The 132,885-nt window shown below is 39.0% G+C and overlaps 2 protein-coding genes across 3 annotated transcripts; both read left to right on the plus strand.

Moving 5' to 3' along the window:
- The first annotated feature begins 22,696 nt into the window (after positions 1–22,696).
- YAF2 (YY1 associated factor 2) lies at positions 22,697–55,641 on the plus strand. The gene is made up of 4 exons (XM_017838139.1): positions 22,697–22,927; positions 23,067–23,192; positions 44,729–44,878; positions 46,435–55,641. Exons 1-4 carry the CDS (start codon positions 22,902–22,904, stop codon positions 46,670–46,672), a joined length of 540 nt encoding a protein of 179 aa, XP_017693628.1. The 5' UTR covers positions 22,697–22,901; the 3' UTR covers positions 46,673–55,641.
- Positions 55,642–55,776: 135 nt separating this feature from the next.
- GXYLT1 (glucoside xylosyltransferase 1) lies at positions 55,777–92,196 on the plus strand. 2 transcript variants are annotated; one of them, XM_017838138.1, is made up of 8 exons: positions 55,777–56,584; positions 56,728–56,811; positions 81,765–81,939; positions 82,918–83,043; positions 83,900–84,151; positions 87,116–87,239; positions 87,571–87,743; positions 89,627–92,196. In XM_017838138.1, the coding sequence occupies exons 2-8, from the start codon at positions 56,729–56,731 to the stop codon at positions 89,786–89,788; spliced, it is 1,095 nt and encodes a 364-aa protein (XP_017693627.1). In that variant the 5' UTR covers positions 55,777–56,584; position 56,728; the 3' UTR covers positions 89,789–92,196. The 2 variants fall into 2 exon arrangements, with proteins under 2 accessions (XP_017693627.1, XP_017693626.1); XM_017838137.1 differs by lacking the exons at positions 55,777–56,584; positions 56,728–56,811 and adding exons at positions 61,923–62,122; positions 71,658–71,750.
- The last annotated feature ends 40,689 nt before the right edge of the window (positions 92,197–132,885 follow it).

Here is a 132,885-nt window from a genome sequence, read left to right on the forward strand (position 1 = left end):
AGAGAAAGAGACAGACAAGATCAAAGCCTCCCTGTCATTTTTTTTCTCTCTCCGAGTGTGCCAGCTTGTGCCTATTTTATAAATTTTGATGGGAATGTTTCCATACTTTTTCTCATTTCCTCATTTTTATAGCTTTGAAAGTTTCAGTGGTTCTGCTTTGTTTCAGTTGTAATAAATTCTTCTTTTGCTTGTCCTTTATTTATTCCACCATGTTTATTTTACTGTACTATATTCCTTTTCTCCCTTTGCCTCAATCTGAGCTCTCCACCCCACTCAATGCTGTCTCCAGCTCCCTCCCTGGAGGCAGGCCCTGTCATTACCACCTCTCCTTCATCCCTCTCTTCCCTGACACAAACAAGAAGCTCAATGACACACAGTTTCCTGCTTAAAAGCAGGCTGTTCATCACTGGCTTTTATTTATTTAATAGTCCCCTTTCACCACAGTGCTTTACAACTTATTGTAGGAGATACAGGAAAGAAAATCAAACAGTGGGTTATGGAGCAGTGGGGCAAAGATGTGGGTCTGTCTGCCATCCCTGGCTCCTGCACTGCACTGGTAGATGTGATGGTGCTGGGAGCTGAAGGGCTGTGGGTCATGGCCTGGCAAAGCACTGGGCCTGGCTTTTGAATGCCTTGCACCCCACCAAAATATTGCAGCTACATACTACATAATACTGATAGGCTATAAAGCTACTTCAAAAGGTGAAGTGTTCCGAAAAGGGGTTAAGTGCTTGTTGGTTGGTCTCATGACATATCAAATATTTTCTCTCCAGGATTTTACTGAACCTGCCATATCTCTTCTCACCTTTTCTTGGTCAGTTCTTTGCCCACTTATAACCATTCTGGCCAAGAGCAAAGCTGATTTCTCAAAGCACCCATTCTCAACCCTGCTCTTCCTTTTCCTGCAGGTACTGCACGTGGATCTCTACAGCCTTTACCTTGCACCATGAGTTTCTGTTGCCATAGTAGCTGGCAATGACACTATCACCTGTGTGCCCCCAGGTGACTTATGGTGTCACCACACCGAAGTGGGTGGCACAGAAGTGCCATTTGTTTTCAGTCTTCACAACTGTCATTTGAACTGGATCTGGGAAGAGACCTGCTGAGGCTCTGGAGAGGAGAAGCTGTGCAGCAGTCCTTCACTGCCAAATGGCCAGGGATAAGAAGTATCATGCCAGTGCCTTGTGCATGGTTTACGGAGAGGCATCAAAAGGACTTGGAGTAGTGGAGCACCCTAATCAAGGCTTTGAAGAGGGCCTATAAAGAGTCTAAGAATACTAATGTATAGTCCAGTGCCAGAGGATGTCTTGTTTGTACCAGAATGAATTTGGCTGTGGTTAGTTTGGGAGTAGGGATATAGTTCCCAGGTACAGCAGGGATCTGGTAGCTCAGCTCCAAGCCTCCCTTCTGTAGGAGGCACTTCCCCTCCTTTGGAGGTTGGCATCCAGCTACACTGATCAGAGTATTGTGAGTGCAGTTTTGGGGGGGGATAGTAAATAGGTAGGTACTCTTGAGAAGGCTCCATGCTAACAGGCACAAAATGAGAGGGACAATCCCCTTTGCAGGTGTGTTGTCTCTTTTTCATGGTAACTCTTCTTTTCTGGGCACACTGCCAAGCAGCAAGGTTTTCCAGCAAGGTTGTCAAGTCTTCTCAGTTATCCCTCACACTGACCTTTCTACACTAGAGGTACTCCCTTCTCTGACACATCCCACCTCAGAAGTTTTTATCAAGACCATGTCCCATCCCACGTAGTTTTTGCTTGCTCCCTCTCTCAAGACCTTTCCCACTGAACAGGCATAGATACAATTTTTAAAGTAATGGCAGACATATTCACACATTGCACACAAACCCAGAGCTCGTTTTTATGGTCAGAAAGTGTTTTCACAATGGATAGACACAGAACCAGCCTAGCTGCCTGTTCTTTTCCAGTTTTCAATGGTCATTTATATTTGACTTAAGTGATACCAGAAATTTGGTGACTTCTTTAGTTATGTGTTTAATTCCACTGAGAACACAGTTTATTTATTTAGGTCTAGACCTTATTATTAACTTAAAAGTAAGAACTGCACAGTTTATTTCTTACAGAGTAATAGTTCCTTTTAATTTCACAGTAGAATACATTCTCTTTTCCAAATGTTGAACTCAGTTTTAAATCCATCAGGCCTTTTCCAAATGCTAAGCAAATGCACCTAACAATGCAGATACAATAATTGCCCCCCAAAAGATCCACTGAAATGCTGCCTCCCAAGTAATGTTGCTTTTATCCCTAACCCCCTAGGAAACAGTGAGAGAGATTAAAAGATACTGCAGTTTCATCCATGTGTTCTACTCCATATTTGATATTACCCATGACAACAACAAATACGGAGGGGGGGTGGAAATACTAAGTATGCACTTCTGAGAGATGAATCCCCTGGAACAATAGAAACACAAGACAGCTCCCTCAGGAGAAGAGTAGGATTAATAATCTTGATTGTTTTATAATGATCTCTGGTATGTTTTTCCTGTTAAGAGGGGGGAAAAAGGCTATTTGCTACACGAAAAATATATTGCAGAGCCTACCTAGTGCTAAAAGGCAAGGGTGTGAAGTATAAATAACTTACTGAGAGAATGAGTGCAGAAAGAGTCCTCCATGGTTACATCAAAAATGTGTTTGTAATAGTTTAAGAAAAAAAAAAAAACAGAAAACAAACAATTTAATTTGAAGGAGTTTTCACATGTATCTCATTTCTGAACTGCATAAACTGTGTCTCCAACTGAGTGATTAAAGGAAAACCAAAGAACTCAAAAAGAGTGGGAAGCAGTTTATGTTACTTTATAATATTATATTTTCCCTCAGTAGAGAAATTGTGGTCAACACATTCCTCTCCAAGAGTGGTTCACACTACACTTAATCTGGTATAACTGTGGGCTACCACCAAAGATGGCAGCCTTTCTGTCTTCAGGTCCCCACACCCACGTGTGTCCCTGTTCTCTTATTTGCATCACGTCAAAGAATTTTGCGACTTCAGGACGAATGAGATCCCCTGATCCAACAGAAAATAGACAGGGGTTTTTTGTGCGGTAGTTTGCTTTGGGGTGACCCAAGAAAACTGAGCTCTAGGTAGATGGGGAGGATGGGGAAGGAACTGGAGAGTGTATGGGGCAGCGATCTTATTACTTACATCAGTTTTAGCCAGAGCAGCGTTTCTGACTGCAGTCTTAGGCAGCTTCAAAACTGGAAAAGCACACTGTTCTCTATCAATATGCTGCTGGACCACCAGCAAAGATGTGGGGGAGAAGGAGGTGACAATAAATGTGATGGAAGAGGCAGAATTCTGAGAGGTTTGAATGCTAAAGCATATGGGATATTTGGAAAATGGGAAACTACCATCTCAGCTCTTTTCAAAGAACAGAAGGAACTAGACTCATGTGTCTTCCATTACCTGGTGACTGAGGAGAGTTTTTACTGAGGAAATTAAAATCTCACTTAGCTTCAACCAAGAAATATTAATTGTTTTCTCATTTGCTCCTGTTCAGATATTTGCCACTGATCACAATCCAGTGGATGATGTGCTATGAAAGGTGGAGGCAGCATAAAATGTCTTATTGAATAATTGATCACCACCCCTGCAGGCTATGTCCATGGATGAATGCATATGCCAGTTAGGATGAGTGTGTCCCCAGTTAATGCCCTTAATTGACAAACACTTGATCTGAATTAAAATAGTGTCTTTAAAGACAGAAGGTTTCTCATATTTTACAGTTTCTTTTTTTGTGTGTGTTTTTCTGATTAAATGCAGACGCCTTTTGGCCCTTTAATTGTATAGACATTTAGAAATGAATTACTTATTTTTAAAAACAGTAGTGTTATCTTGATCACACCAAATCAATGGGAAACCTCCTGTTTACCTTCCTGCTGTACTTCATCCAATATCTGTTGCTACCAAGTAAGTATAATTTCTGTTGCTACCAAGTATAATTTCCTCATCTCTTTAGCAGGAATTAGGGGACCAAATAAAAGCCAACATATCATGTCCCTGTATCTCATTCACAAAGGCAACACAAAGCAGTAAAGGGACAGAAGGCTAGACAACAGGGTTGCTGAACTCAGTATGTGGCAGAGATTTCCCACCTTTAAGTCCATTCTACATATTTATTGTCTTTTCACAAGAATCACAGAAGGATAAGAAATTTTACCTAAAAATAGCTCTGATTCCTACAAGCTAAAATTTTTAATGCAGCTGATATTATGCATATGTTGCCTTCTGGAATTTACTTCAGACTCAGGAAGAAGGAAAAATATACACACTAAAATTAAAAAAAAAAAAAAAAAAGCTGAAGGAATGAAAAGAGTTGGAAAAAAGGCAGGATTAGTACCAAAAGGTACCCCTGTATGTGAGCTCTACTCTCAGCTTTCTGCCTCATCTCAGCTTTCTCAGTGTTGCATCTTCTGAAATGCAGAGAGTCTGGCTCTTAGTGGCCTTAGGCCATTCTCGTCTGTTTGCCTTTGAGACAAATAATGGTTATTTTGAGGCAGCTACCAAGATTTTCTCCTCATGTGACGGTTCATGCAGTCACATCCAAGCTTGATCATGTTCGTTTTATGTCTGCTATGATAAATTGATTTGCTATTTCCTATATAAATTGTTTAACGTGACCTTGTAAATCCAAAGTTAACATGAATTATAGAGGGAGATAAAATCAAATCTCATCATTAATAATTTTTTCTATCTTTTGCAAGACATTTTTACTTTTCTTTCAGGTAAGAACTTTCTCCAAAGCATATACAGGTGTGTCCACACATCATGCATATTGCATGTAACCCTCTGCATTACAGGAATATTAATTAGAATATAGGTGAAGCTTTTGAATGTTAGAAAGTAGCAAGTTTAAAATCTCCTTATTAGTCCTTCATATGTATTCTGCAGTGAACCAGATAGAGATCCCATGGAGGAACAATACGTGCTGATACTGCATAATACACTTTGCGCAAGGCACTGCATCAAGGTTGTGCAGTCACCTGGCATCTTATAACTTTTGGGTAGCTGACTTTGTTACCCAAATAACTTTCTTTGCAAGTAGCTTCCTTGGCTCTTTTTACAGAAAAAATCATTTTAAAGAAGAAGATACAATCGTGTATGTGCATCCCAGGTTATGGACAGATGCCCTTTTCCAGATCCAGCTGTGCTGGGATGAAGAGATGTTCTCCCTGCAGTTCATAGTTACCTATCCCTTCCCCTGTTCCCAGGTACACCAGGTACACCAGAGCCCGTCCACCTCCAAGGTCAGAATGAAACTACTCCAGGTTAGACAGGGTGAGTAGGACACTTCACTCACCTGCCTCATTTGGACTGATTAGGGGAAAGTAAATGTTCCCAGGATGAGAGTTCATAAGTCTCTCAGCAGACTCTAAGAAATGATACCCAAGAATTGATGCCTCCTGACAGGGAAGGGTACAAGTGTGCTAGTGCGCTGTTTGCACAAAGACATTTGCAGAGTGCTTCTCTGCCTACACCTGAGCAGCTCTAAGAGAAGGACAGTGGTCATTTTGTTCTCTGCTACAGTTATGTTAGATGTTCTTGTGACAGAGGAAAGGCATTTAGCTGGATAATATAACAAACTTTATATAAATTGTGCAACTTCTCAAATAAAGAGAATGATTTTTGAAGGCAAGAATGAACAAAAACCTGAGCAAACCAGTCTGACTTCAAAGGTAACCTTGCTTTGAGCAGGGGACTGGACCAGAGTCCTCCTGAGATCCTTCCAACCTGTGATTTTTTTTTTTTTTTTTAAATAAAAAATAACCAGCTGTAGCTGATTATAGCTGTCACTGGTGCTATAAACGGAATGCAAATCATTAGCACTTTAGAGAGCTTTTGGGAGGATTCCCGTTACAGCTGAGACAATTGGATGCTTGGCTGCCCACAGAAGGATAATTTCCACTCTGCCAGACTTTTTGGTTTCTTCAAACTGTTCATATGGTCCCACAGTTTTTGGGATCCGCTGGCTGAGCTAGCAGAAAACTACTTAGTGAGCTGACCTGGCTCACCCATCTACAGTAGTAAATGCAAAAAAATTGGAAAAAGTGGGGGCACATGGCCAGGATAAACTGTGGGAAAGTAGGGCCTTAGCTTCTAGCATCAGCAGACTGTGAGATAGTACAGTTTTATTCTTGTAAGTTAATGTAGATATGTCTAGTCAGCGTTTGGGTCAGTTCTCCCACTATCATGTTTAATTATTTAATATAGTATCTGATCCCTCAGGTCTGCAACCCCACAATGTAGGCTGGTCTCTGTGCCTCTGTCTTGCAATGTACAGAGCGAGGGCTTACACTGTGAGTGCCAAGAATCAAGTCCCATCTCTGTGAAGTGCCACTGCTATTAAATAAGTGATAAACTACAAAGAGCTTTTTGCTTCCCAGTAAGTCGCCTGTATGGAGGCTTTTCTGTCTTTTGATCATAGGTCAGATTCATATCCTTTTTGATGTTAGAACAATTTGGGATTTTTGATAGATTTTTCAGTGCAATCTCCAATGCTGTCCTATTGCTGAGGTTACCTATTTTTGTTGCCGACTTGTGATGTGTGCAATGAAGCCTGATTCTCTGCAACCTAAAAAGAACGGTCCAGCTCTCTCCTCCTTGACTCTCCTTGCAAGCTCCCACTGCTTCCAATCAAACAGCTGTGGGCTGAGCCGGACTAGCTCACAGATTAGAGCAGAGAAAATGAACTCTGGAAAACACAGCAGAGTGGTTACAGTTAGCCTGGCAAGCTGATCCCACTCACACGCCCTGCCCTTTCCCTAAGGCAGCCAATGCAGGGGGGAGACAGGAACACACCAATAGTCAGGGAAGAGGAAAGCGTCCTTGGGGGACAGCCTGCAATTAGCTTGTATAAAGTGATTGTGAAGCTGCAAGATCAGTCACCTTTTGCTCTTCAGAAGTAGTTGCATTAAAATTTTTTTCCAGGTTATTTTACACGTAAAAAAGATTCCGTGGGAAATACCCCATAAAGCTGCAGAGCCAGTAAAAGACACCCTACCATAACTTCTTCCTCAAACAAATGTAACAGGACAGAATGATTATTTAAAAGATATTATTTTATCTGACATGGAACAAGCCCAAAGACAGAGAATATTTTGTACTTCGCTTCACTAAATAATTACAATAGTAAAGTGAAGTGCTGGGGTTTTTTTAGCTTTCAGAAACAAATGCAAAACCGTGCATGATTAGCTATACATGAGGTCAGTGTAAATCAATAACAGTATTTTTAAGAAGTTGTTAGGGCCTTATCTCACAGCTGGCACTAGTAACACAGTAAGTAATTTCTGCAAACCTAGATAGACTCCAAAATTAACACAATCCATTAAGAAAGACCACGGAGTGTTATAATTATGTCAGAATACTTTGACTGTCAATAAACAAATCATTCTTAATACATGTTTTTATATCCATTAACACAGGTTTCTAAACAGAAAAGCTATAAATTTATTTATTTTTTATACAACTTTATCCATATTTAGTTTAACATAATCCAGAAAAATAACAATTTTTCTAAAATTTCCACATCAGCAATTTTTGTGGGAACTGACCAGTTTGACATTGCCCTGTTTTCCAGTAACATTTCCATGTTAACGTGTGCTTTCCCTCAGCCTCCTCAGGCTGCTCAGAAGTCACACAATTACTTCACACTCAGCAGTACACCAATAAATTACAGACTGTCCTCCAGCTTGGATTTGCGCACCACTGGAAAACTTCTTTCCCGTGCTTATTCTCAAAAGACTTGAGATTCCATCTGCTTACTTTATTTCAGGTGGAAAAGAAAGGGGAAAACAAAAACAAATAAACCCCAAGATAAAACTGACAAGTCTACATCCATTTAAACTTCAAAATCTAGAGGGAATGCTTGGATTTAAGCAGAGTCACAGAAGATTTACAGAGGCAGGCAGACAAGAACTCAAAATCTTAGTCCAGGGAACACATGTAAACTACCTCTAAATGAGTTTAAACAAGAGTGAACTTGTGTCCACTGTTTATTTCAGTGTAAACACATAAATGCTATCTTGAAATAAAGTCTGTCAATCAATTCAGGCAGTAAATTTGTCAACTACCAAAAGAAGAGTTCTCATCTATCTCACTGAAGGAGTATAGCAGACTAAGCTCCAGTGATCAGCTCTTAGTTGAGCTGCAAGCCTGACTCGAGTAAAGGAGAATATTGCCATGATTCTGGAAATTTATGTATCGTGAGAACAGCCTACAAAAAACCCCAAACAATCTAGTGTATTACTAATTTTTACAGGTGCTCTGACTCTTTCCACCTCTATTGGATTTCAAATACAAAGAATGACTGTGAAGTCACATTTGCCTGTACAAAATATTTCATATGCAACAGGAAAAAAGATACAGTTGTTACCTTTCGAATAACATTCTTTTGTTTGTTTGTTTGTTTGTTTGTTTTAAATGTATCTACTAAAGGAATTTAGAAGCTCATAGTTTTTCCAAGCAAATAAAAAACTAAACTGATGTCCTTTGTACCTAAAATACCTTGAATTAGGGGAGATTCATGTAATCCATAATTGGCATAGGAAGTCTGAAACTGAGGTCTCCAGCACTACAAGTGGCCAAGATTACAAAGATGTGAAATAAGCAATGTTGGTGCAGTCCTGTGCTCTCTTTGGCATGCCTTTCCCATTCCCACTGTCCCTGGAGGTTTGTGGTTCTCTGAACCATAACCATAACCCTAAACCTAATGGAGACTTGGGGCTGAGACTGAGGTCCCCAGCACCATATGTGGCCCAGATAAGAAAGTTGTGGAGAGACAGTGTTGGTGCACTGCTGTGCTCCCCTTGCCATGCCTTTTCCAATCCCAATGTCCATAGAGCTGTATACATTGTGGTTGCCTGAACTCAAACCCTACCCCTTGACCCTAGTGACAGCCTGGGGTTGAGGCTGATGTACCAGGTACTATGAATGCCCAGATTGAAAAAATGTGGAAGGAGCAGCATAGGTGCAGTTTTGAACCCACTGTGGTATCCCTTTTCAAGTCCCAGTGTCTGTCGAGATGTATGCTTGGTGGTTCTCTGAACCCCAACCCTAAACCTAATTGTCACCTTAGAGCTTTGGCTCAAGGTTCCAAGTTCCATGGCACCCCAGATAAGAGTGATGTGGAGGAAGGAATATTGGTGTAAGGTTGTGCTGTCCTTAGCACATCTTTTCCAGGCCCAATGTCCCTGGAGCTGTAGGCTTTATGGTTCTCTGAAACCTCTTCCTTGACAATTAAAAATGAAACATAACAGCACACAGTAAAGGAAAAGTTTCACCTAGACCACCTTCTGGAACTTACTGTCTCTTGCTTTTAGTTCCCTGACTTTCCCACTGTCCAGGTACAGCTGTGACATGCTCATATGATCACTGATGTTCCTGCTGTTATCTTTCTGTGGGTAACATTAGTTTTACAATACTTCCTATCTTTGTTAGCACTGGAAACAGACATTTTAAGGTTGCTTCTGAACTCAGAGTTTTTGTGTAGCAACACCATTGATCAGCACATCTAAGACACTATGATTCAACTGGCCAGAAATAATTCTTCCAAGCACTTTATTGAGGACCTCACACTGAAGTGGCAGCATGCTGCTAGAGATCATCCTGACTATGCCTACTTTGACAACCTTTTTTACACCTTCTGAACATAAGAGAAAGCTTATATAATCTCTAAAATCATCACCACAGGTGAATTTTTTTTTCTCCCAGTTCCAGACCTTCAATGTACTGTAAGGAACATAGAGAACTGGTGTGTTTCTGGTGTCTTCATATAGAGATCTAAGAGAACGATTCAATACTCAGCTTCTTTGCTTTGTACACATCAAAGTTGAAGATCCTTTCATATGGATTGTAGGATGCATCACCTGTGCTTTAGATACAGCAGCTTTTGTGACAATTTACAGATAAAATGTTTTAAATAATTTTTAACTTAAAACATAAAAACCTAAGCCAGTCACTTTAGAAATTTGCCATTTGACAGTCTTTATCTGACATCTCTGAATCATAGAATCAGAGAATCATTAAGGTTGGGAAAGACCACTAAGATCATCAAGTCCAACTGTCACCCAAGCACCACAACAAGTTCACCACTAAACCATGTCCTCAAGAGCCGCATCCACATGTGTTTTTTGAACTCTTCCAGGGACGATGATTCTACCACTTCCCTGGGCAACCTCTTCCAATGCTTGGCAACCACCTCCATGAAGAAATTTTTCCTAATATGTAATCTAGACCTTCCCTGCTGCAACTTGAGGTAATTTCCTCTTGTCCTATTGCCTCTTATCTGGAAGAAGAGACTGACCTCCACCTCCTATAACCTCCTTTCAAGTAGTCATAGAGAGTGATAAGGTCTCCCCTGAGCCTCCTTTTCTTCAGGCTAAATAACCATAGCCCTCTCAGCTGTTCCTCAGAAGACTTGAGATCCAGACCCTTCACCAACTTTGCTGCCCTTCTTTGGACACACTCCAATGTCCTTCTTGTAGTGAGGGGCCCAAAACTGAACACAGGATTGGAGGTGTGGCCTCAGCAGGGCCGAGTACAGGGGAACAGTCACTGCCCTAGTCCTGCTGGCCACACTATATGGGATACAAGCCAAGATGCCATTGGCCTTCTTGGCCACCTGAGCATACTGCTGGCTTGTGTTCAGCTGGCTGTTGACCAGCACCCTCAGGTCCTTTTCCACTGAGAAGCTTTCCAACCACTCTTTCCCCAGCCTGTAGCACTGGCTGGGGTTGGTGCGACCCAAGTGCAGGACCCAGCACTTTCCCTTGTTGAACCTCATACAGTTGTCCTCAGCCCATCAATGCAGGTCCCCCTGCAGAGCCTTCCTACCCTCCAGCAGATCAACACTCCCACCCAGCTTGGTGTCGCCCGCAAACTGAGAGTGCACTTGATGCCCTCATACAGATCATCAATGAAGATATTAAACAGGACAGGCCCTAATACTAAGCCTTGGGAACACCACTAGTGACTGGATCCAGCTGCCAAGTGGATGTAACTCCATTTACCACCACTGCCTAGATGTGGCCATCCAGCTGTTTTTTTATTTATCACCTGTCCACACCATGGGAAGCCAATTTCTCCAAGAGAATGCTGTGGGAAACAGTGTCAAAGGCTTTACTACAAGTTTAGGTAGAAGACATCTGCAGCCTGAGACCTGCATGGCTGCATATTTTTGTGGGAGCTCTGTCTGGGTTGCCACATCCTTTCTGGTGCGCACAGAGGATGCAACTTTTGGACGTTGTTTTGCTCAATAATGTGAGAACACAGGAGCATTCAAACTTTCCTTAGTGCTAAATCTCCTAAAGCTTCACATGAAGACGTAAATTGATAGTATGTTTTTAACAACTGCTATAGAAACTGCTGTAGGTGATAAGCAGGGGGAGATCTTTATCTTGATGTATAGATACATGTCTAGAGAGATGTATCTATATGTATCTGTATCTATAACAAAGCCAAGCGTCATCCTTCCTCACTCACTGATTTGCATGATTCAGCTCAGTTGGGCAAAAGCAGTCGGGGATGGCCTCATTTGTTAATAGCTCTCCCTGACAGTGCACAGAATTATCCCCTGGTCCTCAATACCACTCTTGTAAAGTATGTCGGTGCCTGACTGCTAGTCAATTAATGATCAGTCTCTTTGGCTGATGTTCACCCAGCAATGCAAAGTGGTTAATCAGTAGATCTGGCCTAACTTATGGCTGTATTTCACTTGCTTTGCATTGACGTGTAGCAACACAAAGCAACCAGTGCCTACTAATGAATCTGGCTCAAAATTTCAGATGGTTTTCAGCTGAGCCAAGATTCCTCATATATATATCTTTATGTTTTGGGGAGCTTTACGCTACCTTTCTTATGTCTTCTCATTGGGTTTCTTCACAGGCTTTCTGGTTAAATATGCACATGTAAAAACTTTTTGAAGAAATTCTCACACAAAAATCAGTGTTGAATTGGAGTCAATATTAAGAATGTTTCTCACTAATTTAACTGAAAATAATCCCAGAAAAGATGTCAGCTGCATCTAGTGATGGCTAGTCTCATCAAAATCAGGCTTCCCTTTTTCACAGATTTGGTCATATCTGCAACTGATGAACTGAATGTCAGGTCCTTAATGGGCACTACCAAAGAGACTAAAAGTAAATATGTATTCTTGCACTGAAGTCTGTTAGATGTTTTATTTTTCTGAGTTGATATTTCAAATGCAAGAATGTTTTGAATTATAAACTGAGGTCTGTTTTGTTTCTATACTATCCCTTGATCTGTGGATTACAAAACTCATTAAGAAATACGAATCTAGGTACAGAGACAAAAAACTCTTGGATTGCATTAGTCTTTTTTACTAGTCTTAATAAAGCAGGCAATTTGTTGGCAATTACGAAGTGTTTAGTTTAGTTAAACCTATATTCAGTCATGCATATCAAGACAATCTGATTATTGAAGATTTCTGTATGTCCATTCCTCAACCCAGTCAGGCCAACTGAAAAATCCCAGTGCTTGGCCCGTTACAAGCATGTTAAATTGAACTTTAAACTATGTCATATTACTCCTTGAAGCTATATTACCCTTTGATTGCTACAGTGTCTAAAATGAAAATTGTAAGGATGATATCTACTGTGGTGCTCAACCAATTCTATAGCTTCAAAGATTATATCTTAAGTCGATTTCTTTTAGAAGATTAACCCATCAATAATGCTAGCATTAATGAAAACAATATCCTTCTGCCCTATAAAGGGCTTTCTTCCATGTCTAGTCTGCCTGCCTCCTTCCTCATATCCAAGAAATGCTTCCAAACATCAAGAATTCCATATTCCAAACTCCATTTAAATAATTTATTATCAATGCAATTTTGAACACTTGCTTTTGAAACATTCCACATTTTCTCTGCCTTGAGTGTTACAGTGCCCTTTATTCTTTTAGACTAATACAAAGAGCTCGCTCAATATGATTGAGTGTTCTGGTCTATCAGAATGATATCTTATCCTGGCAAATGTCCAGCTGGTACTTCATTTAAATTTACACAAGCCATTAGGATTTTGAACTCCATTCAATTTTCATCACACAAAACCATGTTTGTACCCCAGTGCCAATACACAACCTGCCTACAACACTTTGAAATTAAGGATAGTTAGCTTCAGAACATGCCATCAAATTATAAATTGTAATTTATCTTAAAGGTGCAACTTGAATAAAGCTCAGTTTGGCAGACCAGAGACATTATGACTCATGCTTTGATTTTACCTGTCAGGTGCTGTTGCAATGTTGTTCTGGCTAGTGTCCCAGGCAGACTCCTAAGAAGACAGAACACAGCTCTTAGATTGTGTGCACTTTTTAGACTTTGAAGCTCCACGACTTTCTCTTGTATTTGATGTCCTGAGGTTACCAAACGGAGACAAAGTCAATCCATCTTTTCCTGACACTTTCTTGTTGAGCTGCTTCTTTCCTATGTCTGCAGTACAGTTTGTTATCTTCTAGTTACACAGGGACAGAGTCTTATCTAGAGTTAAGTGTACAGTTCAGACAACTTGCATAAAGCTATAATAACCCAAGCAGAGTATCTAGTATGTTTTACTGCACATTAATGAGAGACATGACTAAAGAGTTTCAGATATCTCTCTCTTCTTAACTGTGAAATAGCTTTTCTCCAACAAATAAATCCAATCATTTTTTTTTCTTTCAAAGAATTGAACTACAGCTAGAACTACCGAATTTGTTTAAGTTTTCTTACATGTGCAGCTAACAAATATTCTGTTGTTAACATATAAGCTAGCAACTCACATTATTATTTTCTTTATCTACTTAAGTACTTCCTCAAGGATAAGGGAAATGCCTTTATTGTATATTCTACTGATATAATAAAAAATACATTCAGCACTTCATTCTTAGCAATATTTATGAATATTTATATGAAAATGGTAGTAGTTAAATGGACTTAGCGAGAAAAAATTTGGACATTAAAATTCTCTGGAATGCTACATAATTTTCAATTAATTAAATATAGAAACTTCTAAATAGTCTTTTCATAACCCCAGTCTTCAGGAAAGTGCAATTCTTTTCTGAACTATCTAATTTAATAGAATATGTATAAAGACTTTATTCTGGGAGAGGTTCATTAAGGCACTGCATGTCCTTATGTGTTTTGCAAGTGGTAACGAACAAACTGAGCCAGAGATCTGGTTGGTATGTTTGAAAGCATAAATCAGAAGCTGTCACGCAAAGCTGACTTAAAGCTTGTGCTTAAACTACCTTCATCCTGGGGTTTCTTTGAAGATTTCTTTACAGAGCTGTAAAAGAGCATTCTGAGGGTTAGTCAAATGTATCTAACAGCTACAGATGATATCTCCAATGCAGAATTAGTCATAGAATCACAGAATCATAGAATATGTTGAGTTGGAATGGACCCATCAGGATCATTGAGTCCAACTCCTGGCCCTGCACAGGACACTGCAAGAATCACACCCTGTGCCTGAGACTGTTGTCCAAATACTTCTTGAATTCAGAGAGGTTTGGTGCTGTGACCACTTCTCTGGGGAGCTTGTTCCAGTGCTCAACCACCCATTGGGTTAAAAACCTTTTCTTGATATCTAACCTAAACCTCCTGTGACTCAGCTTCATGCCATTTACTCAAGTCCTGTCACTGGTCACAAGAGGGAAGAGATTGGAACTTGCCCCTCCACTTCCCCCCACAAGGAAGACTGCAATGAGGTCTCCCCTCAGTTTCCTCTTCTCCAGGCTGAACACACTGAGTGACCTCAGCCGCTCCTCGTATGGCTTCCCCTCAAGGCCCTTCACTATCTTTGTTGCCCTCCTTTGGATGCTCTCTAAGAGCTTAATATCTTTCTTATATTGCAGTGCCCAAAATTGCACACAATATTCAAAGTGAGGCTGCACCAGTGCAGAGCAGAGCGAGACAATCCCCTCCCTCAACTGGCTGGTGATGCTTTGCCTGATGCACTCCAGGACATGGTTGGTTCTCCTGGCTGTGAAAAATTTGAGATTTTTCAAATTCTGTTTTGTATAACTACATTGCCTTTTTGTTTTGGTTTGGTTTTTTGGGGGTTTTTTTTGTTTGTTTTTTGTTTTGTTTTCAGCAGCCAGAAAGCAGCAGTTTAGCTTGGGAGTGGAGCTTTTGCATTACTGGTGTGATGAAAAAGCCTTTGCACCATTAGCCCTGCAGCCTTATGGTCATTTGCAGGCTAGACAGTCCCAGACAAGCTCTGAGAAGCTGCTTTGTAGAGATGTCATCTGACCACAGAGTTCAGCTTCCAGTGATGGTGATCTGGGATGATCATTGCAGTGTTTTTTTTCCACAGCACTGTTTTTTGCATTTAAATCATCTTAAAAATAGCAGCACTGTAAGGTTCAATAGTCTTTTATTTGAACAGTTTTTCTTGAATCCTGTCTTCTACTTCAGCAATTACCTAACAGGAGGAATCAATAACAATCCATGTTGACTGACAGGTTCCTCTGGGAGATTTCTACTTCTCCCAGACCTAGACCACCTGTCAGTGCATGGGCTCGCTACAGACAGTGCTCTGAACCTACAGGCAAAGCCTGAGGGTACACTCCACGTTAATTAAAGAACTTCATTATTCTTTCTCTCTCTCATTTATGTATTAATTTTGAAATTAATATTTAAAATTTATTTTGAAAAAGAAGCTCAGTAAAACACATTTACCCAATATTGAGTCTACACAGAGCAGCCCTGTACTTGGCAGCAATATAAAACCAAGCAGAAGGGTGGGAAAAGAGACAAATGGATGGTAAGGTGCAGTGCATGGTTATTTAGGGTGCTGGCATTGCAATAACCTTAACACGGTGGCAAGGAAATTATCTTCTCCTCAAGGAAAAAGCTTCCTCAGCTGGCCTTGATTCTGAGCCCACACAGAAATGTGTTCTAGTAGCTGAATCTGATCCCTGTGCTTTATTTTTTCCTTTTTGTTGTTTGGATTTTATATTTTGTATTCAATTTAATGAAAATGAGCAGGGAAAAAAAAAACAAAGGAAAAATGGAAAATGTAACACTGGAGCTGGAGGCAGAGGATACTGACATGGCTTATGTCATGAAGGGTATAATCTTTTGCCAAACTGAAACAACGCCAATAATTCTAAGCCAAAGAAAAGGTGAGATCTCTTACCAGCACTCCTGCATGCTGCACCTTCATTAAATTTATCATTCTCTTCCTTACCTAGAATAATGTGGAAACTGGGAAAAAAAGGGACTCCTGAGGTTTCTCATAGAGGTCTCTTATCTCAGAATATTTCATAATGAAAATATAGTGGGCTGATATGGAATGCCTTTTAAGAAAAATTTGAAATTGTTTTGAATATTTAAGTACCCATGTCTTTCCATGTATAACTATAAGCAGTGAAATATGTTTTTTACTACAGACAAAAAAGGCATTCTTCTCATGGACTTATCATCTCTTTGTGTTCTTTTCTGATAGAAGGTTGGTTTTCTCCTTCACTACTTCTATTACATCTGAAAAAATCAGTACGTCTTCAATATCATTTTTTCCTACTGATCCCAGAATGAAGACACATTCACCCTTTGCCCATCGTTAGTCAAAGATAATGCCTGTAAGTCAAATTCTGATCTCAGAGTAAATCTGAAGGAATTCATAAAAGAGATTTACAGTGAGAAAAATTGAACAGCACTTTTGATCCGAAGGCAGCTTATGGAATCCAGCCATTGCAGTAGGTGTGCTGACTTGACATGATGTTGGAGCACTGAACTAAGCATGGAACTTGCTTAGGGGCTTTAATTCCAGTATTTCATTTTTCACTCTGACAGACTTAAAAAAATGCTATGCAGGAGAGGAAGCTATGTGACTTTCAGCCATATTCCCTAATCAGATTCCAAATGCTTTAAATATTGCTGTAAAGTGTGAAATCTCTGCTGTTCTTCCTTTGGCACTAATTCCACTGGAAGCCTGCCACGTGCATGACACAAAAACAGGAAACTCAACCTCTTGTCAGATTTTAACACTTGAAAACAACTACAAGAGAGAGCATCAGTGAAAGTGAAAATCAAGCAAGAAAAGAGTGAGGCATGACAGAAAAGGAAGTTGGGGGATGGAGCAGGCAGAATTAGCAGTATGGAAGACCAGGTAGAAAGACAAATCTCAGACATAAAGACAAGGAGGAAAAGAAAACAGGAGGGAGAAAGAAGGAACACATAGAGAGGTGAAGGAAAAGAAACAACCAGGAAGATGACAAAGAGCAGAGAAGGAATGAGGGAGTAAATTAGGCGGGATAAAGGCACAAAATGAAATCAGGGAGCAGACATGAACAAATAGCATTGAAAGTGAGATACTTGTTTTCTCTCCTCTAGCCCCAAGGGAGCTTGGCTTGCTAAATGAGGTATGTATGTGTTCAACCCTGTAACCAGCCAGATCTTATGCTGATGTCAGCAAGAACTGGCAGTTGAAGACAGAGATTGTTTCTGTTTAAAGGAGCCTCAGCAATACATACCTTTTCCCCCTCAGGGGGCTCTGGCTTTGCCCAGACAAGTCCCTCCTTGGCAGAGGATGTGCTGGACATCTACCTCAATTCACCTTGATGGGAGCAGACAGGGAAAGATTTAGCCTCAGATTTATGTAGTTGACAAGGGCAGCTTCTCTCCAGTTCCTTTGACCCTAGAGATCCAAATTCACAGATGCTAGTGAACCTTGTCTTCCTCTGCTTCCTTTATAGATGGTTCAAAGAAAAACTCTGGCTTTACCATTTTGAACCATTTGGCCTGTAGGAGACAATCTTTCACCATTTGTTAGGCTGGAAACTTCCACAGGTTCCTCAAGTCCAGATGCAGGGTGTGAACACCTTTCCAGTGTCTGAAGCAATCACCTGGCATACCCTCAATTTAGCATTCAAAAGCAGTTTTAAGCACACCACTCCTGTGAGATGTATAATAGAATTAAGTATTGGTATTGTTTACTAACAATCTGATCTATCTGAAATTAATTATTCTCTTCAGTCTTAAAGAAGAGAATAATTGCCACCATGTGCCACCACGCCTGGAAATCTCAGTAAAAGGAACAGAAATATTTAATGAGTGTTGAGAATGTTCTTTTAGTCCTACCAATGATCCTTCACACCTCGGATCACCTCAGAGAGAGTCTGAATAGAAAAAGAAGGGAAACTTATACTTTAAGAGTTTTCTTTGATAAAGCAGAGGACTTAAAGAAACTATAGAACAACTTTTAAATTTACTACAAAATCAGAAAGGATAAAGGCTGTGCCCAAACCATGAGAGTGAATGATAAGTAGGAAGTTACTGAAATAATTATTTGATAATTGCCAAGCATCTGAAAGTAAGTGGTTTGATAATTTCATTTCAGTTCATAGGGGACAAATATAAAAAATAACCCACTATGGTCAAATTTTTCTTGATCTTACACACACAGCTACTGCTGCTGTGCTATAACCTGCAAGAGTTCTGTGCACAATCCCCTGTCTTATGTTTTTGGAGCCAAATTTGCACAAATCGGCAAATTATGGCCCCAGAAAGACTCCTGGACTTAGTCACCACCATGTTACTCGAGATTCATGACAGTATATCCCTGCTGATGTCAGGGCCATTCTAGTTGTGTGAAACCTGAAGGATATGGTGAGAAACCAACTCTCATAAGTGCCATAGTTTCCTAAAAGGTACACAATATGTTTAGGTCAGGCTTGTACATGCAAGGAAATGCAAACTCTTTAAAATGGTTTTAGGCTGTCTGATATTAGAAAATAATACAAATCTCTAGATGTAGTCTCTCTCTGTCCCAGCCCTTTCTAAATCAGAATTTCACTCTCCTACCTCCACACACTAGGAAGAGAAGCATGGATTGTCAGGAGCTACTGATAGTTTTTTGATAGCTTGGGCTGCCCCTGAGACTGAGCAAACACCGGCTGGAGAGGTAGTTCTCACTATCACCAATCTTACTGCCTTTATTATAGGGTCTGAAAGCAGCTTTCACTTTTCACTAACTTAGGGGGGCTTTTTTTGTTTGTTTTTTTTTGTTTGTTTGTTTTGTTTTGTTTTGGTTTGGTTTTTTTTGTTGTTGTTTGTTGTTTTGTTTTTTTTGTTTTGGGGTTTTTTTTGCTTGAGGTTTTTTTTTTTAATGTGTGTGTTTTGGTTTGGTTTGGTTTGGTTGGTTGGTTTTGGTTTGGGGTTTTTTTGTTTGTTTTTTTTTTTGCAGTGCAGCATCACATAGAAACCCAGGCAGGATTTGGGCCTCGTTATACCATGTCAAAAAACCCCACAAGTCAAATTCCCATGAATTGATTTAATTGTGTTAATTTTGTTATATCGGTGCAACCCAAAGAGATGCACCATGCTGGAATAACATGTGCTTGTTCTAGTGCAATTTTATACCTATGTAGTTTTCCTTTTCATGAATAAGAATTAAAAGGTGGCTTATCTACAATATAATGACAATCATTTTTATGGAGAATTTTTTGAGCTCAAGCAGTAGCAAAGTGATTACTTAATTGCTCAAGATGCTGATAATGCAGCAACTGGCTTAGGTTTGATGTGCACAACAATGGTTCAAGTATTGACTAAATGGCAAGTCTTCATAGGGATTTACACAGCAGCAGCCTATTCTTAAATAACCTTGTATGCGAATACCTTTTTTCAGGAACAACTGTGATTTTTCCCTGCAGCAAGAATTTTCACATAAAAAGATACTTAAAAAATGCTACCATCCCTTTTCACATCCTCTTTATTATGAATAAACTTTTAACTGAGAAGTCATGAATGCTGGAACATTTATACCATATATTGAAATATATTACTTCCACAAAGCTATCAGCATAATATCATCTTCAATATCATAATCATATTGTGAGCACTTCTCTTGTACAATGCTACAAAAAAAGTCAATTTTAAGATAATAAGAGACCAAACACTAGCTAGAGAGTGAATACCTGATGTACAAAGATACAATTATATTGCCCATCTCTTCTGTCTCAAAAATGTGTTTACATTAGCTCCACTGAACTAAAACAGGGTTCAAATAACTATTCTGGAACAACTGTACTTCTAGATGAAATTAAACCTAGAACTAGGGGAATTTAAAATGATGGTTCATTCATTCTTACTCTTTCTTTCCCTTAAACACTTTTTAAAAGACTGCTAATACTGATGCCATTAAAATGTTGTCATTCAAAGTTTCTAGGTCATGTGCCATACAGTGAGAGTCTAAGTCATGTGCCATAGCAAAGAGAGATGAGTTTTCTGAGTTCACATGGGTACCACTGGATGACAAAATATCTGGCTATGGAATACTCAACTTTGTCAGTTTGTATCAAAGTCTTCCCAAATCTCTTCAGCATCTGACTAATGCACACACCTCTTCCATGTGCTTTCCTGCATTGCCATTAAATAATGCCTTCTATCACATTTCATTTGCAAAGATGACATGGGATGGCTTGATGGTTTCAGTGGTGTTCTCTTGTGCTCCTATTTGAGTACAGAATAAGGTGCGAAGAAAATATCCTTTCTTTCCTCTTTGGTGTTATTCAAGAATGAGACCCACCCTTGCACAAACCTGTGGGCCCTGGGAGTAACACCATGACCCATCCACCTGAACTTTTGAATGCACCCTCTGAATCACATTTCAGCTCCCAAAATAAGGATGTGTTGGGAGCTTGGTGGGAAACAGGTCCAATGCTGCTGGGAAAACATGTTGATTTTTGAGCACTGTGGTTTGGTGACAGCCTTGAAGCAGGAGATCTGGAACACAACAACCAGAAAGATTACTTGTCTGCTAGGGATAACATTTGTGGCGGGCAGTTGCGATTCCTCTGACTGATTAGAAATGGTTCTCTCCAAGAATGGTTCCTGAGGGATTACAACATATCCCAGCCTTTGAAATCATTACTGGAAGTTCTGTTTCTCACAATTCGTATGGAAAAAGTAGGCTGCGACAGAGGAAAGGTTAAGAGAAAACAGTTGTTTCAAAATAATTGCTTTCCAAAAGTGAGGAAATAATATGTTTATTTATACATTAGAAAGAGTGCAATGTGGAAAAGGGCACAAGGAGACAGGTTTCTCCACTGTTTCCTGTTAAGAGATTTCTATGTAGTGTGAGGTTCAAGCCCAGGTGAGACACCTCATATAGTACTGTAATTTTAAAGGGTAGATGTCCAGTTCTGGACTACTTGTGCAAAGTGCTCTTTATAGTCAAAGGAAATAAATGATCCCCGTAAAATTATGGAGAAAATTGTAGGTGCCTGTCTTAGCATCAGATCAATCACTTTCAGCATGAGCTTATTTCTCCCCGCTGGGGGCTGGTCTGGGCACCTAGTTCACATAGATGTCTAACTAAATGCAAACAAACCCAGGCCAGCTATCTGTGTGTGGCATGGTCCACCCTTAGATGTGTGATGCATACATTTTATTCATAATTTACAGAAGACTCTATGAGAAGCATAAAGAGAGAAGAAAGAAGGAAATCGCAATAGAGGAAGAAAGGAAAAGCTAAGGCAAATACAGAAAAAAACCCATAAGGTGAGGAAGATTACAATGCTGGAAGCTGGATGCGAATGCAGAAGGAAATTAGGATGACTTTCCAACCACAAGTAGGAAATCCTACACAGTTTTCCACTTGCTGATGCACAGAGTTGCTAGAGAGACACAGAAACTATGAATCTTGTAGAAGTGTTAGTGCTTATACATAAATGTAATGTCCCAATGAATGGGTGTTTAATTGCTTTCCTGAGATGTCAAGCACTTTATCTATGTTTTTCCTCTCTCCATCATATCTCAGTATTTCTAGCTGAAACTTGTTTTGACAACTTTGCCTTCAGAATCAGTTTCTCCATTTTCCACTTGCTTAATTTACAAAAACATCTGTCTTCACACACTTGGGTAAAGCTATCCTTGGGCATATTTTGTTCTTGAAATCCTATCATTTCCTGACAAAGACAATGCAGCAACAATAGCTTTGGCCACTGACATGCTGACCAGTATCATCTCGTTGTCTGCTTGCACTCTGCTGTCTACCTGTGTCTAATGCTGTCTTTGTTACGTACTTAGGACATATGCTCTTTGTTCAGTTTGCACAGCATCCTGCAAAATGGCATCCTAGTCTGCGACTGGGCTCCGGTGCTCTAAGATAACAGAGGTGATAAACCCCCGTATCCTGCCTGATGTTGCTATGATGCCTGTGAACCACGTTGTACTTGCAAGTTTTCAAGTGCAAAAGCACCGCGCTGCACACGGGTGCCAGGTAACATCGCTGTCTCCTGGTCCTGTATTGGTACCCACGGTGTTCTCCACTGGCCTCAGGCCAACGGGATGCTTCAAGACCAAGACTGCTAAGCAGAACTTCGTGTTCAGTTTATTCCCGTTTCTTTCTTACTGTAAAGCACGGCCTGGAGCAATTTCTGTGGGAAGGAGCACAAGGTACTAGTGCGATCAACCTTGCGCATCAACACACCAGCGGCTTCCAGGGCAGAGCCGCGCAGGCCGGCTGCAGTCCCTCACACTCCCGCTCTGCCCGTTCAGCCCAGCACCGCCTCCCGTACCCCGTCGGGGCCGCCCCCCGGCGCCGGCACCGCCCCCGCTCCGCCCGTCGCCCCCAGCAGCCCCCGCGTTGCCCGGGCCCCGCCGCCGCCGCTCGCAGCGCCCGAGCCGCCGGCGGAGCGAAGCTGCCGCCGAGCGCGGCCCGCGGGGCGCCGCGGCCTGCGGGCGCCGCTGGTTGGCGGCGGGCGGACACGTGAGCGGGGAGGCGGCGGCGGCAGCGGGAGTTTCCCCGACAGCTGGAGGTTGCGGCGGCGGCTCCTCCTCCCCGGGTCCCCGCTAGAGCCCGGAGACCCCCCGCGCTCCTTCTTATTGACAAGCGCACAAAGGGCCGCGCCGGGGCCGGGTCGGGAACGCGTCTGGAGCCGGCATGGGAGACAAGAAGAGCCCGACCAGGTAGGGGCAGCGGCGGCGCCTTCTGGTTCCCCCGGGCCCTCCGGGAGCGCGGGGCCGGCGGCGATGGCGGCGGGGTTGCCCCGGGGGCGGCGGGGGCGGCGCGGCCGGCGTTGCCCCTGGCGCGCGTGTGTCTCCGCAGGCCGAAGCGGCAGCCGAAACCCTCCTCGGACGAGGGGTATTGGGACTGCAGCGTCTGCACCTTCCGCAACAGCGCCGAGGCCTTCAAGTGCTTGATGTGCGACGTGAGGAAAGGCACCTCCACACGGTGGGTCGCCGGCGGAGGGGGGAGCGAGGGCGGCGGGGGAGCGGCTGTGCGGCCGTGACAGGAATGGGGGCCGGGGAAGCCGCGGAACATCCCCGGGGTGCGAGGGAGGGCGGCCGTAATAGGAATCAGGTCACGTTTACCGGGGGGTGTGCGGGGGGGCGGAGGGGGAGCACCCAGCCCCCCGGGGCTCCTCGGTAAACCTGACCCAGCGGTGTGCCGGCGTGTGTGGAAACAGAAATTATAAATACCAGGAAGGGCATAACTGCCTGCGTACCCTAACCCTGGAGAGGCTGTGCCCCTTGCATGAAGAAGAACCATCACCTGGGGTGTGCCTGCTAAGACACCCTTTAATATTTTTTTTCTTTTAAATTCATATTTTCTGTGAGTTTAACTTTGCCACATACATAACCCCTTTGTATAATTATTATTATTAGTAGTAGTATTAATTTTAATTCACTTTTCATCACAGAGTATCACCGTCCAGGTTTCCGGGGGCTATAGGGGGTGGATTATAACCCTTCAGTGTTTAGAAAGGAATTGTTAGTTGAATTGTGCCATATGGAATTGCATCCTCATGAAACCGTGACTTCCCAGGAGGACCTTTTCTCTGTACACCAGTCGGAAAGCTTGCAGTGGATTACCTTGCAGTGGTTCCTGTGCCTGCCGGTGTTTTTCAGTATTGTGGCTAAGCGTGTGTGTTTGGGGAATGGAGGCTTTTTATAAATGAACAGGAGTGCACTTGTAGCCATGCAGGCTAACAGAAGAGAGTGTTGCTCAAGAATCCTTTCTTACAGTTATCATACCTAGAGGTTAATCCTGTCGGCAGGAGAAGTTTAAATGGCAATCAAAGTTGCAATTCTATCAAAAGCCACAATTACATTGTAGATATTGGTTAAAGCAGTGATGAATATGACTTGCAACAAATGTTACATTTGAAATTGTGGCTGCAAGGTTGGATCCAATTACATGAGAAAAAAATTACTCCTTTTCTGGAGTTGGTTTCTTAGACTTTTGAAAACCAGAATGAGTGTTGAAAGGACTTCTTATAACTTGAGATTTCAATACTGGTTGATTTTTTTTTTTTTTTAAACAAAGGAAATCAGTGAGGTAAATGCACTGAGGGGGAATTGCATCTGTCACAAATAGTGTAGTTTGCAGTTATAACAATGGCATTGTGTTTATATCACAGAGAAATGTGTACAGATTGTAATTTTCAGCAAAATAAGACTACTGAATTAATGCAAAGCCTTTAAAAAAGCTCTTTAACATCCAGTCAATTTGATAGGCAAAGTCAGTGTAAAATTATGTTTTGTTGCATTGGAAACTCAACTGGATAAAAGCAGTGAAACTTAAAAACCAACAAAACAAAAAAACCCCATGCCAAATCAAAGAGTGTGGAGCTCCCGAGAAACAAATATTTTCATTGCATTCTTGTTTCCACCTTTGAATATTTCATGTTTTATATAATTTAACAAGAAAACATTTGTTTTGTTTTGTTTTGTTTTTTTTTTAAATTTCCAATTTCTCCTTGACAGTGACCTGCTACGGAAGAACTGTAGTTGATAGGTAGATTTTTGTTTCTCTACTTAAACAGTGTAACAAAGTGTACCTGAGTAGGTTTATGGATTTCTTTTTCCCATAAGGTTTAAATGAATTGCATTTTCATGTGTTTTCAAAGTCCAGGTTTTACACATGGCATGAGATAAATACAGGTTGAGGTTTTAGGCCAAGCAGTTTTTGTCTCCAATTCTGATATTTGATTTGAGCTAGTAACTAGACCCTTGTGTCCATGGAGAGGATCATTAGGGTGCCAAAGAGACACAAAAGGCCATTTGGGTGGTTTTATTATTTGGTTTTTTTTAAGCATCTCTAATCCAAGTGACAAAATTAGTGCCTTGTTAAAGTATTTGTTGGTATTGCCTGTAGGACAAAATGGTTTTCATCAGCATTGGACAGAATGACAATACTACCATGTTTTGATGACAGTGAGAATGCATTATTTATTTATTTCAGTCTTCCATTTTGAAGCTTGATGTTAGATTAAATTGATGCCTCAGCATGGTTCTTTGTGTGCAGTGTTCTTACTTAAAATTTTTGACTTTTTTTTTAGTGAGGAGAGCTTTGTCTAGAAAGCAATGTAAAACACTGCTTTTTTTTTTTTAATTCAGAGAAATGTCTTCTTTGTGGTGGAATGTTTTAATATCTGCTTCTGCATGTTAAAATTCACTAAAGATGACCAGATTTTCAGGTGGAAAAACAGGCAATTATATTCAAGTTTAGTGGGTTTGAAGGCCACTGGAAATCAGGTGCAAAGTTCATTAAAACTTTTTTTTTTAATACTGATTATGTACATTTAACTTTACAGAAATATTCTCAGGTGGGGGTAGGGTTTATGGATGTTTTCATTGTTGAATAATTTCTTCTTTCCAAAAGAGTTATCTTTTGTGCCAGGGGCTAGACATGGATTATGTTCTTTAACAACTGGTGGAATTGTTAAGATTAGTGCAAATAATTCTTATGACTTCTTGATTATATCTTATTTCTAGACTGAATTTGGAAAGCAGATTAGATCATGGAGTTCAATTAACTTTGTGTATGGCAGTATTACTTTGACTGATTAAGCTGGGCTGTGCTTGGAGGGGGGGTGTCCAAGAGAAATCCTGGATGCTGCAGAAAGTGGTGTAACTGATTCCCAAGGTGGCACTCTTTTCCTTGGGTTAGTACTAAAGGAGTGCCCCAACATGGTGCCAGTTAGATATGTCATGAGTCAGATATAGAACTAAGCTCCATCTGCCAGATGAAAACCCCTGTACCTTTTACTCTAGAACCACTGCCAGATGTTAATTTGGTAATGTCACTGAGGATCTAAACTCCCCCTGTAGGCATGGCTTTCGTATTTACTTTCTAACCTAAATTGTTCTGTTTTGTTGCTTGGGTACTGAAATTGCTATGTTCCTCTTGATAGGAGGCTGCACTGAATATAGTAATTTTCTACGTGTGACCTTTAAAACATTTTGAAATCATCTGGATGAAAGACATTATATAAACATAAGGAACATAGGACTGTAATAATCATTTCTTACTTGGATAAATCTCCTGCTGAAGTTCAATAGAACTTCCACTATGTTATAGAGGGAACTGGTAGCAAACTCTATATTTAGGTTGCCTAATAGTTTCCATAACAAAGAAATTGTATGACCTCTTTGAGAAGTTTTATTGTTTGCAGAAACCATCGAAGTTTGGCAAGAGGCAAAGTCCTTAGGCTAAATAAGTGGTTTGATTTCCTTGCCCCATGAAATTGTTTGAGTTTTACTGAGACTAAATCACTTGAAAAATCATCATTCCCCATCTGTCACCCATGTTGTACAGAGAACTCATTGGTAGAACACTGAAAAAGCCCAGACTGGAATCATGTACAAGCAACAGTGGCAATGATGCTGTGCTGAAAACACATAAGGGAGTTATTTTGTTCCTGGGGAGGTTGTAATGGGGTTGCTGAATTTGGTCTGACTCTCACAATTACCGCTTTGTCAAAAGAAAGTTGCCTCTATTAGCAAGCTACCATTTCTTTTCTTTCTTTCCTTCTGCTCTTCATGGCACTGTCTGAATCAGGAGTATATTAATACTGATTGACCTTCAAGAATTGGGCTGGATCCTTGGACAGACCTTATTGCAGCAACTATTTGCCCCTGGTTTGTCTGTCCTTCAATAGATGTTTGGATTTTGCTATTCTTGCCAGCTAACACCATTAGTCACTGTAATTTAGATGTGTTGTAAAGCTGAAGATTAAGAGTTTCAGTGTTGCTGGGAAGAAGTACACAAGAGGACTGGCATTCCCTCTACAGGAATGTTCGCTTCCTAGTCTCCTCTGCCTTCTGAGAGACTGCATTACTGCCCCGTTGTCACCTCTCTGCTCAAACTTCCTTAGAAGCATTATTAACACTCTTGTTATTCAGTCAGCTATAGCACTGAGATTTAAAATTACCTGTCACTTTGTTTTCCTTCATGTGGTTTTTATGTATGTGGTCTGATCTCTAGTTGCAGGACCCTCTTCTTTTTTCAGTGCTATGATAAACCACTTCTCCTTTCAAAGTGAATGATGAGCATCCAGGGAAGTGTAGTGAGAACTGCAGGAGGAACTGCAAACACTGGCTTTTTAAAATTTGAAATGCTTGGAATGATACTCTGCTATGTAAATAAAGGAAAAAAGAGGGGTAGGGACACATGATCAATTTCCCTTTTTCAGAGTTGATATCATTCTGTGATTTTTAAATTAGCTAAAAAGGATATTTTCACTAAAAGTATTGTCTTAGCTGGTTAACAGGGGAAGATTTGTTGTACAAAGTGTATTTTATGCTTGTTATGGTTTTATTTTTTAGAGCCTCTTTCATTACTTTCTCTGAATTCAGTAAAAACTTAATCTTGCCTATAAATTTGGGTCTTAGTGCACACTATTCAAATCCATAATAATTTTCTTTTGGTGGGGGAAAGGAGGCAGAATAAAGAAATGAGACGGGTACAAGTGACTTCTGTGAAATTTTGTGGGGTTTTTTTGGTTTGGTTGCATGTAGTGTGGTTTTGGTTTTTTTTTAGGGATTCCTATTTGATACACATGTTGAGTGAGCTGCTATATGCAATATCATTTATAAAATAGCCCCTGAAATTTGTAACCAGAATGAGAAAGTTATCTTAAGTCAGGATGAGTTTTTGTGGATTTGGGATCTGTGCCTCTTAACATCCTGTACTGCCAAAGTAGAGACATGTATAACTAGCTGAATGGGGGCATGGCTTCCTTGTCCTGTGATCTATTGATCTTCATTACTGAATTGCTCCTTTTCTCCCAGCTGAAGAAAGCCAAATTTAAATCATACCAGTCTGAGGTATAAGGAACTGGGATGCAGTCTTTGTATGTTTCCTTGGTATTTGGTCTGTGCTCCTTGATTGTGCCTGAGAGGCTGGCGAGCTAATATGTCCATAATTTTATAAGCATGTCTGATAATCTCCTAAATATGAGATATAGGTCTCTATTTGGAACTGTCACAAGTTTGTTTTATGCTTCGAGAAGCATAAATGAAGTGCTTAATTTTTTAACTTGGATATCAAGGTCATTTTTCTTCAGAAAACATGTGCAATTTGTTTAGTCATGTACCATCTGGATGTTTATAAGCACAAATCAGTTACATTTAATCAAATCTGGTATTTGTATTTCTGTTGAAATCCAGTACTGCTGAGGACAGAGTTGGTACTTCTCCTGTATATCTGGTTTAATGCGTCTGTTTCACAACAGCTTGTTAAGGACTCACTCTTCTGCCTTCCACTATGCAGCCTCTGTGTGTGCACATGTGTGTATGTGTCGGGGGGAAGGTTGTAAAGGAGAAAAAGAGGAAGAATTGCTTGTCGTGTTGATTTTACAAATACATGACTGAATCAAGCTTAACAGACTGAAGAGCTGTTCGTTACTTGTGGTAGTTCGGAGAAGGAAATATTTGCAGGAATTAAATGAATGGAAAAGTCATATATAATCCGTATTTTACCAAGCTCTATATTAGAAGTTTTATGTTTTAGTGTCAGTATTAAATTATAAAAAAAAGTAAGAATAAATAGTTCTCTTTTGCTCTGTAGATAGCCATGGGGTAATCCAGGCATTCTGGACTTCCAGTCCGATTTTTAAGAAGAGTTTTTAGAATTGTTAGGAAACTTATTTAGGAATTATTTTCCCTGAAAAAATATAGTGAAACTTAAGAATTCTGCACACATCAACTAGAATGAGTTTTTGTTTTCTTTATTAAACAGTGAATGAATTTTTATTGAGTGGCCTGGCTCTGTTAGATGCTTCTGATGGGTGTAGCTTATATGGGCAATAGAGAATGCAATTCACAGCCACTCGAAAGAAGATCAATTCTAGAAAAGAAAGAAGTTTTTCAGTTTTCCAAAGAAGTGTGGAGGGGGGTGTTGATTTTTTTTTTTTTTTTAAGATGAACTTGACAGATACTTTAATCTGTTACTCTAAACAGCTCATAAAAAATGTGTTAGGTTGTTTTTTTTCTCTCCAGCATGAAATTGATATTTTTGGTTTGATGCTTTCTTGTTTTCTTTTTTTCTATACCTCCATCCTGATGTCTGATATACCTCAGTAATTTTTTTTTCCTTCACTTTATTAATGCAATCTTCCCAGAACAAAACAAAGAGTATTTGATACTGGGCTAAAACCCCATAGGATCTGTTTGATCCAACTTTGATAGTTGATTTAAACCTAGTTTAGTTGTTCCTTTTTGCATCATGTTGAAAATAGAACCATAAAATTGTAGAATCGTTAAAGTTGGAAAAGACCTCTAAGATCATCGAGTCTGACCATTAACACAGCACTGCTGTGTTTACCACCAGACCATGTCACCAGGTGCCACATCCATACATCTTTTGAAAACTTCCAGGGATCCTGACTCCCAGCACTTCCTCGGGCAGCCTGTTCCAATACCTGACTACCCTTTCAGTGAAAAAAATTTTCCTAATATCCAAACTAAACCTCCCCTGGTACAACTTGAGGCCATTTCCTCTTGTCCTGTCACTTGTTACCTGGGAGAAGAGACCGACACCAACCTCCTACAACTTCCTTTCAGGTAGTTGTAGAGAGTGATAAAGTCTCCCCTGAGCCTTCTTTTCTTCAGACTATAATAACCCCTGCTGCCTCAGTTGCTCCTCATAAGACTTTTGCTCCAGTCCCTTCACCAGCCTTGTTGCCCTTCTTTGGACACGCTCCAGCACCTCAATATCCTTCTTGTTGTGGAGGGCTCAAAACTGAACACAGGATTGGAGGTGTGGCCTCAGCAGGACCGAGTACAGGGGAACACTCACTGCCCTGGGCCTGCTGGCCACACTATATGGGATACAAGCCAAGATGCCATTGGCCTTCTTGGCCACCTGAGCACACTGCTGGCTTGTGTTCAACTGGCTGTTGACCAGCACCCTCCGGTCCTTTTCCACTGAGAAGCTTTCCAGCTACTCTTTCCCCAACCTGTAGCACTGGCTGGGGTTGGTGTGACCCAAGTGCAGGACCCAGCACTTTCCCTTGTTGAACCTCATACAGTTGTCCTCAGCCCATCAATGCTGCCTGTCCAGATCCCCCTGCAGAGCCTTCCTACCCTCCAGCAGATCAACACTCCCACCCAGGTTGGTGTCACCTGCAAACTGACTGAGGATGCACTTGATCCTCTGGTCCGTGTAATCAATGAAGATATTAAACAGGACAGGCTCCAGTACTGAGTCCTTGGAAACACCCCTAGTGTCCACCCCCCATCTGGGTATAACTGTTCACCACCACTCTCAGGGCCCAGCCATCCAGCCAGTTTTTTTTACTTATTACCTGTCCATACCATGGGAAGCCAGTTTCTCCAGGAGAATGCTGTGAGAGACAGTGTCAAAAGCTTTACTAAAGTCCAGGCAGACAACATCCACAACCTTTCCCTCTTCCACTAAGCATGTCACTTTGTCGTAGAATGAAATCAGTTGGTCAGGGAGGACCAGCCTTTCCTAAAGCCTTGCTGACTGGGCCTGATCCCCTGGTTTTCCTGTAACCTGGTGTGTGATGGTCCTCGCATGATCTGCTCCATGGCCTTCCCTGGCAATGAAGTCAGACTGACAGGCCTGTAGTTCCCTAGTGTTATATCGGCCAGAAATTTAGTTACTTGGCCTTCTCTGTGTATATACACCTTATGTAATTAAAAGAAACAAACGTGGAGCAGAAAGAAATCTATTGCTTTCTATAAACATTCTTTTTTTCCCTCCTATGATAACTAATGATATCAGAGCTGCTGAACAGGAAGAACTACTTAGCCCTCTGATTCCAAGATCTCAGATCTGATCATGGATTTAGGGGATACTCTCTCTAGAAGGCCAACTTTATTAATAGTACTGCAGGATCACAGAAAGGTTCTGTCAGCAAAATAGATTAGCATTTGTTTTCCACAGTTAGAAAGCAGTGAAAGCTCTGAATTCTTTTGTGTTCATTATAGGTTTGGGTGTAAAGGCTGATATGTCTCATTTGTCTTATTGTCCTAGGAGCTCAGGATGGAAAAGGTCTTCCAGTGATTTAGACCCTCTTCTACTTTGAAAGAGGATCAGTAAACCTGGGCAACTTCTAGCATTATCTTTATGCTAACAAGTCTCCAGTGAAGGGGACTATAACCTCTTTAGGCAGGTTATTTATACTGCCTTTTACCCTTGCTGTTTTTCCAGATCTCTAACCTTTGTGTTCGGTGAGATAGGTTGATTTATACTCCCCCTTCCCCCTTTAGTGCATTACACACTACATTTGTAGTTCTTTGGTTATTGGCTTTTGGTTTTCATATTCACCCATTTTCCCCCTGTAAGTCTTCATATAAAGAAGAAAATTTCAGCAGTCTTTTCTTAAAGGTAATGGTTTTCTTAAATCATAATTCTTTATATCATGATTCTTTATTCCTGAGTGTTCAGCTGACACATTTGTTCCTTACAGTAGTAGCCCAGAATGAGGACATACCTTCAGCTGAGTAATTCCTAGTGTATGGTTTAGAAGGACTGTGGCTTTCTAGAATTCTGCTAAATTACGATGTCTGATGTTCACACTTCCCTGAATGAGAATTTTCCTTTGTGCAGTAGTACCATGATGTTGACTTGTCCATGCCTTGTAATCTGCTTGATCCAGTACAGTCTAGTGTCCTTTTGTATCCCATTGTTACTTAAGTAGGGCTTTTTTTTCATGCTGTCATAAGGCCTGCAGTGCTTTGTGCTGTCTTTGTTGGAATTCATAATTTTGATTTTTGAGTCATCTTCACTTGGGATGGTCTTATCAAATAGCTGTCACTACCTTTCAGCTTCATGCTTGTTCTATTCCTTATTCCTTTGTCCAAAGCATGATTAAGAATATTAAATAGTATACCCTTAGAACCTCACTATAAAAATTATGCTGTACATGCTGCTGTCTCTGCAGCTGGTTGCTGAGAACTATTAAACAAGCAAACCCAAATTTTGAACTTCATTCTGAAACTTTGTCCTCATCATAGTTTAGCTTGAGTGGGAGGATGTATTTTTGACTGTGCTGCAAGTAAGACTTGGAACATGTATTCCTTTTCTCCTAGTCAGTAGGACTATCAGTCTATAAAAGAGAGGAACTAGCTGTGACAAGCCAATTGGCTTTATCCTTTAATGCTCCCAATTCTTAAATAATTTCATTCTGGTATCTTTCTGAAATTTGAGTTAGGCTGAGTTATCTACTCCTACCTGCATTTTTATTTCCCTATCTTGGGAGTTCTCTTTTTTTTTTTTTTTTTTTTTTTCCCTTCTGCAGTACTTGATGACTTTTTCCATCTTCATGTAGTTCTCTAAACACTTGATTCTGAGGGTGAATTTCATTAGAGGCTGTAGACTGCCATCATTAACATTCAGTAGCCCAGTCTGTTTCTTATTCTCACTTGTACTCATACTGCCTTGTTTAATTTGGTTACATGGAATTAAACTTTTGTGTGGGTACTGAAGCATGGAAGCCTTTATGCCATCTGGTACTTGCTTCCTTTCCATATTTGATAGTGGATATACTTCTCTCTATTTTCGTGGTTAAGTACTTTCCTTTGGGGCATAAGTAGTTTGTGTTTTGATGTGTTTAGTTTTGGGGGTTTCTTGGAGGGCTTTTGTGTTTGTTTGTTTGGTTAGATTTGGTTTGAGATTTTTTAATGTTTTTTTGGTTGTTGTTTTTGTTTGAGTGTTTTTGTTTTTAGTGTCACCAATGGTATTCTTGTTCCATGTATCTTTTCTAGGGAAAATTATCTGTCCTAGACTAAAAGCTACTGGGATTTGAATAAACACCTCCAATAAGATGGACGATATTAAAAGAGAAGTCTAGCTGGTGGGAAGAAAGCTCCTGTATCACCTGTAGAGTGATGAGAAGTTGCATTTTCTGCCCCATGACTTTTTATAGCAATTTTTCCTTGATAGTTGTGACAGCCCACTATGCCTGTTCCTATTTAAAACTTGATAAAGTGTCTGTACTTTTCATCTTGAAAGTCGGGTTAGGACAGTATGCTTTGCAGAAAATTTTCTTAAAGTATCAAGTCGAGTCTTGGCTTATACAGTGAGCTACAAAATACTTTTAAAGTAGGTTAGAACAAAATATTATGTGTTCAATTTTTACACTTTCATACAGTAACTTATCCTGGTTTAAGTAGGACAGAGAGATCTTGAGAATTGTCTGTACCCTCTGAAGTGCATTCCACTGCTGTGTGGTACACTGATGTGGAGCAGGCTTGAACTTGGAGAGTTCAGCTGCAGAATGTTGTTGGTAGGCTTTTGGCTGGCAAATTTTTCATCAGAAGTCTGGGAGAAGACTACAAGACCCTGATGTCTGCTACAAGTTTTTTCTTGTTTTCTTAGAAGTTGAGGGGTGGGGAGGAAATGAGCAATTGAAAGTTTTCCCATTCTAATTTACTGGAGATTTGGTACTTAGCTTTAAACTTTTCCATAATGCTTGAATATACTTTCTCTGAACTGTACAGTTCAAATGACAGTGCCTAGCAGAAAAAAAAATGTATGAATGAGTGGGGGCTTGAAAATTCACAATGAAAATAAAGTTCCTAACTCTAAAAGCTGAGAAAAGTTGGTTGGCACATGGAGTGAAAGGAAAGTTGTTTCTTACAGATATCACTGAACTGTGTGATTACGATCATGCACTAGAAGTTCTATAATTGAATAAGAAGGGTGAAAGAGAAGGTCAGGACTGATTCTGTGGCATCTCTTTAGATTAATATGCATTTTACTGAAGAATGTTATGGAGGCTTGACTTTTTAGTCGAAAGTCTTTTCCCCTACTTAAGGTGGACATCTTTGTGGGGCTGGCTCTGAATGCAAGAAGTTTGTAGATTGCTGCAGCCTTCTGGGAAGATGATGCCTGCAGTGCAGAACAAATAAGATAGGTGAGAAGCAAGTTCTTTCCTATTTGGTTGCAAAACCAACTGTGCCAAGTATTGACCCTGTTCAGTGCAACAATGACTGCGCTGCTGCATCAGTGTGAACCTCGTGTTCTGCGTGTGTTTTTTTCATAGGTGCAAGAGGCATCACAGTTTCTGCGGGAAGGGGACAGAGGAGCAGCCTGAAGGATCCAATCCTTTGTGGGATTGGCAGTCAGAAGAGGTCACTTCCCCATAAATCCTAAGCATCTAGGGGTCTAAAACAATGTAACCACTGCTTTCTCTGTAGAGTCCCAAATACTGCCTCCTCAGGGGAAGTTGTTAAGGAAACTGAGCTTTGGAACCGCTGCTCATATGGAGCACATTGTCTTCTAGGAAACATAAATTGGTTTTATGTTTCTCTAACAGAGTACTTTCAATATATCTGCCATGCTGAGCATTGATGAGCCATAGTCTGTGGCACATGGGAAAGAATTCTAACAACGTTCAGAGGGTTGGAGACTTAACTGGTTGTTGGAGAAGTAACATTTCATCGCCGCTTTGAAAAGTATCCATGAAGATGAACTTTGCCTTTCTAAAGGTCTTGGTACATGTATTTTTTCTTAGAGCAGGCTGTTGTGCATTGTACCAGTTGTCTTCAGGAGACTTGCTGGCCTCATCTGTTAAATGTCATCTGGAAAATAGGGCATTCCCTTTAAGGGAATGATTAAATAGGAGCACTGCCTCAAGGGGTAGTTTTCTGCACATTTTTACTGTGACTGATAAAACCATATGGATCTTGTGAGTCTATTCTAATTGAATCAGCTTTTATTGAAAGACAGAATTGCTAGAAATTCACTGAATGGATGAATTCCAAGTAAATGATTCACACTGTAAAACAGTTAGGAATATGAAAGCACAAATCAGAGCTGACTGAAAGTTAGAATTCAAATATGCATAGGATGTTTAGAAATTGCATTGTTACTCTGCAATATGCAGATGGAACTATATTATGTTTTCCCATACAGACTACTAGCTCCATTGTTTGCAGTGTCATAATTACATAGTTGTATAATTTGTGGAGGCACTTTAATGTACTGTTAACACTCTAGGATATGACAGAAGTAATGGTAATGAGAAAAAATAATTTTGGATAGCAGTGTAAATTGTTGAAGATGCATTTAATCATGAACTGCTTCAATGTAGAAATAAAGACTAGTTTCTCACAAGATGGCTTTGTGTGGTGATTAGTGTGAGCATATTCATGTGACATGGCAAGCTAAATGTAGTTTAATCTGATAGTTTTTATTCTATGAATAGCTTAATACAGTAGTGATGACTGGGGGAGGGTGAGCTGATCTGTGTCAGAACCCAAAGACTGCTTCTCCTGGTAGTGATTTAATTTAATTGCTAGCAACTTGTATTACAAGAAGTGCTAATAGGAAATATCTTTTACTTCTCATAATGGGACTTCAACTGCTGAAAATCAGGAGTGGCATCGTTACATGAGCTGCTCGCTTCTGTGCAGAACACAGTTTGGAAGATCTAACTGGCCACAGCATTTGCAATACTACTTAGTATACACTGTGTTCCTGATGGTTTCCAGTTTGCTTTAAATAATATTGATGTGCTTTTGCAGAAAGGAATCTTTTTTTTCTTACTAGGAGGTAAATTGTGGCCTACTTGCACTTGATCACAAAACCCAGCAATAGTAATGGAACAAATGTTTGTGTTGGGTTTATAGCAAAGTTAAAAAAAGCACCTTCTTTGTTCTGCAATATTGTTTGGCAGAACCTAGAAGCTCTTGTTGCACAAGATGCTGCAGAAAGACATTGTGGAGTAGGTATGATAGTCAGTAAAAAGATAAATGTAATTTTAGAAAGCAAATTTTGCTTATGTATCAAATCTAGAAAAATATGTTGTTAATTGAAAAATTACCTGATAGAAGAAAATAAAGTCTGAAAACATTGTAGCTATTACTCTGCAAATATGTGGAAGGATATATTAAAAACTGCATTTTGTGTGTAGAAATGCTCAATAATTCTGTCAAATTATTTGGGAATGAGTGTTTTACATTTGACAAAAATAGTCCTCTGCTATTGAAGTTTGAAAAATATTTCATGCTTTTAAATTTTTACTGTCAAACTAGCATTGAAAACTTCATTGTCTTGAAGCACAAAGATCAGTAAAAAAGATATTGATGGGGTAGAGATAGGGAAATTTTTTCTTGGTTTCTGTGCAGCCAGATTGCACATACACCTTAAGAGTACAGATTTGTGCATAAACTGGAATGAATGGCCTAAAATGTAACACTTAAAATTTTGCCTTCTCACTTGAAGTCTCGTAAGACTCTGTCACTCCTTATGTGTCATTTGACTGTCAGCATTATTACATGAGGATAGTCACTGCAATGACATAATGCATGTATGTGTGTCTTGATTCTAGTAATTTCATTCTGTATTATGAGGAATTCAAGTATCAATTTCTTGACTCTTAGGAAATTCTTTTGCATTTGTAAGCCGTGATAATAAGGTTATGATGTGAAATTAAATTTGGTTCCATTTCTTTTATTTAAAGCTGTGAATACCATTGCAATATCTATATAAATATAGGTCTCAGCTTTCCAACATTTTTCATGAATTCCTAGTCTTGAAGAAAAGAGCAGTCTCTTTGAAGTTAAGCTCTTTGGAAGCAGAAGTTAGCTCAAAGCAAGGAAGACTCTGGTAGCTGTGTCTGTTTAATAGGTGAATGTTTAGGTGAAGTTGCTTATGTTTGTTATCATTAAAACCAATTATAGTGAGAGGGGAAAGATACTCTGGAGGGGCATAGATCCAAAAATTATTAGGGTCATTGTTACCTTTTCTGCAGAAAGACCTCTGAAAAAGAGAGGAAACATGCCTGAGGAAGAGGGAAAGTTAATTACTTGATATTTATATAGTAACTCTTTATCAGTTTATGAGGGTGGGACAAGGGAGATAACTATATAAAAAAGACCTGGCTAGTGAGTGGGAGGAAAGTTTATTTACTTCTTACTAACTTTTACTTCAAGGTACTTGTTACTTGTTACAGAAAATGAATTTGAAGTATCTTGGTTTTTTTCCTGGAGCCATTTAGATCTTCTGGTGTCTAAATCTACGTCATCAATCCGTCATGGAAAAGTCACATTCCAAAGCTGCTGGTTATAACCTGTCCTGGGATCTGCTGAGTGAAAAGCTATCTAAGCTCTATTACAAAGTTACAGTTAGAATTTTGCATAATTGATGTCTTTTTACAAATGCACAGGAAGCGTATCACTATAATATTGCTATAATACTTAACTATAGCTGTGCCCTGTAAAAGTTACTGAAATAGATGCCATAAAAATTGCTGAAAACATTCATACCTAGATGATGGTGTTCTCTGATGTGTTACAGGAGTAGTCATTTCTTAGAAAATCTTCTACCTAAAACCACTTTTTCACATCCTTCACTTTGTTTAAAAAGCTGTTTACTATAATATCACACATCTTTGTATTTGACTCCCTGTAAATATCTGTTTGCTTTGGAGATTAGGAACTACCTTTTATTTTTAAATTAATTGCTCTAGTTACTCTGTTAAGATATATTTGAGAATGTGGACTGTAGTAGTTGGAGGAATGAGGACATGGTGAAGGAGATTTGAGTAGAGACTAGCTAGAATATGATAATAAAGTAAAAGGTATGCAAAGATAAGCTTTTCTTGAGATTTCACTAATGACTGTGAACTAGAAAAGTGAAGATTAGAGTATTGCTGTGGATATCAGATTTCTATTAGCTTCTTGAGACATTAATATTTAGGATAGATATGAGTAGAAAATGATCTTCAAATAAATTATAAGATATTTAAAGCCTGTACATTTGTGCTGCAAAATGATCCAGTCTAGTAATGAGAGAACAGAGTAGGATTTGAACGATTCAGCTTTGTTCTCAACAAGATTTTAATGCACTTAACTGTATTCTGTTTAGACTTTTAAAAGACACGTATGAAACAAGTATCAGCAAGACAGGATTTTTATTAGGATTTGGAATGTTAACAAGGCATTTCTGAAATCATCACTAGATGAGGGAATAACAAAGGAGGTGGAGGCTGGTGGAGGAGGAATACCAGTATATGATTGAAATTAGAATTCCATTTAAAAAAAAATATTGAGTACCTTAACTGAGTCATCTCAGTCAGAAACACACAGAAGCCACACAGTAGCAGATGGAAAGGAGATAGGCAAGTCTGCAGGGCATGAGAGAGAGAGGGATTCTCTCTCTTCTATTTACAGAATAGAAGATATTACAGGGATCTCTTCTATTTACAGAGGGTTGCTTTTTAAGCAGTTGTCCCTCATAAGTAGTAAATGAAGAGAGATGTGGGATTCAGGAAAACTTGAGTGGTTATTTAAAGGAGCTGACTGACTTTATCTGAAGCCTAGTGAATAGTTGTAGGTATTTTTTCCTACAGGCTGACTGACCTTGTTATGCTTTGCACAAAGATACTTATTTGGGAATGCTTGAATTTGATTTTAGAGTTTCTACTATGTTATTCAGAACTGTGACAAGTGTTCTGGGTTTAATCCATAATGTATCAGCATACCCTGTGTTTATAATTCAGCTTTTGGAATAAACTGCAAGACTTTCCCAAGGAGATACTGTAAAAAAACCTCTATGTGGAATCTGTAAAGGCAATCACATTTCTTTTTTGTACTGATTCTATTCTTTAGCAGTAAGCTTCACAAGTTTGACCAAACATCACATACATAAATAGATTATTTACTGCTTAAAGACCTTTTGGCGATAGCAATTTTGGTAATTCTTGTAAAACCCTGGACAGTAAAATCCAGGGGGCTAATTGACTAAACTACTGTTTCCAAACAATAAGTTCTGCCATGCAATGCTGGTAGGATAGAACATACTGCAGAAGTGTGAAAGAAGTTGATGTTCAAACACATGATGAACTCGTTACCTAAGTCCTGTGCAGTGAGGGCCTTAAAGCAACAAGAAGTAGAGTAGAAGATTTGGAACTTGAATTAACTTGGAAGCTTTTATTCTGTTCACCTGAATTGCCTGGAAGGAAATTCTTTGTATTTAAAGAATATTGTGGATTTTTCAGTTTTGAGGAGCTGGTGGAAGAGCTCGCCAAGCCACTCTCCATCATCTACCAACAGTCCTGGCTCACTGGGGAAGTCTCAGATGATTGGAAGTTGGCGAATGTCACACCAATCCACAAAAAGGGCCGGAAGGAGGACCTGGGAAACTACAGGCCCATCAACCTGACCTCAGTGCCTGGCAAAGTTACAGAGCAGATCATCCTGAGTGCAATCATACAGCACCTACAGGATGGACAAGGGATCAGACCCAGCCAGCACAGGTTTAGGAGAGGCAGGTTCTGTCTGACCAACCTGATCTCCTTTTATGATCAGGTGACCTGCCTGGTGGATGAGGGGAAGGCCGTGGATGTGGTCTGTCTGGACTTCAGCAAAGCCTTTGACACCATCTCCCACAGCATACTCCTGGAAAAGCTGGCAGCCCACGGCTTGGACAGGGGCACTCTGTGCTGGGTTAGGAACTGGCTGGAGGGCCGAGCTCAGAGAGTGGTGGTGAACGGTGCTGCATCCAGTTGGCAACCGGTCACTGGTGGTGTCCCCCAGGGATCAGTGTTGGGCACAGTTCTGTTTAATATCTTTATTGATGATTTGGATGAGGGGATTGAGTCAATCATCAGCAAATTTGCAGATGACACTAAGTTGGGGAGGAGTGTCGATCAGCTGGAAGACAGGAGGGCTCTGCAGAGGGACCTGGATAGGTTGGAGAGTTGGGCTGATTCCAACAGAGTGAGGTTCAACAAGGCCAAGTGCCAGGTCCTGCACTTTGGCCACAACAACCCCCTGTAGTGCTACAGGCTGGGGACAGAGTGGCTGGAGAGCAGCCAGACAGAAAGGGACCTGGGAGTGTGGATTGACAGGAAGGTGAACATGAGCCAGCAGTGTGCCCAGGTGGCCAAGAAGGCCAATGGCATCCTGGCCTGGATCAGGAACAGTGTGGCCAACAGGACTAGGAAGTGATTCTTCCCCTGTACTCAGTGCTGGTGAGGCCACACCTGGAGTACTGTGTCCAGTTCTGGGCCCTTCAGTTTAGGAAGGATATTGAGGTGCTGGAGCAGGTCCAGAGAAGAGCAACAAGGCTGGTGAAGGGACTCGATCACAAGTCCTCTGAGGAGAGGCTGAGGGAGCTGGGGCTGTTCAGCCTGGAGAAGAGGAGGCTCAGGGGAGACCTCATCACTCTCTACAACTCCCTGAAAGGAGGTTGTAGCCAGGTGGGGGTTGGTCTCTTCTCCCAGGCAGCTATCAGCAAGACAAGAGGGCATGGTCTCAAGTTGTGCCAGGGGAGGTTTAGGTTAGATATTAGGAAGAAATTCTTTACAGAGAGGGTAATGAGGCATTGGAATGGGCTGCCCAGGGAAGTGGTGGATTCACCGTCCCTGGAGGTTTTTAAGCTGAGACTGAATGTGGCACTTAGTGCCATGGTCTAGTAACCATGGTGGTAGTGGATCAAGGGTTGGGCTTGATGATCTCGAAGGTCCCGTCCAACCCAGCTGATTCTATGATTCTGTTGTACATAGGTATTTTTTTAGTTCCATTCTCAAAATGGACCTGCATTCTTGTAATGAAACCAGGTATTCACTTTATCAAATTAGTCAAAGTTCTATTAACATAGATCGTTGGTGAGTACCAAATGAGGGAAATTAAGGAGGCGTGTACTTCTGTGAGATGTTCAAAATGACTTATGAGAAGGTATTGTGTTGAGCTGTGCAACATGGAATGACTCAGGGCAAAAATTCCAGGTATCATTTGTTCTAGTGCATGAGTATTTTTCATCTTTAGGCATGTAAGTTGTTGTATTACAAAGCTTTTTTTTTAAGAATGCCAGCAATGAAAAGTAGTCCATGCTTTGCAGTATTAAATATTTGTTTCATTTGAGAGCATCAGCACTGAATGATTTTCTGCACGCAAAACCTAAAGTAAAGACAGGTTGCCGCAATCTCTGTAAGTGTACCTTGTAAACCATCAGCTAGATCAAATCCTGCAACAAGACTTGAGCTAAAATGGTGACATCCTTATCATTTGGCATTTATGGGAATTGTAGAGAAGATAAAAAACTTTATCCTTGTATGTTTGTGTTAATGTCTGTTGGCTTTTTAAAAAACAAAAGTGTTAGTTTTCCTAATTTTTTTAAGGAGACTATGAAGTATGTGCATATTTGTGTGCAGCACCTTGAAAACAACATTGGAATTAGAGAATTAATAAAACTGGATGAGGTTGGAATAGAAGTGTAGGTAGAAGTATGGCTGATGTTAACTTAGAAGAAAGATAACACTGTCTGAAAAGGAAAACTAGGTGGTAGAGGAGAGGTGTAATATTTTGAGCTGGAATGTTCTACAATGCTTAAACCATAAAGTTCACCTCTGTTGGAAAGAACTGATAGCTCTTATCTTCTGTAATAGTGTATGCCTTTCTTTATTAGGGTTCTCCTTCAAATTAGTGAAGTGGCATTACTAGGTAAGAATACAGAGCTTTTAGGGGCTGGCTAAATTATATGTATTGTTTTTATGAACATTTCTGCTTGTAGTTCTGAACTGTTCAGTTGAGGTGGTCCAATAGTGGCCCAGTGGTAGAGGCAGCAGTGCTTGTAATCTTAATGCAGAAGATTATAGAACTTCTTTCTAAACACCAGAAAACTCAGGTACTCTTAAATGTGCTTAAAAAGCAAATTACCATAAGTATATTGATGAAATAAAAGGTAGTATTAACACTGTCTGTATATACTTAATCTGTAGCAGCCTATTGCAAGGAGTCTTTAACTGGTTTTGAAAACCAATAATTTAAAATGTATTTTGACAAATCATCAAAATCAATTTCCTATTACAGGAGAGTTTCTCTTACTTTTATCTTCTCTGAGAAAGCCTTTTCTCTATGAATTCCTTCATGCTTGAATGACATGATTCAGCTACTGCTAAGTCAGGAACAATTCTATCAGGTTAAAGCTTCATGAGTGATAAAGATATTTCCTAACTCCTGCATGGCTTGCAAAGTGCTTGGCTGCAATTTAGTAGCCCCTTTTGAGTACCTAAAGAAAAAAAAATGGAATGCTTGAAAGACATTCCTAATGTTGAGAGATATGAATAACTTTTTTTCTCATTTTTTAATATAAAACACTGAATGCATTATTTAATAAATCTGGAAGTGACAAATCACATAATAAAATTTAGAACATCGATATAACTAATAGACAGCTATAGAAATAATTGACAACCAAAAGCTGGCTGTTTCAATGGAAGGAATAAAATAACTGAGTAGAATCCCTTGTTACAGCAAAACCACATAGAACCTCTTGAATAATTTTTAATGCATCTTCCAAAACATGATTTCTCTGTGCCTTTTTTGTATTAACTGACTTCTGTACCTTGTTGCAAAGATTTTTTTTTCAGTCTCACTAATTTTATGGTATTAAGAAGTTCTAAACATAGGACTTAGAACTAAACTTAGTTTCCCAGGTGTGCTCTAATATAAATTATCTAGTTTGCCCTCAAGAACTGAAATTGTTACAAATTGAACTTCTAAAATTATTTGGCTAGGACTTTTTTTCCCCCTCTATTTAACAAGTTTTCATAATCATGGTGTTGTCCACAGTTCTGGGAAACAATTCATTCTATGTCCAGAAGTTCACTACTGTCTTAATTCATAAGTAACATGTCAGATTATTCTCTCAGGTCACTGTGTAGTAATAATGGGATTGTCACTTGACTGTCATGAGAAACTGTATCCCTATCTCCTGGAACAATCTTCAAGACAGATCATCAGTTTTGTTTATATGTGACAAATATTTTCCACCTGAAGTGATAAGCTCAGGCATCAATTACGCCTTGGTGGTTCTTGCTCTGTTATGAACTGCTATGACAAAAGGTCAAAACAATTCTGAGACAGGTTTTCTTAAAAATGTCCTGTGTACTCTGTTAACCTACACATTTGTAGTCCATCAAGTTGTTTCAGTGGTTATGGACTCAGTACAATGTGTGCTTTGCAAGGTCCTCCTGAAGAGCCTGTAGTCATATAGTTGCCAATTGATATACCTAGTTGCCAGTTGTGATTGTTCCAGTTCTTTGTCTCTCAATGAGTCAGTGTTGGCTTAGTTCAAGAGTATAAAAATGGTACTCTAGTTTTTACTTCAAAGTTCTATTGTGTTGACAATTTTAATAGTCTTTGCTTTAATTTATTTTAATTCATTAAGAACTTGCTGTGAAGACTCACAAAATCTCAGCTAATTTATATCAACTGCCTTTCCCACACTCCACGGATTCTTGTAATTTGACTTTCACTCTGTAATATGAACTGTTGCAATCATTACTGAAAATATAACTTGTTAATGGGACCTGTGTTGATTTCCTCCTTTTGTTATTTTTCTCATCTCTTCATCTAAGCAAGAAGTGCCAGTAGCGTGATACTGTGGGTTGGGATAAATAAATATGTGTAAAAGCTGATAGCTTCTTTTGTTTTAATAACTGTTTTGTATTCTCAGAGTGTCACAGTGCATATAACCTGCAAAATTGCAAAACCCAACGTCACAACCCAACTAACAAAATTCAAGAGCTTGACAGGGTAAACATTCTTTTGGAGAAGAAATTTACATCTTCAGAGTATTAGTAGGACCTTCTTTTTCATATGTCATGACTTGAAATTTCTTAATTCCAAAATTAGAAAATAGATAAATACATTTGCATTGGAAAGAGGAAAACATTTCCTTTCAAACTAGAATAATTATATTACAATACAAAACAGAATAAAAATTAAGCCATTTCAAAATAATATTTTGGAAAATGTAAAAATAATAAAGTGCTGAAATTCTTTTGCCTGCTTTACTCTTCCCACAGTCAATTTGGATGAAAACTTGGAAACGAAACCTGCACTGTGTATACTGGTGGAATGTGGCTGTATGTTTCCGTTGCCAGCTCTCAAACTATATGTCTTCTGACAGTTATATCCTACTAATATTAGCACAGTATATTTTTTTTCCAGTGAACGTGATAAAAATGATACACAACAGGATTTATTATTGCCTTCAATGAATTTGTTTGAGCTGAAAACACTTATGTTTTATTGTATAAGGCCAACAGTGGTTTTAGCTCTTAAAGGTCAGCTTTTTCCTTTTTGGGATACAGATTGTCTATGTCTGTATTGGAGTACTCTCAAAACAGACCCCTTCAGCATTTTAGGGGGCTGGGAGTGGGTGGTAAAGTGTTGTCTTTGGGAGCTTTATCTTTTGGAGTTCGCTCTATGAGGTCTCTGACTGGATATAACAACTGGGAGAAGAGGGCAAATCACAAAATATTGTCTCTAAATCCTGTAGAATAAAAAAAAAAAAATCTGCTGATAATGCAAGTAAGTGAAACAAAAGGCTGTAATACGTTTAAATTTAATATGCTATCTTAATGAAGTATTAGCAGCAAGGTATGTTTTAACAATATTTCTTTTTATAGTAATTGTTAATGTTAGTTACTGAACAGTAGACAATTTGAGACTTGTGAAGTCTAAGCATTATGTGTGTCTATATATGTGTGCACACAGGAAACCTCGACCTGTCTCTCAGCTGGTTGCACAGCAGGTTCCTCAGCAATTTGTGCCCCCTACACAATCAAAGAAAGAGAAAAAAGACAAAGTAGAAAAGGAAAAAAGTGAAAAGGAAACAAGCAAAAAGAACAGTCATAAGAAAACCAGGTAAAAAAATCTAGAAACTTTTGCAGTATTGGTAAAATGTAATTTGCAAACAAAAATAAGAGATGTTCTTTGATTGTACTGCTTTTTAAGTGCTGTGGCAAACAATAAGGCTAAATATTGGTCTGTGAAGTTTCATTGGTTTAGGATGTCTATAAAATGCGAAGACCTGCAGTATGTAATTGTGGTCAGAAGATGGAGATCAATTGAATAGTGAAAGAAAGACTTTTTAAGAGTTACTAAGGTATTCTTTTAAGGGTTACAAAGTATTTCTCACACCATACAAAACTATTGATAGGCAAATTGATGATGTTAATCTCTGGAAAAGAGAGAGGATGGGAGTGACTAGTTTTCATATAGAATAGTTGTGGGGGAGAGAGAGAACCAGTACCAGACTGCAGATGAGTGGGAAAGTAACTTGATTATTGATAGCCTTGCAGAACCCTTTAGCTTTGAAGGGCTGAACTAGGGTATAAATTAACGTGACAGAATAAGGCATGTATATTATCTAGTGTTAAAAATCTCTGTGCTGCATCTGGGATGCTGAAGGAAACCTTGGACTCTTAGAACTGAAAACATGAATTATTACAGTCCAGATAAGCTGTTGTAAACGCCTTGATCTTGCTGTAAGACCAGGTGGAAGGAAGGTTCAAACTGCTAAACAAAAGCAGCAGGTTTAACCCCTAGTTCATCACAAACTGAGCATAAAGTTATTGTGGCAATAGCGCTGTGCCAAAAATCTGAGAAGCTGAGAAGTATATAAGACAGAAATATCCATTGGGATTAGTTATGCAGAGAAGTAGCAGATGCTTTTCCTATGCCTGATCATTAGGGTCAGAACCAGGTAGAAACAGAGTCAAGGGAGAGCAGTCATTTAGAAAGTCATGTTTAGGATTAAGGACACTGAGATGTTAGGAAATATCAAACAATTGAAAGATTAGATGAAGACACTTATCAACACTGTGTGTAATACTCATCTCTGTGCATAATTTAAATCACAGTGTATGCCAGAAATACCAGAGTTATACTGTGAACACAAAGTCCAGTTCAAATAGTATAGTGGTGGTCCTAGTGAGGCTTTCAAATGAGGTAACACCTGCTGCAAGTTAACACTATCTGTGCTGTTGAAAAGACAGATACCAACATCTTTGTTATTGAACATAATTTTCTACATAGAATTGTTGCTTAAGGCTGCTGCAGAGATAGAGGTTTCACTGGATCAAATTTGTAACTTCCTATAGTCACAATAAAGACTTGATCTTTAAAAGTAAAAACCTTCACATGTGCAATACATCCATATTGCTGCACAGTGACATTATTCATAATGTCAACTTGTAAATGATTTTAGGTAGTAATGTGTTATATTCAACTATTTCAACGTAAAACATACTAGGAAACACTCCACTGTTAACACTTGTGGTACATTGTTTTCCTATGTATTGGATGTTGCACAAAGCAGTCTTATATATGTTTGCTCTCCAGAGCTCCTAAAAAGTAGGAGAGAGACAAGATAATAAGGTGGTGTGTGTGCTTTTAATATGATTATTTGCTTTGTTTAGGCCAAGGTTGAAAAATGTGGATCGAAGTAGCGCTCAGCATTTGGAAGTTACCGTTGGAGATCTGACAGTCATAATTACAGACTTTAAGGAGAAAACTAAGTCACCACCTGCTTCCAGTGCTGCTTCTGCAGATCAACACAGTCAGAGTGGTTCTAGCTCTGACAACACAGAGAGGGGAATGTCCAGGTCATCTTCACCCCGAGGAGAAGCATCATCACTGAATGGGGAATCTCATTAAAGTTTTTTTCCTCCAGTTTTAGTCTCTTCTCTTCAAAACGTACAAATACATAACTTCTGTCACCTGTTACCACATTTTCATGACAGGTTATTCATACATAATTGGTATATTGACTGGAACATAATTTATGCAGCTAAAAAAAAAAAGAAAGAAGTGCAGTGGTAGAAACAATAACAACATGAAGCTGAGTGAGGGGAGGTTTAGGTTAGATGTCAGGAAAAGGTTTATCACCCAAAGTGTGCACTGAAACTGGCTCCCCAGGGAAATGGTCACTGCACCAAGCCTGTCTGAGTTCAAGAAGCATTTGGACAATGCTCTCAGGCACATGGTGTGATTCTTGGGGTATCCTGTGCAGGGCCGGAGTTGGACTCGATGATCCTTGTGGATCCCTTCCAACTCAGTATAGTCTATCATTCTATAATAATTTAAATGCAATCTACAAGTGCTTACAAAGCATGTTCATACCAACTTTTTATCTTCATGTGTAAGGGTGCCATGAAAATGTGGTTTGAATGTTCATTATGCAGTGTTATTGGTATGTCCATTTTCACTTTTAGTTTAGTGAATTCTAACACAACTCTTGGAGTCTCCTCTATTGGCATGTACTGAATTTAAATTTTTATAACATAGTTCAAGCTGCCTAAATATGTATTATTTGGGAATTGTGAAACATAGTTATATGTATGCAAGTCAAAGATCAACTTAATCAACTATTGCTGCAACAGAATTTTCATAATAATTATCTTCTTAAAAGCACCTGCTGGTACTTGGTGTGGTTAAATAGGAAAAATGTTATTAAAGAAAACATTTGTATGGATTTTTGCCAATGTTTGACACATTTTACTAGATTACTGTTACTGAATTATGTTGATGGTTTTACCAATATTTTTTGACACTTAAAACACTTATTGTAATGTTTACAGGCAAAATAGAAAACACATTCTAAGCATTGATTAGTCAGCCTTGCAATTCAGGTGAAGTACTGCACTGTCGCTGTACACTGGTATTCTGTGTTGTGTAACAAATACTGAACTACAGATGATGATGCATTTGGCAAAAACTAACATTTGGAAATATGGAAGTTTGGAAAAGCTTTAAAAATAACAGAACTGCAGTTCTCATTTCTGCTTAGTGCTGTTTCTTTTCCCCAAATTTTTCTAGTGTCACTTAGTTACTTATTTCATTACAGGAATATCAGATGTTGCACAAGAATAAGAAAATAACAATACTATTATTTTTTGTTCCTGAATCAATTTCTTTAATATTGATTTGGCCTATTAGAATGTATTATGTCATAAATCATATGGAAAAAAGCTCAGTATCCATCCTGCTTTATGGCATAAACTGTCAACATTTAAGCACTTAGCAATATGCTGATACAGAGCAGAATTATTTACAGTCCCTTCTGGTATTATGTAAAGTTACCAATAAAATATTTTTGTGAATACAGATTTTGCATTTTTGTTTACAACCAATAAGTGTTTTGATACATACATACAATTCATGTATAGATTTTAAATTATAGATTCTGGTTCAGTACAAAAGTCCATTTAGCTCCTTTTAGGGAGATAGTGCACTTACATTCCTATGAGCCTTTTCTTTTTCATTCAAAGTAAATATATTTTAAAGCCCATGTAAAAGTTGGATGGACCTTCTTGGTAGTGAATCCAGCCCCAAATTATTACCAACATATGATATGTCTTCTTAAAAACTTAAAACAATGGATTTTTGTAGCCCCTGACAATTGTGATGTTTGATGGTTTCTTGTAGTAATGTATTTTTCTGTTTTTAATGCAGTACTTCTTCAGGCACAATGGTACTGTTCTATTTTGTAAGATGCTAGTTGTGAAATACAGTTAGTTGCATAAAATGAGAGTCTGATGTGATATCTGAGAACATACATACCTCATTCCTTGGTGTTGCTGTTTAAACTTTCTAGACATCAAATGTTAATTATAGGCTATTTCAGATGGATAACTACTGACCTGTTTATTATGTATTCTGCTTTATCTTACTAAATAGGATGTCTGCTCATTGCTGTTACCTGGCCAACTCTTAGTATCTGTAAAACAATGCTTTTTAAGGTTCTTAAATGTTTTTTGGGCTGGGCTGGTGTTCGGAATAACTTACACTAGTTTTTAAAAGAGAAATACATGCTTCTCAACTTTATTTTTTTATTTTTAGGTGGCACTGTACTGATGTAATGGATTACAAAAGAGCTGAAACTCTTTAAAGTAAGCAGTGTTAGGATAGCAAATCTCATTGGAAGAAGTTTTATGAAATGTGTTTCTAATTTAAAATGTAATGAATGCTATCACATTTCAGAATTCCTTGTGAACAAATAATAATCTATTACCAGGAATTCACTAAACGGGAAGTGTATTTTCATTTAAGTTTATGTGAACACACCACCCAGCACTGCCCGCAAGAGGACTCTATCTTGAGAAATAAGTAACCATTTAGTTTGGAAGGAAGGAAGGATGGAGTGGATTGTACTATGTCTCTAGAGAATAATCTCTAAATTGTGGTACAAGTATGGCTGTAATCAAAAAGAATGCAGAAAGATCTCACTGTTCTTTATGGAACAAGACATTGAAAAACAATTTCTAACTACAGATACAACACAAGTCAGCTAGGATCTAAAAAGCTGTGGTGGTTTTAACTGAACTATTAGGTTGCTAGCATTTCATTGAAATTATACTTGTTTTAGCATTAAGCAAAGTTAAGATAATTTTTGCCTGTTGGTGATAAAAGGAATATGACAATACTGACAGCAGAGTAGAAAATCTGAAGTAAAATATGGCATATGACTCTGTTCATAGTGTTATAATTTAAATGAACTTCACTTTCATAATTTTTAAATAATTTTGACGTGTAGTAATCCTAAGTCCTTTTTCTAACTGTAAATATATTTAAAAGCATCTTTACTCCATTTATAAAAAGTGAAAATTTAATGTTGTAATGTGTTTTGATTAGCTATTTTTCTCTGTGATTGCTCTCTGCATAAGAACTGTTATTTGTTAAATCTATATATGCACCAGTCTTCAACAGCCATAAATCCTGGATTGTTCATGAAATGGTGGCCCAACAAAGACAAGTGTGATAGTGTTCCATGTAAATGAGTTCCTTTATGTGTTGATTGATTGTCTGGTTTCAGAAAGGAAAAGGGGGGGGAAATGGGGGAAAATGGAGTATAAATAGTTCATTGATAAAGTGTACAGTAATTCAGTCTCTTATCTTCCTAACTTTGCCATTAATATAATTATATTAATTATAAGGAAAAGAACAAATATAGTTGAGACTGATTTTTTTTTTCATGAATTTAAGTCTACATATTTGAGATAAACAAAAGTTCTACTCAGTAGCAGGTTAAATTATACCATATAAATCTTGATTCCAACAGAGATGATAGTAATAAATAAATTACATTTAAAAATTTAAAATTCTTGATATTAATAGTCTTGATATTAATACAATGACTGATGTTTTAACCTATTATATGTTTTATCTAGATATTTGATGTTTTGGAGCATAGATTGTAAAATCTCAAAAAGGGTTTGATTTTATAATTTGTGCACTTTACTTTTTTTTAATATTATGAATAGCACATTTTCAAGTAGCCATGTGAGAGAGAGTACTTTCTAGAATTTGTTTCTACCAGTTCACTATAGTGTTTAGGCAGGTCTTCTAAACTTCACATCTTGCATCTTAGATTCTTTACTTTTTCCTGTCTCAAAAGCCTGACAGTTTCCCACATTATGCTGATTGATTTTACTTTGTTATACAGGATGGATTTGTTATGGAACTGTCTATTGTGTATTTTTTATGTACATCAGGGTTCTTTAACTGTATCTGTTTGTTTTCTTTCTGTCACATGCCTTTATTTGATTCTTCTCCCTACTAGGGAGTCTACAAACATCTGAAACTGTATGGAAATAGAAAGGCATCTAAATTTAATTTCTCCGAAGGCAACAGCAAGTGCTATACTTGTAGTAAATATGGCCTGTGTTTACTCAGGAATAAGATAGGTAAGACAAAAGTTAGTGCTGGTTTTGGCTTGTGGACCAGTCAGTCAAATATGGCATTTTGCAAATGCGTACTTCTATCTTAATGTTAAGATTTGGGTGTGCTGGAAATACAGTTTGAGATTTGAAAGGTTTTACTAACCTCAAATTGTGCCCCAACTTATGCCAAAGCAGTCTAAGTTTGAAAGGTTGTAACTTCACAAGCTAGAAAAACTGTATGGTAAAATCAGTCAAACTGAGGAAGCTCAGATGGATTTCTTTTGGGCTGTCAAAGTTTTAACAAGATGAGAAACTGTTAAAGAAGACTTAAAAGATTTGTCTCAGACAACAGTCTTAGACTGAGCTTAGTTTGACATCTAAAGAACCCATATTTTAACAGGAATTAACAGGATTTAACCACTAAATTAAACTTGAAAAAGTACTTCACAAGTTAATTAGAAGTCAGTGCTTTATAGAAATTATTGTAACTTCCTGTCTGGAATGGAGTAAATGATGAAACAGCAATGGATAGCTGCACACTTGCTAGAAAATGCTATTATCCAACAGCAAGTGATGTTTACATGACTTTCCCAAGAATTTTTCTGTGGCTGAGGCCTAAACTATATCATTGGATTCAAACAGTGAAAGAAAATGCAGCAAACAAATAAATTAGTTTCAGATCCTGCGAACTTAATGATACAGGAGCTGTTTACGCCCTTTATTTAACTGTGTTGGTGAAAATTTATTAAAACAAACCACCACTGTATATTATGCAATCACTCAGATGTATTTGGTCCTGATCTTACCCCTTTTATTGTGGGAGACAGATAAAAGTTATCAGAATGAACTTGCTCTGTCTACTGACACAGGAGATTTTAAGAGCAGTTTAATGGGCACAAGAAGTTTTAGGTGTACTTTTAAGGAGTTAAACATGGAAGATGAAGAGCAAAAGCATATTCCATAGCTCCTAGTTAATATTACTAAGAATGATCACAAGAAATTGCTGTCCCATTTTGGGTTTTGTAAAAGATGAAATGGTGATATTATCTAATCACTCCTTGTCTCATATGTCTAGAAGGAAAATTACCACCAGAAAAATGTTGTTCAGTAACAATAGTTAAAAAATTAGTTCCAGAATGTTAATTATTTTGTAGAAATTGTGGCATATCTTGGCAGAGGGAAGAATATTTGAGCAAGAAACCCTTCAGGACTACATTTTCAGGACCTAGGCCACCTGGAAAAGTGTAGTAGTTAATTACACTGTTCTCTGTTGTTTAACAGAGTCATGCATTAACTCCAGCTAGCAAATAAGTACCACACAGCCATTTGCTTACTCTCCTCTGGTGCAAGGGGAGAGAGAATTGGAAGAGTAAAAGTGCAAAAACTCACGAGTTGAGATAAAGACAATTTAACAGGTAAAATAGAAGCTGCAAACACAAGCAGAACAAAAGTAATTCATTCACCACTTCCCATGGGCAGGCAGGTGTTCAACCATCCCCAGGAAAGCAGGGCTCTGTCACACATGACGGTGATGGGGGAAGACAAATGCCATCACTCTGAATGTCACCTGCTTCCTTCTTCTATCCCCAGCTTTATATGTTGAGCATGACACCATATGGTCTGGGATCCCTGTGGTCACTTGGTGTCAGCCATCCTGGCTGTGTACCCTCCCAACTCCGTGTGCACCCCCAGTCTTCTCACTGGTGCATTGGTATGAGAAGCAGAAAAGGCCTTGACTCTGTGTAAGCTCTGCTGAGCAATAGCCAAAGCATCACTGTGTTATCAACACTGTTTCCAGCACAAATCCAAAACACAGCCCCATACCAGTTACTGTGATGAAAATTAACTGTATCCCAGCCAAAACCAGCACATCGGTGTATAAATATTTATCTTGGTCAAAGCAAAGTGAACATGCCCCCTTTAACTTTTAAGATTTTAAGAAATGTGGCTGTAGACCAGTGTAACACTAATTTACATCAGAGTTGCTGAGGAGACGGCTGAGAAGAGACTATTAATGTAGTTTTTGATAACCTGCTACCCTTGCACACCCAATTTTCCTCTTCTGTATGAAGAAGCAAAAGTATGCAGAAGAAGGAAATAAATGTAACCTGGGCTAATGAAATGTGGCTGTTTACCTCCTTCCCAGTCTCACTGGGTTCTACAAAATACAAATTGAATTTGGTTCAAGATATTCCCAGGTATTTGTCGCTTAAAAAAGATGCAGTTGTTCAATCACTTTGCATCTGTTAGTTAAGACAGGTGAGTGAATACCCGCTTTGGGAACACAGATCTAATTTGCTGTTTATATGCATCTAATCTATACTTGCCATCCATGAATAATCTATTTCAAACTGATCCTTCTTTGCACAGAATAAATAAAAATGCTTCAATGTCAAGCCCAGTTCCTGATGGCACAGATCTCAGAAAGCAAATCTGCTATCTGACTGATCATCTCTTACTGTAACAGCCTTCAGCTATGAATTAATCTAGGCAAGGGAAATCTCCTCAGGTTATGTGTATTTATTATCACCACTTCCAGCTCTGAAGGAAACACATTCTGATTCCTTCCTCTCTTTTTTTTTTTTCTTTTAAGTACATCTATAGCATACGTGGATGCAGTGAGTTTGAAATAATTTACTATGCCTGCTTTTGTAAGTGGGGAATTTGATGGCTGTTCCCAGTTCTTCAATTATATTCTGGTTTCTGTAAGACTAACAATGGTATGTGAAGCTTAGAGGTCATTATCAATTTTGTCGCCATTGTCTTTGTTTCTATATAATTGACTTACTGAACAGCTTCTTGCTGAGCAAACTTAGTTACACTGATCCTGTCCCATTCGAGCACTCTGGCTGAGGTAGCTGGCGTTCTGGGATGCCAATTATCTGCATTTCTGCAAATGATCTGATTCTGTGCTGGGAGGCTTCCAGGCATGGAAAAATAAGCAAAATGCTTTCCAACTGATGCAGGCATAATGTTGCCAAGTAACTTGCAGTACCTGGAGGCTTTTTGAAAGGTCTAAGAAAATGCTCCCAGTCCTTGCTAGAGAAGGTCTTAGGAGCATGCACAGATACTGTGCGCTTTCTCAGCTTTCCTACAGAAATTCCAACCAACCAGCTTCTGTTTCTAAAATGTCAAAGACCTTCAAAAACCCACAGTCCAACACAGAGGATAAGGAGGGGAGGGAGGAAGAACAAAGAAAATTTATTTTCAGAATAATCCCTAGAAGAACCATATATAATGGCTTCTTCGTCTATTAGTATTCGTTTTTCTGTGTACTGTATTAGAAGTAGGCAGCATTACACACTTTTAGAGGTGTGTCTTGCTTTATAATTCTTGATACCTGTTGGTTCAGTGACTTTTGGTCTAAAGATAGATGTAGGGGTTTGTGAATTGAATAGTAAATACTATGAACATTTCACTCCTGGATGCAGGTAATTTATTGAAAGAGCAGAAGTTTTGATTAAAGAGCTAGTCAGGAACAAAATAAATTCCTCTTGTACAATTAGCCAATATACAATTTTAAAGGTCTAATTCCTGGACTACTAGAAAAAAAAAGTGTAGCTTTATGTTGCAAGGGTAATAGGAACCCAAACTACAATGGATGTGGCTTCTAATGAGTTTTGTGACCAGTAGTTCATATGGCTATTTTCAATGATTATTCCACACCTTACTCTGTTAATCTTGCAGCTTGTTAGACCATCCTCACAACCAAATCAAGACTACCAACAGTACTGTCAGATGCTCTTAAAATTTGCTAAGTGCCTTATACAGAGCATCGCTGAGGCAATGGTTCGATTGCAAAGAAGTTTGACAAAAGATTTACTCCTCTGTAAAGGTTATCAGTTGTAACCAGGGTGATGTTCCTGGTTATAATACACTAAAGTCTTACATTTTATTGCTAGTACAAGTATTTAATAAGAAACAGTCCAGAAATTTCAATTTGTAAAACATACATTTTCTGGAGGAGATTTTTTTTCCTCTAGTCAGCTATGATGGTCTACTGGAATATCACAGAAATGAATAAAACTTGTGAGTATTTTTGGATGCTTTCACATTTCTCAGTTTCTCAATCAAAGACAATATTACCGTTCTTGGGAAGGGGTACATAACTTGGTTTTGTTCATAGAGTTTATGTTAATCCAATGGTAGTTTTTTAAGGATTTTGTTGTTAGAAAAAGGGCTTGTTATTTTGAAAATAAAAATCTTACCTGCCAGGTGTCTTCCCCAAAAGGAGTAAGTGCCTTTTCTGTTCTGACTCTTAGAAGTATTTACTTTGTCAGATTGAATGTCCTGGATAAACCAACTATTAAGTACTGAGTGTTACCAATGGCTTGAAATCCTTTCACTGGAATGAGACAGAATGTAAGCCACTTGAATTACTTTGAGACCTGATGTTATCGGAATTTTTATAACTGCTACGAGTAGTATACTTCTAAGAACAATGTAACTTTACAGGAACTTGACAGGAAATAAATATTTATTAAAAGAAGTACATAAATAAATATTTATTAACCAATTTAAGTGAGAGAAAATGTTACACCATGGGGGCAACAGTCTTGCTGTTAGCAGTCCTGACTACTTAGTGGAAAGTAAAACTAAGGCCCTGGACTCTAACTATAAAAAAATGTGTGGTTTTTGGTGAGAGATTGGGACTGACAATCTTATGTCCACCTTCTAATAAAGTAATTCTTCCTACCTAAGTTTTTACCAATTCTCAAGCAGAAAAGAAAGCATGAGCAGATTTCAGTAAGAGGCCCTGTGGTTTAATTGGTGCTGCTTCCTATATCTAGAGGATTTTTTTTAATTTTTTTTTTAAACTTTGCTCAGGACTGGTACAGCTGAAAGTATATTTTCCCTTCATTCTTAAGCCTAGACTTTGAATGGAGTTTCTCTGAGACACTTTTGTAGTGAAATCGTATTCCCTACAAACATTGAAGACAAAAATAAACATCTCCGTGAACAAAAGATTGTGTGTGGTTGTAATTTTTTTTAATATATACAAATGTATTATAAAAAATATAAAGATACTCCAAGAAAAACGTAGTGTATTGGTCTACACTTAAAAGGTCTCAGTGTAGCAGTCTGAAAGTACAGTTTGCATCACGAGATGCTACAGATTTTCTGTCTGATAAACTATGTTCAATTCCAGTTAAGCATTCCTTTAAGTAAAGATGACAATACATTACATTTAGTCAAGTGTGTAGTAACCCATTGGGAGACTGCCTTCAACTGACTTCTTCCTACTTCAGTTAAAAGACATTATTAATTTAGAATGCTGAAAGTGTGGCAGGACGGCTGAGGGGAAACGTCTGGAAAAAAAGAAACAGTAGGAATCTCAGTGCAAAGATAAATTTTTTCTGTATTAAATGTTAAACAATTAATGATAGTGGACTTGTTTAAAAATTAACATGCCTATAGTTATTTCACATCGATGACATACAGTTGGTTTCAAATGAGCATCAAAAGGTGTTTGATGCCTAGAATAGTGACACACTGAAATGCTTCCCCCAGGAGTAAATACTTCTTGCTTGTGAAGAATCTGATAAGACAGTATTTTTTGTGAAAACTACTGTAGGTGCACTATGTTAAAATCTTGACTGACAGTGCTTAGGGTGTGCTATGATAAATAAAATGGTAAATAAAGTTATTAAATTGTTCAGAACCCATCTCTGAATATGTTATTTGTACTGTCTAGGAGGTGCAAAAAATACAAGTGGGCAATTTGGGGATAAACAGAAGACTTGGGGAATTTGATCTCAAGTTGCCAAGAGGCCTCTACTAATTTATGGCAGAGATAAGGCATTTTGGCTTTTGGCTATGATGGAAGTTGAGATGTTCCTGGAAGTACTGCTTCTGAGGCAAGAAATTATGGAAGTATCCATGCTTGCAAATTAAAGTAACAGCTGAGGTAAGAAACTTTGTATATACAGCTACTCTGTTACTGAAGCCGACTATAAAACTGTGGTCTATGTGGATTCTGCCAATTTATCTTCAAGCTACACACAGTTCCTGTGTTCAGTTCTCTGAATTGTCATTTGTGTTGCTTTGCAGCATGACACAGAGGTTCTACAAGGCATTCTTAAATGAAGCTCATTCCCTTGTTCAGATTGTCAGAGTTTCGCATTTGTGCAGCAGGTAAGTACAGTGCTGGCCATGAGTATGGGAATTCATCCCCACTCCAGAGAGGCAGCGTGTGAGGCTGATACCTCCTCAGGTGCAGAATGCTTTTAATGTCACCCTGCCAGTGTTGGGCATAGATCCCCAAGTGCAAGCAGCAAGTGTTAGGAGACTGTTGGCATAATTACCAAGTTTGGTACTGCAGAAGTACTGCCTAAATTGGCATCAGATACCAGAATGAGGCTATTGTCACTAGTTAAAGGGGTCTAATTTAGTCTTACTCATTAATTTTAAAAGAACAGAAGGGATTCAAAAGAGGAGATCAAGTTCTAAAGCCCTTCTATCACCCTTTTACTAATTTCTTTCCATTGCTGACTATTTAACAAGACTGCTACACAACTATGGATCTGAAGATCAAAAAAAAATTTCTTAAATTCCACACAAATGTTTTGGCAACCATGGGAGATCACAGCATTCCCACACAGATATGGGCCTGGTGCTTGGAGATAGCTTAGGACAGCATCTGATTTTATTTTACCCTTTCTTGTCTTGAAAAAAAATAAAATAGTAAAAAAAAAAATTTCTAAAGTTACAGATAAAAGATGGGTAAAGGAAGGCTGAATAATGCGTAAGTGCAACCATGACTCAGCAGCACTTCAAGTTATTTTGGTTATTTCAGGCTCAAAGTTCAGCACAACACAATATTCCAACTACTTGCTGGCTCTGCTGCCACTCATGCAGTGGAATGGGCTGAAAACATGATTCTATTGACACCTTGGATAAATCAGTGTAGTGTCTGCACAGCCCAGGGTGTTGCACAGGGCACTGCAAGGCAGGTTGACTGCTTGCCCCGAGTAATTCCATGAACTTCAGGCATGACCAAGGCTGTTAGCCAAGTATAAGGATGCTGGTACCTTAGGCAGTAGTCTGTGATGTGGCTGTTCTATTCAGTTTTAAAAGAAGTAGTCAGTACAAAAGACAATATTAGTGTTTTATCTCTTCATTATAATTCAAGCACTAAATGCATTGAACAACTACTGCATTTGGTTGCTCTGATCTGGTTTGTTTGTTTGTTTGTTTGTTTAATTAGCAACTACAGAACTAAAGCAACCCTTAGAGAAAATTATGTGGACAGACAAACATTAGGACTGTATTTCTCCATTCTTGATGTTGTCTCACATTGGTTTACAGTGTTACACCCTGCTTGAAGAGGACTAGGGAGCAAAAAAGTGTGCAGATGAACAAAATAAAAAGGCAAAATAATTGACAAAGTCAGTCAACTCTTCACGTGGTTTGACTGACTGATCCCTTTCCAAAACACCTCCTTACTGAATGACTGACAGTTGTCTTTGATTTTGAGAATTTTTATCAATATTTTTATACATTGTGGGCAATTTTATACATTGGGAAATTTGAAGAGTAGATGCAGTAAGAATGGAAGGCAGTGGTACCAAGCTAAGTCTTTTTCTTAAAACGTAACAGGGAATTAAAAACCAATGATATCTGGCAGCAACAGAAAAGGGTCATTGTCCCAAGAAGTCCGATGATACCATATGTACAACACATGGCAGCAGAGCAGTTTCTTCTTACTTAGCCAACCTCACAATCTATCACAGCCGAGTGTTGACACTGCAGCTTGTATGAAAGGGCACATGAACATCAAAGAAAGTGTTGCTGCCTTTGAAAAACTCTTAACTGGTCTGCATGAGGCAGCATTGACACAAAGCTGTCAGCAGAAAATCTTATTGCTCTGCAGCTTAGCTAATAGTTTAACTTCCTGAAAGAACAAAACCAGGGGGAATGATACAGATGCGTCTGATTAGGACTGGGTTTTTTAATTAAGTTGATCTGATTTATATCTTGATCTAATGAGTTTTTAGAATGTTGTTTTCCTTTTCTGGCACACAGTAACTGCCCTTCTGACCCTTGAACATGCTTGCAGAAGTATAAGATGCTGATTCTTTTAAAAAATTGATTATATAGCTCCAGTAGTTTAATAAGTTTGCTGTTTTCTGAATTTCAACTAATTTCTGAATGTAGTAAATAGGATTGAATTCTAAATATACAAAAGTTACCACAGCTAAGTAACTAAATTCCAGTCAAGAGAGAATTTAAAGATTTAAAATTGTTATTAAAAGGAGAGAATCTTACACCTGATTATACCTCTTCATGTTTTGAGTTACTAAAGATTAACAAATGTTATAGCTTAATATATTACATATTGTTCATTAACTATTCATGGTGAGTAATAAAGATACATAATTATTAATCTTTAAAGAATTTATAGGTGGAATGAGGTAATTATATACCTGACTTTTTTTCTCAGTGATACTACCTAGGTACAGCATTTCAGTCACTTTTGCTTATCTTCCTTACTCAGAGGTCTGAGTTTGTAGTTAGAAGCATTTTATCACACCAACTGATTAAATGGACAGATTTTGCAGTGTGAAAAAAGACTTGTGTGCATGCAAGTTTAGCTGTTTTTTGCTTCCCAGTAGCATGACAGAGCTTAACACAAGATACTAACTTTCTCTCTGACCTTACCTTAATTATATTTTTAGAGCACTGCAGATACATTCCCACTGATAAATTATTAATGTATTATTGGACAGCATTGAATGAAGAGAATCCTGGAAATTCCTATTTCGGTAATGACATGATTGATAATAACAATTAAAAAATTCTCCCTGTGTTGCCTCTCTTTAGCACTCCTTATTTCTTCTTTTCTCATCCAAGAGTATACTTTCTTCTTCTGAAGCATGAGAGCATTATTGCTACCCATTTGCCACGTTCATTCTTTGTGCCTTTATAAGACCTTTCAGACCTCAGTTTCCCTGGCTGGAACACTCTTCCATAAAAAAGGCAAGTGTAACACCTCAGTAGGGACTAACTGGTCTCTGCTTTTAAGCTTGCTGTCAGTAAACAGTGGGTTGTATCTCTCCACTTTGACTCTCTGTATAACTCATTCCCTGGCATATGGACTTGGTAGTGTATGTAAAGGACTGTGAAGTGGGACAGTGCACAAATTCAGCAGGTAGATATGCAATGAGAACAATGAGCCAGATTTTGAGTGCAAACACAAAATCAGGGAAGCTGAATGGCAAGTTGTGGTAGAAAGCCATGAGGAACACAGAGCAGAGGGGCAGAAAGCCCAGCTAAGACTTTGAGTGGGACTTTCGGAGCTGGTTCTTTCTCTAGTGGAAGCCAGCACATGGATCTCACTGATATAAATTTCCCTTATTTCATTAAACAAACTCTAGAAAGAGTTCTTTTCGTGAATACTTCCCCATTTCATCTCTGACTCCCATCTCTACCTCGCCATCTTTGGTGCTGAATTCTCATCATCCCCGTGCCCCCTAGTTCCTTACTTCTCTTGAATTCTACTTCTTTTCTCAGTCCCAACTTCCCTGGTTGTATCTATTAGTAATCATCCTGGTATCTGCACTGCAAACAGAGTTGAGTATCCAGTATTTTCTGAGGGCTACCTTTTGTCCTCATTTCTTCTTTTATTTTGAGAAAGAGGTAATGAATAATTTTGGCAGAACAATTTTGGTGTTGCTTCTCTTCCAACTACCAGAGTTGCCAGCTGGCATTCTTTTTTCTCCCTTCTTTTAAGCACAGCCAAGAGCAGCAGTAAGCTATGGCTGAGGTTTTATGGGCATTCACGTATGACATTCACCCTTAGGCCACACAATCTATAACAGAACTATTTTTTTATGCTTTATTGTAAATCATGTTGGCATTTTTCTTAAAATTCAGGGTCCTGAATTCATGCAGTTAAATGGGGATATCATCACTTATTTTAAAAAAAGGCTGTTTTCAGTCCATAGAGAAAATGTGAGCCAAATGCACTGTGAGGACAAAGAAGGAAGCAGAATTATTCCAAACTTGTATTCTTTTTAAACCTGAAAGCTGAGGGAGCAGCACTGAGTGATGACTCTAAAATACTTACCTTGGCAATAGTATAGGTTAGTTAGGCTGTAAGGTCTTTGCTCAGTGGTCTGAGCCTGTGAGGGGAGATGCACTACTGTACTGGATTCAGCTGAAACCCAACCAATATTCCCCCTGTCTAGCAGGATGTATAGTTATTATTTCTTCTGCCACTTCCCAGACCTATATCTTGTTGTCCACAAGCATGACTTGGTGAGCCAAAATAACTTTCTGTTTGCTAGTGACCACAAACAAATCCTGCAGGCTCAGTTCACCAACCTTCTCCAGCCCAGCATCCTCCTGGCCCAGCAGCACCCACGTGCTCCCCGGGCCAGAGTACTGTACCAAGGCCAGAGGAGGGAAGGACACTGAAGTCCAAAGTGATTTGCATGCTCTTATTGTTTCTGTACAAGGAGAAAGGACACTTGTGTAACTACGGCTGCCTAGAGCACATGGCACACGATTTCGTCCAGATGGTTCTTGAGTATCTCCAATGAGGGAGACTCCACAACCTCTCTGGGCAACCTGTTCCACTGTGCGGTCACCTGCATGGTAAATAAGTTCTTCCTGATGTTCAGATGGAACTTCCTGTGCATCAGTTTCTGCCTGTAGTCTTTTGTCCTATTGCTTGGCACCATCAAGAAGAGGCTGGCTCCATCCTTTTGGCACCCTCCCTTTAGCTGTTTGTACTTATAGAATATCCTTGTGGAGAGACATCTGTGAAGCTTTTATACAGGAAAATCGAAGTTATCGCAACAGAAACACTGAGCATAGGGGAAAAGAGTGTCATTTTGAGGGGACTTTAGCCCCACTTTCGCCCTTCACGAAGACACGGCGAGACAGGAGCCTGTGCGCTGTCCCTGCGGGCTTCTGGTACGTCAGCGCTGCCGCTGTCTCTGCCTGGGACGTTTCTTCTCTCGACTCCCGCCCAGGGACGTGTTCCGGAGACCTGAACGGGGGCGAGCCCAGGCTGAGCGCGGGGCCGCGGTGGCAGGGGAAGAAGAGGAAGAGGCTTTTTTTACTTTCGGGACAATCGAACTGCGGCCGCCACGACGGCCCCGCCCCGCGGACCGACCGGCTCCGGCCCCGCCCCCGCCGGTCCCGCCCCGCCCCCCGCGCGCCGCCGCCGCGCCCGTCGCGCTCGCGCTGCCGGAGGAGCCGCGGCCCGCGCGGCGCTGCCGGGGCCGGGCGGGCGGAGGATGCGGCGGCTCGCGCGGGTGGCGCTGCTGTGTCTGGGCTGCGGCGTCTGCTCGCTGCTCTACGGCCTCAGCCAGCTCGCCCTCTCGCTGGAGCAGGAGCCCGGCGGCGGCGGCCGGGAGCGGCAGGCCCGAGACCCCGCCGCGCCCGGCGTCCGGCGGCAGGCGGGGAGCGCGGGCCGGGGCGAAGCGGGGGCCCGAAGGTACCGGGCGCGGGGGCCGGGGCCGGGCGGGGGAGGCACGGGCGGTGGTTCCCCCCGGATTCCTGCGGGGCGGGCCGGGAGGCGGTAGCGCCGGGCGCCGTCCCTGCCGCGGGCGGAGCGGGGCCGCGGCGCCCCGGGCTGTCCGGGGCCGGGGCCTGGGAGGCGCTCTGGCGGGGCGGGCGGCGGTGTCTCCGTGCGCTCCCTCTCGGCGCCCCGCGGGCCGGACACCGGAGAACAGCGGCTGGAGAAGCCTGGAACAGACCAGGCGAACTTTCCGAAGTGGCGTTGCCGTCGGCCAATGCCGCCCCCGTGCGCGTCCCCGCGGCTCAGAGCGCGTCCCTGGCCGCTCCTGGTAGGACAGGGCGGGAGGGTGCATTTCTTTTTTCCAAGCGAAGAAAATTTCAGGGTGCTCGTTCAACTCTGAAATTTGGTAACTGTAGAGTTATCAAATATAACTTCATTGAAGCAAAACTTTTTATGGGATACCTTAATACAGCCAGTCTTCTCACAGAGACTGGCGAGTTCAGTTCTGCAGATAAAGGGATGTGTGAGCATCTCGCACTCTGCAGAGTCACATTGTTCTGTTGCCTGCCTCCTATCACCAGAAATTTTTATGTGGTCAAGCAGTGAGTGAGATTATGGAATGAAAATTAGTAGTTTTCCTTTAGGTTTTATTTTCCTAATACTGTTCCCTAGTGGCAATGGGAATCCTAATGCCAGGAAAAGAGAAGTGACAAGGAATCTGTTACTGAAACTGGAGGAGAAGTTCAGGCCAGACCTTTCTGGGCCAGCCTACCTCTAGCTCTGCTAAGATTCTAAAGCAATTTAAAAGAATGTGAGTTTAATGGTTTGGAGATGGTCACTTCTTCCTAATGCTGCACAAGCTCTGGCGTCCCCCACTACTTACACTGCTTTTGCTTGTCTGAGCACACAAATGAGTTGATCTGGCATGTTGACCGGCCTGAAAACCATCTAGTTTTTTGCCAGCTCAGCGCTTTGAATTGCTTCATCATGTAATTATGAAAGTGTCAGCGCGGGTGCAAAGGAACTATGGAGGATGGTAGGATGACAAGCTGTGACTTAATAATCTTAAAATACTATGAAACAGCATTCTTAGTTACTAGGGGTGGAGTCAGCTGAAACGTGAAACCCAGCTTTTGACTGGTGTAACTACTTCAGAGAACTTTTTTCCCTGTGCTTTTGCTTTAGTTCAAATTAATACAGATTATGACTTGAAAAAAAGTGAGGATGATTGTTTCTCATTTCTAGTTCATGATTAAAAACTCATGAACAGTTGAAATCTACTGGTTCTGAGGAACACTAACTGAAATAAAAGAGTTACCTTTAACAGTTTTATATAAGATTTTATTGGTTTAATAAATCATTTTTTAATAGAAATGTAAGGAAAAACGTATGTATGATATTTGTTTTACTAAGGAAAACATGCAGTTTACACGAAGAAAAATTGTATTAAGTCAATAAAAGATGATAATCTAAATAATTTTACTGAACATTGAAATGACTTTCAAGTGCATCATGCTCCTGGTTAGCAAAAGAAGAACCAAGTTCATTTTAAAAGCTGTACTCTTTCAGTATTTATACCGAAGTGTAGTTTTTAAATCAAAGATATGAGTAGGGAAGAACCCCAGCAATGTGCAAGAAGCTTTTTTCTGGAGTGATGTCAGATGAGATATAAATCTGCCCTGTGTTGCAAAGTAGAAAAGTTTTACAAACTCAGAAAGTTCTTTTCTAAAGGTCTCAAGTGCCACAAATAATTCCTGTGTGTAGTGTCATGGAGGCATATCTCCTTGCAAAATCAGTGTCTGTTGTCACCTCTGTGGGATTTCTTTGCCTGTAGACTGCTGTCAAACTGAAGGCTCAGGAAGAACATCCCCTGTTGTAAGTTATTGAAACATGCAGTTTGTGCAAACAGTGTGTGCAAAATCTAGTGGCGAGTCAGTCCCTTAGAACAGTCCCTTAAAGGCTTTTGTTTAAGGAAAAATTCTGTCCTGTGACAGTTAAGAAATAGCCCACTGAATATTCCCTTAGATGCATGTTTCAGTTATTCTAAAGTATTAAAACTGCATTACGTTCACTTGTGTAAGTGATACATGCACATCTTAGTGAATATATTGGTGTCTTTCAGTTTTTATGCTTCAGCTGTTCCTTCAGTGGAGACTGAGCACAACGGCCACATGGCTGTTATATGCCCACTTCTAACTATCTTGTGATTGTGTAATATCCTGAAGGGTCCATAACCTTATAGAAAAAATGTGTTCAGATAACCTTCTAATCCTTCTTAAAGTTTAATGTTTTATATACATTAATAGTAACTTTCATAAATGGATTTCTTCAGCTGTTTTCTCTGACAGCTTTAAAATACACTTCAGCAAAGCAAGTCTGTCATCTGAAGGCATTTATGCACTCAGCAGTGTTTTTCTCTTCTCTTTAGCCAAGAAGGGTTTTCTTTTTCTGAATAATCTGGTTTAGTATGTCCCATAAGGGCAGAAAGAACTCGATCATGCTCTGGGATGGGGAAGTTGAATTTTCTGTCAGTTTTCAGAACATGCAAACATGAAAACTGCAAGCTTTGAATAAGGCTTTGGAATACTATACCTGGAAGAATTTAGCAATAGTGATGACACATTTAAGTAGAAGATAATTGAAAAGGAAATACCATATTGAAACTAGAATTACAGCTTGAGGCACGATCCTCCAATAAGTATAATAATTCAGGGGAACTTTTTGGGTAATCAGTTTGTTAAGGAGTTGTTTGTTTCAAATGCTAATCTAGCCTGAGGAACAAGAGAACTGAAAACTAAAGGCTTATATCTTGAAACTTGGTCTAAACAGCTGAAAAACCTTTTAAGAATTTAATAACTAAATTAAGGTTGGGTTTTAGCTGTGCAGTGAAGGTAAATTGTCCTATTGATTATTCATTTTAGTGAGAAAAGGAGTAATGAATAGTCAGTACTCTCATAAATAATAGCTAAGTGAGCAGTGGATCTGAACTTGAAAAAAATGAAAGCATATTGATGTTTCTACTTTCAGAAAATACAAAATCAATCAAAAGGCAGTATATGTAGTCAGCCTTTTTTTCTTTGCTAGTATGATTTATGGATGAAGAAGGTGGCTAAGAAAAAAAATGAAATGAAATTAAAAAAAAATCAAAACCAGAGTACATAAGCATATACTTGCTACAGTATGTTATTAAATAGTGCTGTAATCCGCTGTCTGTGGAGTATCCATTCAAGTCAGTCTTTTTCCACATGCTTTCAGATGAGTTAATTAGCAGACTGAGAAGTGAACCTTCAGTTAATTTTATCAATATTGCCACTTCAGTTAGGCAGATAATATTCATCTATTCAGGGCCAAAAAAGTGCTATTCTATTGGCAAGTCTGAGAAATAGAGAAAGAATCAATCTGTTGTCAGTTCTGTGATGTTAGTGAGGTCAATGAATTTGACTCTATTCAAATGAAACATTTTTCCATTGTGCTGTAATTTAGCATTTTTGCAGCTGGCCACACTGTTTTGCTGTGTGTGACACAGATATCTGACTGTATCAGTCTCTTGCTCTCTTAACTATCCTGGCAAGGGGAGAGTTAAGTGGATTATAGTGCATGAAAAAGTGTAGGAAGTATATCCGTGAGCTTAGCAGAGGAGAGTGGCTGTGACAGGTAGTTGGTTCTTTCCTTGGCCTGTACAGAGCTGGTTTTGTCTCTATCAGAGCTTAACCAGCAGTTTCACCAGTCTGCTTCTCAGCTATTCTTGAGAAATTGATCCAGAAGCTGTATAAGAATTGCAAAATATGAGTTAAACTTCAAATCATTGAGTGTTTCATCCTTTTAAATTGAAAATTCATTTTAAAAATCTGCTGAATTTGTCAAGCAGTTGACTAGCAAATGTTATTTTACATAGAAATATTTTAAATTAATGAAACATTATTGAGATTTTTCCAGTAAAAAAGTTTGGCATCTGTCAGACATCTAACATTGCTTTTACTGTCTCCTGTGTAAGTATGACAAAGTATGTCATGACAAATTTGTGATATTGCTGCAAATGTTCAGGAAAAGCTATTGAGAAGAATCAGAAATTCTCAGTGTATTTGGGAGTTGCATTGATCATTTCATCATCTCAAATTTTTATTCCTGAGTGATTATGAACAGGAAGGAACTAAAAAATGCTGCTTACCTGTTTTGCTGCATGTTGTGGCTTATGCCATAGGAAAGACACTAGGCTGTCTCTCTTGATTGATTCATGCAGTTGATCAGACCTGGGTTGTTAATGCAGTACTGACAAGAACACAGTATTCATGGCTGCAACCCTCACCATTTGGACATTCTGCTAAATTTGCTGTGAAGTTACAGTGGTATAAAAGATGCCACATGGATTAAAAAGTATTCTTTAAACTGTGATCTTCATTAAGAGATTACTGCTGATTGTTGTGGAATTCCTTATGGTTAAAACTTGACTCACCTGAGCACAGGGCCTCAGTCTTCATGACTGCAACTTGTGCATTGCTATGTATTTTGCACAATAATTTAAAATTTTCCTTTAATTCTGAAAAGTTTTCAAATCACAATACAGACACCTTTTCTATGTCTGCAGTGGTAAAATTTTTACTATCCAGTGATGTTGAAGCTAAATTACCTGATAAAGGCAGTTATGAAATGCCTCGTTTCTTAAAGGAGAGGTACCTTGAATTGACAAACAGATCAATGTCTGTGACACCAGTGATTTTTGAAACTTCATATTTCTTCATTTTTATATTTTTGACAATGGTAGATGTTAGGAGTTGTCCACTTCAGTAGTGTGATGGAGGCAAGGCTGCTGCATTTCTATATTCCTGGGTCCAGCCAGCCGAGCATTTATTCTTAATAGGAACATATGCTCTTAGTGCATACACACATGGTTGGCCACAGAGATCAGTGCAGAGAAAACAGCACTTACACAAGACAAGTCCTGATCCTGTTCCCTTCTCTGGCTGATGAGGGTGAAAGGCTTTGGTGAAAAATATATTAAGGTTTATAATGTGAATCCCTCCAGTAACTGATCTTAGACACTCATTCTATTCAGGAACTGCCTCCTGGTCCTCTCTTTTCCACTGTTGCTAACCTGGGTGTGCAAACCTGTGAGCCTTGCAGACCCAATTCAGTTGCTGGTACTCACATCCTTTTGGATGTGCACACACATGTAAAGATGAATCCACTATGGATCTTTCCAGTTACTGTCTTTAGCCTTGTGGCAGCTGGCCACAGGATTGCCTCATGCAAAGGGGTCTTTCAGATAGCTGGCCCTGACCTATAGCCTTAAACTTAGCCAATCCTCAAACCCCAGGTGGCTGGCTTAGACCTTCTGGTACTTCCAGTAGCCATCCCTCAGACCCTAATCTCTTGTGGCTGTGTAAGAGAGAGGTTCTTTCAGTAGCTCAGACCCTCTGTTCTCTGCAGAGCCTGGCCCCAGTCTTATGGCCCATCTGATAGCTGTCTCCCAAGCCTCTTGCTCTACTGGTAGGCTTCTCTGGTTGCTAGTGGTTACATGCACCAGCGAGCACAAACCTACATGCTACTTGCACACATGTCTCTCCAGTTCCTGGCACTGCAGGCTTGTTGGCCCCTATGATCTCTGGCCATCTTTTCATTTGTGGACACTTTGACCTGTGTACATGCACATGGAACAGAGCCACTCCTGTCACCCAGGAAAACAGAAACTGAGTTTAATAAGAAGGCTGGTGATCAGGCACACAACATGGCCAATCATATTGACTGGCAACCTGTTCACATGTGACTGGACCCTCTTATTTTCTCACTGTTTTTTGTGTTCTCATTCCTCCCTAGTTCACCTTGAACCCACAGTGAGCCCCACACCCCTGCAGGCTGTACTCCCATTAGGCAGTTGGTGAGGTGCTCTGGAGAGTCTTTCCTGTTGTCTCATCTGGTGGAACTTCTGCCTGGTTCATGGGCTCACTGGGCATGGGTTCATGCTCCCCTGAACTGGGGCTGGGTCAGGGTGCTCCATGTACCTGGGTTAGATTGCTGTGTTTCATTCACCTGACATTATTTTCTGCTTTCTCTTTGTGGAGACTGTCCTTTAATGACATAACTATAATAGATGAGAACAAAATATCCCTCCCTAGTGGTGAAAGTGACCATTCCTGTGTGACTAGTTAGTAACCTTGCTGAAGTGACAATGACTGTGCCTGTTTGATGAACAGATATAATGCATCTCCCTAGCTTTGTAAAGTAATTGTTTGTAGTCTAAGCTTTCCTCAGATTTTATTAAAAATAAGAAAATATCTTCATGAATTGCATTTGAAATGATCTTATTGTGAATAACAAGAAGAAAATGCTGTCCAGTGATTCCAGTCTCTTAATCCTTTGTATGCAAAAACCTATGGTCAACTGAGAGAGACTTCTGTTGAAAGGAAAATAATCTTAGTCTAACATGAAGTAAGTTACAAACATACATATCTTAGTAATGTTTTGGTTTTAAATGTGAAATTTATGACTCGAATCCCATGCTGATAATGTTGTTGTGCTGAACAGAATATTGGAGAGGCCTGATGTGTCAGAAAAATGACTTAGGCATTACTTCAACCCTGTCTCTTGCCTTGGTAGTTTGGATAGGATAATAGCTCAAGACAGCTAAGAAAACTGTTGTTGACAACTGGAAGAGGAATACCCTGTAATAATAAGACAGGGGATCAGACCCAGCCAGCACGGGTTTAGGAAGGGCAGGTCCTGTCTGACCAACCTGATCTCCTTTTATGATCAGGTGACCCGCCTGGTGGATGAGGGGAAAGCTGTGGATGTGTCTACCTGGACTTCAGCAAGGCCTTTGTCACCATCTCCCACAGCACACTCCTGGAAAAGCTGGCAGCCCACGACTTGGACAGGGGCACTCTGCTGGGTTAGGAACTGGCCGGAGGGCTGGGCCCAGAGAGTGGTGGTGAACGGTGCTGCATCCAGTTGGCGGCCGGTTACTGGTGGTGTCCCCCAGGGATCAGTGTTGGGCCCAGTTCTATTTAATATCTTCATTGATGATTTAGATGAGGGGATTGAGTCCATCATCAGCAAATTTGCAGATGACACTAAGCTAGGGGGGAAGTGTCGATCAGCTGGAAGACAGGAGGGCTCTGCAGAGGGACCTGGACAGGCTGGAGAGTTGGGCTGATTCCAACAGAGTGAGGTTCAACAAGGCCAAGTGCCAGGTCCTGCACTTTGGCCACAACAACCCCATGCAGCACTACAGGCTGGGGACAGAGTGGCTGGAGAGCAGCCAGACAGAAAGGGACCTGGGAGTTTGGATTGACAGGAAGTTGAACATGAGCCAGCAGTGTGCCCAGGTGGCCAAGAAGGCCAATGGCATCCTGGCCTGGATCAGGAAGAGTGTGGCCAGCAGGACCAGGGAAGTGATTCTTCCCCTGTACTCAGCGCTGGTGAGGCCACCCCTGGAGTACTGTGTCCAGTTCTGGGCCCCTCAGTTCAGGAAGGATGTTGAGGTGCTGGAGCAGGTCCAGAGAAGAGCAACAAGGCTGGTGAAGGGACTCAAACACAAGTCCTATGAGGAGAGGCTGAAGGAGCTGAGGCTGTTCAGCCTGGAGAAGAGGAGGCTCAGGGGAGACCTCATCACTCTCTACAACTCCCTGAAAGGAGGTTGTAGCCAGGTGGGGGTTGGTCTCTTCTCCCAGGCAGCTATCAGCAAGACAAGAGGGCATGGTCTCAAACTCTACCAGGGGAGGTTTAGGTTAGATATTAGGAAGAAATTCTTTACAGAGAGGGTGGTCAGACACTGGAATGGGCTGCCCAGGGAACTAGTGGATTCTCTGTCCCTGGAGGTTTTTAAGATGAGACTGGATGTGGCACTTAGTGCCATGGTCTAGTAACCACAGCGGTAGTGGATCAAGAGTTGGACTTGATGATCTCGAAGGTCCCTTCCAACCCAGCTGATTCTATGATTCTAAGAAGACAATAATCTTCCAAACCAGAAAACTGTTTTTGAGAGATTGTCTATTAATGTATCCTAAAAGTATTGAGAACAGTTACTTTAAAAAGCTACACAGTAGTGATTGTAAAGATTGCTCTTCAGATAAGTACAAGGTCCTAATGTGCCTTGAAGTTTTTAAAAAACTTCAAAAGCCATAAAGATTGATACAAGAAAGAATATAGCAGAGTGGTTGTATGCCATTGTGGTTTTATACCATTTACTTTAGTAAAGATGAATGCAGATATCTTAGTCACATTCTATTTTAATTTTTTGTACCTCACTATTTATTTGTGGTGAGCGTTCTTAAGTCATGACATAAAATTACTTGAAAACATGTATCTACAGAATACAAGAATTTCCTGTGATCTCTACCAAAGAACTGCATCGCACCTCCCCCCGAACACATAATGAGGCTTTGTGAAACTCTGTGTTTATCAAGTCGTTTTTCTCATGTGTTATAAAAAGAAGAAATTACACAGCTTGCCATTTTCTGGTGCCATTATTTGCAAAATATTGGCCTTTAAAGATTCCAGATGATGCTACCAAGATGATGCTGATTCATTTCAAACTTGCAAAACCAACTTCCAGAAGAGGTCTGAGCTATAGTCCTTAAATACCTTTTCATTGGCAGCTTTTGTGTTGGTTTTCTTCTTGCACATGTCTTTCATTCACAGATATTAACTTTCAAGGGAGAATAAGCACTACTGGCTTTGTGTCACCAGAGCAGGGAGAAGAGAAGGGCACACAAGAGTATATCCCTTGCTTTACAATATTCTGCTTGCTCATTGCAGATCTGCAATCTTGATGTTGATTTTCTCACCAGAACCTTTGTCAATATGCTGCTGTTTCTATTTTTAAATATTTCCTATATTGCTGTTGCATAAATGTAATGGTGAACTAGTAAAACATGTTTTTTTAGTTGTTAGTGTAGCACAAGTCAATAAATTATTAGTCTTGCTATTAGTATGGAGGAAAAAACTTGCCAAATGTGGTGATCATTTCTGTAATGCATTAACCTTTTGTTCTGAAACAGTGGAATTCCTTGGTGCTGCAAAGCCCTATTTTTTATTAAAAATCAAACTTGCAGGTTTGCACTGAATAGAGTCATGGATGAATAGGAATTGTGTTAAATGGATATGTAACTTTGAAAATGAAAAGATATAGTTGCTCCTCTGCTTTGAGTAGACAAAGATATTGAAGAGGTGAAGGAGTTCTTTCTAGCAGTAAGTGTTGCAATTTGCTTTGTTACCTATGGGACTTAATTTAAGCCAAGAACAGAGAAGGACCCTCAAAAATCACAGCCCCTCTCTTTTTTTCTCTGTGAAAATATGTGAAGAGGAAAGGCTAAAGGATGGGACCATTCTTCCTTAAAAAATCCTCCTGGTTGGCACCTAATACCTCCTCCATTGTATTCAAGTTGCATTGCACAGCCAGTTTTCTGTCAAGTAATTAGCTGTTCAAGTTGTATTTGAACTAGAAGATAATACATTTAACTTTGCCATAAAATCAGTAACATTTATATAGGTTATTTTTGTCTTATTCTGTTAGGTGTAAGAATTTGTCTGTATCTTTCTGGAATTCCTATTGGATGCTGCCCTCTGATGTTTGTGGAATGAACTGCTTTTGGGAAGCTGCTTTTAGGTAGGATCTGTTATTAAATAGTACTTTATTATTTGATTGCAGACAGGTGTAGCTGCTTTTTAGCAAGATGACAAAGCAAAATATTTTGATTGCTTCACATTCATTTCACCTGCTGATGTTGTGGTTTCCTTTAGCTTGGTTTTTCCTGGTACATTATGTTTTAAAATTGTAGACCCAAGTGTTACTACAGAGTAGTTTTTTTTCAATTGTGTTGCTTCATTAAACAGAAACTTGCTAACATCTATTAAAAACCTGCCTGAATATAGTCTGAAAAGTTAATGATAAATTATTTTCCTAAAATAAAACTTGCACAGTAATACCCATGATGTAACTTGCAATAAAAACTGGCAGATACACTTAGTAGTTAAATTCGGATTTTTTTTTTTTAAGTTACATGTTTTATAGAATTTGAGGAGGGTACTTCATCCAAAAGCACTGAAACAACATTTTAGAATGTTCTTTAAGATACATTATGTTAAAGCATAGACTGTGTCCTTAAAGTTGCATCTTTGAAAATAAGTTTAAATGTCTTGATGTGATTGATGGTTCATATGCTTTAGGCTGCCAGATTACAGAAGTAACTTGAAAAGAAACAAGCTCCCTGACATTCTCTAACCTGCATAGCTCTCTTCAGTGTATAACTAAAATTTAAGTCAATTTTTCTTATATTTAAAATTTTGCTGATAATCCTTTAAGATTAGCAGATCTGCCTTTTCTTCTTAGTATGAAGCTTGAATATTTCTGGGGAAGCAAAGGGGAAAAAAGTTTAGCTTCACAAGACTTAATGTGTTTTTGAAAATTTTGATTGTGGGAAAGACTTTAGATCACCTATTCCCATATTCTTCTCTGCTTGTGTGTTGTCAGTGCTTTTTAAGATCATCAGTTGCCAAGTTCCTTAAAGAGATTTCTTAGATTGACTTTTAGTCTGTTAGTGAACTGTACCTGTAATTTGGGACTGCTGAGTTTTTCTCGCTGCCCTTGGTAGCCAGTGTGTCAATCCATAGTGATTCACCTGACTTCGTTAGGCAGATTTAACTGTCTGAATGGACTTAATTAACTTCTTTTTTCCTCAAAGGTTAGCTTTTAGGAGTCTGGCTTTATGAAGTTTAGCATAGTGGGGTAAAACAAATATCAGTGCTGTTGTGGTTGAGGATGTTGGGGCTTATTTTATGTTTAATGGAGGGACAGGATGTGATTGTAAGCTTCATTTAATCCTTGGACATCTGAGCCAGTCTAACTCTTGTCTGTTGCTGAAAGAGGACAGGGCCTTGCTGTCTTCTGACCTATTGACCATGATGATGTCCATGAACTCTCCACAATACATTCAATGTAATGCACTAAAATAGTGGAAAACTTCCTTTCTGGATTTTCTGTCAGGCTTGAGGCAAGTGGGACCTTGGAACCAGAAGTGGAAAACCCCATGCAGTTTATTTACACATACCTTAAGTTGTAACTTGTATTCTCCTATTAAGAATGCCACGTGTGGCTGGGAAGACAAGTCAAAGTATGCGTTGACATGACATTACTGGATGAGTCCACTTCCATGATGAAACAATTGCTATGGCGAACCCCTGATATTTGCAGAATTTTGTGTTCAACATTTCATTTTGAAATTGAAAGAAAAAAAGCTACTTAAATGAGTAAAGGGGATGTGGTGTTCAGATTAATAATTTCAGATTGAATTGGATTATTTTATCAATATATTACTATTAAATTAATCCCCATATATTGTGCTGACTCTGGTGCTTGTTGAATTCCTCAGTGAGACGCTCTAACTTCAGAGTGGGCCAGCATGCTTACCCCAAACTTATTCTTACTCTGTTTAATGAGTTCAGTTGATGTTGGAGAGATGCAGTGAGTTTGTGTAAGAGAAGTAGTAGGAAAGATGGCAGAGAGAAGGAGAAAGAGTTTTGTTTGACTCTCAGAGGAAGAATGTGTATTGTACTAGGTGCACTGAGAAGTTGAGAGGTATTTCAAATGTGATACTTAGTAGTTGTTCTCAGGTTTGCTGTAGGATTTTTGGAGGAAGAGGAATGAACGTACTTGCATGCAAATTTATTAACCACAGCAAGTGAAGTCTAGCATTCTTTTTTCTGAGATTGTATGTGTAGGGCCACTAGAAGATTCTTCATGAAGAATCTTTGAAAGCTTTGTCTGTAAAGAGTCAACATTCTGGTTCTAGATTGGGTATCTTTTGAAATGAAATGATTGTCCTACCATAATAATGTCTTTATTCCAAATAATTTCATCCTGGGTTGACTAAACCTTTGTGTTCATCATAGGTGTGATTGTTGTAGTGAGGTACAGAATAAAGCTGGACTATGAAGAGACTACGATAGGGAGAGGGATATGAGAAAAACCTGAGAGTTACATATCTGATCAAAATCTAGGATAGCTAACTCCACTGCTTATAAACATGCTAACAAGATAATGGGAATCCCAATGAATTTCCTTGTAATAGAAATGTCAGAGCCTGGTCACTGAAATGCACTAGCACATATCTTTAATCTATTTGGCCTGATTTAATCCACGAGAAGAGAACAGCACTGTTTAACCAGATCATAAATCAGTTTGTGAATGGAGTTTCTAATGTTCTATTCTTGCTGTTTCAATAAATTAACCAAATGAGAAAAGCAGATCATACAGCTAGAATATATTTGCCAATAGTACAGTCATAAAATCTATCTCAGTGTTAGAATGTCTCCTTTCCATTTTCCAATGAAGTTCTTAATATGTTGAGAGGTAGTCCTTCAGCTTTTTCATTTTTAAGCATTTTTGTCAAAAAGAACTTAGCTTGTTACCTCTCTGTTTCTAATTTGAAATTCCAGTGAGCTTTTTTTTTCCTGGATATCAGAACCACGGGGATTTGTTAGTCCATGAGAGAAAGAACTTGGCACAGACATTTTTGAAATGCAGCTTGCTGCATTATTTGCTCTGAGTAGCTCCAAGTGTATAAAGTGAAAACTAGTGTTTTTTGGATTTGTAAGATTCAAGTACATATGCTAGAAGTGTTGGAGACATATAGAGGAATCTGGACAATTTTTAGGAGAGAGGTGTGTTTATAGACTTCAGTATAACTCATGTGATAGTTCATTTAAAATCAATGAGCTCTGCGCAGGTGCTGATTGTAATAATGGATAATAAGGATCTTGTCTCTGAGTTAATCAGTATAAGATCAATTGCTTATTCTGTATGTGGGAAGAATTTTGTAGCTATTCTTCCCCCACATTTTTTACCACCATTCTGATTATCAGCTTTATTGAGAGAGAATGTCTTGTGTTGTGCTTCTGACACACAGAGTATTTGTTAGCTCTCACATTGGCGCAGGAAGTATGAGATCGCTTTTACGTACAGTGGTATGGATTTTATCAAAATTTTAAAAATGCTGATAAAGGTAACAGGCTCAAGTTTTGCATGGTCTAGATGATGCATATCTCACTTTTCAAGGTGTTCAGTGTCATCTAGCTGGAATGGCTGCTTATTTCCTACTGGGGCTGATTAAGAAGAAATTCTTAGGGTTATTACTATGGCTATCTGACCAGCCTGATTTCAGTTGTTGCATGTTGACTCTAAGTGGATTTTAACTTGTGTTGCTTACTAAAAAAGAAAGTTTTACTAATTTTTGAGTATATTGAGGTTCTTGTGGTGTGGATATAGTGAGATGAATTGTGATAGTTCTGAAAAAAGGGACTTCTCTAAACTAGCTAGCTCATTAGAGGAAAAGATTTCAGACTTTTAGTCAATTTAAAATTATTAATATATTGTAGCTTCAAACCTAATCTACTGAGTTGGCAATTGAATAGATTACATTTGGATGTCATATGCAGTGGTATCATTAGCATACTTTTACAAAATAAGCTCTGATTATGACGTTTTTAATTCAGCGCAGTAGTAGAAAGTTAAGCTGAGTAAAAACTAGAATTTTCATCACTTTAAACTCCAGATAATGTCGGTAGTTATCTTCATCCTACTTCTAATAAGTGTGGGAATGGTTTAACAGCTGCATTTTAATCACTGTAGGCTTTGCTACCTTCTTACTTCCATGCTAATTGTAGAAAACACCTCTATGGGTAAAATATTTGCACTGATAATGTGATTGGCTCTTTATACCGAAGAAGAAAACGCATTTGCAGGAGGCTTCTGTTTGTTCTTTTAGTAAGTGTAAACAACTTTAACACAGCTGAGCCTGACAACCTAGTTCATTTGGTTATAATATCAAGGAAACATTGTTTAATGGTGTTATGGAAGGACTGAGAGACTTTATTAAGTGACCTCGTTTAGGAAGCTGAATACTGGATACATCACATGTTATAGACGATTCAGAGAAAAGATCAAAGAAAAGCAAGGCTGCTGTAGCTTTTTCAGAACAAGTGTAGGAAAACTTGATGTAGAATAATTTTTAAAATGTTTTGTGTAACCTACGAAATAATTCTTACTGTTTTGTATTACTGGTATGTAACCCAGTGGGGGTACATAAAAACTAGCGGTGCAAGTTAGGATGATGGCAATTTTCTCAGAAAGTGAGAAATATTTTTACATAGTTCAAAACTCATGGAATTAGATTCAAAATGATAACTCCTCAATGAATGGACCAGAGTAAAATTTAAATGGACAACTGAGGTCAATTTATTGCTTCAGTTCTTCATACAACTCTGCTCTGGATGCTCACCTTTCCTTCCTTGGCTCCCTCAGACATGTTAAGGCAATAGGAGAGGACAGCTTGATTACCACCGTGTTTGTGTAGGGAGCTTCAGGTTGACCCCTAAGAATGTTCTTGGTAGTACATCAGCACATGAGGAAAACAGGAACCCTAGTGCACCAAGTTTGTAACAAAGAAGTAAGGTGGACTGTGGCTACTTTGTGCCTTTACATAATAACAGTGTGTCTATACTTGAATGTAGCTTAAGAAAAGGGGAAAAAATTGCCCTGTTCGCACTGACACTTCTTTGAAGGTACCCAGGTCGTGCTGTAACAATGTGGCTGCCCTGGAAGGTATGGAGCCTGGAAGGCAGCAGTGTATGTATGCGGCAGAAGCAGGTGATGTACTGTGACCTCACTAAAGCAGAATGGGATTGGGATAGGCTTAATGATCACAAATCAGATTCAGTTGTATACAAGGTGTTCCTGAGGGTTTGGTACCCTCTCACCTCTATTCTTCGTGTGTTATGTGAGAATAGGAGAACCCTACCTTAAACAAGTGCAAGTGACTCCCACTGTGGTACCTTGTGTCGAGTTTGGAGGACAGAGCTAAGATTTTTGTGGAGCTGGTGGGTATTTTAGTGACAATAAAATTTAGTGACAATAAAATTTGGGTTGTTTGTTTTTTCCAAGAAGTCCAGCTGGGATGCAGTGAAGGTTCTAGAAGAGTAACCTGTCAAAACATACCTTTGTAGCTTACTACCAAAGTATAACTTCATAATTTTAATTGACCTAGAAAAGCTAATTTAATATACAATGCATCATGGTAAACATCTTTAAATAGCAGGCAATGTCTTGACAGGTAGGCTCTGGAAAACCTTGTAGCAAGTTTATTGAGCATATCCAGCTATGTTCCTCTCAGAGATTATTAACACCACAGCAGAATTAATCAGTATAGAATGAAGGTCTACACTTGACACAGAAATACTTCAGGGCAAGGCTTGTACCTCACTTTATGCTGCTGCTGAGCAGCATGTTTTAAAGTATATGGTGTCCAAGTAGATTGTTTTAAATGTTTTCTAAACACGTGGGAGTATGTATGGACCTCTGTCTCAAGTGCTTTATTTCATTTATTTTTACTATCCCTACCCCTCATGTGTAATTAGCACCCTCAGACAAATGAAGTTCTCTTATTTGTTCCTAGAGACTGAAATCCTGTCATGGCATCCAGATCAGTATCTTCTACTGGGTTACAGCTGCATTCTTTCTTTTGCATTTTAGTTACCAGAAGTTTTTCTTTCCCTGCAGGAGCTAGGACTCCCACATTACTGGAGATCTTTTTTTTCTCTAGGAAGTAGGGCTGTCAAGTTTTCTTTGTGAGTCTATCCAAAATACTTACTAAAATACAGTTTGTATTTCACTCTATTGCTTCTTCTGACTTCTCCACTAAGTTCTCCCATACCAAAAGAACAGGCTATTAGTAATTAGAAATGTGCATATAAAAATGTACATTTGTATTTTTTGTGTTTTCCAGGTTGCCTCTCAACAATTTTTTTTGAAAGTATCTCACTTCTGAAAGTGTCTTGACCCTTTCAGAACCTGTATTTGAGGTTCAATAAGGGTTCATACCAGAGCTGTGATACTCTGATACCAAACTGGCTTAGGTTCAGAAAAGTTACTGTTCTTGTAAAATAAATTTTATTTTGCTCATTGTCAAGTCACCTACTGAACTGCTAAGAAAATTTTATTGCTAAAAGATCTTATGTCACTTGGTCATACCAGACACTGGGATGTCTAAATGAGCATATTTCTCCTTTCCCAGGCTACTGGTGAGGTAGTTGCATGCCTAACTGGAGTGGAGAAAGATGGGGAGAAGGGTTACAGAGGCTGGAAAATTCAGAAAGGAGAAGTAGAGAAGGGAGCAGTTGAAGGCAGATAATTTTGAAAGGAATTAGGGGAAAGACCAAAGCCATGTAGACATAATATTAAAGAAGGGAGTGAGACAAGTCATAGGATTGATAATTGTCTCTGTGGGTGGGACACGTTCATATTAAAGGTAAGACTATAGAGCTCAAGTTGATAAGCTCTGCTGGGCAATTTACATTTTATGCTGCCTCTAGTGTCAGGAAGAGGAAAAAGTGATGAAAGACGCTCCCAGCTGAGCCAGGTGAGGGTTAGCAGTAAGTAGTTAGTGTCTTTGGATGAAGGATAGGCTTTCCCTCTGGGAGTGGAAGTGTATATGCAGGGAGAGGAGCAGCACTGAGGCCTGGTTACTGAAAAGGAGGCTCTAGTTTTTAGTGGTCTCTATGCAGGGAAGTCAAATGCAACTTATAATCACTAAAAAATGTCTCCTCTCACTAAAAGTCTGCAGTAAGAACCACAATTCTGGAGTCTCATAACTTCTTCCTTAATATATTTCTGAGATCTAATACGTCTCAATCCCTTCGTAATGGACAGTCTCCAGAGGGGATGGCGGCCTGTTCTTTCCAACAGTTTCTTGCTCCATCTGTTTCAGGGATAAAACTTTGTTGTGAATTTATGGATTTGAGTCCAGCTGTTCCCCGTGTTGTACACACTGAAATTCAGTTGTTGTTAGTTCTTTCTAATTTTTTTTTCCTTTAAGAATTATTTTTAAGCACAGATTTAAAAAATTGAGTCAGAAATTCATATAGCAGAGATTGTATGAACAAAGCGACTGTAAAAGCATTTTAATACAATCAGTCATTTTTTTGTTGTGTGGTTTGAAATGTTCTTTTATTCACAGATGTCACTAGATGTAGAAATAATAAAATACAGTCTTTGAATCTCAGTACATTTTAGAATTGCTTTGGCATAATCTTTGCCATGCCTTATTCATGGAAAGCCATGTGTTACATGTGGTTCAGGAACTTGGCTTGCAGCTGTGCAGTTTGTGTTCATTTTGCCCTTATTTATAACATGACCTTGTAATATCACTGTAGGCTTTCATGACTTCAGGGCTTAATTATTGTAATTCCCTTGTCAGTGGATTAGTGATGAGGCTAATCTGCTGCTTGCAGCTTGTTCACACTGTAGCAGTGTACTTACTTGTGGGTTTCAACTGCCCTCGTCATATTCAGCTTGCATTGTGTTTTTTACATTACTACTTACTACATGGTGTAATGTTTAAATTAGCTTTATGTATAAAAGTCTGAATGGGCATGCCTTGGTTACATTTCAGGATGTTTTATGTGTGTGTTAATCTAAACTAATTTTCCAGATTTTGCTGCAAGACTTACAAAAGGTTTCAGTCTGCAGATTAAACTGTCTGAATATAGATGTCTGCATATTGGTGTCTATGTCAAGTAGGTCTTAAATAGTCATTAGAATTGAAAGAGCATAGAGGGTGATCCAGGTGACTAGCCATTTGGTTGCTGAGAAGTAAATGGTTAGTGTTAATCGAGGAGCACTTGGGTATCCTAGAAATCTCATTAGGACTAGTAGATACAATATCATCTTTGAAACACTCAGTCTTTTTGGAATGGCACCTGGAGATCAGGTGCAATATTCTAGAGCTTATTAAATGGCACTACACCTATGTTAAAAATTGATTCAAGCCTTAGGTGTTTACTTTGAAATAAGATGAATTACTGTCTATACTCCGTAACCTGCTCACTAGATCTTTGTTGACTTTAATGAGACTTGGGACACAGTCTCATATGTTAGCATCTTCATTTATGTCCCCTGTTTTGGATCTGAATCTGACCTATGAGGTCTTTCATCCATGGGATTTTTAATAATACCCCAAGCCTTGACTTAAGACTGGTTGCATGTTTTAGTTAAAATTTTATTAATCTTAAATCCCTGGAATACTGTATTTTTTTTGTTCCATAGCATTAAATTCTTTCAAACCTCAGAATGTTTTTTAAATGTAGCAATTATTTATGGCACTAAAATTCAGCAGTTTTACAGTGATAACTTTGCCTATATTTTGCCTCATGTAACTGAAAATAATGTGTATTGCTCTTCTATGCCTTAAAGAAAAAAAGGCATATTTACATACTATCTATTGTCAATTTAAAGGAAAACTTATATGTAGACAGTTACATAAATTGGATGGAGATTGTGCTAAGAGTCACATCTGTTAATTTCTGTTTTGAAGTGTCTCTGACAAGTTTCTAAGAACAGGCGGTTTGTCAAGCATTTCTCTATTGTTACTAGTTTAGGAAAGCATTTTGTAACTTCAGTATTGGTTTTGTCTGCATAATTTGGCATTAAACTTGCAGTTTAAACCTTCAGATACTCTTAGTTCTGTTAGCCCCACTCTTCCCATAGTCTGTCCAAATAGCTCAATGCATATTGTTTTGAAGATGGCCTTTGAGTTGATGTATGTTTAAAATCTTTGGAAGCTTTTCTGACTAATTAAATATATGAAATCCAGGAGAATATGGCTTTAGGTTTAGTATGCCCACTGTTTGCCACCAAGTTAATGATATTTACCTGATGATAATTTTAGCTTATTGTATTAAAGTAATGAAATAACTTCAAAATGTACATTGTAAAAGACATTCCAATACACACCATAACTGTTGCACAGGTATCTTCAGGAGTAAAGGATTTCCCAGTCCCTACACCTTGCAGTGGTTTAGCCTCAAGGACATGGACAGTGCATGTGGTCAGTGTACCTGAGGGATTTTCCAGAACCACTGGGAGCACGAGGGCATTGCACAATACAAAGCCACCTGAGCTATTAGTCTGCTGCCTCTTCCAACTCAAGTTATACTCCTGCAAGGTGGAAGTATAGGAGAAAACTTTGTGTTTTGTCAGTGCTTAGATGAAGTGCTGAAGCATGGGTTTGGCAAAGAAGGACTTACTGGAGCAGAAAATGGATAAAACGCCTAGATCAGTCAAAAATGTTCTTAACAGAACTTCCTGAAAGTAGAGGTTATCTCACTTCTGCTGTTGAGTTTAACTCTGCTGTATTTGTCATTTTTATCCCAGGGAAAGGGAAAACAAATTAACTCATGTATAGACTGAATATGCTATCACCCTTACACATTTCAATGTAACTTCATGTAGTCTTTCCTTTGAAATAGCTATTTTGATGAAATTCCCTGCTATTAATGGATAGTAAAGTTACTAAGAAAGTAAATGTTTGTGTAGTTTCTGTATAGCTCTTCTATGCCTGGTTTTTCTGTTGTAGGCTGGGACAGTGGGAGTGAATACAAGAATGGTTGAGGTTAATGTAATCTATATGAGGTATAATGCTGAAGTTTGCACATTCTCTTTGAGTTATATTTTGCTGGTTTAAGTATGATAAAGGGTATTTTGTTAAGTTACTTCCTGCAGTAAATAGTAGTGCTTTTCTTTAAGCGTGTGCTAGAAATAATGTCAAATTAAAAAATATTTTTGTATCAGATATGATTATATGAAAACACATCCTTCTGAGAAGATGCATCTAGCAGTGGTGGCCTGTGGTGAAAGACTGGAAGAAACTGTTACTATGTTGAGATCAGCCATTATTTTCAGCATCAGACCTCTCCACTTTCATATTTTTGCTGAGGACCAATTACATGAGCGTTTCAAAGACATAGTAAGTATTCAAAGAACGAATTCAATCAATTTGTAGCACAATTTGAGTAATATATTGCAATTTCTCTACTTGGGTAGTAGTTGTTTGATACAGTGACAGAAATGCAGGGGTCTAGAAATAAAATAAGACATTTGTAATGTTGAATGGAGATTTTTGAGGTTTTTTTCCTGTGGAAGAGTGCCAGTTGCTGATATCAAAGTTCCTCCTAGAGATAGACCAAATCTTCCTGATTTGTCACCTTAAATCTGTTAAATACAAACCTATGTTCTGAATACAAACCAGTATCTGTTATCTTGTGTGAGCTTATTTAAAGTTGGCTTTACAAGAAAAAATTAGAGATCTGTCCTTTTTTGTCCTGCTTACAGCATGAGTCAACCTTGAATTGTTGAGACAAACTGAAAGATCAGTTTTTGAAAATGGTAGATATGGTTATGTCTGATTTTAGTAAATTGTAGTTAATGAATATAACATTATGACTGTAGTAACAGTTTTAGAAGTGGACTAGGATATAACTGTGGAAGGTTTTATTTTTGTGCTTAAAATGTCATATTAACTGTGACGTGAATATGTTATACATGCTTATGTGTATATGCTAATGTTATGCAAGCAGTAACTGGCAAAAATGGAGTAAGTTATTTTAAATTTAGAAAGACTTCCTGTTATTTCTCCTGTGGAAACTAGTTGAGGGGAGAAGTTTTATTTAATGTACTTACTTTTTGTAAATGCTAATTTATTTTACGTCCTCTTCCTTTTGCATATGGTGTGATATGATGTGTTTTCTTCATAGTGGCCTGCAGGTGCCCTTTTTTTTTTGATTATTTTGATTAGCTCACAGATTTTTGTAGTTCAAGAAGAATTTCTGTTATGAAAAAGAGATGTTGTAGTTGTGTTCAATTATGAATTTGAATGGGGGATTGATTTATTTTTTGTAATAGAATTGAACTGAAGTAATTTCTGTGATTTCTTCTTTTCATATAGCTTGACGAATTCCCCTATGAAGGAAAAGTTAATTACACGTTATATCCAATAACATTTCCAACTGAGAGTGCAGCAGAATGGAAGAAATTGTTTAAACCGTGTGCTTCACAAAGGCTATTTTTGCCAGTAAGTTACTCTGTAATAGGACAATGAAGTCTGTTTATGAAGGATCAAGCTGTCCTTGTTAATCTGATATCTGCTTGGTTTAAAATGAAGGACTACTACTACTCCTGAAAGTTACTTTTATGACATCCTAAAAAATCCTGTGAATTTAACCACCTTCTGTGGCACTAATAGCCTATGGAATAAAAGTCCTTTTCTCTCTTGCTGCATTATGGTACAGTATCCTCAGAGAGAGGTATAGGTCATGTCATCCTCTCAGAGGTAAGAAGGATTTATCACGCCTCATCTGCTCATTTGTTTGAAAAGTTTCCTGCATGCGTGGGTCTGAGAAGTGTTAGAGAAAATGAAACAAGAAATGGGCTATTGTTGCCAGTGTTTTGTGCAGCCTTTTTTTATTTTGCTCGTCTAAGACACTTCAGAAATCATTCTTCAGGTTTGATGAATTAGAGCAGTAGCAGCTGTCTCCCAAACACTGTCTCTTCGGGGGCTTTTACATCTCTCCCTTTTTTGGTTATCTGCATGGGAAAGCAAGGGAACAGGAGCAAGATAGGAGCTCCTGTTAGAGTACTGTTTCACCTGGCCTGCAAACCTACTCCTGAGGAGCCCTGGCATATAAAATGTAGACTGAGTGCCTTTGCGTTACTATTCTGTATAAAACCTCTGTTTCCTTTACAAAAATTCTTTAAAATGAGAGGAGTGATGGCAAATTCATTGACTGCAAACTGTCAGCCTAAAATGAGTTTATTTGCATATGGCAAAAATGTGTTAAACTTTATTGTGTAATGGCAGCAACTTCTGTTTTATGAAGAGAAGTTCAATAAAACTAAAAAGTTTGGTTTTAAATTTCTTTCTCTCACAGTTAATCCTCAAAAATGTGGATTCACTACTGTATGTTGATACCGACATCCTGTTTTTGAGGCCTGTTGATGATATTTGGTCTTTTCTGGGAAAGTTCAACTCCACACAAATCGCTGCAATGGCACCAGAACACGAAGAGCCTCGTATTGGGTGGTATAATCGCTTTGCTAGACATCCCTATTATGGAGTAACTGGAATTAATTCTGGAGTCATGTTAATGAATATGACACGTATTAGAAGAAAATATTTCAAGGTATGTGTGTTGGCTTTATTGCATTTTCTGTGGACTTAAGTATTTTAATTCTAATCCTGTTTCAAATTCATGTGTATTTTTTAAAATCTTTTTCCTTTAATTGTAATAATCTTCTCAAAGTACGCTGTTTAAAATAGAATATAACTATTTTTAAATGTCATTCACTGTAAGACTTGGAGTTCTCGAATGTCAAGTGTGCTTGATTGTTTTAATTTTATTAGTTCTGAGAGATCCTTGACTTGGTAGAATTTGCTCTAAATTACATTTGCCAGTAGATATGCCAGCATTTTAAATTCAGTGTAGCGATCCCAGAAAAAAGTTAAAATAAACTTGTACCGTGTGTAGTTGTATGACCAGGAGATGGTGCTAAAACATTTAGTAAGGTGTTTAAAATGAAGGTTTCCAAATTTTGATCTTTTACATTGTAACCAGGTGATTATCACCCTAAGTATCTTTTTATATACTATGAAGTCATAGTTTTGTAGACAATTTAGTTCATCATGATAGTATTTACTACTACATGCATGAAAGCAGTGCATGCAGCAGTAGAAATGGACGTTGCTTCTTAAAGGGGAAGTTTTTTTCTTACATACTTGAAACGCAAGGACAAAAACAGTGCTGTGCGATTATGCTTAGGGGAACAGTGCATCTCTGCTTAAGAGAAGTTTGATTAGGGAAAAATAGTCATGCAGTCAAAAACTTTTGGAAGTGCATCCGTAAGAGGGACAATATAAACTTGCAGTAGACATTACTTCTCCCCTGTTTTCAATTTAATAAACAGCTTTCATCTTCAAAATCTTGCTATGTATTGTTGCTAGGAAAATTCAGAGAATTTAAGAAAAATGGAGAATGAATTATCTCAGTTACAGTCAAAGTAGAAAGCTATAGTATAGGCTTATATTCTGAAAATCCTTAAATTATCATAGAATTGTTTCTGAAATTTACTTGACAAACTTCTGAAAAGCAGTTCTATCAGCATTCTACTTCTCAAGCTGTTTAACCTCACCACAAGTTACAACAGAGTATTTTAAAGAAGGAGAACGTATAACTTCTAGTAGTTTCTCTTGCTCTGTGACTCCTATGCTGATGTCATTATACATCACTGTTAATAAATTAATGTTTAACTCCTTTTTATTTATGCAAAGGTTATTGAAATATTACAGTTTCCAGTACTTAAATCTGACTGCATTATTTGTCAGTAGTAGTGTAGTAGTGTTGTTTGTAGATGTCTGGCTATGTGATATATGCTTTTTCCTGCTTTGCGTCTTCTTGGGATATACTGCTATTAAAACTCTACAAGTGAAATGAAAATTATATTAAATAATGACTTTAATAACTTAAAGTTATATTTCGGTCAATATTCTATGGATGGCAAAGTTCAGGTGAGGGAATAATCTTTATGCACTGTGATTCAGTCCAATTTATTTGCTTTTTGGAAGATTTTAGCTTGGTGTTAAGCCTGTGTTTTATTTTGTTTAATCACATTTCACTGAGTCTAATGATAATTCTTACTAGAGAATTCTCTTGTGCATTTCTTATGCCTGCTCTCATTGAATACTTGCAGGCAATCATAATCATAAATTTTTTAGGACAGAAGGGACTGTAATATTCTGTTTGGTTTCTTACACAATATAAGCTATAGATCTTTTTTTTTTTTTAGTAATTCTTGTCTGAAATCTGATAGTATTTCTTGGTTTAGTCTTCAGTTCTAAAAGCCCTTCATATTCGATGGCTGAAATGATTTGAGGAAAGAATAAAAACTGAACTGCTAATTTGTGCACTTTGTAGTTTGTCAGTGTAAAGCTCAGAGAAGAAAGTCTTTGATACTGTAATTCAAAAACTGAGTCTTCTGCTCCTAGTAATCTGTCTCTTAATATGGTATTCCTGTATGCAAATCTCAAACTATACTGGAGTTCTAATTTAATATTTTTTTTGTCAACCTGTTAAAAAGAAGGAAGGGTACAATTCTGTACTTGTTAGGAATTTTCTCTGGGACTTTTTGTTATTCCATCTCACTCTCACAACTGAAGTACAAGGTAGAGAGTGAGCAGCCTTGTTCCTTTTCTGTTCTAGTTGAGCTTAAATATGGTGTAAAGATAAGAAATTACCTTTGGAATATGTAACCAGTTAAACTGCAGATTTTAATCTCTTTGGTAATATGGCCAAAAGAGTAAACGGTAAACCAGTTTACTCCAAGCAGCACCCTCGTAACCAGAACCTTAGAAGAAGAACTCCTTCTTTCAATTTGAAGCGATTCTGCTAAATCAAGAAATTTGGCATTTAGTAACAGCTGTGGGTTTAATATCTTACTGACTTTTACTAGTGAAAAGTCATGCCTTTGCTGTGGAAGTTCAAGTTTAGTAACTAAAAAAAATTAGTTCAACTGGATGAAAATTCTTTTGAAAACCTTTGAAGGATCTTTATTTTTGACACTATGCTGTAGCCTGTATTTATTGTCTGTATGTTTGGAACTATTTAAGAATTAATTTTGTATTGAACTGGTTTGAATTTTTGAAGTTAACATTAGAACCTGTGTATATTTATCACTGTGATAAAGAGAGAAAGTGCATGAAGTGTGGATATTTAAATACTCCCCATATACTTGCTGCATCACTTCATTAAGTTTTGGTGTTAGATCCTACTGCTGCATTAAAAACCCTTGCCATTTCTTAGAACTCTTGGCTTAAGATGTTTGAAGAAAATCTTGAAGACAAAAATCTAATGTAATAGAAGTAGGAAATGCATCAAATTTTCCTTCTAAGTTAATAATTGAGAAATAAAGCATATTGGAAGTGTCCATAACTATTTTCCTTAGATGGGTTTGTTGGTTTAAAAGGAAGAAATCATCTATACATTTGAGTTGTAACTTTGAAGTGCAAACTACTGCAATTGTGTAAGGCATTTCCTTATATATTATAGGTATAATTTTCTTGAATGTGTGTCGTTTTGCCTTTTGCTTCATAGAATGATATGACACCAGTCCGGTTACAGTGGGGAGAAATTCTTATGCCACTACTGAAGAAATACAAGTTGAACATAACATGGGGTGATCAGGATCTATTGAACATTATGTTTTTTCACAATCCAGGTAAATCCACATTGATTTTAAGTCTAACAGTAGTCTAACAGTAGAAAGCTGATCTTTTCCATGATGTTTAAAAATCTAGGAAAATACTCTTTTAGCAGACTTTTCTGTGAAAGCATTCAAGGGACTATGTGCTCCTTTTGTTCTCTGAAAGTATTTACTTCTAGAGTTTACATTGAGATACAACACTGGAGCTTGTTAGAGTGCAATGAACTGTTAGATTTCAAAACAACTGTACAGAAATCTATGAATCGGCCTTAAGAAAAAAAAGAGATTAGTATATTTCCTGAGACAATTTTGATACTTAATCTAGAGCTCTCATTTTTCCACACAGAAAGTCTTTATGTCTTTCCTTGCCAATGGAATTATCGGCCTGACCACTGCATCTATGGAAGCAATTGTAAGGCAGCTGAAGAAGAAGGTATATTTATTCTTCATGGAAACAGAGGCGTGTACCACGATGATAAACAACCAACTTTTAGGGCTGTCTATGAAGCAATAAAAAATGTAAGTATTTTCAGCATTGTACTTATTATTTTTTAAAGTATTTTTATCTGTAGTGCTGCATGTATTTTGTTTGATACTCACCGTAATTGCAACAAAGTAATTTTTTTTCTCTTTTAAGCAACTTTAAGTGTTTCATCGGTTTCTTCTTTATTATTTGGATGGAGTTCCAGTATATTCCTGTTGTGATGAGCATCTTTGGAAACATAGTGCAGACTATGTTTAAGTTAGGATTCTAAAGCATTGCCCATAGTTGTCAATGCTTATTTAGAAGGCTGTATTCTCATTCATTTAATGAATCTTCTGGTAAACTTCTTACTTGAGCATTTGGAGATCACAGAATATCTGAACTGGAAGGGACCCACAAGGATCATTGAAGTCCAGCTCCTGGCTCTGTGTAGGATCATTCCCAAGAGTCACACCATGTGCCTGAGAGCACTGTCCAAATGCTTCTTGAACTCATACAGGCTTGGTGCTGTGACCACTTCCCTGGGGAGCCTGTTCCAGTGCCCAACCACTCTCTGGGTGAACAACCTTTTCCTAATACTCAACCCAAACCTTTCCTGATACAACTTCAGGCCATTCCCTCGGGTCCTGGTCCCTGGTCACTACAGAGAAAAGATCAGTGTCTGCTCCCCCTCTTCCTCTTGTGAGGAACATGTAGACCGCGATGAGGTCTCTCCCCAGCCTCCTTTTCTCCAGGCTGAACAAGCCATCACCAGAAGCTTTATTTTTCTGGATATTTTAAAATGCAGGAAAAACCTCATATTCCCAAAGTTCATAAGTATTTATTGCAACATTTTAATACTTGTGTCTAGATTTGGTTTGTAAAAAACTTTTTATATACTGTGTTTGACCTTTTCTAGAGATTCAGTGTATTAATATGTTGTTGTTCCTCTAAATACTAAGCACAGTGACGTCTTTTCATTCTGCAAATAAGTCATCTAATAAACTATTTATAGCTGCATCAGTATACTCACTGAAGAGCCATAAAATTTAGCACTGATGCACATTTTAATGTAGCAGGCTATTGTGTGTGTATAACCTACAAAAATCAATAGTATATTTTAATGTTGCTTTATTACATGTTGTCATATAGATATAAAAATGAAGAAAAGTACTTCTGGGGGTCTGAGAATACATTGCAGGGAAAGTGATTGTGTTTCCATAAAAATATGTTTTCTTTGTTTCCTTTGAGTATTGTCAAAAACAGAAGAAAAAATTATTTCCTGTTATATATGATCCCATTTGGTATATGAACATGTCAGAGAAAGTATGTAAAACACTGCTGATTCAACGGTAACACGATGAACAAAATTATGTTACTTCAATGTGCTGGTTTAACTTATCATTTGTTTATAAAAATATAGCACTTTTGAATTAATGACTACTTTATTTCATGGCTATGTTAAATATAGTATGTGTTTGACCATCATTCAGTTTAATGAAACTTCAGATCTATCACTTTTCATACTGCTTTCGTTATAATTTGATAAGAATTATGTTACTTAAAGGTTATATGCCATTTGAGAAAGTTACCATAGAACCAGAAAAATAATCGGAAATCATTTTAGATCTGTAAATTTTTAATTTGAAAGGTAATTTTAAATTTCTTCCTAGACTATCTGAATATGTTCATTTGCTTACATTTAAAAATAATAAAGTCTTCCATGTTACGCTTATTGAAAGCACTAGAGAATATTTCTATACTTTGAAGGTGTTTTGCAATTATTGCATTCAGAAGCACTCTGAATGCTTGAAAACATTTAATAAACTTATAGAAAGCAAATACGATGCTCAGAAACATTTTTATAAAACTCTAATCCTCTGAACAATGACAATCTTCTGTATTGACCTTAAATTTTCTTTTCTTAACCTCTTTACAGTATTCATTTGGAGATGATCTGGTTCACTCACTGCTGCAGCCCCTAGAACTGGAATTACAGAAAACCATGCATACATACTGTGGAAGAGTTTACAAAGTATTCATAAAACAACTAACAAAAAGCATAAAAGACTTGTATGCCAGAAGATCAAAGGGAAGGTGACTTTTGACTCCTAGCTGTTATATCAAGAGACTGAAGTAATATACTGGTCAAAAGATGCAAGAATTTTAATACAGCTTGAATGGGCTCTTAATGTGCCCAGACAGAAGTTTACTAGCATACATAAAAATTAAGAAAATATTCACGTAATGAAGAACAGGAACTTTTTTCTGCAGAGGTGACTTTTTGCTCTTTTGAAGTTTAATCACTGCTAATGTTTATCTTGGTTCTGATGATTTGGGTGTTACTGGCTTCTATGGTCAGTACTTTTAGTCCGACCATAATTCAGTTATCTAATGATCAAACAAACAAGGAAGAAATGAAGATGGCTCTGTTTGAGAGTGTACCTCATATATTGTCTAAAATTATGTTAAAACTGTGAATGTAGCAATAACTGAGTCAGCAGCACTAACCTCACTTTAAAGGTGCAAGCCTTTATGTAAACAAAGTTGTTTACAAGTGCAGAAAATACTCTGTTTTCAACAAAATGGGTTGTAATTATCGACAATCTGTATGTGCCTTTACATGTTCATCTCTTACATGTTGAAGTACTGTTTTGACAATCTTGTTTATCTCAGATGTGAACTGCACGCTATAAATAGGATTTTCTGAGAAGCTAATAACTAGTATGTGATACTAGTTTTCTCCATTGGTAAATACAGAGACTTTATATTAAAAAGCATTTTTTGAACATTGTAGAGCCATTAGCTCTAAAAGGTAGAGCAGAGTTGAGGGGGTTTTAAGTAAAAATTCATTTTGAAGTTGGTTGTCTTATGATACTTTTTAAAAAATTCATGGTTTTGCAGCTTTAATAGGGCATTTGGGAAGCCAAGAAAAACCCAACAGTGGAAATCTGTTGCTGTTGTATTTCCATACTAGGAATTATTACCTGATGATTGTTATAGAGTATGTAGGACCTAAAAGTGAAGAGCTGTAGTAAGAGTTCTGATGCTTCATCAGACTGTGTAGTAGATAGGTTTCTTAGAGAATATATCCTGTTACCATATATTTTTAAATAACATGGCTTTAAAATAGCTTTGGGGCAGACTCTCAATGCAATGAATGCATTACTGTCCATAGGGTGATAGTGCTTTGCAACAGGTAAGGATTAGGCTTTCTTCAACTGTCTTAGTGAAAAAAGAAGTACTGTTTATGCAATACAAACTTTTTTCCCAGAGAAAATGATGAAGAAAAAGGCAGAACTCTAGTGTTACAGTAAAATATTTAAGCTTACATGGTATGAAATGTATTTGTAAAGTGTATTTGAACTTAGATAACCTGTCTATGTGAGATGAAGTCTTCATAAAGTGAGGTTTTGGATTCCAGAAAAATTCCTGTGTGTTGAACATGGAGGATCCACTCACTGACTTGCACCTTCATCCCAACCCCATTTTAGAAGCTTAATTTTTGTGGCTGTTTCCATGTCAAAAGTAGGATGCCTCTGATTTCCTGATTCATGTGAGTTGAGTAAATGCTTTAGCAGTACAAAAACGCACTACACTGTAAGAAGAGTTTATATTCTGTTTCTAATCTCCCTGCGGGCTCAGGGTGTAAATTTCTGGAATGAAAACTAGGAAGCAGTCTGCCTTGCATGTAGATCTCTTTTCCTTGCTGTGTAACCTTTTGAAGACTGAAAATGGAGAAATCTGTGTGAAGGTGAATACTGTGACTGACTGATTTTACAGTATGCAGTGCATTATTTTTTTACATAAATACTGATTTTTATATCAATTTGTCTTCAGCTTTCTTTTTTACTTGTACTGTGTGCTTGTATTTAAAAAAAAATCTTTGAGTTGTTTTTTGTTTGTCTTTGCAGACATATATGCTGCATTATTTGGCTCTCCTTTTTGGAGTGAAAATTACAATGAAACACTGCTTATTTACTCACATATGGCTGTGATGGTATTTGTGACAGATTAAATTAGGAGAAACTAAGGGGTAAGCTACTTCTTTAGCTTATCTGTAGGAAAACACTTCCAGTTTCCTGTAGGAAACTTCCAGTTTCCTCTACCTGGTTTATAAAGGTGTCTCCAAATGCATAGACATAGATATTTCCACTTCTTAGAAGTCTTGAATTTTTTTTCATTGTCTGTTTTCTGTTTCAAATTTAAAGATTTTTAACTATTAGACAGGTTTGACAATATCAATTTACTGATGGTATGATTTTTTTTTTTTACTCGATTAAGTGGAGTGCTCATGTATAACTTAAATGAATGTGTAGGCTCTTTGTCCCATCTTGTCCTAATAAATTACCAATTTTGAATAGTTATTTTTTAACATTCTCTCCTGTGGTATCTAAGGGGATTATGATAATTATCATAGCTTCTCTGCCCACTTCACTACTTTGTGAATGAATGATATTTGGAACTGCTCCAGTAATTTTGTGTGTTAAAATAAGTTGCAGAGAACTATAATGTGAATGTAAGACTTTTATTTTATTAGAGGAAGTGGATTCTTCTGTAAGAGTGTAGCAGGGAAGATGCTGAAACTGAAACCATACACCGTTGAAAGCTCAACAAGAACAATATTTATTACCAAGTGGTGGCCAACAAAACAAGAACCTGAGAGAGAGGAAGGAGGAGGAAAATAAGCCCTCAGGATGACCCCCCACTCACTCAGGTGTTGTGTACGAAGCTTCTCTTACCAACCCCAGAATGCCCGTAGCAGCAGCTGCATTCTTGGAGTGTTGCCATCACAAGATGGCGGCCATCCCCGCAAAAGGCAACATGGTCCTTCAATGTGAAGCTTGAGTTCCACTCCCAGCACGAGCGATCTGCTTTTTATACAATTAAGTGGTGACATCTACCTGGGCAGGTGTGGTCAAGCACCGCCCAGCTAGAGGCCTTTGGTCCCTCCCCCCGTTATCCAGGTGGCATCTCTTCTGCGCATGCGTGGGTACATTGGAATTTCCCTGTGCCTGCGTGCTACACCTCGGGGGGGTCTTTCCTAAATGAAATTGCGGCTTACTTCATCCTCTTCCTCATCACTTTCTCCGTCAAATGCCCTTGAAGGGCCATCAGCCAATAGTGAGGTACCAATTAATTATAGTTTATACAAAATGCTTCCTTCAAAGACAGAGTTCCCATTTATCAGTGCTTGTTTTCTCATAACTTGGCAGGAAAAGAATAGACTCTCACAGATGGCTGGGCCAAACACAGACCAAAGTAGCAGCATATAATTAAGCACGAATACAAAGAGACAGTAGAAGTATGAAGTAATGAGAAGATACTTCTCATCACCATGGATCTTGGAACAGATCTTAGATCTGTCTTATGGGGCTGTTGCTGTCAATCTGAGCATTTTTCTGTGGACAGACACTCAGAAGTGATGTCATAACTTGGATTGTTCAAAAGGAACCTTAAGTATTTTTATCATCTATATCTAATCTCTTTGAATATCTTCTGTTTCTTTTTTTGGAAGTTTGGTTCCGTCCAGCTACATTTTTCTGCATATTTGAGAAAAATAACTGAAATTCCTATAGAGTTTTACACAAATAACAGCCAAGTTATTGCTCAAGTTGCCCAAGTGGGCAAAGCATGAACCCAGCAAGTAGAAAATTAAAAAATTAACCATGAGTGTGTATGCTTTAGGTTCCCTTAGAAAAAAGAAGAATGTTTTTTGATCTAAGTTTAACTGTACAGAGAAATACAACTTGCTTTCTGTATTTAAGTGCCAAATCTTAAATAATGCAGGATAATTTTCTGTAGAAAGGCAGTTTACCTCACAGTTGCTTTGTAGTCCTAGTAGTCTGCTCGAAACTGTTACTCAGGTTTAAAAACAGAAGATGTTTGCAGAGGTAATAGCAAATTTTTCACTCTAGGAAGTGAGGAGAAAATCTCTTTTTAAGGCAGTTCTCAAAATCTCTCCCTTCTAACCATTTAGTGGAGCTATGTAAGAACAGCTTGTCCTCCAAGGTTATACAGAAATTTAAGATTTGTAGTTCTCCAGTGCCTTTTTACGCCTTTGTGGGCCTGTTAAAATTCTAAGTTTCTTGAAGGAATATGAAGTAAGTGGAAATTCTTAAGTTGAAGTTCAATTGTCTCTTCAGTTTTGCAGGTGTTTTATATACAGCTGCAGTCAATTCTTTAGAGAGTCCTTGTTTAAACTTATGAATGTGCATCTTCCTGTATATTTGCTGGCAGATTTCTGCAGCTCTTCTTTCTGCTCTTCTCCCCCTTTTCCCTGCACTGCTTTTAAAAGATAAGCACAAAGCTCTTCCTTCTCTTGAATGCTTATAAAAATTACAGGAGGTATTACTACCGGTCTCTTTGCAGAAACCTGTAATTAAAGAAGGACCTGTATTCCTACTGTGGTTGGGTTTTAGTTTTTCTTTTTCTTCAGATTGCTATTTGGTGATGTTTGGATAAGAGGAATTTCTGAGCATTTAGAAAAATCATTATGTTCCTTGAGGAATCATCTGGTAGTTTCTTCCCTGAATCGGTATCTTTGTTCTTTCTTATGCTAAATGCATGGCTACAGTCTGCCTACTTGATCTATATGATTCCAAGTTCCTTTAATCAAAGCAGTGACTGTCAGTTCTTCTAAATCTGTATTTTAAATGCTTATCCCATACCTGGGTGCCACCTTAGTTGCACAAACCTAGTCTGTTTCCACTTAGAGATGACTTGGGTTGGAAAAGCCTTAAACCTCATCTAATTCCAACACCTCCCACTAGACCTGGTTGTTCAAAGCCCCATCCAACCTGGCCTTGAACGTTGCCAGGGATGAGGCATCCACAACTGCTCTGGGCAAACTGTTCCAGGGCCTCACCACCCTCATAGTAAAGAATTTTTATCCGATATCTAATCTAAACCTTTCCTATTCCAGTTTAAAGCCATTTCCTCCTTGTCCTGTCACTACATGCCTTTTTACAAAGTCCCTCTCCAGCTCTCTTGTAGCCTCTCTTCAGGTACTGGAAGGCTGCTCTAAGGTGTCCATATTTGATTCAATTTTCTTGTTTTAGTTTCCAGCTGTACCCATAGGAAAAAAATAGTGAGATACCAAGGAATGCAGAATTTTTCACAACAGAAACCAGAGAACTACAGATTTCTGAAATATAATTAGCAATTTTAAAATAACGTTCTATCTTTGATCTAATTTCCAGTTTGGTAGATGTAAGGGTTGCATCTTGGTTCCATCAAATATTTGACTTTTCCTGTGTTAGCCCCTTATGTGGAAGGATGGGCAGATAACTTCTAAAAGAATGATTCCTTGTTTACTGTGAATTTCAAGGAAAGGAACTGTAAGTTATCACTGTAGATTTCTAGTATCACCCTATCTAAACTCTTTGAAACTAGTAATAACTGCCCAGTTGCTTCTGTATGGTGGTACTGGTTCTGCTTGTTTTCTGTTTCCCCATGCTAAAAGGGGAGGGGAAATGATGTGGTTCTCCTTGTTAGTTCCTGGGCTGCTGTCTTTAGAATTCCACATGACACTTAAAAGCCAACAACCAAAACCCAACTTTCTGAGTCAAAGCTGGAGGAGAATAGCACATTAACATCCTCATTTAGGAATGTTTTCACTGGTCATGGGCCTTACTCATAGATTAGAGGACAGGACAGTTTCCTTGCACTGTTTTATCAGAACAGGTCTGCAAAAGCAGGAATTCTCAGGTTTAATATAGTTTGTTGCTGTTTTAAGAGTGCCAAACTAGTAAAAGAAAGGCATATTATATTCCCAAAGTAAGTCCATTAGAAGCCTTTAATCATATAATCTAAGCCTTTAATGATATAATCTAAGCCTATAGTCTTTATGTGTTATGCCTGCTTTTCAAGATACCTATTAAACTAATGTCCTCTCTCAAATTCCCCTTCCTTCCCTCTGTGCTGTTTTCCACATATAATTTATTGATTTGTTTGCTCCTTTAGAGCAAAGCAAAATTTTGGGAGTTTGCCTTAATAATGTCCGCTTGAAACCAAACAGAATTTTACAAGGAGAGGAAAGAGACTGTGAAATTTGTTTGCTAGGTATCATTTCTGCTCTTCAGACTTCTCTAAGGCCATGGAGTACAAATGTGGATCTTACCTGTGGCTTCTTCACTGCTTGGAGAAGTGCTGCTAGGCTGCGCTGTCTTTAATTTTCACATTACGAGCATTGAATACTGATAGCTAAAAATGCTTTGTGTGCCTTCCTAAGTGGCCTTTCTATTTTATGCAGTTCATATTAAATTATTAAACTGAGATGAGCAATTTATTAGCATTTTCTACCACCTTCATATTCTGGGAGGTCACTTTCTCTCCTGTTCTTCCTTTGGGTAATTTAATATCATGCCCTCATTTTCAGAATTATAATCTGGGTACAATAGGTCCACTTTTTCTTTTATGTCTATGTCTTATGAATGTTTATGTACTGCCAGTCATTTATGCACACATTTTACTAGAGCAATTCACATTAAATCAGTCTGTAATGTTCATAAGATCTGCTTTGAAATACAAAAGTAGATGTAGAAGGTATCCTAAACTGCAAATCTTTGTGGTTGAATTAATGAGTATTTAGGACATGGTTTTTTTAGGCTTCCAAGAAAATGAAAGCAATATAATCAGTTTTAACTCCTGATTTAAGACTAGGAAATTAGATTTAATTAAAGCTGATGCTTTAGCCTTATAATGCTGACCTACTACGTCTCACTGAGCAGCTGGTGCCTAGGAAACTGCTTGCCTGTTGGATATCATGAAACTCCTGTCAAGTATTTCATGCAGTTCTGACTAGTCACTGCTATTGCTATTTTTTTTTTCATTTTAACATACCTGCTATGTTTTACTTTATTGTTTGGTTTTACATTTTTGTGCCATGGATAGTATTATTCAGGGTGAATTTGGATTGCGAGTCTAAGCCCAAGAAATAAAGAAACCCAATTTTGCTACCCAAAGTGTTTTATATGGTTCTTTTTCAATTTGATATTTTTCACTAGTCTTGTGGGTAAATTTGGTGTATTGGGGGTTTACTGCCTCTCATGGGTGCTGATCTTTTCTACTTGTTTTTCCTGGTTTGCCTCCTTTCCCCACTACCCCTCCAGTCTCCTTGCTGCATGTCTGCTTCAGGAGTTGGTGTCACTCCTCATGATCTTTCTGGATCTCGGTAGCTGTTATGCCCATTAGTCAGTAAGGCTTCTGCCACCAGGTACATGCTCCCAGAACTGTTGGCTGTAATAAGGTAACTGTATTCCCAGCCGAAAGGGTACCCTGGAGCAGGCGTGCTGCTTTCTCCACAGTGCTACTGAACGAGCGTGGCTGGGCACCTAAGCATATTCTTTACCCAGCACAGTTCATAAGCAGTGCTGTGTGTTTCTTTGCTGTAGCTCGGGGAATAAATTTAGTTTCCCTTTCAGCTTTGTGTAGACTATTACAAAATTTTAATTGTCTTTATTTTTCTGTAGAGATGAAGGGCTTTTTACTAGAGGCATGCTTTGAGGACGAAAGCTTGGCTGTTGAAGCCATTACAATTAAAAGGAGATGATCTGAGCCATTCTGAGTGCCTGAGGCAGACAGGCTCAGCAGGGCTTCAGAGAACAGTGTGAGCAAACACAAGTGCCAGGGCACCGGGTGTGCAGCAAGGGGCTTGGTCTCTACCCTGTTCCTGTAGGTGCTAGAAAACCTCTGAAGAAAAAGCAATCTTCAATGAACTCTTCTTTCTGTGCAGGTACAAAGAGAGAAAATTGATTTATGACTTCAAAAGGCCCAAACAAAGTTTTAGAGGAATTGCAGAATGCAAGAGTGTGCATAGTATGTAAAATGATTCTGGCTGAAAAATTAACAGCTGCAGATAGGCAATTAAAACACACAGGTTTTTGAGAAGTACCTTCTTCACTGGTCCATAAAAACAATGAATAAACTAAGCAAAAATTAGCGATGGTAGGATATTGCTCAAAAACTAGATCAATATCTTATATTTGCAGTAATCCAGTTTGCCTGTTCTGATTTTTCTTTGGCCAGAAGGATAGGGTGAAATTAATGAAAATTGATTTAACTTGAAGAATAAAGCATCAACAGTTTGTTATTGTAAGAAAAATGAAACAACTAGCAAATATGCTTTATTTTTGATGTTCTAGATGTCAAGCAGTCCCTAAATTGATTAGAAGTCACTTTATTAATGTACATTTGTCAAAGAATACATTGGGATGAAGTTTCATATTTTTGTACAAAAATACTTCTGTATTTTTATAATTTGCAGAGTCTGTTTGAATTAATACCTTTTTGCAAAATACATATCTTTTAAGAACACCACATCCTGTACCATAACTTTATAATAACTGTTAGATGTAAAAGTGCTTGTTCTCTTAGAGTGGTATCGTGTCTCTGAAAATATGTAATTTTTAAGAAATAGATTATATGGTGCCTTGAGCCTATCACCGCTCTTCATCTAAGTTGTGACTTTCTGAGGATGCAAACATTTTTTCCTGGTGTTGGCAAAGGAAGCGTCCATTACCCTAAAGAGCACTGGAGATTGGAGACAGTTCTGACATGATACCCACTGGCACCTTGGCAAGTAGAAGAGACAAACCTAACTGTGTTTTCTGAACAGAACCATTTAGCAGTACTGTGCCTAACTGAAATCACTACCTCACTGCTTCAAAATCCTATATAAGCACAAAGGTAATACAGTAATGCACAGTCTACAACAAGAAGGATAAATACAGACCTTCTGACCTCCTCAAAAGTCCTCCCCTAATTAGTTTTACTCCTAAAAGCAGAAGTTCCAGGAGCTACTTGAAGTCTATTAGGGATTTTGCTATTGATTTAGTATGAAAGTGCTCAGATACACTAGCAATGAATGGCAGCATAAAAAAATGATAAATCAAGTAATAGAGTTTAGCCTTTGGGTGTATGTTAGTTCATCTAGTCTCATCTGTCCTATATTACAAGCCATCAAATTTCTCCTTTTTACAGCTGTAACAAACCCATTAATTTGTTTGACCAAAGCATACCTTGTGTCCAGCTAACCCATGCCTTTCAGAGAAATGTCCAGTCCTGGTCTGAAGGCACGAAGAAGCAAAGTGCTTCCCTTTACCTGTTTGTTGCAATGGTTCATTGTTCTCACTGTGAGTGTGTACCTTGTGTCTCATTTGAATTTTTTCTGGCATTGAGTTTCAGACATGGATTCTTTTTATGCCTCTCCCCAGTAGGATAAAGAGGTCCTTAATATCCTGCAGTTTCTTTTCGTGGTGATACTTGAATGAAGTAATCAAATCACTTCTCAGTTTCATTTTGGATAAGCCAAACAAATTGTGCTCATGAACTCTCTCTCACTCAAACTCATCATTTAGGTTCTCTGGCTCTTTTTTATACCTTCATGAGTTTTCCAGGGACCTCCTTAAACTATGGGCATAGGATAAAATATGGATTTCAGTATAGTTAAGGACTTGGTAGTTTTAATACATAGATAAAATTTTCCTAGTAATTTTTGAAATTTCAGTAGTTTCTGAAATTTGTACATTGAATGCTCTTGTTAGCGTACTTTCCGTTCTTGGGCTTATATCTTCATTCCTTGCTGTGGGGGCATTTGTCTTTGTTAAAATGAGCTCAGCCTGATACTGTTTCATGACAGTAATGCAGATTCATCTGTGGAATTGGTGTTCTTATCACTGTTTATCATCTTACCAGTTATTGTCATCTGCAAACTTCACCAGCCATGATTTTATATTTACTTCCAAATTACCAGTGAAAGCTTTTAATAATGTTGTCCTTTATAACATCACTGGAAACAGCTCTTTGATAATGATTTTCTATCAAAGCTTATTTGTTGAGAGTGGCTAGGTAATCTTGCAGGTTTTTGATGTTCCTGGTTTTTCTCTGCATAGCATAATTTCAGCTTCCTGGAAAAAAAATATATTCAGGAATAAATATATTTGTTTGACAAGTTTTATTTTTGTGGAAACCACATTAATTACTTCTGATTGTAGTATTTTCTTTTAATTATTTTCCAGTTAATTGTGTTGTAACTTTTATAATATTTTTTGTGTGACAATACTCTTGTAGCAGTCTAACTACAGAAAACTCACTATTTTGAATAATATTATTTAGGTTGTCTTCTGGAATTTTCTGGGAATGCTAAGATTTATTGCACCTATTAACAGGAGCATTCTTCAGGAAATTATTTCATGATTCCTGCTGTAAATTGTCTAGATCTGCTGATTTTGAAATGTTTATACCTAGTCAATATTTGTTTAACTTTCTTCTCATTTGCTAATGGACAAGAAAGTCTTTCAATGTCCTCATGTGATGCAAATGTATTTTATTTCTGAATGGAGAAGAATTAATTGAACATCTTCACATTATCAACAACATAATTAGTAGTGAAAACAGTTTTAATTGCTTTTGTTCTTAGTATATTCCAGAAATTACAGCATTGCCTCCCCCTGAATTGGGGAGAGGGTGGTGGAAGGAAGGGTTTCTTTTCAAATCAGCTCCTTGGTAAGCACAAATGCCATAATTTCATTTTAGAGTTAATATCTTGGAGAGGCGTCTGATGTCTTGTCAAAAAGGGGAGATACCCTAGTCATTTGTTCCCTTCGGGGTCATGCTACAAGGTTCACAGAGGCTATGATTTCAGTATTAAATCAAACAAAAAATGAATGCCCTACCCCTATCTATCTTTTTCTTTTGCTCTTTATTTTGTGCACAAAGTTGCCTGTACATGTGTAGTACAAACACACAGGAAAGAAGAATACTCTGTCCCCCATATTCTAATTTTTTAATATCATGATTGAACATAGACATGACAGAGAAAAAAAAGTGACTTCTGAGACTTGAAAGATGGATGGTGCACCAACTTTTCATGGATGTGAAAAAGCTGGTAAACTGGATAAGAAATGCCTTTTAGAGCCTCAACAGCAGAACCCAAATTCAGAGTAGCTCCTAGAACTTCTAAAAACATCTCAGAATCACAAAAGAATTGAGACTAGAAGGGATCTGTGGAGGTCATTTGATCCAGCCCCACTGCATAGGCAGGGCCACATAAAGCTGTTTGCCCACGACTATGTCCAGTTCGCTTTTGAATATCTCCAAGGATATCTTCCAATATCTCCACAACCTCCATAGGCAACCTGTGCCAGAGCTTGGTCACCCTCACAGTAAAAAAAGTGTTTTCCAATGTTCAGAGGGAACCTTCTGCAAGTCGTTTTGTGCTCATGTTGTTAAAATTGTTGAAAACCAAATCTTCAGAGAATGTACATAATGCCCATTCCTTTCAGATTGCACCAAGGATAAATCTTACTGGCTAGGCTAGTACCTGTTTTAGAACAGAGTTTGTTTCTTGCAGTTTATTTTCCCCCTAAAGTTAGCAGTCTAGTTATCTCATCAAATTACTAGGAAATAAACAGATGATGAACTTTAAAAGAATTGAGATGTTCTTTCCATGCAAACATTTCTGCTTCAGTGAAGGAAAAAATCCTAATGATAGTACAGTCAGTGTTACTTCCATCAGAGTGTTCTAGCTTTTGTCTGCGGTGTCCTTGAACTGGCCTGTAGATTACCTTTTATATGGCAATCCTTTGAGTTACAAACTGGTATTGATACAGAAATATGTTGTTATTCCTAATGGTCTTATGTATAGTTATACTGGATAACTTTTTCTGAAGTAGCCCATAGTTATTTCTGTTGTTTTCAGCTAAAATGTAGGTACAACTCAGTTCTTTTTTTTCACTGCAATGATATTGAACCTCATAACTTTGTAATGGAAGAGAAGGATTTTTGGCTGTTATTTATACAATATGCCAGGTGCTGCTTTTCAAATATTCTTTGGTGCTACCTGTTATGATCCTTCCCTGAAGTTCTTGTTAGTAGATCCCTGGGGGCAGATTAGAGAAAAGCACCCACTGCTTTTGCAAATGTTTGATTGTTTGAGCCATTAACCTTTAACATTTCAGGCTCTCACACTACCTAATGAAGGAGTCTGTGCATCAGAAAATGTTATAGTTCCTTTACTGAAAGCATATGTTGGATTCATAACATCGAACTTATCTGAATTGATGATTCTGGGCCACTTCTAAATGAAAGGAGGTAAATATGGTACATAATTCTGCAACATGATTCAGCTCATCCTAAGGTAGACATATAAGGAAATTTTACTGTAAAAGTAGTTGGATTTTCCCTGTTGATAGAGACTAGGAAGTTAGCTTAGAAGCAAGTGCCACAATGCAGACTCCTAATGTGGACTAAGAGGAATCCCAGACAAAGCTGGATCCATTTACAATATATTCCTTGCCATTCCAAGTATTTGCAAAAATGTCCAGGAAAGAACACTTTTTTTTTCCTGAAACATATTTTTAAAAATTATTTAAATGCTAACTGTTGGTCTCTGGTTAAAGAGAAATCAGTAGATAGTAAGTGATATGTGTTGTGTTTCCTGACTGGGCAGGAAAACATCTTGTAATAGGGTTTCTGATGCAAATACTAATGTAATTCTATTTTTTTTTCCTCCAAGCTAGTATATCTGAAAAATCCACTCTGTGTTAGTTACTCCTGTTAGTAACCTCTAAGGTGATCTAATAATGATCAAAGAAATTCAGATTGGACATTAGAAAAAGGTTCTTCACTGACAGGGTGGTCAGTCACTGGAGCAGGCTCCCCAGGGAAGTGGTCACAGCGCTAATCTAGCCAGAGTACAGGGAGAATCTGAATGATGCTTTCAGCCATTTGATTTAGTTAGTCCTGTGAGGAGCAGGAAGTTGAACACGATGATCCTTATGGGTCCCTTACAACTTGAGATTTTCTGTGATTCTAAAGCAAATTAGCTTCAGGTCAACTGACTGTTACAGCATGTACACATTAAATCTGTAGAGTATTGTCAATCTGAGAGTTTGGGCTGATATGTGAATTATGGTAACCTCTACTTCTGCTCCTCAGTCAGCATTTCTAGTTCTGGCTGCCAGTTGCAGTTTGCCAAAATAATTTTGATCAGAAAAGAAGGCCTTTGTGTAGGTAATGCATGATAAAAATAAAAAATGTTGAACTTCTGGGACTGATAGAAGGCCCTTCTGCCTTTCATTTCTGGAGAGGAATCCATCTATGCCAACAAAGCTAAATAGGAAATTCCCAAAAGTTACTGTCTTTGTATGCTCATAAGAACTGGCTAACAGAAGCTTGAACAACTCTCTGCCAAATAGTCCCATTCAAGATCTGCATTCATTTTTAGCAATTTGGAAATAGTATTCGCTACATGGCAGCTACTGTGATCCACGGTTGAATAGATGTAGAAGGCCAGGTAAATTGCTGGCCCAAGATAACTGCTAATATTACTCCAGAGAACTACAGGCCTGCCAGCCTGACCTCAGTGCTAGGGAAGGTCATGGAGCAGATCACCTTGAGTGCCATCACATGTCATGCACAGGACAACCAGGGGATCAGGTCCAGCCAGTACAGGTTTAGGAAAGGCAGGTCCTGCTTGACCAGCCTGGGTTCCTTCTGTGACAAGCTGACCCACTTAGTGGATGAGGGAAAGGCTGTGGATGTCATTTACCTGGGCTTCAGTAAAGCCTTTGATACTGCTTGCCATGGCATTCTGCTGGAGAAACTGCCTTCCTGTGGCTTGGATGGGTACCATCTTTACTGGGTAAAAAACTGGCTGACTGGCCGGCCCCTGAGAGTGGTGGTGAGTGGTGCTACATCCAGTTGGCAGCTGGTCACCAGTGGTGTTTCCCATGGCTCTGTTTTGTGGCCAGTCCTATTTGGTATCTTTATTGATGATTTGAATGAGGAGATTCAGTGCACCCTCAGTAAGTTTTGCAGATGACACTAAGTTGGGAGGGAGTGTTGATCTGCAGGGGGATCTGGACGGGCTGGATCAGTGGACTGAGGACAATTGCATGAGACTCAACAAGACAAAATGTTGTATCCTGCACTTGGGTCACAACAACCCCATGCAGCACTACAGGCTGGGGAAAGAGTGGCTGGAAAGTTGCCCAGTGGAAAAGGACCTGGGGGTGCTGGTTGACAGCTGCTGAACATGAGCCAGCAGTGTGCCCAGGTGGCCAAGAAGGCCAATGGCATCCTGACCTTTGTCAGAAATAGTGTGGCCAGCAGAACTAGGGCAGTGATTGTCTTCCTGTACTTGACACTGGTGAGGCCATACCTCAAGTACTGTGTCCAGTTCCCCCACAGGAGGAAGAAGCAGCAGAGACATGTGACGAACTGACTCCAGCCCCCGTTCCCCATCTCCTTGCACCAGGGGAGAGGAGGGAGAGAATTTGGAAGTGACCTTGAGCCTGGGAAGGATGGAGGGGTGGGAGGAAGGTGTGTTTAAGATTTGATTTTATTTCTCATTAACCTGATTTGATTGGTAATAAATTAATTTTTCCCCAAGTGGAGTCTGTTTTGCCCATGACGGTAACTGATGAGTCATCTCTCCCTGTCCATATCCTGACCCACAAGCCTTTTGTTCTGTTTTCTCTCTCCTATCCATCTGAGGAGGGAGTGATAGAGTGGCTTTTAGTGGGTACCTGCTGTCCAGCCAGGGTCATGCCACTACACTCTGTTAAAGAAAAACACAAGGTCTAGTGATGGTAGCCCTCCCTCACTATTTCCAGTCCTGAGTTTTATAAGGAGGTTGTGGAAGTAGTTTATGAGTGGATTAAATTTGGTAGTCAGGTAATTTGTTTTCCACAGGGCCAGCTCCAATGAATTCAGAGCTGTGTATTGGCACCCACTGCCTTCGCCAGCAGAGCAGACACCAGCTGGCAATTCCCTGTCCCATGGCCATGCCTCACCGTGCAGCTCTGCACATCCAACATGCCTCATGCCCACTCCTCTCCACGTTGCATGCGGGATCAGCCTGCAGCATCCACCAGTACACCCAGCTCTGATGACAGTGGGGTCACATAGTCATGCTGGTGTGAGTCAGGTTTTTTCCTCTGGAAGATGTAGCACTTATGTTTTGTCACTGAAACAGTTGTTGTCAATGCCTGTTTGGGTTTCTTTCTGCTGGTCAAATCGGCTTACTTTGTAACAGCCTCTGCATTGATATCTTGCTGCTTTGAATAGCAGAGTTTATTTGCTTTGTGTTTTTCAATAATGAAGTAGCTGAAAGCCACCTTTAGTACATTCCTTACAAGTAACTAATCTTTTGATACCCTAGGGCTTTGAATCAATGGTTTTAAAACAATATTTCCTCTATAAAATTATTGTTTGTCTTCACCCTGCACTCTATGGACTGAAAATCAATGGGGTACGTTTGTGAATTGTAGAGAACATGGGATAGGTGAAGAATTTGACATTCTACTCTTTTGGGAAATGCATGAAATTAAGGTAATAATAACCAGGTATAAAACCTCTGGTAACTATTGTTGTTTTCATGCAATTTTGTTCTTAAATATCTCTTGGGCACTAATTGAAAAGGAAACAACTTTATTTTTCAGGATGCAGTGATATCTCAAACAGCAATTAAAATACAGAATGTTTTGGCAGTCTTTAATAATGTAATTGGTTCCGCAGACAGGAAGAGTTCATGAACTGCTTTGCATTTCTTTCACCATTTGGTCTTAATTTTAAGAGACCATTACTGCTTACAGTCATCTATGAGCCCTAGATTCAGCAGAGTCTCAGGGGAAAGAGAGCACAACAGTGCAACTTTAATAGTATCAGATGTGTGTTTAACTCAGGTTTTTTAGTTTGCTTTCTAAACTTGTTGTATTAAGAGTACTGCTACAAACTTTGTTCTTTGAACTTGTTTTTCATATATATTTCTGATAGGGGTTACTTGGTGCAAAACTGAGTTTTATAAGAAAACATATTAATTTAACATATCAATAGTTTTATTTTTTGGTGAATTTAACACACTCCTGTGGTCTGGAGTATAATAGAAGGAGCATGGCCATGTTTTTGATGCCCAAAGCCTTCTTTCTTTTTTTTTTTTCTTCTTTGTTTTCACGCTGTGTTTGTTTTGGAAAACAATTGGTCTAATAGTGTACAGTTTCAACTGGTCACTCACTCCAGTGAAGTGATAAAAACTAAGAAAAGTGAAAAAACCTGCAATTCAACAGCTGTGAGAAATAAGAAGTTCCTAGCCCTCTCATAGCTGCAGAATAAACTGAATATTTTGATTTTGTTACCTGAACAGAAGAAAAAAAATGATTTTCACGCCAGACTGGTGTGAAAGATCACAGTACCGCATTTCTCCAGGCAAGGAGACTGGCTTTTCCTGTATTTTATCTTGGACTTAATGAACTCTGTGAAAGTGTCCTATGAAGGGGGAGAGACAGAAGGGTGCTGAAATGTTCTGCTTCCTTCATATGTTGAGATCTCAGTTTTAGGGTGAAATCTGACTCCTTTTGGTGGTGTTCTTTTTGACTAGTGTTCTCTACAATCACTGACAGCTTAACTGTTAAAGTAAAATCCAGTTGTTAGTCTCCCTTGACTGTCATTCTTTTTAATCTCCTCTCTGCATTTAACTGTGTATTCCCTTGTCCCCCTGGCTAATGGCTACTGCTGACCAAGCCACTTCCAGAGTAGACTGCTCTTCCTGGGACTTGTGGATGTGTTCCCTTCCCTGCCACATCCTCAGTTCTTGCTACCTGCCTCACACCTTCACTGTACACCTGTGCCTCCCCCAGTGTGGTCTGTGCATGGCTGCACCCAGCATGGGCCCCAGACCCACCGTCCCATCCCTAGAGTCACCCTGATGGGAACGTTTCCACTGTTACCCAGTCTGCTTGCTCGTAGTCTGGGAGTCTGTGATGGAGGCTGCAAACCTGCCTGTCTGCTGCCCTCCCCTCTGCTCCTCATTTGTTTCAACCTCTTCTCACACACTGCTGTCAGCCTAGCTCACTAGTTCTTCATGGCAAAAAACAGATCTTTACTGCTTTATACAATTTCAGCTGCTGGGCATCAGTTCTGAGAACAAACAACCATCATATGAACAGTATTTTCACACAGGAACAGCCTACAAAGTCCAAACAAAATGGCAATGACACAAAGGCAGCTCTGTCCAAATTAGGATGATAGTGGCAGCTCCATTCTGTTAAGGATTCCCTACTGACCAGACCGTGACTACCTTTTCATTCTGGGGTCTTATCCAGATGCTTCTATAAACTGGACCAAACAGGGGATTGGAGATTTCTGCAGGCTATTATTAGAGCTGCCTGACTTGGTAATGGTTGATGTAAAGTAAGTTATGCAAGGAACTCTAATTTCTCATTTATAGAGGCCTGTAGAAGGGCATGGACAGTGACAAAGTACAACTTTTCCCTCTTAAGAGAAGGAGTCAGAAACCCCTTGTGTTTCTTCTGGCTGGTCAATGCAATAAACTATCCTTACCCATCATGGACATTATTTAGTGCTCAAGGAAAAAAATCAAAACATTTCTACTGCTTTTAGAAATAGGGAAGTGTTGAGTCAACCTTTCTCCTAGCATTGCTGAAACCACACTAAGTGAGCTGCGGGGCTGAAGTGAGCAGAACATCACCAGCCTTTTCCACCAGGTCACAGAGATGTTTAGTCACTCTGCTTCCAGCTTCTGCATTCATTGTTATTCATCTACCTGACAGGCTCCTCAGATGGTCCTCTTCATTCTTGCTACTCTTGTGATGCTATAATAAATACATAGCCCCTCTTTATTTATATCACACTGTCAGGTTGGTGTTGGTTTTAGGGTTTTTTTGCAGGTTTTGTGCAACTATCACTTGTTGCCCTTCTTTGGACATGATGCAGCACCACAATGGACATACCTTCAGCACCTGAAGGTAGCACCTCCAACTACCTTTTTGAACACAAGAATTCAAGGTATGGCCTCACCAGTGCCAAGTACTAGTGTTGCCTAGTTCTGCTGGCCACCCTATTTCTGATACAGGCCAGGATACCATTGGCCTTCTTGGCCACATGAGTGCACTGCTGGCTTATGTTCAGCTGGCTGTTGACCAGCACCTCCAGGTCCTTTTCTGCTGAGCAGATTTCCAGCCACTGCTCCAAGCCTGTAGCTCTGCATAGAGTCGGTGTGACCCAAATGCAGGACCTGGCACTTTGCCTTGTTGAACCTCATACAATTGTCCTCAGTCCACTGATCCAGCCTGTCCAGATCCCTCTGCAGAGCCTTCCTACCCTCCAGCAGATCAACACTCCCACCCAGCTTGGTGTTGTCTGTGAACTGACTGAGCGTGCACTCGATCCCCTTGTCTAGGTTCTCAGTGAAGATATTAAACAGGACAGGCCCCAGTACTGAGCCCTGAAGAACACCAGTGGTGACCAGCTGCCAACTGGATGTAGCACCATTCCCCACTAGTCGATGGGCCTGGCCATCCAGCCAGTTCTTGACCCAATGAATAACACACCTGTCCAAACCATGAGCAGCCAGTTTCTCCAGGAGAATGTTGCGGAAAACAGTGTCAAAACTTTACTGAACTCCAGGTAGGCAACATTCACAGTCTTTCCCTCATTCACTAAGCATGTCACCTTGTCATAGAAGCTTGGGTTGGTCAAGCAGGACCTACCTTTCCTAAACCCATACTGGCTGGGCCTGATCCCCTGGTTGTCTCGTGTGTGATGCATGATGGCACTCAAGATGATCTGCTCCATGACCTTCCCCAGCATGAAGGTCAGGCTGACAAGCCTGTAGTTCCCCAGATCCTCCTTCCAGCCCCTTTTGTAGATGAGCATCACAGTTATCAACTTTCAGTCCCTTGGTACCTGCATGTTGACCAGGACTGCTGGTAAATGATGGGAAGTGACTCGTTTGGCAGTTCCACCAGCTCCCTCAGTACCCTTGGGTGAGTTCTCTGGCTCCATAGACTTGTGTGCATCTAAGTGGTGTAGTAGTTTGCCAATCGTTCCTTCCTGGATTATGGGGACTTCGTTCTGCTCCCCATCCCCATCATCTAGCTCAGGGAAGATGCCTCATCTTTGTGATAGTCTTCTCACACAACAAAGAACCAAAGCCTCTTTGGTAATACTATGGAATTAGCACAATCATGTGCTGATCCCCAGAATGCTCCTGTTCCCATTCGGGCATTTTCTTGCAAAGACAAGGGCTGCAACACCTTCTAAGCTTGTGACTCAGTTTCACAACCAGTTCTTGGTCTTAATGCTGTTGTGGATAGCATCATTATTGCTCATTTGTATTGCCCTTTGTTTAGTGGGTGAGCCTCAGTGGCTTTTCTGAGCAACAGATAAAGGCAGACAGTGTGTGTCTTGGGATGTCAGCCTTATGGACAGTCCCTCATTCTCTTTGGGACTGAGAAGGAGCCATAACACACCTTATTTGCTCTTTCAGTTGGCTTTGAAGTCTACAGTCTTTAAAAGGAGTAGCTTTTCCTCATCTGTTAGGGATGATGGTCTTGATGTTGATTTGGGCAGCTGAAAGTCTGACGTGAAGTTTCTTTTCTATTCACAAGGCAGAAATCAATCACTTTCCATCACTCTTGTACTGATCAGTGGCTCTTTTTTTGATTTTTTTTTTTTGGTTGTTGTTGTTGAATGTGTCTGATGACAGGTTACCCTCAGGCTTGCTAGATGCTTCAGGAGTCACTGGCATTGCTTTTCCTAACTCTTGCATTCTCTCCAGCATGTGACAGGCATGCCCAAGCTTGATCTGATTTTTGAGATTCCAACAAAGAACTTTCTCATCAAAAGGCTCATTTTCAAATGGCTACTGACCCCTTATAAATGATGAGGATTTGCACAAAGATGTTATCAGTGGCCCCTAAGCCTATTAATTTTCCTTTTTCTTGAAATGTAGGCATATTAACACAATTTCTGAGTGGTTTTTCAAAACAGCGTTTTAGCCTGAGCCAAATGACATGTCAATATAGTAGCATATAGATATACATATATAGGCTGTCAAATTCTGTACTTTTAAAAATCCCAACCGTGACTGTCCCTTCCACGAAACAACACTCCACACTTTGTTTTCTTCCTGTAGCTTTTGATGATTTACTCTGAACCCTGGGTCTTCATGTGTCTCTCTAATTTTAGTCGGTGTCCATCTAAAGCTCATCATCATCCTAACTGTTTGGAAAGCTCAAGGTAGGGATGGTTTTCTTGCAGTTTTTGTTCTGAAGCATTTGCAGGGCTGTACAGCAGATGGTGCTCTGCTTCCCTTTCTTCTATAGACTATTGCCATTAGCTAAACTTTTCAAACCAAGGCTAGGGATTATTAATAGTGTTTTCTGTCCTGGCTGAGCAATTGGAGCTACGTATTTTCAGAGATGGTTTACTTAGCCATGCACTGATTTTGTTTTAAGGAGCAAGAAAGCATAAAGTCTGCTTGTGGGTTAATTTACAGCACTAATCTATCTTCCTAGTGCAGTTAGAGCAGAACAGTGACTTATATTTATCAAGGGATTTTTTTCATGTGTGCAAAACCAGTATTTGTTTCAAACAGGTAATTCTTCACTAAAATGCATGAATCACAATGTACAGGTTGAGTTTAAGCAATGAATCAGTGAAACTATCAGAATCTGTAAATCAGGAAAATAATTTCTCAGTGTAATTAACTGAAATCCAGCTACCTGAAAGTCAGTGAAATAAAAAAATGTTCTCTGTTTTTATGCTGAATATTTGAAATTCCTGCTATAGCTTTTTTGGCAGAGTGAATGCTGTTTTCTGACACTTAGCACAGTTAGCCCAGGGTTTCAGGGCCTTGTTTCACAAGTGATAGCTCTTAGGCGACTAGAAGTGGTGTTGAAGAAGTCAAATCCTTTTCAAGGATTTGGTAATATACAGCACCATAAGCTTTGAAATAGTGCAGACTGCAGTAATACCATTGTAATCTTCAACAGCATTTACAGCTTAAACAGGCAGGTCTATATAAATTGGTTTAGAATCAATCAGGTAGGAGAATGTCACTAATTCAAATTAACAACTATAAGGGCTGTATTATGAACTATCAGATGTTGCAAATTAGGAAGTAAAAGCATGATGTGAGGCTTATGGAAATCAAAGTAAAGACTTCCATTAGCATTACTGTGCTTATTTTATCCCCTTACATGGATTTCCGTAGCAAAGATACCAAGAATACTGAAAGACGATAAGTAACTTGCCCATTTGGACAATTTTGCTCTACTTGCTGTCATTTGTGATACTACCTGTTGCACTCAGTGACATTGTACTTGATAAAAAATGTATGGCTCTTTACGTGGTAGCAGGTCTAAGAACACCAGTCATTCGTCTGAGCCAATGGTAGATGCTGTATAAACACAAACCGAAAGGACAGTCCCTGACCTTAGTGCCTGGCACTGTGCCACTGTGAGGCTGTCTTATGAACAGTCTGTCAACAGTAATTTTTGTCTGTGAAGTTCTGTGATTCTAGGTATAGTATTTCAGATAGGGATCTCTAGGTCTGTCATTTGATCAGAAAAAAAACCCTTAAAATTTGTTAATGGTTTTCTTCATTCAGAATCTTGGAGTCACTCTACCTATGAAAAGATAAAGCAAAACTTTATTTCTGTGAGTTCATATCTACTCCTTAGAGGAGTATGTATCTCTTAAATAGATTCAAAGTGACTGTTTCCCACAGAAGGTTTTATTTTCTAAAAATAAATGGATGCCTTTTTTCTTTAAAGGTTGGGAGGAAGGGTGGTATGAAGATCATCAATGGGAAAGGGATCAAAATCTATATTTGTCTTTTCAAGAGTATGAAAAAAAATTGCTAAATTTTTCTGGCTTGGAAAGTATTTTCCACAAGCTATTACATAAGAAATATGTCTTCAGATTAATGGAAGATGAGCTATTAAATATAAATGTGCTGTGTCATGGTTTATCCCTGAATTAGAGATACAAGGAGGAATCCATATGGAACAAAAATAAAGAGAGGAGATAAATTTCTTCTTTATTTTAACATGGTTTCATGTAGACTTCTAATTATGAAGTGATGTGTTACACTAGTGTGTAAGTTCTACGCTCTGAAAAGCCTGGACAGACGTCTTAGGCAACTCAGGTTAAGGTAAAGTCAACCTGGATTGGCAACAGATGGAACATGGGGAAAGAAACATGGCATTTCAGAATGAGGGAGGTGGCAGAAATTAATCAGGCATTGAGTTCATTACATGGGGTTTAAGACCGGGACTGAAGGGGCCTGGACTCTCCCCTCTGCTTGGCCTTCATTGAAACCAGCTGAAATACAGTAAGCGTTACGTATTTCATATCCAAGCTGTACCATCGCCCTCAAAGAAAATACTAAATGGATGGATTGCGTCTGTCACCCACAAAAGAAATTTTGTGGACACAGAGAAGAGAAATCTGACTCCTTTTGAGGCCCTATTGAATTCAATGCCAGTACATTTTAATCCAGCAGAAAGTGCTGGTAACTCTATTATTTCTTCCTCAGTTGATTTCATGAAAATTAATTTTCAACATTTGCATCTGATCAAATCACAAGCTAAAATTATGTGCAAGCATGAAAAAGATGATACCTTATTCCATAAGTACACACTTGCTACTAACTTTCAAATTTTATTAGCAGAGTTCACACGGTATTAGTCAAATCCCTGTCATTAAGAAATGGTACTTCATAAGAAAGCTGATAATAGGATACAAAGATCCTAAAATGATTAGATGATGACTTGTTAATGGGAATTCCTTTTTGTCATAACCAGTGATTTTCAGTTTACTCTAAGAAAGATGATGTCTCTGATGGGAGGTAGTAATATAATAGATATCTGGGAATGGTTTAAAAAAAAGGAACCTAAAGGTTGAAGAATAGAGCCAATGATTTTGTAGAACCAGGATGATTCAACTTGAAAGGCATTATTGTGGAAAATAAGGAAATTCTAAATCAGTTCCTATCCCACTTCACACCACCACTCTGTCAAAGCCCCCCTCCTACTCTTTGCTCCTATGGGCATGCAATGTCTTTCAGAGCATGACTACAGTCCAAACAAGGCTTTATACAGGAAGCTTTCTGCCCACTCTGGAGCAAGAGCCATTGCTGGCAGTTGGCAATGGCAAAGGTCTGAGAGAAAGTTCTCTTACAATTGATAAGAAAAATATCGAACTATTAGGATTTTTTTTTCAAGGTATTGAAAGACCACTTTTCACCAAGTCCAGTTACTTGAGCTGACCAACATATCAGCATATCTCTCTCATCAACATTTTAACCTTACCTTTGTAAGGATAGGTCAGAATTTCTGGGTCTTGCCTGTCTTTGTTTTGGGTATACTACAGTAACTAAATATCAAAAGCTCAGGTTTTATTAGCAGTTTTTATGTATATTCCTGCACTGATAGCAAAACAATGTTTGTGAAGGCAAAAGAAATGTACCTTCAAATTCCATTAGGAATACTTCACAGCCTCTCATGTCCCGTCACAGCACCTACTAGGGCTCAAGCTATGCTTTAAGAAAGGACTTTTTCTTTACAGCCTGCACACACAAGTAGTGTTGGTACATGCATCTTCCTCAGTGGAAGTTAGCTGCACTCCTTTCATTAATTGTCTTTAATGTAGGAGATCCAAAGCGGAAGTTAGCTGCACTCCTTTCATTAATTGTCTTTAATGTAGGAGAAGGAATGCCATCTAAATGATTTGGGCTCCTGCGTGAAAACTTATATGATTTTTAAAAGAAAAACACTGAAAAACACTTTGACTGAATGTCAAAGCTGTGATTAAAAAGCAAAAAGCTGACATGGATACCACTGTAAGAGTATGTCTCAGTGGGAACCCACTGCCACCATCAGCTTTTTACAATTTTTATACTGCTAATATGATAGGAAATGCACCACTAGGAAAACAGTTGCATATCTGATCCTCTTATTTCATAAATTATTACTGCATTACCTTCTGAATATCCCAATGAGTATTTGAGCATCAAAATACGATGTAAAAACAATAAAACCGAGCAAACGGCTATTATTGAACTGTTAGTTGTGTACAACATTTTTAAAAATTCCTTTCTCTTTATTTTTATCCTGAGTAAATTAACAATTTGCAACAAATAGGGTCATTCAACCACCTCTGTGGTACTTGTGCTTCTGAGTTGCAACAGGGTAGCTAATTACTACTGGGAATGTTATGTGACAGGTTTTAAGAGTGGTTAAACTGGAGAATGACTTTTGATATTCAAATTCACTCTCGTTTCCATATTCTGCTGCTGGCACTTAAAAAGGAAGATGTAAAATGTGTCTCATCATGCACTTGGAAGGGCTGAGAACTCACACAGCTTCTTCCTTCTCAAGTCTCCATCTATGAGCCAGTTGGAGCAAACTTTACTCAAGAAAGATGAAAAAAATATATAGAGAATGTCATATTCTCTCATTTTCAAGAAGTCCTGGAGCATGGTACTGCAGAAGCCATCACCTCTGTGGGAGGAAGAAGGTTCTTCAGTCAGTGCTTGTGTCCTTAGCCTGACTGAGCTTGTGGCCTCACAGAACCTGCCTATTCTATTTCGTGGGCAACTCCACAATCTAAAACAAATTCCTATTTTGAGCAAATATATTAAAAAGTGTTTTCAGATTTCATTAACAGGAAATTAACTTAAAATAAAAATTCTGGGTAATGTATTTTTGAAGTGTTTATCCCATAATTTTGCTTTATATTGTGTTAATAATTCACTTTCAATATTTGAAAATAAGTTTGTTTTAAAAAGAAAAATTAAATATTCTCCTTCACAAAATTGAAAATGTTCAGTTGTTCTTATCAAAAATATTTTTCAAGGGGAATTAGAGTGAGGTATTGTTAAAATAAGCAATTGCACCACTCGCCAATCAGCATTTTCCAATGGAGAAATACTTTATCATAAGATCTATGAGTGTATCATTCATTCAGAGTAATTTTTATAAAAACAGAAGGTGAAGATTGATATGTTTTGTCTGAAGGTGAGAAGTTCTATTTAAAACTGGGTCAAAGTTCATTTGGGAGATACTGACTCATCTTTACCAATAGCCCAGAATATAAATCATGTCCTGGTAAACAGTAATAATAATGTCTTTCACAGAGATATCATTAATATTTGTAGTTTATATGTCTACAATTCAAAATAAAAAGGTTATCATGGTGCAATAAACCAAAGAAGTAAGCTCAAATAGTTTATGACTTCATTAAAATGGCGAGATATAATTGCAACCTTGCAATCAGCAAATGCAAATGTTCTATTTGTAGTACTGCCAGTTTTATTTAACGTGTAACTTTCTCTTCAGAGAAAGGGAGCTTATCCTATTTTTTTTGGATTTCAGTGCACTGAAAGTTTATTCTTTGGAAATACACTAATAGCACAGAAAGGAATTGGGCTTGTGAAGTACCTGATTCCCCTTTTGTACATTTTTGATGTGCCTCAAGAAATAGCACTGGTTGTAAAATACAAAAGAGCTGAAAAGAACATAGTTATCATGACAGTATATGTGTCCAGATTGCAAGCCAGAAAACTGTCACTGATAGTTGGGACATAATTGACCACAGTGTATGATAAGCACATTGTTGATTGATTAATGTGACCTAGTTGTATTTGAAACATCAAAGAGGAAAATTGAGGTGTCCTTTTATATCATGTTATTTTTTGAGTAGCAGATAAATATTACAATTAATGACTTTTCACTAAGGTTATCTAGAAAATTTAGGGAATATTAAACATCACATTATTCACAGTCATCATAGGTGAATATATTATTGATGAATATTGATAAATCTTTGCTTATATGAAACAGGCACCAAAAAAAGTTCATATACTGAAATAATGTTTTTAATATCTCTTCCGATTACATTTTTTTTTATCATTTACCTTAGTGAATTGACTCAATTCACCGAGTTCCTCTTGCAATTTAGTAAGGTTTTATTTGTACTTAGTGCATGGCAAACTGGGATGTTGATTTAGAAGGTTTAAGTTTGCTTCTGTTGAAGTCAATTGTGAAACTCCAGTTGTCTAGAAAAGGATTGAGAGTTCGCTCATACCTCGATACTGTTTTTCCCTATTTACACAAAAGAACCTTGAAATTTCTCAGGTAGTTGAAAAAAATGTGCTTTTTCAATGAATTTCCAAAAGGCATTCTCAGCCTTGAAGTAGATCTCAAGGAATCCTCCAAGTTATTACACATAAAACAAAGCCAAAAAGCATCTGCTGCAAGATACTGAAATGTTATCACTCACCATTTACATGAAGTATACCTGTGAAGGGGACTCCATATCACTAGGGGGCTTCTTTGCCAGAAAATGCAAAGTCTAGCATTTCAGAGGAAAAGGGAAAAAAATGTGAGAGTAAAAAGTTTAATTGCATTGTTTCAACTGTCATATTTAATTTTGGCAGATTTTGGATTTGTGTCATGTCTTTCAGATCAAAAATTGTTTGAACTTCATAGTAATATAGTAAATTAAGTTGATGATGGCATCTGACCTATGAAGTCCTTAAGTGTCCAAAGTTCTTTCAGTGTTTTGACTTCTTGATATCAATTCAGCTGTGTAAATGCAGAATTCTTGTGCAACTTCAAGTGCCTCAGACTTGGACATGGGATCACAGTTGTGACACTTGAACCCTGGGAGATATGCTCCACCCAGCTTCAACACCCAAAAGACAGCTGGGATCCCCCAGGGCTCCTCAGAGCACCTGCATTCAGGCACAGGGCTGAGCCCTAAGGTGTCTATATTAGAGTGGGCTGAATCCTCCTTTTCTCATTTGAGTGTATTGACCAAAACTTCAGAGATATGATGGAAGCTTGGCCCTCTAATTCACCTGTAAATATGTATTTGTAGACATCCAGATCCTCATGTTTTAATCTGAGGCTGAATCCCAACCTTTGTTATGTGGGCAAATATTTTTCAGACTTATATGAATCACTGGAAGAGTATTCTGGTTTATCTGTGATAATTTAAAATTTATAGGGTTGGTCTCCCTTGGTACTAGACTCTGGAAAGAAGTGGGCTTCATCAGAAGAGTGAGTGGGTCAGAGAATGAGCCAAATTTACCACAATGCATTTTTAATTTTCTTAGATTACCCTTTTTCCAAAGAAAAAAAAAACAGGTAAAGACTTGCTAACTTGTTCGCTAAAAAACAAAGCCCAGTCAGTCTGCCTTCCCAAACATTCTGAGTTTTTCCATGGTAGGTCACACTCCATCCTCAAGTCCGGTATTAGACGATTAACATAGTCTTGAGTTGTGGATCTGGGAGAACATTAGCTTTTCACCTTAGACTAAATAGGGAAGGACTGAGCAAAACTTCAGCCTCTCTCAACCAGGTAATGTAGCAAACGTGGCATGCATGGGTGAGGCAGTAAGCAGGAATTAGTGGACAGTGGCTTGATTGCTACCCTTATCCAGTATCCCTCCCCAGGCTAGGACATAAGTGGGGAAACCATCATTGTGGTCCAGGAATTATGTTGTCTGGTAGGATAAGGCAGCACACTTTTCCTTAATCAAAGTGATGCCTAAAATATAGCCTAGCCTACAGGTTGTGGTGAAGATTGTGCAGATCCCAGATACTGCTGCACTGGAGTAGTGGTGCCACTGACACAAACCAGAGGAAAGCACAAAGGTCAGGTCTGTTTCTCTTAACCCTGAATCACCTCATCATCACCTCTCAGTCATCTGCAGCAAAGTCAAAGGAATTGCCCCAGGATATTCTCCAAAATAGCTGACTTCATTTTTACTTCTCTGTTTTTTCCAGCAGTGGGATGGTAGCATGCAAGCACACATGTGCAGAAGTGGTCAGCACGTGGAGCATAGGACCCCTCGGGTGGGAAGGGATTTCAGCAGCACACCTCACACAGCCTCCTCCCAAGTAGGCTGGTGAAAAGACCTGTGAGAGTAAACAGGTGCTGACCCTGCCTCTGAACTTGGTCATCAGGAGCCAATCTGCCATAAAGCTTCTTAATCTTCCAAAGAGTTGGAAAACAAAATTGTATTTTTCTAAAAGGCAAACAGTTGTTTGACAGAGTTGTGCACTTTGGGTACTGTTTTGAGCAAATGTTTAATTACAAAAGGATGGTGCCTAAATTGTCATAATTAATCTGAACCTGTGCTAGAGTTCACAACAGCCAAGACTTTTTACACTGGTGAATCATTCTCATTGAAATACTCTGTGCTTAAATAGCAGGAAAAGCTGCTATTAGAAATCTCTGTAATAGCTTTTATGAAAGCTATGGCTAATTTAGAGCCCAATTAAACCTCAGAAATCCAATTATTTCTGAATAACATAATTGCAAAAAAGTAACTAGCATTGTAAGTATGCACTAGCTATTATGGAAGATTCTTTAATAAAAAAAATCAGTTCTGAGCTGCTGAAAAGCTCTGTTCTTAAGGATGATCTGCAAATTTCAAAATTATTCTATTTTCACTGCTTTGCACTGGGGGCAAGTAAACCTTCTGGGTGCTCTGTAAGTGTGATTACATGCATTTCATGGGTCCAATTGGAGAGCAGATAAAAGATGCTAGAGCAGAGCCATTTATACAGATTCTTGGACAATCTCTATTGAATGAGACAGTAATCATTATCTAGCCGCAATTGTGAGTTTGGCCACCTACACACATAAAAAGATTAAAGAAAATATGGCAGACCAAGCTCCTACCACAGTTTTGCTACCGATGGGAAGGAGAATTGCTTTTAGGCTGCTCACGGCTTTGCTGATGTCCTGGTGGGCAGTGGTAGAAACCCACCAATGAAGTGCTGCCCCTGTAGCTCTTGGCTACAGTTGGTGAACTCATAGGACCACTGACCTTGTAGCATGTCTGCCTCAGCTCTGCAGTGCCTTAGCAAGGGTAGTACTGTAACATCCTACTGCTGAAAGCTGTCCTGGAAAGCTCTCATAGGTAGGCAGAATGAAGAATTTCTGCTTTCTCAACACTGTAGGAGACACCATCTACGATTTCGTGCATTCAAGGCATTGCATGACTTGTAGGTACAGATGAGTAAAGATGAATTATGATGGCATTGTAAAATACTTCATAAATGCGTGAGCAGACTCTGGCTTCAGCATTTCTGCAGAAGCAGAGGTAGAAATTTCACTTAACCTAGCTATTTGCAGTAACTACATTTTTTACCCACAAAGCCACAGTTCAACTTTCGATTCCTATTTAGCAGAAATCTCCCTCTTGAATCAACCGGAGTTTTGCTTGAGTGAATATTTTCCATGTTCAAATGTAGCTTACTGATTTCATTGCAATCTGTGTTGTGAAAGACAACATGAATAAAGTCCTGACCCTAAAGAAAGGTGGAAGGAGGAGAAAGAATGGCCTAATGAAGGAGTAAGGATTTTCAATTTGCTGTGTATGTTAATCATCTTATCTGCTCACCCATACACAAGGAAAAAATATTTCATGAAATGGTCGAGTTCCATTACATGAGTACTTGCTAAAAAAACAAATAACTTCAAATGAGTAGGGGGCTGGTGCAACAAGGTTATCAGCTCAACACTGTACATAAAGCTTTGCACACAGCATTTCCCAATTTGAAGGTCATTCAAGCTAGAATACTTTTGTTGTGTAAGGACATTTGAGTTATGATCACTTAAAGACTATCTGTACAGAGTTGACAGAAGGAATTTATTATTTCAATTCTGGAAACAAAAGAAAAGAAATGAAATAAACTCTAACTCCAAAGTGTAAACTATGAAAAGAAAAAGCTCATCTTCCATATCAGCTCCTGTCTATTTGGCATGCTTACACAGTAACTTTGTTTAAAATGTATTGGAAAATAATTGCCCTGAAGGGAATTAGATATATAAAATATAAGGCTCTAGTTCTCCATTTTGATTTTGGAAGGTGAGTAGATGTTTAGGATTGGCAAAAATAACTTGCTAAGAACTGTTTAGGAACAGAGCTCACAGTCCCAAGTCGAGACCATTTCAGTGCTAGAAAAATATGTTTTTGCTAATGATGCTTTCATAATGAGGAAATGTTTGAAAACTGCATTTGCGGATATCAAGGTTAGATGAAGGCTTTCTCAAAAAATTACCAAAGCAGTGGTCAGGAAAAGGTCGTACAGACAGAGTGTGCTAGCAGCGTTGCCTTGGTGAACCAACTAAAGAAATCATCTCAGAGAAATGGAATGATTTTGCTAGTGCAAAGCATAACGCTTTGTGTAGTTGCAGAAACTCAAGCCAGAATCCAGTTTAGTGAATTATAGGTCTTTATAACCAAGTGCTTTGTTGATTTTTTTTTTAATTTGGTTTTACTATCATGTCAAATTTACATGTTTGAGGTATAATTAGCCAGTCTGATTACAAAAAAATTGACTATAATTTGAAAATATAAATTAACATAAAATGGCAAGCATTAAAAGTTAATATCAATTCAATGTTCATTCTTTTGCATTCAAATGAGCCTCACTAAGTTATTATGTCCATCTAAATATCAGTATAATTTTCAGGTAATACACAATGTGTTCCATAATCTACCTCTCTCCCTAACCCTCTATTAGCTCTATTGTTCCTCTACAGTTTGTTACTCCAATAAACCATTTTAGAACTACATTATTTCATTTTCCATGTGAAGTGTATAACTTGGACTTAGAAATACAATTTTGATGCGCCCTAGATCTTCAGTGACCATGTGCTGTGTTGACTTTAAATATACTGTTACAGTCCATGGCCTTTCTTTGAAACGCACAGAAAGAAGCAGTAACTGAATTTCAACAAGCAAATCAAGCCAATTCATTTAGAATTATGATGCTTGGCTTTCTAATGCATATTCAGAGTGGTAGAAAAAAAGTATGAAATTTAATTGTACAATAAAACTGTCATGAGAAAATATATATTGAATATCAAGCAGATTACATTTCTTCAGTAGTGATAATCTGTGCAAAACCTTTTATTTAAAGAACTGCTACATTTCTAATGTGTATTTCTGGACAGAGAAGAGTTCTAAGGCATCATCACTGAAAAAAGTGACAAATTATGATGCATTTGGTTCATCCTCTAGAGTTGAATGTTTCCACACACACTCTGTCTTTTTAGTACAAAAGGCAAAATAGTGAAAAGAGTAAAACAGCTCTTGCAGTGTTTTCTGTTTTTCCAACAGTAGCATCAATCCAATAGCAGTCTGGAAGCTACAAAACCAGAGAAGTATCACCTGATATCTGCAAGGGCTCTTTGGACAATATATATTATTTATGTGCCAGAATGCATAATCATAAAATTTATACCATTACATGGTATAAATCCCATTACATGTGGAAACACACCTTATCATAATTTCTATTGCACTGCCAGCAATTCATTTTATGCACACATATTAGCTCAGACATTGAAACTATTTTTTATCTTCATACCTCTTTAAGAAAGTAAAATTACTGGCTGATACATACAAAATACACCATGGTATGTGTACACATATGTATCCACCAAGACATCTCTGAGTAATGAATTTTCATATTTTAGTAAAGTGTTTTTACATCTGTCAATGGACATGCTGCATAGAACTAACTCAAATTTCTTGGAGTCCAAGGAAACAATCCTGAGCTGACTGTTAATACTGATTTCACCAAGCTGAAGACATAGATGAGCTCATTAGGGAAGCAGTAATTTAAATTTACTGATCATACTTCCAGTTATGTACATTTAGGTGCATAACTGGTTACTGCAATCTAGTATGATGACAACTAATGATGCAAAACCATTAACGAAAAATAATATTAATGGTATTTTGTAATGTCCTAAGTTTAAAGAAAAGAAGATACTATGCACTTCACTATTTCTCTAGGCATTTTCTTTTATCAAACAAGAAACTCTGTTGTGGAGCCAGTATTTGTGGGTTACTGTCTTTTTTTCTTTTTTCTTTCTTTCTCTTTTCTAAAGAGACAGAAAAGGTATCATTCCTGTACCGTTTTTGTGTACGGCAGTATTGAGAAGATGTTCTTTACTGCTAGTGCCTCAAAAGCATAGGATTCGGTTTGAAAATCTGCCTGAATTTCTTTCATGTGTCATTATGTGTCCTCTTCCCGAAATGGAGAGATGGCAGTGGAGAAGTTGTGTTCATTGTGTTCCAGAGCTGATTGAAAATAGGAGGTGCAGGGGTGCATAAAAGCATTCCTCCATTCTGTGGTCACAGATAAATAAAAAATGAGTTGAAGTCTTTGGTCCGGGTGGTACTGACAGTGAAGTTTTCATCAGACACAAACAAAAATCCCTCATGAGAAAATTGTTAAGTGAATTTGCACGAAGAGTCTTATGAGGAACTCTGGCATCTGTCTCCAGCTCCCTTTCTCCCAGCTGAGAAGTCTTCTCATCACCTGCCAGTGACCTTGTTGATGACCCCTGGGAGCTGTGGGAGATATAGAGAATATACCTGAAGAAACAAAACCTGCTGACCAAAAAAAAAAAAGAACAATTTAATCAGTGATGATCTTGACCTCACAGACAGAGTTCATAATAAAGGACTTAACTATTTTGCATAACTTGCTCCTTACAGTGATTTATGTTACTTGAATGTGCCGGCTGGCCATACCTAATCAAGTACCTTGGGTCTTTAGACCCCTGTGGGATGTATTCAAGGGTGAAACTTTTCATGTACTCTTTGCTTTTCAATATGGCAGAACAGAGAGTAGACTTCCTGTCAAATCAATGAAAAATAATACCTAATACTAGGACACATGGGTGCTTCTACCCTCAGGCCACTGGATAAAATCCAGCATAGTTTCCAGTCCTATTCTGCTCCAAAGACTGTTACCAAGTGACAGGTGTCTGATGGCCTGGTTTTAATGAGTCAGTTGTATCAGTCCTTTTCTGGTGGCAAGGTGCTCACATGGCTGCTAACTGATCCTCTTGTCACAGCAAAAATATGGAATACCTAAGCAACTCTGGAAAGTAAATTGCTAGTTTAAACCCAATGCAAGTCCTTCCATAGCATGTTTTGTCTGAGGCAGGGGCCTGTGTGCCCAAATCTTGTTTGTGTTATGCCTTTTCCGAAGGACAATAGGACTCTCAATGGAGCATTTCGTGAGAGCGCTGAATAGATTTTGAAAGAAAATATTTTTATTTTTCCAACACATAGTAAGGAAACAACATCATATTACCTTTATGCAATTCACCTTGTATATTTCTGGTATCTTTTTGCCAATATACAGTCTCAGGGGTTTTGAGAAGACCTGTGGTCTCCTCCCTGGAGGTGAGAATCTGAGAGAAGCAAGAGGCACTGTGAGATGAGGAGAGGTGGAAACTGGGGCGAGATCAAAGTGAAATCATCAATTCATGGTCAGTTGTGGTTTGCTTGTATGTCCTGTTTCCTATTGTGCACATGGTTGTGAGGGCTTTTTCTTAAGCACGCAGATCATTAGCAAAAGTCTGTCTCATCTGACAGGTGAAGGCTGAACCAAGGAGGTCAGGGAAAGGGACATCTAGATAAAAGGTTGCAATAAGAAATCCATTCTTGCACACTCTTTTCAGACATTCCTCTACTCCCCAAGTCTGTGAGAGAGGATGCATACAAATACTCATTTTTCTTCCAATAGTTGTAGTTGGATGCCTTTTTTTAGAGCCAATCTGCCCCATGAGTTTCAGCAGACAGTACAATGTGGTACACTAGTGAATCAACACACTTGTTAGCTGGGAAAAGGCTCCCCTTACCTTCTTTAGGAGCAAGCCACAGAGCATTCTCAGCACAATAGAGTTACAGAAGCTGCCTTATTTATTAGAAGTGTGTAGTGTGCTTGATTACATTTACATTCATAGTTAATTGCTGGCACTGCTGAACATATGCAAAGATAACTATGACAATGGTGCCACTTATTTTTAAAAGGCTATATGAATATACATTTTTTAAATGACAATGCTAAGTGCATGTCTTTATCAAATGAAAAATATATGTCTGCTATTCATTCATTAGCAAAAAATTTGCAACCACGGTAAAATATTTGGCTTTGACTGAAAGAAGGTTCGTTACACCTCTGAAGCAAAAGTGCAGAATGAAGTGGAGATATTCTCTGAGTTTTTGTTGGCAGTGTGCTAAAACGGTGAGTAACGCAGCTGGGAGTGCTGAGGACTCTGAACAGTCCTAGTGCCTGCAGCACAGATGTTGTTCATGCCTCTGCTACTTCCATTAGCAGAAGATAAACACATGCGTGTAAGGAAAGGGCAAAGAGACCACTCCATGTGTATTGAATTTTTAAAAATATATGACTGAAAACATACACTGAGACCTATTTCAAAGCATACTAGCAGGGTACTGAAATTTATGTTCTGAGACTCTCTTCAGGTTCTTACTTCTTAATCCACTGTCAAAAAGATTGCTGACTGTCCTTTTGGTGCAATGCAAGAGTTAGAAGGTTGAGTGATAAGATTTCTGATCTCTCTGTCACAGATATGAACACTGACCCAGAACAAAAAGGCTTGCGTGTACTTAGCTTAGGAAGAGAACTTCATTGCCCAGCAAGAAGAAAACTCTGAATGTGCATGTTTCAAAGAGTGCAAATGAAATTTTTATGACTCTCAGGCTGGCAGGCAAATTAGCAAATAGAAGAGATGAACAGTAAGTGTGTAGGCTGGGGGAACATCACAGTGGAAGACATGGTGGAAAGGATGGATCTCCAGCAGTATGATCTCTATTTGCAATGCAAGTTTCCTATTCTGGAGCCTCCGATCAGCAGTAACTTAAAAGAAAATGTTCTTCAAAAATCTCTTTCTTCATGTACACTGAACTGACATGGGGCAAGGAAAGTGATAAACCAGCTGCTCTAACACAGCAGCTGCCAATGCGATGCACTAATACCATTGTCCAGGAACACATGCCTTTCAAACCTTCAGTAATCTGTTGGTTTTGAGTAATTCTATGAAAAATTGTTATACTGGGGAATTTTTGGCAAATTCCAATTAAATGTTTTTCTTTGTAATTTCTTTCTCCAAACAGTCCTATGATGTATTTGGTGCGGCAGCAAGACACTAACATTGAAAACATAGGTTTAATTAGTAACAGTGAACTTCTCCTATATGCTGTCACTAGGCTCTCTCTGTGGTATCTTATTGGTGTAGGACTGCTATTATCACCAGAAGAATATGTGCAAAGCCCACTGAAATCAGGCAATATCAGCAGGCACAGTGAAGGCAAAATGACATCCCTTAAAATGGGAACTAGTGATACACTTCTGAAGCTGTCATTCTGTGTTTAAGCTGGAACTTCTTCAGACTAGGTGACAGTCCGGAGAGAACACATCTTTTTCAAAAAATTCTTCATAATTCATTTCTGTATGGTGTAATAACAACAATAATAATCTTCCAATATATTCTGACTCACAAGTCACTTGCAGTTTTGCTAGTGACATTCAGTGGCAATTGAATCAGCCTCACAGAGAAGGAAACCTTTATAATAGCAGCTAAGGAAAGTGAGAGGAATGAGCCTTTCTGGTCCCCAAAGACTTTAAATCCTATGAACATTTGCTTTATCCTTGTTCTCCTTTGGAGGTGAGTGGAATTCATCCTTGTTTCTGGACTTGCAGTGGAGCTCAGCTGCCTGGGTGATTGCACAAGGGATTTGGAGATCAATCAGGATCCAAGCCAAGACTTAGCATCTCAGTTCATTTCTGCAGTAAGTGATTCTTTTATGTGAGAAGACAGAAAGCTATACTGTTGAAATCAATGAAAAAACCTCCTGCTGCCTTCATAGATGCTGATTTTCATTCTAAAAAGAGATGGTATGTTTAATGCTGCTGAAACAAAGAGTTTCGGTAGGAATCCACTAGTAAACATGTTGATTGATCCTGGACACCATCTTGAATAAAAACTAATTTTGTGATTCAGATCACAAAGAAAATCAGGTAAACTTAAAAATCCTGGGAGCTGTAGAAGTGAATAAATACATGCCTTAAAAGCAGTCACCTTCTGCACTGGAGCTATTCAGACTTACATGGTTACCTGTTGAGAATGCCCCTCTCACCCGACTGCTGTAAACTTGCTTATCCTACAGAAATAAGGAATTTGCTTGTGAGCAACAGCTTGAAGAACTAAGACTTTTAAATTAGTGATAAAATCATTGTGGCTGGCAGGTCACAAACCTACAGGTAAATTGTTTAACATGTGCTTTCAGTTGTGTTGCTGAGCACAGGAAGGGGAGTAGGAGCATTGCTTCTCTCTACCCAGTGCTGATGACACCAAACTCACCAGTTAAATGTGTGCATCAGTAAACACAAAGACTTCTGGGTGAAGAAGAAGGCAGTCTAGCTATTAAAGTAAGTATGAGTCTGAGCTGATGGTCACACATTCAAACCCACCTGAAATGTGGGAAGTAGGGCCCCTGATACAATCTGTGTTGTCCCAGTCAACCCACTGCCTGTTCACACACTGGTATGTTTTGTGGGCTGACCCTGGCCAACAGCAAAGCACCCACACAGCTGCTTACTTACCCTCCTCTCACAAGCAGGGCAGGGAAGAGAACAGAAAGAAAATGCAAGAAAAGTCATAGGTCAAGATAGACATTTAATAAGTGAAAAAAACCAGACAAAGCCAAGCCATGCAAAGGCAATAATTACTCATCACCTCCCACCGCAGACTGATAGCCAGTCAGCCTCTGAGCAAGGCAGGGAGGCCCTGCAGATAGACCTTGAAGAATTAGAAGACTGGGAATCATCACCATATGAAGTTCAATAAGGGAATGTACCAGATTCTGTACCTGGGATGGGGCATCCCCAGATGTATGTACAGACTGGGGAATGAGATGCTGGAAAGCAGTGCTGTGGAAAGGGACCTGGGGGTCCTGGTTGACAGCAAATTGAATATGAGTCAGCAGCGCCCTGGCAGCCAGGAGGGCCAAGCATGTCCAGGGGGCGGGCATCAGGCAAAGCATCACCAGCTGGTTGAGGGAAGGGATTGTCCTGCTCTGCTCTGCACTGGTGCAGCCTCACCTTGAATATTGTGTGCAGTTTTGGGCACCACAATATAAGAAAGACATTAAGCCATTAGAGAGCATCCAAAGGAGGGCAACAAAGATGGTGAAGGGCCTTGAGGAGAAGGCATAGGAGGAGTGGCTGAGGTCACTTGGTGTATTCAGCCTGGAGAAGAGGAGACTGAGGGGAGACCTCGTTGCAATCTACAATTTCCACTTGATAGGAAGAAGAGGGGCTGACACTGGTCTCTTCTCTGTCATGATCAGTGACAGGACCGGAGGGAATGGCCTGAAATTGTGTCAGGGGAGGTTTAGGCTGGATATTAGAAAAAGGTTCTTCACCTGGAGGGTAGCTGGGCACTGGAACAGGCTCCCCAGGGAAGTGGTCACAACACCAAGCCAGAAAGAGTTCAAGAAGTGTTTGGACGATACTCTCAGGCTCATGGTGTGACTCTTGGGGATGGTCCTGTGCAGGTCTAAGATTTGGACTTGATGATCCTTGTGGGTCCCTTCCAACTCAGTATATTGTGTGATATTCTGTGATCTGCATTGGAAACCAAAGGCCCTCCACCTCCTTCCTCCTCTAACCCATTGCTGAGCATGACATCATATGGCATGGAGTCATGCCTTTGGCCAGTTTGGGTCAGCTGTTACAGCCATGTCTCTTCCCAGCTTCTTGCTCATCCCCTGCTTACCCACTGCAGGGTGATGAGACCGGGAAAGAGAGAAGGCCTTGAAGCTATGCAAGCACTGGTCAGCAATAGTCAAATATTGGTGAGTTCTGGGCATGTTTTTAGCTACAAATCCAAAACCCAGCACCATACAGGCTGCTACCAAGAATGTTAACTTCCACTGAGGCAGACCTGTTACAGTATGACATGATATTTAATGTATTATGCTATGAGTGAGCAAAGCCTTACTGAAGCCTTATTAATTCAGAATAACTAGCAAAACTGACCTACTTCCTTTGTGGAATAAATAGAGGAGACAATATTGTTGTACCCCAGAGCCCAATATTATCTTCATACCTGGTAGACAACTACCTGAAAGGAAGTTGTAGCCAGGTAGGGGTCAGTCTCTTCTCCCAGGCAACCAGCAGTAGGACAAGAGGGCACGGTCTTAAGCTCTGCCAGGGGAGGTTTAGGTTGGACATTAGGAAGAAAATTTTAGCAGAAAAAGCAATCGGACATTGCAATGGGCTGCCCAAGGAAGTGGTGGATTCACCGTCCCTGGAGGTTTTTAAGATGAGACTGGATGTGGCACTTAGTGCCATGGTCTAGTAACCACAGCGGTGTTGGATCAAGGGTTGGACTTGATGATCTTGGAGATCTTTTCCAACCCGGTTGATTCTATGATTGTATGATTCTCAGGGGAGAGGTTCAGAAAGGGGATCTCAGGTGTGGCTGCTGTGTGTCTGTGGGATTTCATGGACTACTAAAGCTGTGCATTGCTGACAGTTCCAGTTCACATCATACTTACTGTATGTACATGAACCAACTGTGTACCACACATGTCATTAATTTGGCAGACCCTGGGACTGTCAGATTTCTGGCTAGTTAGATGAAGCTACTGTGTAGGTATTCCCATAACATCCCACATGTCTGGAAGTCCAGCAAATGCAACAATCTCTTTCCTCCCTCAAATTCTTTCCAGCTAAAATTTCCAGAAAATAACCACCATCTACAGCTGACAATTTGATATATGGTAGCCATGCTTTCAAGAGCATTTTCAGTTTTACAGTTTACTGTTTCAGGGAAATGGATTTTTGAGAGAAGGGTGGAAAATCGTGTGCTTTATACATAGAAGCAGTGGTTACTCTAGTGTTTTTTAGTTGATATGCCCAATTTTCTCAACAGAAATTTTTGTAGCAGGCTTTTGTGAATGTGAGTGTGCATAATGGAGGCTTGAGAGAACAATATAGTGCAACGTAAGAACAGTACAGACTGCTAATTGCAAAGATAAAACTAAGAAGATGACACTATTTATTTGCTGTATATTAAAAAATAAAGCAAACGGCAATAATGTTGTGCAAAGCTTTCTAATTTTCTCTTGTGCTACTTTGCAGGTGCTCTATGGCTGTCTCTGTGAGCTTAGGTAACTAGTGAAACCTCCCGCAAGATCTACTGCCCAGACACACTAGAGCACAGCAGCTCTGTTCCACATTTACCCAACTTGGTGATCAATATGAAAGATCTGCATCATACAGCTTTAGCGTAAAGAAGAATGGGAGCACACAATTGTGCAATAAATTCCTACTGCACAATTTACCAGCCTGAGCACAGGACAGCCAAGGCACTGGGATTTTCTTCCTTTCTCCCATATACTGCTTTTCCTGCCTGGGTTGCATTGTGCCTAAGTAACTTTGGGAACAGCAGGAAAGTCCTGCAGAGGACTTATACAGAGATGTCATGTACTTCCAGATCCTGTGGGTTGTGATGGGATCTTTCCCTGTTGAGTGCCAGGGCAAAGCAAGGCACAGAAAGAGTATTTTACAAGGCTGCAGCAGGGACGGGGATGGATGGACCCCACTACAACCTGCATAAGAAATGTCCCCACATAGAAAAAAAGACAAGCTAGAGCCAGCCATTAAAACACTAAGTGATTTTAGTTTAAAATTAGCACTGATATTAGGGAACACGTTGCAGAGTAAAAAGGGAATATATACTTGATCATGTATGTATTCATAGAAACAGGACAATATTCTTGTTTTTTCCAGTTAGAGAGACTTTGACAAATATCTGTTTCCCTCTTTAATTTCTTCTGCTCCTAAGAGAAACAACCCATCAAACCCTTGAAAACTGGCCAGCAGCTTAGGGTAACAATGGCACAGTCAGAGGCAGGGTTTTTTTCCAAAGGGCTCTGAGTCCATGCAGTGCAGAGGATAATAGTGAATCAAGGCAAGAAAGAATATACAGCTTGTCTGAAAGGGTTGTAGTTCATTTGGTAGTCTGGTCATGCTAGACATCCTGTGATGCAGGTATGATCCTTACCATCAGCTTCAACACCTTGTCTGCACTCATTGGTTGATTGGTCTGTAAAACCTTTTCCTTGTTGCTGCCAGAAGTTGGAGGAGGTTTGTGAAAAATCGAAGCAAGGTCTTGCAATTGCAGCATCCAGCATGAGGTACACACAGGAGGAAGGAGAAACTAAGGTTGCACAGAAGTACTATAAATCTCTTATTTTCTAGTTTCTACAATTATTTTATTAGCCTTTATGTAATGTTTTAACATCACTAAGGGAATGGCAGAGAAAGGGAGAAATGATGGGTTAAGAGGACACAAAAGTTTGGAAGGGCCATTCAGGAAAACTCTTTTCCAGACAGAGTTTAATGTCATTGGGAGCAGGTTGAGAGTAGCAAGTAACAACATTTTTCCTTGTGGGTGAAGGTCAATAAAGACTGTTCTACAGCAAACCAGTGTTTTGCTAGCTGTGCTGTACCTTTGTTTGTTTGCACAAATTTTTTATACTGCTCATGGAAGTCCCATTTGAAAGCACTTTTCAAAAGGATTAAAGCTCATGGCCATGGATTACTACTGTTTCAAACCCAGAGAGAAAGTGTTATTGATTCATAAAACTAAGGCTTTTGATTTCGTTGAATGTGAATGTGTGTGGATTAATATTTACACGCTCCTCTGGAGGTGCATGGTGCAGTGCAGACCACAGAGATGACAAAACACACAACACAATGAATTACCTTGTCTAAGAAGGACCATAGTGGGGGTGAAAGAGGAAAGGAAACAACAGAAAGCAAAAGAAAGGGAATTTGTTTAATGAAAGAGCTATTATTTATAAAGCGTGGCCACCAGGTAATTTGATTCCCTTTAGCTTTTATTTTGGATTTGTTTTTCACTTTGTTTTATTAGGTTTAATAATCAGGCACGGGTAAGATAGTGCATAACACTAGAGCTGCGATTAATGATGAAAGGCCAAGAGTAAGCTGTGGCTCTTGAGGGGGGATTTGAGGAAGAAAAGCATTTGGTTTCTCACTCATTAGAAGCAGGCAGGCTCAGGCACAGAAGAGTTTCACACTTGCCTTAAACTTTAAATTAACCACATGTGTAAGTCTTCGTGGGAATAGGGGACTAATTGGCTAGATTAGAATACAATTAACTGTGAAGTCTGACTAGCACTCACTGACAATGTTTAAAGAGGAGAAAAGTTGATAAAATCCTGCCTAGTTAAAAAAAAATTGCTATGAAGACCTCTGGGAAGGGAAGGTACCCTTTGCCATTACAGGATGAATGCCAGCAACAGAAGTACAGATGAACTTGGTGCTCTGTATTATTGCTATAGCCTTACTCCACTACACTGATTTTTCTTCCAAGATCCATTTCAATTATCTCTTGTCAACTAAACCCGTTGCTGATTTATGGAAACTTTCATCATCCTAAAACTTTATAAACAGGAAGATGCTGTACTGCCCTAGAACTGGCAGAGTAGAGTTGGCTTATGAGCACCTTCTCTAAAATCTAGCAGCGCTTCATCATTTAGGAAATGACCACAGTTATCCAAATGTTAGAACTTTGTGGGCATATTTCCTAAGCATTCAGTCATCTAATGAAATACAGATGAAAAGTCATGCCAGAACTTTCTAAGAGATACCAATTTGATTCCTACATAAGATTTAGTACTACAATAAAAAGCAGCCTCTTTTCAAAGTACACATCTTCTACCTGTCAAAAATGTAAAAACCCTTATTTATATTTTTGAATTGTCTCAAATTTTATAGATTCTTAATAGTTGATTTTCCTGAGATTAGCCATCAGAGAATACAATTTATAAATACATTTCATGTGTCTGGTATCTGCAGAAACCTGGGCTTCATGTTGTTAAGTCTTACACCATTTGAAAAATGTGAAAACTGTTTAAACACTTCCATATCATCCTTCCAGAATATAAAGAGTTGGACCCTGTATTTGAATCTGTTTGACCTTCAGTGGTTAATTGCCCTTCCCAGTGCAGTGTCTGAAGTCTATTTTGTCTAAATGGGATGTCTGATTGAAGGAGTGTATTGGGTTTTCATAGACAGGTTTTAGTGGGGGGGGGTGTCTACAGGGGTGTATTTTGTGACAAGCTGCCAGAAGCTTCCCCATGTCTGAGAGAGACAACAGCAGTTTGCTCCAAAATGGACCCAGGGATGACCAAGACCAAACCCTTCAGCCACGGTGGTAGTGCCACCAGGATAACAAATTTAGGAAGGGGAAAAAGTTCCTGTACAAGAGTAATTGCAGCCAAAGAGAATACTGCATATATGTTAGAGAAACAACTCTGCAGACACACAGGTCAGTGCAGAAAGGGGAGGAGGTGTTCCAGGTGCCAGAGCAGGGATTTCTCTGCAGTTTGTGATAAAGACCATGGTGAGGCAGCTGTGCCTCTGCAGCCCAAGGAGATTCATTGGGGAGGAGAGATCCACCTGCAGGCCCTGGAGGGCCCCACACCAGAGCAGGTGGGTGGCCAAAGGAGGCTGTGACCCTGTGGGAAATCCATGCTGGAGGATATTTATTGGCAGGACCTGTGGCCACGTGGAAGGAGGAGCCTGAGCTAGAGCAGGTTTTCTGGCAGGACTTGTAACCCCGCATGGATCTATGCTGGAGCAGTCTGCTCCTGAAGGACTGCACCCTGTGGAAGGGACCCACACTGGAGCAATTAATGAAAAACTGCAGCCTGTGGGAAGGACTCATATTGGAGAGGTTCATGGAGGACTGTCTCCTGTGGATTCCATGCTGAAGCAGGGGAAGAGTAGGAGGAATCCTCCCCCTGAGGAGGAAGGAACAGCAGAGATAACATGTGATGAACTGACCGCAGCCCACATTCCCCATCCCCCTATGCCACTGAGGACAGAAGGGAGAGAACTTGGGAGTAAAGTTGAGCCCAGAAAGAAGGGAGAGGTGGAGGGGAGGAGTTTTAAAATTTGGGTTTATTTATATCATTATTCTACTCTGATTTGATGGGCAATAAGCTAATTTTCCCAAGTGAAGTCTGTTTTGCCTGAAGTAGCAATTGCCAAATTACCTCTTCATGTCCTTATGTTGACCCATAAACCTTTCATTCTATTTTCTCTCCCCTGTCCAGCTGAGGATGGGAGAAATAGAGCACCATTGGTGGGCACTTGGCATCCAGCCAGTGTCAGCCCATCACGAGAATGAAAGCAAATGCTGAAATGCCTCCAATGATGGCAGTGCTTGAATTAAGAAACTTATTGATTCAATATTGATAAAGGTTTAGATTTGAGAAAGAATAGTGTATGTGGAAGTTACTTTGAGCACTGTATATTAATGGCAATTTTGTTATTATTTCCAAGATAATAAAAATAAAGTGCTCCATATAAATGCCTGACCAATACAACTCTTGTGCTTCTTAAAGACAAATAATTATGCCTTATTTGTGTTTTGTCTGTTGTCTCCTCTGCCCTCACTGGAAAACTGACCAATCCATATAGGCATTTGAAATTAGTC

The sequence above is a fragment of the Lepidothrix coronata genome, unplaced genomic scaffold, assembly GCF_001604755.1.
Source record: "Lepidothrix coronata isolate B3197 unplaced genomic scaffold, Lepidothrix_coronata-1.0 Scaffold325, whole genome shotgun sequence".
Classification (NCBI taxonomy): domain Eukaryota; kingdom Metazoa; phylum Chordata; class Aves; order Passeriformes; family Pipridae; genus Lepidothrix; species Lepidothrix coronata.

Coding starts and splice junctions, on each gene's coding strand:
- YAF2 (XM_017838139.1), top strand. CDS start 22,902: ATGGGAGACAAGAAGAGCCCGACCAG. Junction 22,928..23,066: donor GACAAGAAGAGCCCGACCAG/GTAGGGGCAGCG, acceptor GTGTCTCCGCAG/GCCGAAGCGGCAGCCGAAAC. Junction 23,193..44,728: donor AGGAAAGGCACCTCCACACG/GTGGGTCGCCGG, acceptor GTGTGCACACAG/GAAACCTCGACCTGTCTCTC.
- GXYLT1 (XM_017838137.1), top strand. CDS start 61,923: ATGCGGCGGCTCGCGCGGGTGGCGCTGCTGTGTCTGGGCTGCGGCGTC. Junction 71,751..81,764: donor TTTTGGGAAGCTGCTTTTAG/GTAGGATCTGTT, acceptor TTTTTGTATCAG/ATATGATTATATGAAAACAC. Junction 84,152..87,115: donor TTAGAAGAAAATATTTCAAG/GTATGTGTGTTG, acceptor TTTGCTTCATAG/AATGATATGACACCAGTCCG.